Source organism: Equus asinus, chromosome 20 (genome assembly GCF_041296235.1).
Source record: "Equus asinus isolate D_3611 breed Donkey chromosome 20, EquAss-T2T_v2, whole genome shotgun sequence".
Lineage (NCBI taxonomy): Eukaryota > Metazoa > Chordata > Mammalia > Perissodactyla > Equidae > Equus > Equus asinus.
In genome coordinates this window covers 33,331,317-33,456,461 of record NC_091809.1, presented here as the reverse complement: position 1 = coordinate 33,456,461, position 125,145 = coordinate 33,331,317, and the positions used below count along the sequence as shown (strand labels likewise).

Sequence of the window (125,145 nt, the reverse complement as noted above, 5' to 3'; positions counted from 1 at the left end):
GACTTACATATACTGTGAAAAGGTTACCACAGTAAGTTTAGTTAACATCCATCATCGCATAGAATGAGATACAAAAAAAAAGAAAACAATTTTTTTTTTCCTTGGGAAATTATATCTTGTCCACAGGAGGTTATAAACTAGTGGGGGGAAAGCTGTGTATGTAAATACTTAGATAAAACAAGATTTGTGAAAAGTGCCATGAAATTAGAACAAATTCAGCAAAAGAGGAAGCATGTAGTCCTAGTGATCTGGGAAAGTATTGAAAGTACTAGGAGGCAGGTGGCTGCTAGAACCAAATATGAGTCTGTCTACACCCGCAAGGGTGGGGAATCAGAGAGGAACGGGCAGCTGGTGGTTTGGAACTAAAGGTCTCTGTTGCAGTGGGTTTTGTCAGGGCGCGCTGCCTCCCAGTTGTATCTCTAGGGGCCTTCAAACTCAGTTTAGCCAGTTCCCATACAACCAACCACATTAACTTCTGCAGTCAGCTTTCCTTTGGGTTGAAACTGGGCTAGCCTCTCGGGAAGGACTATTGTAGGACATGCCTGATGAATCGGGAAATGAAGTTAGTGTAAACTATGTGGTCTCTCCATGCCAAGAGTTTGACAATGAAGCTGATGTGACTGGGACAGGTGGTACCCCCAGTGCCCTTCATCTTGCCTTCCCATCCTTCAAAATCGGTGTGGTTTGTTCAAAATCCCACCTACAGTTTTTACCAAGACCAGCTTTCCACACTCTGAGAATGGATTTCTTTGTGGTCTGTTAGGCCACTGTGTGGTTTCCCCTACTGGATTCCTTTTAGTGGTTGGAGGTCAAATCCTTTCTTGCCTGCTGCTTCCAGGAATGCATAGTGTGTGTCTCAGCGTGCTACATGGGAGGGTTTCATTTTCCCTCCCTTGAATGGAATGGCAGTCATCCAGCAGGCCTGGGTGCATGTATAAATAGAGGGACACGTAAGCCTGCATTTAATATCCAGAACATAAACCAGCCACCACTGTGTGCTACACCGTCATGTTTTGATGAAAGGCTGCTGACAGCACCACAGACCACACTGTGGGGCCCAGCGAACCACCTAATCCCACTGCTTTATCCCAGGCGTAGATGGGGCAGAGTTCACTGCCAGGAACAATTTCTTTCCAGCCACCAGCAGCTCTGAGTTTCTTCGGCTTTCCTGCTCCAGCTGCCCGTTACTGATGACCCTTGGTCAGAGAAGCCAGGGTGAACATGGAAGACTGAAATGTACAGCTAATCCCTAAACCTTTTTAAAAAAAATTTTTTTAAGGCAGAAGATTTAGACTCATCGCCTGTGAATCGCTTTGACTATGGAGCTAACGTCAAAAGGGCCCACTGGAAGTTCAGCATTTCCATATCTCCTGCCCAACTTCCTATAATGTACAAAGGAGTCTGTCACTTCCTAGTCTGTGTAGGAGGAAGTATGAATTCCTGCCATTCAGATTCTTTACGGTCTGGTCCTAAACTACATTTCCCATCTTATGACCACTGCATTCTTATTTTAGCCTTTATTTAAGTGGATTGGTCTACTTTTTGTTTTCCCGGCCACTTATACCACTATTCCATTACTGTAGTCGTCTCTTCCCCCAAAATCATTTCCCTTCTCTCTGCCTTTGAAGGCTTTTCTATCCATTGAGGCTGAGTTTCATTCCAGGGCCCCCATGAACACTCCCATCCACAGGTATCTTTCTCTCCATAGCATGCATTGTTTCTGCTATTTACTCAATGAGTAATTATATTACCTATGATCTATCCTTTATAGTCTTATATACTGATTAGAATTGACAGATTTTGGATTGAAATTCTAGATTCTCTCCCCTAGAATGGAAACCCCATGAGGTCAGGGGCTATGCATTATCTTCTTTGTAACTCCTGCAGTATTAAGTACTATGTACTATATATAACAGTAGCCAGGAAGTTCTTATTGATTGAGTGAATAAAAATACACTCTTGAAAAAGCAGAGCTTTGGCAGTATCTATTAATGAATCCAGTGACCTTTCAAGGATTCTTTGGCTAAGCAGTGGAAAATTGGAATATGAAGTAATAATTAAAGTTATTCTCAGGTACAAAAGGGTGTTCAGAGACGATCACTCCACTCAAGTTCCCTGGAGCCATCTAGAGCCATCAACAGCTTCCAGGTTGGGTTGTTTCCAATAGTTTTAAGTTTCCTGGGATTCTATGCTATGGCTTCAGAAGACCTCATTTTTACAATTGTCATCTCTCAAATGCCTTCATATTCATATTCAATACGTACTTTGATTTGAATTAAGCAAGGAACAGTGCGTCTAACCTTTGTGGAGAATGTCTGGGATGTTTGTGTAAGACGTAAATGCTTTTTATACAAAATTTAGGTTTTGAACAATGCCTTTGGAATTCCATAAGTACCTGAAACATATTGTCAATGGTTTCAAAACTTTTTTTTTAAACAGTGGACTTGACTTTTGTAAACCTCTAAATATAATTTTTAGCTAAATCTGATTAATTAAATGGAAACTCACACATGGTAATACTTTAGCACAATATAAGGAATATAAAACTATTTTTTAAAAACCTTATGATTTTTGCATGAGGCTTATAAAAGGGCTTTGAAAGTAATCTGAAAAGAGAACTTTCAGAAATGTATTAAATTATAGAAGCATTACTGTAATAATAATAGCTTCCACTTACTGAGCACTTGTTGTGAGCCATTAAGTACTTGATATTCAAAATCTCATTTAATCCTAAAAGCAACCCTGTGAAGAAGGATTTGATTAACTCCGTTCTAGAGGCATGGAAACTAAGAGTTAAAATGGTGAACCCAGATTTGAACTCCTATTTGTCAGACTCCAAAGTCCATGCACCACTATCATGGGCACCTGGAAGGACAAACACGGACTGGATACAACTTCCTATGTTTAAGGCCACTTAGGGCTGTTCATTGCATAGCTCCAGGGAGTGGCACTTGCCTCCTGCTCATAGCATATTTGGATGGTTTTCACGACAAATTTCTAGCAGATGGCAGTAAGGTGCCTTAAGCAAGGGTTGAGGTTTCCTAATTCACAGTTGCTCAAAAATTGTTCTCAGTGCTCTATGGTCATATATAGAAGGCAGAGACCCTAAACTGGAGAAATTCAACATTTTGAGCAGCTCCCAGATGAGCCATCTTGGAACTGACAAATAAGAGTTCTCATTACTTAGGATCTGAAGTGATATCTCACTTGCCTGTTATCATGGTACTGCCTTTCTTCTGTCTTTGGAGTGAACTGTATTCTCTCCTAATCTTCTTAGGTATTAATTTAATTTAATGGAACAAACAATGTCTTGAGAATCTTCTTCGTGGAAGATGCTATGATAGGTTCTTGACAGGAGGAATGAGTATGGGGAATGGGGGTGAGGCATGGAGTGACATGGTGGAGGTGAGAATTTGAGAGAGGATGCAAAAATGAATATGTGGCTTGATCTCAATTTATAAACTTTAAAGGAGGCTGAACTATAAGAACTATTGATAAGCACTATAGTGGTTGGGGTGGAGGGAGGGTATAAACAAAGTCCTTTGGGAACACAGAGGAGAGAGAAGTTTATTCTGTCTGGGAGAGCTGGAGAAGGCTTCCTGGAGGATGGGACATTTGAGCTCACTCTTGAAGGATGGGCGGGCCCCTGACAAATGGAGAAGGAAGGCATAGTAGCAGGGAAACCATGAAGTGAAAGTGACCTAACAGCTAAAGTGAGAGTAGGGCAGACAGGAACAGAGGGAGGGGTTGCGGCAGGAGAGGTAAGGAAGCTGGAATATCCCTTAGACTTTAGATTGCATAGGGGCAATGAGCGGGGGATAGTCCCTTTGATCTTTTGATTTTCCAGAGTTGGCTCCTTTTGCATGTATAGTTACCGGGCAGTGTTGGCTATATTATGTGGCACAATATTGCACGTTTATTTTTCCTTTTCAGGAGAGCCCTCTCAAGGAAAAGGAGCTTATGGCTTTTATCCTCTTTCATCCAGGTTTGATATTCTATTTGCCATTTCCTTTCTCTTTCCTTTGATGCTTTTGGCAAGGAAGAGTTATACCACTGGTTCTTCCTAATGACATCTGGGTCAGGTATTTGATTCATGTTACCTTATGATTATTCTTTTTGGTGAATTAGATGCACCAGAGAGTAAGTTGTCATCACTCTCCATGGGTTGAAAGCTCAAGAAAATTTAGGACTAAAAGAGTTGGAGAAAGACATATAGATAAAGAGGTGGAGCATGCATCAAAGCACAGGACAGCATGCCAGGGATTGAGAGTGGTCTCAAAATAGATGGTGCTTCTCTTGGGATTCACACCACAAGCCTTGGCAGGCAGCCCACCCTTATCACCATTAATTTTCAGAGTTCGGAATTGGGCACCACACCCTGGTGTTAAGCTGTTAACCTCCAGCATCAAGGCCACAGCTGCCGGGAAGAATTCCTCTTTCAAGCTGTGGCTTCATCAGAGTTCTTCATCTGGACATGCTACAAAGGGTAAATGTTCCTAAATCCAGTCCCATGATTCTGCGATTCTATATATACTTAGGCCCCTCCCACTCCTCTACTCCAGGGCACACATAACAGAGCAGAGCCTTCCTCTAGTGGATCATGGCACCACGGTTGCAGAGAGTGTGTGTGTGCGTGTATGTGTGTGCATATGCACACAGAGGTGTGTAGCTCTCTCAATGCATAGGACAAGAACCTCCTCCTAGACCTTTTTTCTTCTATTTCCCGAAAGAATAAAACCTGAAACGAGGTGGATACTTTGAGGAAATTAAGGACGTTTCTAGAGCCTGGCTTTTCAGAGCGAAAGTCTGCTGTAGGTCTAGACACTTACAGTTTTTAGATTAAGGAGTTCTTTGGGCTTCCCCCAGTTTTCCTTGCTGTGTGCTGTGAAGTTACACCCAAGCCATCAGCAGAGGGCTCCCTCAACCTTAGAAGCTGGTATTGATGCCTGGAAGGCCAAGCAGTGTAACTGAGAGAAGACATGCAGATCTGACTGAGTTTAAAATCCAATGCCCCAAAGTACTTTTGTAGAGAAGAAACCCTACCCATCCTGAAAATAGACCACTTCAGCAAGAAGGTATTTGCTAGCGTTTACATTAAGTGACACTGTTTAAATTCCTGGATCAAGGTCAGCATAATGTTTATGCTCAGAGTAACACATAGCTCAGTTATCCTTCAGAGAACCTAGAAGCAGAGCAACTCCCTGACCAATGGTTTAATTGTTTCTGAACTGATGGCTCGACGGTTCCTAAATATTGAATCACAGCACCATCAATCACCATTGGTCCCAGGTCTGCTGACCAAAGCTTTGCGGATGCCAAATCCCTCCATGGCATTTGCCCAGATTCGTGCTGGCCAAACACGGAGCACCTGGTTGATAAAGCACCGTCAAGGTATCTGATGGCCACTGTCTGTTAGGGCAATCAGTGCTGGCCAACTGCTCTAAATTAAAATTGAGAAGTCTGCGTGGTTAAAATGGAATCAGGAAGAGGAAACTGGACACTGCGAAAACAACATCTATCTGAAGTTAGTATCTCTTGGGAGTGTTCTGATTTTCCACTCTAAAGACACAGCAGTCTCGGGTCCAATAGCAGATAGTTAGAATCGGGGTGCTATCTTCCTTGAAGTTTTCTGGACGACCTCTGTCCAGGTTTTACTATCTGACTCTTTTTCCTCAGCTCTAGCAAGTGATCACATTCCTTGATCATAATCCCCTCTGGGATGGCTTGCACTGAATGATGCCATCGCTGGCTTGACATCAGGCAGGCTTCTCTGAGGAAATTACAGGAGAGGGCCCCAAATTCCTTGACTACATTTAGGAAGTATCTTGGTCTTTTATTTGGGGGTGATGGGCACATACCTGGTCAATGGATGAAGTTTCCTGACCTTTTCAAATTCCAGAGAAAAGGAGGTACCATGCTGTGAACAAAACTGACGTCCCACCTGTCTCCTATAAAAATGTATCAAACATAGTGACAAGGGCAGATAGCCACTGGGCAAACTACAGCGCAGATTGCTGAGAGGACTTGAAGGAAAGTGAGGTTTGTGAGGCCAGGGTTAATCAGCATGATCTGGGAAGTTCCCAAGAAGTCTGTGTCCTCCTTGTGACAGAAAGGCAGACATATACGAGGAGAAGCTTTGGGGAAGCCACTGCAGGCTGCTGCGGTGGGAAACTCAGCGGTCTCTGTTTGTACTGGCTGCTTTCGTTCAGATGTTTCTCATCAGCTACATTCAGATTGATTCCATTTGCAAATCTCTCCTGGCAGTCTTGGTGGATGAGGCTTGGTGGCAAAATCTCTGGCATTTTCTGAGCCTGCCCAGGGCCTGCTCTTCTTGTATAGTTTCTTGGCACTTGGGCTCCTAAGCAGAAATTGGCTAAGCAGACGCTGCTGCTAACAAAACCAAATGTGAAACAGAACATTGGAACACTGAACGAAGGGATTTTTCTAAATGTGGGGGCCAGAAATGCAGTGGAGGACAGTGAGGGATCAGGAAAGGGCGGGGCTTCCTTAGAACCAGACTGAATCATGCTCTGGTGAGGGTTTGCCATTGTCTCATCTTGTCAGCATCCTTGCTAATTGTACCAGATCAAAGGTTACATCCTCTTTACTCTTTGGTCTCACTAATGGATGTGACATAAAATATTTGGGTCCCACCAGGGGCCATCTTCTCATTGTCTGGCCCTCAAGAAAGTTTGTGACCCATGACACCCTGATACCACTTATTGTTTCTCAGAGTCCTTCACCTTAGCCTTGCAGCCTCTCGTCAGCTTCCTTCTTGGCATTCACCTCCCCAGTCCCACTGTTTCCCACATGTGACCCATCTTTTCTTCCTGCACTTGATGCTAACTTCTCTTGTACTGTTAGGGAGATGCTTACTGTCTCACTCTTTACATTGCCATAGCAGGGAGAGGACATCGTTGGAGAAACCTCCAATCCCTCTTTTCCCACTGTGCAGACTGGGAAAAGGGGCACTGCCACCCGCAGCCCTTGGCTGTCGTTCCCAGGGCCTGACAGCATGGGGCCTGTTGCTCTTGTCCTTCATATTGCTATCTGAATTTCATTTCCCCACGTGCACGTCAGGGTGTCTAAAATCAGAGTGGAGACCTAAGTATCAGGAAGCAGAGAGCCCACTGGCTCCAGGTCCAAGACATTGATCCAGGCCAATAAAGCTGATAGACACACACATGGACGAACATGTATGCACTCACACATGCAAACACATACATGTGCACACAATGCAGTCTCATAGTCACACAGTTCACAACTAAAAAGGCACAAAAAGGGCATCTGGTGAAAGATCTCCCCGCACTCCTGTCCCGCAGCTTCTGAGCCCCTGCAGAGGCAGCCAGTGATGCCAACGTCCCAGGTATCTTTCTGGACAAGTTTTACATGTATGTTAGCAAATGAATACATACACATGCACATGTGTTTTTCCACAAAAATGTAGCATACTATATATATTGTTCAACGCCTTGCTGCTTTTTCAACTTTTTAAATGGCTGCATAGTATTTCATTGAATGAATCTCCATAATTTAACTAGTTCCATATGGATGGGCATTTGGTAGCTTCCAATCTTTTGCTATCGTAAAAAAATGGAGTTGATATTTTGATCCTCACATCTTGTGTTTATTTCCCAAGGCTCAGCACTCAGAGGGGAGAGGAGTGTGGTCCATACTCCGCATGTCTGCCAAGCCTGGCACTGGATTTAAAGTCCCAGACCATCGTGTCGAAAACGTCCAAGTTTGCTCTTTTGTTCCCCCTAATTCTCTCCAACTTATCATCATGCAGGGAATTTATGCTACCAATTCTGGTGTTAACTAAATTAGGCAATTTTATGCTTTTCTTTCTCCTCCTCTGCCTATATCCTTATCCAACCCAGGGATCTGGTTGTAACTAAAATAATTTTCCAGCAAGTGATGCCCCAATCTCCGAAGACCTAAGGTATTGAATTCTGTACGTTTCTGTAGCATGTTATAATTTGCAAAGCACCTTCACATAACATTCTTTCATTTGATTCTAACACAAATTATCTGAGGGTTGCAGGACATTTTCTAGATGAAGAAACTGAGGCTCAGAGAGACTATGTGGCTTGCACAAGTTCACTTAATTGATAAATAATAGAGACAAAACTTGAAGCCAGATCATCTAACTCTCTGTCTACTGCTTTCCTAATATACATGCTAACTCTTTGCCATGTCCATGACATCAAAGTCATCTTTTAACTTGGAATATGGTGGGAGGCTGAAGTTCTGGCAAATTCTCTTCCAAATTTTGTCTCCATCAAAAGAGAGATTGAGGCTATTCAGACAAGAGGAATTAGGGATCAATTTATCCACATCGATCCACTGGGATGGTGCATAACATGACAAGGGCAATGCCAGTTGTCCAGGGAGCAGGAGAAGAGTCTGGTGGGAGAAGTGCCAGGGCTAGAAGCCTTTGCTCTTGAAGCACACATGGAATGTGGAAGTCAAGGGATGTTACAAGTTGGGGATCAGGTAGAGAGGCAAAGAATGTGTACGTATGAAGTGCCTTCTGTGTGCTATGCTCATCTACTAATCACTCACAGAACTTGGGAAGGACAGGTACACAGGTATGGAAAAGCCGTGCTAGGTCACTCAGGATGTGGTGGTAGCAGTGGGGAGACTAGTTCTGCTCTGCCCAGGAGGTAGGGGGAATTCCAAAGGGCAGCAAGGGATGGAGTAACTGGTGACACCTAGTGCTGAGTGATGGACACCATACTTGTCTTAACCTCTTCCCTCCAGGAAGGAGGAACTTGGGCGAAGCTCATGTGTGTGGCTCTTTCCTCCCCCAGGATGGGTTTTCTCTCTGGCAGCTCCTCAGCTCCTAGAAGCACAGGTTTCAGGCAGTTTTGCTGCATCTGTTCACTAGGCATCCTCAGATGCACTACCCTTGCTGCAATGATTTTGAACAAGGTCCAGGCCACTACAGAGAGGAGAGAAGCCCCATAGGTGGCAGGGATATGAAAGAAGACAGGAGCACTGAACATGGTCCTGAAGGAGAAAGGGAGCTTTCCAGGAGGTACTGCTGAGAGAAACACTGGACAGAGAGGCACGGGCTCCGATGCTCTGCTAAGAGCTTTAGGAATTATCCTTTAGGCAGTGGGAATTGTGGAGGAGTGATAAGATTAGATATGCATTTTAGAAATACCACTTTGTCAACAATTCACTTGTTTGTTCCCTGAACACACTGTTTCTTGTTTGTTCCATAGCACGTGCTATGGAGTGAATGTTTGTGCCCTACCCCACCCCACACCCCGTCCCCAAATTCCCATGCTGAAGTACTAACCATCAGTGTGATGGTGTTTGGAGATGGGACCTCTAGGCGGTAGCTAGGTTTAGATGAGGTCATAGGGGTGGGGCCCCAATGATAGGATTAATCTCCATATTAGAGAGACTCCAGAGAGCTTGTGCCTTCTCTCTCTCTCCCCACGCACATGCACCAAGGAAAGGCCACACCAGGAAACAGAGAGAAGGCAGCTGTCTGCAAATGAGGAAGTGGGCTCTTGCCAGGAACCCACTGTGTGGGCACCCTGGTCTCAGACTTCTAGCCTCCACAACTGTGAGAGACAAATTTCTGTTATCAAGCCCCCCAGTGTGTGGCACTCTGTTATGGCAGCCTGAGCTGACAGAGATGGTGCACAAGCATGCGGCCAGCACTAGCTTGGCTCCAGACATCCAGGGGTGAGCAAGGAGTCCTTGCCCTCATAGAGCTTATGGTCTGGTGGGGAGGAGACAGAGGCATGAAATGAACAATCCATACAAGATATATATAGTTACTAATTATGAAAGAGAGTCACGGGGCCTCATTCACACTGGGGAAGATGGGAGAGGACGTCCTGAAGACAGAACCTTTAACCTGAGACACCAGGGTCGATTGAGGGGAGCCAGGTGTGAGCAGAGGAAAGAGCATCCCAGGCTTGAGAAGGGCATGTGTGAAGCCCCCAGATGAGGAAGGGCTTGGTGGGAAACTGACAAGACACAATGTCACCAGAGGCGGGGAGTGATGTAAGACAAGACTGGAGCTGTTAGGGACAGTTCACCTAGGTGAACTTGTAACCTGTAGGTCTTGTTAAGAGGTTTAGATTTATATTCTTAGTGAACTGGGGAGCTATTAAAGGGCTTAAGTGGAGAAGGAAATGATCCAATTATCATGCTTAAAAGTTAATGCTGAATAATGTGAGAATCTGGTCAGAGGGGCGACAAGTGGAGTGGGAGAGGCCTGTCCTGAGGGTTGTTGTGGCCATCCTGGGGGCAGGCGATCCTGAGCAGCAGTGGGATAGAGAGAAGTAGGCGCATTTGAGGGCCAGCGGACAGGATGCAGGGGAGGAAGGGAAACAGAAGGTTGGTTGTCGGCACGAGAGCTGGGAGGAAGAGGCTGAGTGTGGGGCATGGAGTCTGGTGGGAAGTTGGAAACATGGGCCTGTGGTTCAGGAGACAGATCCAGCCCGTGCAGAAAGGAGAGAACACAGCAGGCCTGTCACTGCTGTGCTTAGAAAGACCTGATTTCATGGTTGGCTCTTGGTTGGTGTCTGGGAACTTGGCTCTCTGAGTGTCCCGAGTCCACAGTTAACTGTTGATAAGGCTGGTTCCCTGTGGCTAGACTGTTTGTGCAGACTATATGATTTATGCTGCACACCACTTTCCTTCTGGGAGTCTGGAATTTTGGTATGTGCTAGGAGAGGGTGCTCACATGACCAGCCCCCGGTAAATCCTTGGCCACTGAGTCTCTCAGGGCTTCCCTGGGCGGAAATCTCACACGCGCTTCTGGGGGAAGACTGGGCTCTGTGCGGCCCCTCCTGGGAGGGAGAGAGCGCAGAGCAGCCTCACGTGGCCTCCTCCGGACTCCGCCTGTGTCTTTATCTGTTACGATTCAGCTGGGTATCTCTGCTACAACTCTGTAATCAACCTCAGCCATGAGCACTACTCCGTGCGGAGTGCTGTGGGTTCTTCTAGCGAATCTCTGAATGACGGGGGTCTCTTGGGCACCCTGACAGCCTCAGGAGTTAAATTTGGGGGTGATCAGCATGTAGAAAAAACTGAAACCATGGGAGCCTATGCGATCTTCCAGAAAGAGTGAGTAGAACACTGAGATCTCTGCAACTTAGGGGTGGTCTGGGGGACAGATACGACAGAGGAGGGCCAGAACTCAGGCAAAAAGAGACAGGAACGTCTGCTGGATTTAGCACAAAGTCATTGATGACGTTGGCAAGACAGTCCCCGTGTGCAGTTGCAGGGAGACCTGGCTTGTTAGGGGGTGACGAGGGGCGCCATCCCCTCAAGTGTGACTGGAGGGAGCAGAGACGAATGTGGGGAGGTGTAAACATATTGTTTTTAAGGTGGAAAAATCTTGACCATTTGTTTTCTCATTTATTAAATGCCTGCTGTATGACAGGCTCTAGGCTAGAAGCGAGTGACAACATGTGGTTCGGGCCTCATGTCATGTGTGGTCCAGAAGTGAGACAGGAAGGACTACCAGTGTGCTGAGTATTTGAAAAGTGACGTGCACAACACCATGGGGGTGTTTAACCTAACTGGAGGCTTTCTTTGAGGAAGTGACCTTGAATCTGGGGCTTGGTGAATAAGTAGGAGTTTGTTGAAGTGGGAAGAGGAGAAAAAGGAAAAAGGACATTTCAGGAAGAGGGAAGAATCTATATGAAAGTCTGGAGGGAGAAGAGGGTACGTACTTTGGAGGAGCAGCAGGGCCTTAGCGAGTGGGGGGGAGACTGAAGCGATATGGCTGCAAAATGGCAGCAGCCAGGTGATGCAGTGCCTCAAACACTCATGGGATGGAGCCAGCAGAGGGAGAAGCTCAGCCAGCAGGAGAGGGTGGGATGGTCCGTGGGCGGAGGATCTTGAGAAGGTGAGGTGCTGTGGCATTTAGAAGGGATTAATTCTGATGGTAGGAAATACCTCATCATGTAACAGAAACGGGAAAAGAGGATAGATTTTGAAAAGGACAGATATAGCTATAGGTAAGACCTTAGGATTGGTGGCAAGAAATCGAGCTTTCTTGTATGATGACACTCATTTTCTTGTGAGGCAGGTTTTTGCTTTGTTTTGCAGTCCAGTTGCCTTCCTGAAATCTAGCACATTTGGAGGCTAGGCAAATAGAAGGGGTCTTTGGTAACATAACTCAGGATGGAGAAAAGGGAGACACTGTTCCAGCATTACAACACACCAGGGATAGGCCAGCAGGAGGCCGAGGTCAGCGCGGAGGAAAGTCTATTGTCTTTAAGATTGGTTGTCCTTGGTCCTGGGCCTGTAAGGGCTTTTCCCTCTTCCCTTCCTCCACCCTTGAGATCCGAAGACCCAGCTCCATCTAACAGTGAAACTAGACGGAATAGAATGACCGACAAATCGTGTCAGGGACCACACCCGAGAAAAGGCTTTACACTGGGTAGGTGGTGGAGAACAGAGGGGTCGACAAGGATCATGGGGTGGGGAAGTTGAGCCATGTGGAGTCCTGCATATCTAGACCTGATGTGCTGCTGTGCCCTTCAGAGGAGCCGCGAGATTAATTTAATAAAGTAAATTAGTAAGGTAATAGTAAAGAGGAATTATCTCCTGAATCTTCACCCTTCTATGGACTTGCTAGCAATTGGAATGTGCCTCTTGGATCCAAAATAAGGTAGAATTATAGCATTCTTTTAGCTTCATGTCTGTAATTTGACCTGTTAACAGTGAGATTGTGTCCTCTCTCTCTCTTCTATCAAGGGAGATGCAGTGTAGGATACACTTAGTAGTAGAGGGTGAAGTCATCTACTCATAGTAAGGGGAAATGTGGCAGGATCATGAGCTTGAGGGGAGTGGAGAAAGTATAAAATAATTTCATAGAGAAGTGGCAATAGAACTGACTAGGGCAGCTAGTCAGAGTTGCTGGTCAGAGTTTCCCTTGGAGACCATAACTTCATGGTGGCGCCCGTATGCTCAGTGGTGTGTGATTTCCCCTAGTGCTGTGCAGCTTGGTTGTTAGCATAATGATAATGAGCATAAGGCTCCTATCAGAGAGTTGAATAGGTCTGGCGTGGGGCTCTGCTTGTTGAACGCCAGAGAAAGTTAGTGGGGCAAGTGAGTTGGGAATATTGGCAAGACTGAGACTGAGGTGCTGGAACGTGGAATCTAAGCAGCACGAGGAAAGAAGAGACAGAGAAGAAATAAAGACAGGGGAATGTGTGGACACAGGGATGGCCAAGGACCTGGACGTCCGTAGAATAAGTGTAGTGGGAACTAGTGAGAGGTCTGGAAGGGTGGGAAGTTGTGGTTGGGGAGCAGGATATTTCAGTTTAAGACTTCAGAGGGGGAGAAGTTCTGAGTAATAAGCAAGTTCAGGATGTAGCCTTGGGAGGGCCCACATGGATCCTTGTCATCACTGGGGCCCTCTCTTTTAGCCAACATTCACATGGATTTTCTCTCTCTTTTTAGCCTCTGAAGCACCTCCCCTCTTAGCTACCCTTTCCCACTTTCTGGTCCAGCAAGAGGAACTCACAGCATCTTTTCTTACTTCCGGAGAAATTTATTCCACATGTGTCTGATTCATTTGCGTTTACAGAAACTTGAAATCTCCAGTGTCCAAAACCTTTTCAACTATTTTTTTTCTCCCCTTTCTTCGAAACAGGAAGTTGTGTTTGGCTGCGGACAAACTCTTCCAGTGCTCCTGGGACTCACAAGATGTTTGCAATGAGGAACGGTGAGGTCTGGGGAAGGCGTCTTTACTCCCTCCTTTCCTGGGGCAATTGCATGTCTGCCAGGGGTAGGCTGGGCAGGTCATGGGGATGGAAGACTAGCCAGAACTTTCCTGTCTCTCATTGTTGAGCCTGAGGCCTGAGGGAAAGGATGTTCTAAAAGAAACAGGTGGCTTTGGAGGCTCCTATATTTCTCTCTCCCTGCGCTAGCGTTAGAGCTCAGGATGTACTTGTACATTGGGTCTCATCTTTCTCTTCCCAATACTTGAGCAGTGTCTGTGAGGAGCCCCTCATCTAGTTTCTGGATGGTGTGGGTTGGCTGGCATTCAATTTTAAGTAGGGGAGGCCAACTATCTCCCAAGTGGAATATCAGAGAAGCTCCCTGTCTGAAGAAGAGTGAACCAAGCTGTAAAGGGGCACCACTGTTTTGATAAGTCTGGCCAGGTTGTTGGGAAGTGTTAACTAGAAATCGGGCAGGTGCCGGGGAAGGGCTGACATGGTGCCAGTGAGGCAGGGAAAGCCTGAGTAGGTCACAAACCAATCGCTCTGCTCACTCAGGGCTCCCACTTTTAGTTCCCTTCAGTGTGTTATTTTGTATTGTTTAGAATTTTTTCACATGTAAGGTCGATATGACCACCATATGTCACTTTAGTGATTACCTAGATTGAACCAGCAAAAATGTCAGCTTAAGTTGGTGACTTCTTTCTCTTTCACATTCCACATGCAGCTTTCTTGAAGCTGCAAGCTCAGCCAGAGGACGCAGGAAAACATGCCTTGCCAGAAGAGAGCTTTCTCATAAAGACATACTGTCCTTCAGCCAAAGGCCACCAAAGGCGAGCAAACCCTTGTTTATATTTCTCAAGGGCAGGAGTGCTGCTGTGTCATTCCCTTCCTCCGCCTTCTGTCCTAGCTCCCACTGGCAGCGCCTGCTCAGGGCCTCAGATGATTGTCTGACCCATGCTGGAATCAGGGGTGGGGAGTGCTGGTGGGGATATAGTTCTCTTCCCTTAGGAAATTTCCTTCCACTCTACATAGAGCAGAGCGGGGCCGGAGGAGGACAGGTGTCAGGGACAGGAACTGCACCTTGCCTACACTGCTGCCTTCACTGTCTTTGTCATGCTCACCCGATCTCAGGTTTTATTTTGGCTGTGTATTCAGTAATTTAGCTTCAGCTCACCATAGAGGTAAAAGGAAGTGATGAAGCTGTGGCAGCAGAAATCTGAAGTCCAAAGATAATACTACATCTCATTCTCTGTGGTAAATCCCGCCTTTCTGTTCAGTCTTACGGACAAACCACTCCTAATTCCCAAACAGCAGAGGGGACAGCACTGCTTCCTGGAAGGCCATGGTGATCTGAGGCAGAGCTGGTGGAGAAGAGGTCTCTGTGGGCTCATGAGCAGCTCTTCCTACGACCAAGAGAGACTCAGACACTGGCATTCTCGGGCTGTGTGTGACAGTCTTGCACATGGCAGCAACATTGCCTTACCACTTTCCAGGCTCAGGAATGCAGTGGTGACAAAGCCCCTCTCTCTGTTTGCCCTGGACCAAGTTGATAGTGGCAAGACAAAGCAAAAGCCAACACACTCTTAAGAACTTTCCTATTGTTCTTATCATTTTTGGCGGGTGGGGAGTCTTGGAAAAAATGAAGAGAGCTCCAGAGGGAAGCAAGAACTACATGTTTGGATGCTAGGAAGGAGGAACAGTCCTGATTAAGAGGTCCCACTAGTTAAAAAGCCCAAACATGAAGGATCTAGAATGCAGTGGACATCATCAGAGAACAAGATGTGGCTCTAGTGGGAAGAGGGTCCCATCACCCCTGGAAAATGTTCCTGAGAGAGAGGGGTTAGTTTGCTAAACTGGGTCGTGGAACAGCAATGTTGCATACTTTTGTAAATTCACAAGACCTTCTGGTCAGCTACAGGGGAATAAAGGGCAGAGAATAAACTCCAGGCAAGGATTCACTTCTCTTGAGGATGAAAAGTTGGAAGTGAACTTTGATGCTCATGTACCACCTTTGAAATATTTTTGGCAGGTGCTTGAAGGATGCAGATGAATGACCAAGTTACCTGCCGAGTTGGGGCCTAAGGAGCTTCCATTAGGAGGAGTTTCCAGTAGGAGCACTAGGTGGAAAATGCAAACTCTCAGCAGGGGAAATGCAGTCTTCCCTTCTCTGGCCTAAAAGGGTGGTCGTGGTTGGCCGAGGGAAATAATGATGTGGTCTCTCTCTGCAGATCTGTTTTCTGAGTCCCTGAGCTGCAGCTGTTGAATTTCCAGACACAAACAAGTCTGTATTCTGCGAGCCTTGCCGAGCCCACACAGCAAGGAAGAGCCAAGATGGATTCCATTCTGCTTTGCACATCAGCAGCTCTGCTGCCAACTGAACTCCAGGGCAAGAGCCGTGCCTGGTAATGATGCAGGCAGTGCGGATGGCATCATTATTTAGTAGGGGACACACTTGGCCTTGATTAATTTGGGGAGAATGAGAAACAGAAGATGAAGAGTTGCAGAAACATACATCAGCCTCAACAAAACTGGTGCACAGCAAGGAAAAATCTGGTTTTACTAGTCGTCATCCACATGCCTGTGTGTGAGCTTGTTTATACTTAGGTAAGCCTGGCCTCCCACTCACTAAAGAGTCAGCAGACAGGAAAAGTGGCAGCTTGATGGCGAAGCCTGCCATGTGGAGTTGCGCACCACACTAAGGCGACCAGCTGAGGGCATGGTAGGCGCTGAGATCCCGTTTGCCTTGCCTTGTGCTCCAAGGGCCTGAGTCCTCCAAGAGGGCACCTTTTCTTCATTCAAACAAGGGCTCCATGGAGCATCCTCTCTGCCCACGTCACCATTTATGTGAAGAGGTCTTGAGAGAAAGCTAAAGGGAAGGACAAAGGGGTCAAAGGTGACAAAAAAGGGAAGATGCAAATTTAGATATGTTCCTTCTTTTCACTAGAATGCCATTTCTTGATGTCATCTGTTTCATCTCACCCATTATGACCAAGGACTAAGTTCCCTCTACACCAGATCACATGGAAGATCGAGCCAGAGACCTCGTCTGGCCAGGAAGAGAGGAGGAGATCTGGAGCGAAGATACGATGGTGGAGGCTCTCAGGGAGGTTTCAGATGGCTGGTGGGGAATGTTGTTCTATGAAAAGGGGCTGCTTTGGACAGCTGCAAGTTTGTGGGGCCAAAAGAGTTGTGCGATGGAGATGAAACTCGGTGTGGAGAGGAGCTGAGCTCACTGGGATGAGGTTACTTAGCTACAGGTTCAGCATTCCTCAGATCCAAGAGAATCTGGTATCTCTGGCTGGTCAGTATGTAACAGTGACGATGGGGATGTATGCAGAGTGGAATGGGATAGCCTTTCTCCAGAACGATGAGCCTGGTCATTAAATAACCATTGTTACGTCCAAGTTGGAAGTTTCCACTAGAGCAGTGGTTCTGAAAGCATGGCCCCCAAACCAGCAACCTCCACATCACTGGGGATGCATTAGAGATGCAGATTCTCAGGCCCCCTACAACCCAATGAATCAGAAACTCTTGGGGTGGAGCCCAGCAATCTGTGTTTTAAGAAGCCCTCTAGATGATCCTAATGCCTGCTAAAGTTTGAGAACCACTGGTCTAGACTATGCAAACAAAGAGGGCCTGAATGACCTGAATTCAGCATGCGTATGAGACCTCAAGGGGAAGGCCTGAAGAGACTCAGGCAAGATGCCAGCTTCCCTGTGTGTGTTCAAGGTGAGCTGACTTGGTTTTAGCCTCTGTTCTTGGGCTCTGGGTCCCCTGCCGTTTTTCAAGAAATATTGAACCAGATCAGACCACTACATTGGCACAAGATCACACTTTAGTTCGGAGACACATTTGCATAAATACTTGAAACGGATCCACCTGCAGGTGGAAGCCTGAGAACATGTGGCCCTCCACAATGCCGCCACTCCGCAGCCCTTCAGGCAATGGATTTTAATACTGGAGACAGTCAGGGTCAGTCCTGAAGACAGCTTCGGGGCACAGTTGGGAGCTTGCTTTGACATTCCCCATTGACCCCTGCTCCACACCTCTCCTTTACAGATTTTTTTCCCCTCTGAGGTAGATTATTTATCGGGGAGACCAAACAGAAGAAAATTTCTTTTTCATTTAACTTTGCTAGTCCTTTGCAAACAGGCTGACTGAGTCTCTTGTTTGGGCCAATAAGCGCACTTTTTACCTTTTAACCTAAGCCCTCTACTTGAACCCAAGCAAGGTCCGATCCGCTAGATAGTAGACTTTAGAAACTGTTGTCCATATCCTCTCTTCTTTTGTCCCTTAGAAATTCATGCCAAACTTCAGGGACTGTGACAATGGGAGGCCTGAGTAGGCCATGCCACCTCCACAGGTAGGGTCACCATAGTGGGGACCTTGGTCTGTACCCCAGCACCCCAAGTCCGTGAGCACAAGACTGGCCTCCTCCCCACTGCATCACAGGGGGCACGGCTGGCTTCCGCAGGGCTTGGCATCCTCAGGTTTTAGAGCCTTGTTGCAGGTGGCAGAGGCCTGGCCGTTGGGATCCCGGCACTCCACAGTCCGCCGCTGCCAGCCAGCTCCACAGCTGCTGGAGCACTCAGACCAGTCCCCCAGGACCCACTGTGCATTGATCAGGGGCTGGATGACATTAGTGGTTGCTCTCTCTTTGCTGTTCTGTATGCTGAAGTCCACGTCATTAGGAACAAAGAAGGTATATTTGACTTTGGGGCGAAAGACCTCACCAGGGACAGTCAGGAGCTGCACGGTCAGAGGCTCAGGCAGGGGCCGGAAGCTCTGCAGCCGCTCCAGGGTGGCAATGGAACCACTGTACTTAAGGATGGTCCCCTTCACCAAGATGTCCTGTTCTATGGCAGAGATGGCCAGGTTTCCATTGAGCAGGTACTGCCCATCGGCGGTCTTCAGTGCCAGGTAGTTCCCATCATTCTGGACCCCTGGGTGGCTCCGTTGTTTCACATCAATGTTAGTGGCACCAGCTGGGATGGTGACGATGTCATTGTAGCCATAACTATGATAGGAACAAAAAGAGATCCTTAGGATCAGTGGCTACCCAGCCCAGTGCCTCAGGAAGTTAGCATGCTGGTGACTGGAGGTAGGCAGACAAAAACCACTAGCAAATAATTAAGTAGTTGCCCCAAAATCCCAAACAAATTAGCTGCTGAGGTGGACAGGAATATTTTGTGTGTTGGGATTTTCAAGGGTTTTTGCTTGGCCTGGCAACTCTGTTTCAAAGGTCTGGAGTTTAGATGTGTGGATCTTGACAATAACAGCCCAGAGAGGAAGGCAGCCCAGAGGGGTTTGAAAAGCTGTGTCAGTGCTGCCAAACCTGGCAGCTCTTGACTCAAATATTTGAGATCACAAACACATTTAGTTCCTTGCACTGGTATAAAACTTCGCTTGGCCACTTCCATACCCAGAGCTCAAACCCATGTAGGAAAATCTGTTCCACACGCTTGTTCCAGAATCCAACCAGAACAGACATCCCACTCCACCTCGCCGAGTCCGTCAGTTCCCAGCATTTGGTTACTATGGCTCTAGGGCAGGAACCAGGTAAAGCCCGCTTCCGTGGAGCCTCTGCTGGCTGTGCCCAGACACCATGAGCTGTGTTTTTCTGCGAGGATAGGATGCTGTTTGGGGAAAATGTTCAACTATATTGTAGGTCTGGGGCTTTATGTGGGATGGAGAAACCTTAGTTCTTCTTCTCCTCTGGGGTAAAAGTGTTTGAGTTACTTAGGCTGGGAAGAAAGTGATGAGGATTGCTGAGGAGCATCAGTCCCTCGCTATGCTGGCCTGACGCCCCGCCGGGCCAGCCACTCAGTCTAGGGCAGCTGTGAAAGCATCCCTGGGCCCATGTGTCGAATGCCGAAAGCAAGCCAGCCAAGGGACCAGGATCTGAATACCCCACACGCCATGCTGCTTTTTTCTATATCCTGGGAGTTTAAATTTGAAAAGATTCCCAAGTGGTCTGCTGTAGGCTGATTCTGTTCTCTGAGCCTGATGAGAATGCATGCATGCTCTTGACCTTCCTCTCTAGGAAATGCATGCAATGGCAGGAAAAAAAAGAGCCCAGGAATTCAGAAGCCTGGATTCTCTTCCTGGCTGTCATTAACTCTCAATGTGACCTGAGAAGAGTCATGTCATCGTTTTGTGCCTTAGTTTCTTCACCTGTAAATGGGGAATAATAGTATTGGCCTTGCCCACCTGATAGACTTATTTTAGAATCAAATGAGGCCACAGACGTGAAAGCACTTAAACAGATACCAGGAGCTTTATGAACGTGCGGCTCTAAGATGTGAGAGAGCTTCCGGAGTTCTCAGTTTCATGAAAGCACTGAGGCTGCCAAGGCTCCCCTTTTCTGTACCGCCTTTTCTGAAGATCCACCTGTAGCAAGGACAGGACTCGTCAGCTGTAAGGTAAGATGTCCTTCCCAAAACAGGCCTGAAAGAGCTGCTTTCTCGCAAAGGTCCTGGTTACGCAGGGTAGCTCCATTGCTGACTGACTCAGAGATGGTACATCCCTATCCATGTGGCCTCTGGCTGTCCTGTGCGCCATCCTCTCTGGGCCAGACCCTCTGCCAAGTACTCTGCCCCTCTCATGACTCCTTACAGTGACTCTGAGATAGAGAGGACTGCAGATGCTTCACAAAGAAACTGCAGCTCAATACTGCAGGGGTATCAAGTAGCAGTCACAATTCACACTTAGGCCAGTGTGATTCCAAAGCCCGGTCCACTCTGCTACTGAGGTACAGAACTGCCCGGGAGACTCACCTGGAGGGGTTGAGGGAACCGGAGACCTTCCTGCATGAGTTGCCTTTGCCCCCACACACCCCACACCTGTCCAGCTTAATAGGTGAGTCCACCACGTGGTCACAGCCAGCCTTGACACACTGGCCACGCACACAGATGGCCAGAGTCTCCGGCCCACACAGGGTGCCGTCAATCACCTGCAGCCGGGAAAGGGAAGGTAAGAGAGGGTGTGGTGAGCACAGAGGCAGCCCATGGTGGGGTCGGGCCAGGGGGCCTGAGTTCCAGAAGGATTCTCACCTTGGCCTCGAACACCTTGAACTCGCTCCTCCCCCGGGCTCGGCAGAACAACTTGCAGCGGTCCCTGGGGGACACCCCTGCATACTTGGGGACCCACTGCAGGGGGTTCCCATCCACATCCGTGTAATTGTAGGCATTGTACTTCTCACACTGCTGCTCCCTGAAGCTTTTCCCTAAAGAGAGTGAGAAACGGCATGGAGTCAACGTGCTGCACTGAGGCAGGCAGCCCCAACTGGAGAACACCGGGATTCAGGGCACCTCTCTTCCTCCTGGTTTTGACTCAACCCCAGGACACTGGTCCTGTGTCACCTGGGCCCTACATTCCTAGACACATGTGACCTAGGTCCACGTGTGACCCTCACTCATAGAGGCAAGGATAGGAGCATCCAGGCTCAGTTGGGCTTTCTGGGATAAAATCCTTTCCATTGGAGAAGATACTAATTCTATTTTACAGATGAATAAACTCAGGGAGGAACAGGGGACAATTCAGTAAGCTTGAGAGGCATGGGTGACACATGGAGTTATATTTTTGGGCCTATGCTAATTGTGCTTTATCTTGACTTTCTTGGTGACATTGGATATGTGGTCAAAGACTCTCAGATCTGCGTCTCTGGTTCTGATCTTGCCCCTATGCCCAACTTGCAGTAATTCTGGGTGTCTATGGGGGAGCTCCATTTGTTGGTACTGCAGTTACCTCCAGCTCAGGGAACCCCAACTCCATATGGTTCCTCCATGAGCTGGTTTGATTTTCATTTGGCGATGCCATCATATTCCAGCCTGAGACTGGAATCCTGGTATCTTCTGAACATTTGAGCATCTACATTCACTATTTCTAACCTGTCATTAAGCCAGGACAATCAGGACTATATTCAATGTCTCCATCCCACTCTCACCATCTCAGTCCACCTCACACCAGCGCAGGCCTTGCGGATTCATGCGAGACCTAGTGCCCAGCCTCCTACACACAGCCTGCCTCCTCTCCCATCCTGCTGCATGCTGCTTCCAGAACAATCTGTCTGAAGTAAGACATGGTTATTTTCGTTTTCGTTTTTGTTTTCCCATCATCCTGAAATTAAGCCTACTCTTACTGAGGTTCTCCACTCTAGCTGTGCATCTGCATGGCCTGTGGAGATTTTTCAAAACATAGATGGCCGCGCCCTATTCCTGAGATTCTGATTTCAGTACATCTGAGGAACCTGGGCCTCTGTGTTTGGAAAAGCTTCCCAGGTGACCTGACGGGACAGCCGGCACAGAGACCCCCCAGATACCATGTTAGCTTCCAAGGACCTTTGTGCTCTGGCCTAGAAATGCTAGTACCTTTTGCTTGACTCCATCTGGGTGATTCGAAGGCCCTCTCAATCCTTCCCCACCTAGCCTCCTCATCACCATCTCGATCCTCCAGGCCCTGCTCGGCCCTAACTCCCCCTGAAGCTTCTGATTAGCCCAGGCTTTTCCTTGCGCTGAAGTCCTCGTAAGCCTGGGGTCTGTGCCTCATAGATTAAGCTTTAATTGCATTGTAAAAGGGCTTTGGATCTCTCACTAGACTGCAAGTTCCTGGAGGACAGAGACCATGCTTTGTGCATTTTTATGTCATTTATAACATCTAGCACAGTTCTAGCCACACAAGAGGCACTAAACACACTTGTTGATTGCGATGGCGGACCTGGTGCGTCTGCAATCATGATATCGCCGATTGTCCCTGTCTACCTTGTAACTAATACTCGTTCCCCTCCCCTTTCTCTCTCTCTCTTCCCCAGGAACATGTCACCTCGCATGCCAGGCAAACTCTCTCAATTCCAGGGCAAGGTTTCTAGAGCCTCATGCCATTGCTGATCCTTCCCGTCTTGCAAAACTACAAAGCCTACAGATACCCATTAGACACCAGCCCAATGCCAGTGTGTCTCTGCACTTGGAAGAATCTCTTGGAAAGCTCCCTTATCTTTTGCTGCCTGCCAGTACTTCCCAGAGCTGCACAAAGAGGAGCTGGATGGGATGGTGGGGAAACTTCGAATGATCCTTCTCGCCAGTTCTGCTGCTGCGCCTACTGCCCCTTAGTTAACATGTGTGCTTTCTAGCTGGTACTAGGGGCTAGGAATGTGCCAAGGGGAGGGAGAGGCGGTGTTGCTTCCTGGGAAGGTTTGTCAGGCAGTTGCCACAGCCCCAAGGGAAGATGGGCAACTCTTCTCAGAAGGAATGTGCACTAGAATCAGACTCAGAAATCCTCCCTCCGCCCTGGGCTGACTCTTGGCTGGAAAGACACTGGAGGTTTGGCTCTGACACTTGCTTTGGAAAAGACTTCCACCCTGTACACAGGCGAGGGTTCATATGCCTCCAGGAGGATTATTATCCTAGACGCCAGCCCCTCTGAAAAGCCCTCCCTCCTTCCACCGAATAAATTTGGTTAGGAGTGACATACTCTATCTCCATGTCCTGGAAGACCAGGGCAATTTCTCTCCTTGACTCTGCCATGCTCTCCCAGCACAGTGAGAAGTGTCCCGGGTCGCTAAAGGCTGCCCTGAAACTTGCTACCTCGCAGAGCCCCTTGATGTCTGGATCACAGGAGAGAGCTCTGCATCCCAGGAGACCCACCCTCCACCTCCTCTGGGGATCTGCTGCAGCAAGGTGTGGCCATAAGTGGCGATTACCATCAGGGGGGCATTCCTCTGTGTGGCATGACTGATACTTGGCTCTCCGACCCAGGCAGTATCTTCCTCCGTTCTGAGGCTCAGGGTCCTTGCACTCACGGTGTGAAAACTGGACTCCTCCTCCGCAGGTCCGGGAGCATTCTCCCCAGGGTCCCCATGGGGCCCAGCCTCCATCTACCACAGTCTGCAACACACAAGGCCACCCTGAGTCAGGAGCAGAGATGAGGAGGCCTCAGCTCTGGGTGTGACAGGGGCCCAGGGCCCTGACTTCCTCATCTAGTCATGCTCATCCTGGTGCATGGAGCTCAGTGAACTGCCTGAATCATTTGTTTAATGACTCTGTTGGCTTTGTGAACACAGGCTGTGCTGGACTTGCTCAGTACTGACCCTCCAGGGTCTAATACAGTGCCTTGCTCTTAGTGAGGTGCTCAATATTAGTTGTTGAGTGACGCTCTTTTCCGTGTTTTTTTTTTTGCTGAGGAAGATTAGCCCTGAGCTAACATCTGTGCCAATCTTCCTCCACTTTATATGTGGGGCACTGCCACAGCAAGGCTGACAAGTAGTGTAGGTCCATGCCCAGGATCTGAACCTGTGAACCTGTGCTGCTGAAGTGGAGTGCACCGAACTTAACCACTACGCCACAGGGCCGGTCCCTGAATGAAACTCTTTTATGGGAATAAGATTTGTTCTAACGCAGCAGTTCTCCATTGGGGCCAGTTTTGTCCTCTGGGGACATTTGGCAATGTTTGGAGATATGTTGATTGTCACAACTGGGGAGGGCATGTGCTGCTGGCCTCTAGTGGGTAGAGGACAGGGCAGCTGCTAAACATCCAAGGATGAACATCCAACAGTGAGCAAGACAGCCCCCTACAACCAGACTTATGCAGCCCAAAATGTCGCTGAGGCCGAGAAGTCCTGGTCTAAAGGAATAATGGCTGGGAGGTGTTGCCACTATCTACAGCTACAGTTCCTGTGGGAAGACAATGCCGGGACATGAACAGAGTTGCTTCCAACTTTATAACTGGCCTGTGAGAATAAAGCTTTGGGCCTAGTGGGTGCACAGAGTTTTCAAAATGAAAAAAATACAAAAGTAATATTTGCTCACACAAAAATTGAAAAATATAGAAACGTGTAAAAAAGAAAGTGACACACAAAAAATACCACTACCCAGATAAAACCATTGATATGATTTTCATCAATATCCTTTCATGCTTTTGCTCTGAATATATAATCATAAAAATGTGGTGTTGTTTTACACAGATATGACTGTCATGTATGTAGTATTTTATATCTGTCTTTTCCCATTAAAAATAGATGATAAACATCATCCCATGATCATCCCACATCAACTTCTCCCGCACGGAGCTTGGCTCTGGTGCTGAGGAACGTTGGACGGACGCCCTCCTCTCCCCTCGGTAACACGAGAAGCTCAGGCTACAGGAGAGGGTCGGGACCTAGGAGAGAAGCTCAGCGTCCGAGTGGGGAGGCTGGGAGGTGGCTGAGGATGAATCCGAGAATCCTGCGCTGGCTCAGGCTTAGAGTGTGTGGCTCACTTGGCCCAGGCAGGCTCCTGAGACTCAGTGCAAAGGACACGCCACTGAGGACAGCCCTCTGGAGACAGTGTTCAGGCCACCCTGGTGATTCAGTGCTGGGCCGGGACCAGGCTGCGAAACTCAGCGGATGCTGTTTCATAGAGATGGCTCAGTGACTCGCAGTAAAAGAAATGTGAGCAGCCTCATAGTTTAGAAGTATTAAGAGCAGGGCAAAGAAGTGAATCATTTAAAACTCTCCCTGGCATTGCCTTGGTTTTTGCAAGTTTACTCTGTCCTGGGCCAAGTTTTCTCTGCCTACTCAGAGGTGGTTCTGATTCCTCCTCCCCTCCTCCGTTTTGAGTATGGAATCCCCAAATTACTCTCATGCTCCTGACCTCTAATTATGCATTCAGCTCAGACATGGTAGGATCTGAATGCTTTTCCCTCAGTTCTTGATGGAATGCTCCTCTTCTGCTGTCGCTCTATCTGTTTATAATAGAATTCATTATGGCTTCCATTTACTGAATGCCCACGTTCTGGTCTTGGTGCTGGAGTGTTCCACGCCTATCACCAATTCTCACGAGGCCTCAAGTCAACTCCAAAACAATGCCAAATGGGGAGTTCCCCAAACACCCAGAGAACAGGTGACATGTTCCGTCTGCTGTGAGGACAGCCTTGAAGGGCTCCTCTCGTGTGTGGATAAATATGCTTTGCTTTGTTTGTTAAAAGATGAGTGATTTTGCTTAGAAGTTATAGTTGCAGCCTGGCTCCAAGTCTTTGAGTTTGTGGGTCTTGAGCGTAGTGTCCTCCTTGGAAACAGCCCACCTCCCACCCTCTTCCCCCACCCTCCCAAGTGGCTGTCCCTCACCTTGGGCCTCTCCACTTCCTCCTCAGGCAGACAGCTGCCATCCCAGCAGAGGTGCCCAGGCCCACAGGGCGTCCCGTCAGCCCAGGGCAGGCTGCCGTTCTTCGTGTGGCAAAGGGGCTCTGTGCCATCCATGTGGCACCAGAGCTGGGCACAGATGTCCTGCGCAGAGGTGTTGGGGCAGTGGCGGAAGCCCAGCCCAAAGATCTGCTTGCACTGTTGGTCCAGGTCATAGAGGGCCCTGCGGCCTGGGAGGTCTGTCGGGAGGGGCAGGGCCGAGGTGGGGGCGTCCAGGAGACAGTCTCCTGAGAAATGGAGGAAGCAGAGGAACAAGAATAAGGGACAGGGGTTCCGTCTCTCAGCTCTCCATGGCCTCCCATGTTACACTTAAATTCCTGTTGATGGGTTTAAGGTCTAGACGTCACGGTTTCCTTGTCAGTCTGAAAACTGTCAACACTTAAACATCTATAGAGAGGTTATCCAGTTGTTGACAATCAGTAGCAAATTTTTTTCTTTTTAGGGTTGAATTTCTTTTGTTATCCAGAACATCTTATATGCATTCAGTGTGCACCTAGGGAATGCCAGCTAATTATACTACTAATCTATGTCACAATACGATGGGGGGACGTAAATGGGCTCTTAAAAACACAGCATGCAAAATAAACCAAAGTGTTGATGTTTGGATAATCTACTATTTTTGCCACATTATTTTACCATATGTGTCCCTGCCTCCTTCAAATGAGAAGAATCAGGAATAAACTGCGTTTTTGCTGCTTTACTTAAGTCAAACTTTTAACGAGGCCTGCCCCACTTGCTCTCCCACGACTTCTTCCTGCCTCTGCCATTTCTAAGCTATCATATGAGTGATCGCCCTTCTTTCCTCTACTACAAACATTCTTCCCTTCTTTCAAGCTCTGTTCAAATCCGCCTCCTCCAGACAAACCTTCTCAGACTGATTCCACCCACTTTGTCACTAATAATCGAAATTAGCCAGAACTCAGGCAACTGAGAGATGGGACAAGGCAGAGCATGCTTCGTGGGAATGGTTGTAATGCACGGGAGGCTGAGTGAGGAAAATGTCCCCAGTCTCTTCTGATGCTAAATGTCTGCGATGCTCTGTGGTGGCGCACAGCTGCCAACAGTGTAGGTGCCGTCAGCAGTCTAAGGGGGCCTCAGGGCAGAGTCCAGCCGGGCAGCTGGCAGGAGCAGCAGGGGGAAGCCTGAGGGACGCCTACCGTGCCCGCCGTCCAGGAGCTCCGTGAGGTACATGGCACTGCAGGGAGACCAAGGCAGCGTCTTGTTGAGGTGGATGAAGAGGGGCGCCATCATGTGGTGCTTGTCCATGGGCCCAAAGAGCCGCGTGCAGGGCTTGGAGTCGTCGTGAGGCATGCTGAGGACGTGCCCTGGGAATGGAGAGACCCACAGTCCGCCCCAACCACTCCGCAGCTCTCCAGCCCGCCCCACCCTGCCCTGAGGGCTCCCCCGTGGTCCAGTGCCGTCCCCTCTTCTTTCTCTCTTGAGAGAACCACACTCTGCTGACACGAAACTCCACCAGTCACTAGCTCCTCATGGGAACTGCCACCCCCTCGTTCCTTAAAGATTTCTTTTTCAGACTTCACCCTGGGCTTTTCTCCTCCAGGAAGCTTTCTCAGAGTACCAAGGAACATGGATGTCCCTTTATTTTCTGCCTCAGCCTGTCCTAAATTCATGTTCACCTCAATTATTCGCTTGCTTACAAAGCACTCTCTTTACAATGGATATTCCCATAATTGTTACTGCTTAGCTTAGATACGGCATCACAACTCTACCAGAGCATTTGTTTCACGTTCTGGCATTTTCCTGGTGACCTCTGATGATGGTCCAGGACACTATTTTAACGTTTTGGCCTTATGTTCAGGGTGGGAGTGGAGAAAGCACAGCATCTGTTTGCATAGATCACTCTGTCAGAATTATGAGGGGAAACTGGCTAAGTCTGCAGGCTGATATTCATTCCTCAGACTCTGGGCCAGCTGCATTTGGAAGAGGCGGTCCCTCTGACACAGTGGAGTGGGCTCGGGCACGGTAGGTCTTACCTAGTTCATGGGCCAGAGTGTAGGCTGCCTGGAGCCCCTCATCCTCGATCACAGAGCAGCTCTTGTTGGGGTCGCAGATTGTGCCAATGTCCGCCACGCCCAGGGTGTCACACATCCCCTCCTTCCCACAGAAGTTCTGCTTGGCGGAGAGAGCGAGGGCGTGAAAACAGACACAGAGCAGAAAATCTTCCTGTCCCTGCTCCTCCTGAGTGGAAGGAAACTTTCAAAGCCAAACGCCCTATCTCTTCACATAGGCCACCGTGCGAGGAAGCACGTTTCTCTTTCTACGTCGGTGTGTCCTAGGGCCAGCCAGGACTTGAGAGGCAGGACAGCATATGACTAAGAGCACTGACCCTGCAGTAGGACTCCTGGGACTGACTTTCAGCACTGCCACTGGTGGCTGCTCTGCGCCTCAGTTTCCCTAGTTGCAAAATGGGGCTAAGGGCAGTCACGTTGTGGGGTCGTTGTGAGGACTGAGGAGTGAATAGGGCCTGGCATACATTATTACACTCTCTAGACTTCAGGAAGCTGCCTGTTTAAATCACACCAGTGGGTAGGCCTCCTGAACCGTGAAGATGGACCTCCTCTCTTAATTCCATCTCCAGATCTCTCACTGGGCAGTCTGAGCCCATTTCTTCTTGTTATGACCTCAGCAGACAGCTGGTCACAAACTTTTGGAAAAGAGCCCTTATGAGATTCTTCTCCTTCCCTTGCAAATAACTCACACTTGTCCTCATGACCTCCTCCTCATAGTTGCACACACGAGGCTCCTGGTGTCCAGCTGGGGCCAGCAGGCAGACATTTCCCATGTTTGGGCAGGCCTAGCGGTCCTCCCTTTGATCCGCCCATCCCGCCTCCCTTCCTCCGTGGGGTTTCTGGAGCCAGTCCACAGACCTGTCTGGTGAGCAGAATGGCTGTGTCAAAGTGTTCTGGGTGCCGGTCGCTGGGCTGGTTGAAACGCCGCTGCCAGTTGCAGAAGTTGCGCAGCGTCAGCCCCCCGTTGTCAGACACTTCGGGGCCCCATTGTTCATCTTCCACGATCAGCACTTTGACCACCATCAGGTTGATGGAATTCCTAATGCTGGGGTGCTTGTAGATGCGGGCTGCCACGGACATCAGCGTCAGGATGTGGTTCTGTCAAGGAGGAGGGAACAGGCAGAGTGAAGGGTTCCATCTCCTGGCCTGTTGCCTGCCTACTGCCACCACTCCTTCTTAGGCACCCCGTGTGCCAGGCTCTGTGCTGAGCATTTGACAGACAGCATCTCGATGAAGATTCGCAAAAGCCCTAAAACATCTGGAATTACTTCTCTTCATTTTACAGATAAGAAAATCGAGGCTCGGTAACCGGCCCAAGATCACAAAGCTGATACATGTACAGCCAGCATTTGAACCCAGACTGCTTGGCTCCAGAGCTTTTCACATCTAGGCCAGCCACACGTGGCTATGTAAATCTAAATTAATTAAAATTCAATAAAATTAAAATTATAGTTCCTCTGTCACACTGGTCACATTTCAAGTGCGTCAATAGCCATCTATGGCTCGTGGCTACTGATTTGGACTGAGCAGACAGAACGTTTCCACTGTCACAGAAAGTTCTATTGCACTGCACTGGTTATTCTGCCTTAACCTTGACACCAACTGTCTCCCTGCCAGCTACTCCCGTGCCCGCCCTGTTCTCAGCCCAGAAGCAATGATTTGAGTGCTCAAGGTTAGTCGAATTTCCCTCTTAGAATCCAGTCGAGCATTTTCCTGATGTCTGTTGGGGTAATCTCCACTCTTCAGGATGGGAATTGTTAATGCCGAAGACGTTGCTCTAATAGTGACTACTAACAATGGTTACTCCACAGCCACAGGGCCCCCACTTTACACGTCCCCTCATTAAATGCTCACAATAACTCTGTGAAGTAGGTATTGTAATCCCGATTTTATGAATGAGGAAGTGGAGGTTCCCACAGGTCAGATAACTTGTCTAAGGTCACATTGCTCTTAAAGCCAGATGCCAGGCCAGGCGCGTCTGTCTCCTAGGTCCACATTCTGCTCATTAAGTTTCCCAGTGCTTGGCCTCCTGGTTTCTGCCTGGACAGCCCCAAAGGGTTTATTCCCTTCTGCCTGGGGCTTGAGAGAATCCAGTGGGCCTAATGAGAGCCAGGCGCTGAGGATCACACCTGCCCTTAGTTCCATCCGCTGAAGGAGTCTATGTCATCGCTTGGCCTCTGTCCCATCCCTGGGCTGCCAACTGCTCCCACAGCTTTGGAGGCAGCCAGGCAGAGCTCACTTTCCAGCCTCAGGCACCTCCAGAAGTGAGTCCTCTTGGGTTACTTTGCAGAAGCAGAGACAAAGGGGCAGAGGCACATCCTCCTTCAGTCAGGAGTATGGCCAGCCGAACTGCCACCTACTTGCCCTGCTCCCTGTTCCCTAGGGCAACACCTCCCGTAGCCTCTCTTTCTTCCCTCCTGTGGTCTGGAGGTGGGAGTGGAAGGAGGCAAAAGGGGGGGTGAAAGGCTAGATAGGGACATTCCATCCGCAGAGGCCATGTGTGGGAGTTCCAGACGAATCCCATTATTTGTGAATGGGATCTGTCTGTTCACCTCGCAGGAAACAAGCCAGCTATTTTGTAAGCCCTACAAACAGGGGTTGGCAGGTTATTTAGCATGTCAAGCACTCCAGCTATGTTTAGGCTGATGTAAACATCTTATCAGCAAAGCTGAAACTTGGCACTTGCTCCTGGAGTTGGATTCCTGAGGGAAACAAGCAATCACATCATTATGCAACTGGGGGTGAGGGCTGAAGAATGGTAGCTTGCTGAGGCTCCTTCCTGGCCAGGTCTTCACTGCTTCCAGGGGCAGAAAGAGTCTCCCGGTCTCTTGCCCTAGGAAGGGCCAGGGGCTGATGGGCTTGGGATCAACCCCTGGAATTTCTTCCGAGGCAACCTGCAACCGTCCTCACAAGATTTCTTCCCTTTGAATCCCAACTTCGCAATCTCAAAACGGGGGCGACGATGTCTTACAAAGATGATATGAAGACAAGAGATGCCAGTTGCTCAGCACGGTCCCAGAAGGCTCAAGATAAGGAACTGAAGACTTGAGGTTTAAGAATGGCCTGCATTCCCACACTGACCAGAGCTGACTCTAAGGCAATGCAGGTGAGCAGAGACCATGCAACGGCCATGTCCCCAGTGAAAACCAAAGGCACATGGGTGCAAACTGCTGCATGAGGATCGGGTGAGGCATCGGGCTTCCCAACACTAAGGTCTTCAGGGAGTCTCCTTTGCAGATCAGGGAGCTCATATCATCTCTTCCAGACGCTGAATAACTGTCAGGCTGAGCCGGCTTGAGAGCCACTGTCCTTCAAGGCTGTGGGTTAGACTTGAGGACATTTCAAAGTCCTTCTGGCTGCTATCTCAGGAGATAATTTCTATTGCAAGAGGGCTCCAAGGATTATGTGGTGCAGTGTTTCTTTTCAAATCCCAAATCCTGGTCCCACTTACCTCCCCTTCTCTCTTGTCTCACTGAGCTTTTGGAGACAGGAAGCGCCACCATCCCCACCGTTAGGTCCTCTGGGAAACAGTGCCAGGAATGCCTGACATTTGCAGTGCATCTTACAGTGCCCTAGGGGGAAGGACCACTGGGCCTGGAGGGGTGGGTGGCCGTGAGTCTGTGAGCCTTCGATTCTCAGCCAATCCCCTGGGCCGAAAGGGCAGGCCTGACTTACAGTCCCACAGAAAGCTGGCTCAGGGGCTGGTCAGGGAGAAGGTTAGATGGCTCGCTCCACTACCTGGTGTCTATTTATACCTTCCTATGCACCATACAGTGTAGGCTGCTTGCTGGAGTATGTGAAGGAGATTGCGGCCCTGGTGGAGTGGGAGCCCCAGCCCAGCAGGCAACCTCCAACAACCACGTCAGGTAGGTCGGAGCCCATGACCAGCCTGGCCAAGGGTGGTTAAGCAACCCTGCTCCTGAATGGCTGGGGATCCCACGCCCTTAATTCTCATTAGGGAAAGCCAGGACATTTTCGGGAGTCTCCTTCTCCACTGGCGCCCCCAGGACCTGGAAAAGAGAACAAATGCCCCGGCCGGGACAGAGCCTTCTTTGACTCTTTGACCTACAAACAAGGAGATTCCTCCCCCAGAGCTCCCGTGGCAGCCAAAGCAGCCTATGGTGGGAGTCTCGGGGAAGGCTGGGCCCGGGCCAGACGCATTTCCAGCAGCTCCCTCTGCTCAGAACGTCATCCTTTACGCTTTGCTATTTGCTCTTCACACTGTGGGTCCTACCACGTTTCCTTGCAGCACGCCTGGGAGAGGCAAGGAGAGGAAGAGTGGGAACATGGAAACCCTCTGACCCCAGCAACGGGCGCCATTACTGGTCCTTCCGGGTATCTCTCTGGGGCCTGAGCCTGTGCTGGGAAGGTGGTGCGGTGGAAGCAAAGGAAGAGGGAAAGAAGCAAGAGGAGAAAAGGGGGGGGGGGGGTCCAGCATGATGTTATTCACCTCTCCTCGTTCTCCAAACAGCAGGGGGTGGGCCACCTCTCCAAAGCACATTCTTACCAGAACCACAAGAAGTCGAGCTGAGCAAGCTGAAAGGTAGGGCTTTCTGCCGCGTGGGACAGCAGAGCGGGCACAGCAGTGGCTGGTGTGAGGGCGTGTGACCACAATGCCCTCCTACTCTGTCAAATGCCATCACTGAAGACAACTCTGCTATCAGTCAGGCTTTGTGGAGCACCTACTCTGCCCCAGGCACTGGGTCAGGTGCTTTCCATATTTTATTGTATCCTCAAGAGAACACTAGGACATTGGTATAACTATTCCAATTCTGCTGGTGAAGAAAGTAAGGCACAGAGAAATCGGTAACATGCTCAACGACACTCAGCTATTTCTATTACCCTTCAAAGTCTATGCTCTTAATCACCACAATGACTGCTACCCGTCTTTGCTGCTGTGAGGAAAACTACAGCACCGCCAAAACAGACCCGAACCCTTGTCTATGTACCCCCACCCCCTGCACTGTAGGGGAGGTCAAGTGGCCAATCAAAGGCCTTTGGATATTAAGGCGTTTTCCTTGGGAAATATTTCATATTGTTGATCATTCTGACTGCAGCAGACTCATTCTTTTGCCAGCGGGAGAACACAATGCACACGTATGTAACACTTGTCTTTCGCAAGTGAAGACAGGAGACTATCAGTGCCACTCCTAGGACCCTCTCTGCTAAGCAGAGAGTCCAGAAGCCCGGCTTGTAGCTCATATACTGGCAGGACAGATTTCCCAGACTGAGTGTGCGGCACTGCTCAGCCACCACTCGCTCCTTTCCTGCTCCAGTTTCATCCAGGGAACAATTAGCAGTGGCCGGATGCAGACAGAGTTAATGGTCTCTTCCGAGGTGGTCCCTCCTTTCAGAAAGCCCCCTTTGTCTAAGCTCCTTAACTCTGAAACCAGATAAGAAGGTGGGAGGCAGGGGCCCCTTCTGTCAAGGGATTAAGTGAGCTCAAGTGTACCGAGTTCTGGAAAACTTCATCGTCGCTTAGCGGTAAGACCAGCCTCGAGCACAGCTGATTCTTTCTCTAGGCCTTGAAGGTGGAGGGCCTCCCGCTTTGGCTGGGCATCTTTGGACTGCTGGATTCAAGGACCCGTTCCCACAACACACACCAGTGTCGGGGGTGAGAGAGGCACAGAGCTGCAGAGCCTCCTCGTGCTGAAGCAGCAGCGTGGCACAAGAAAGAAGAGCAGTAGGCTCAGGGTCCGGACACGGCTTGCACACCCAGCCCTGCCGCTTACTAGCCATGTACGAGAAAGTCACATGTCCTTCCTCCTCTGCCTCCCTCACAGGTATTTACACTGAGGTGATATGCGTAAACCACTCTGCAAATTGAACACACTCAGAGAGTGGCTTCCCCACATAGTGCTGAACTTTCCAGAAGTCTCATAATGAAGCAGTCTCACAGATGCTTCAACTCGAATTGATTACCTGGTCCAGGTATCTTGCTTCACAGCGGAGGAAATCCAAGCCCTCGAGGGGGGCAAAGGCTCTCTTCATCCTTGCCACACACCCCGCAGTTGCTAAGACACCCCAAACACCTTCCATCTGTGTGAATGAAGTCTGCAGAGCCTCCCTGAAGAGTTACTCATAAAGAGCTGGATCCTATTTTGGGGCGATGGGTCTGGGCAGGCGAGGTCTTGAGGACCTGGGACTTGACATTCACTTCCTTTTGGCTGGGCTCATGGGCCTGTTTGGGAAGCCCAGGGGACTGAGCTGAGAACTGCTGGTGAGCAGTTAGAGCAGAGGGGCCAGTAGGCAGTCATAGAAACAGCTGTGCCTCAGCTGCTGCCCCACCCAGCATCATGACAACAGACGCACAGGTGGGCTGTGACATGAGACCAAGGGGCGGTGATGGGGCTGGTTGAGCTGAGAGGGGACTTTTCTTTCAGGTGTGAGACCTGGAAGTAGATGCTTAGAGAGAGGCACCGCCTTCACAGATGCCTGATGTCTATTCTGATGTGCTCTCTTGACCTGCGTGGGTTGGCTGGGTGCAGAGGTGTGTCTGTGAATGGTCCAGAGACCTGCATATGTGGAGAGGGAGGAGATGGCACAAGTACGTGCTTGGTCATCCAGCCAGGAGTCATTTGAGGGTGGAAGTGCTCCTGGGTGGCTCTGCAAAGAGAACGCTGACTTGTCTGGTGCAACCCTGGGGCAAGCCCAGCCCAACCTCCTGCTTTAGTGGCCTGGGAATCCTGGAGCCCAGCACCAACGCATGTCTGCTTCTAGATGCTCTGATATCTGGAGATGCCAAGTATGTCCTTGAGGCAAATACTCAGTATCTTAAGTGTCTAGGTGATGAGCTGAGAGAGTAGATGGTAGGAAGGTGTTAGGGAGGACATTTTGGCTCTGAAGACTGAAAAGCAATTACTTTTTCTGTTGCTTCTCTGTGTTCTTGCTGCCTTTCCTACCTCCTGGTTCTCAGGCAGATGTCAGAAACTGGTCCGTGTGTGTGTGTCAGGGGGACTCAGTATCTCATCTCTGGGTTTGCAATGAATGCACTTCAGCTTCTTTCTGGTGGAGACCCCTAGTCAGCCCCTGACCTGAGATGGGAGAAGCCCCACTTGCCGCCCTCTTGAGGATGTGCTTGGGGAAAGGAGTCAGAGAAGGTGACTGGTGCCTCTGCCTGCTCTCAGAGTAGACAGGGAACCAGATATTCAATCAGCGTAGACACAAAGCCCATGGGGCTCAAAGCTGAAGGCTTCGAAGCACCGAAGGCTCAAAGCTGCCTTACCATGCTCTGGGAGAAACAAATACCACAACAGCACACAGGGAAGCCTGCCCGGGGTTTAACTGGCCCCTGCAGTAGCTAGAGGAGCAGCCACATGGACCTCTCACCCCTAGCTCTTTCCATCCTTCCATCTAGAGTGCATTTCCCAGTGACTGCAGAGTAAGAAAGATGGGGTGAGAAACAGAAGAGCTGACTGCGCCTCATCTAGACTATTCTGTACAAGTGATACCTGAGCACTTGGTGTCCCCAACAGTTGGGCACAGGCTGAGCCTAGAATAGGGCTCCCAGCCACGACTGCCATCATTGAAAAAGTGTCAACTGAGCTGCAGCAGTGGCTAGCATCCCTGTTTCAGGGGACTATGGCCTCTGGGCAGGTCAGTTCTTCTCTTCCTGGCACATCTCTGGTTCCGTGCTCCCAGGGGAAGAGAAAGTCCGGCCCTCTCCTGGAACCCTTACAGTTCACCTGGTCCTTGGGGGAGCTGCTGGGGCATAGGGTGACACAGACACCTCCTGCTGAGTCTGCACCATCTTTGAATCTAGTTAGAAATGTTATGGCTACAGGAGCTGTCCCCTCGACTCAGTTTTCCTGGTTAGGGAGTAGTGTCTGGGCTGACAGCAGCTGGGGTGGACCAAGTTTAGTTCTGGCTCCACTAGGAATATTAACTGAGTTCATACCCCACTCCCTTCTCCCCTCCCTTTTCCACTGAAGCTTCAGTTTCCCAGGCTGAGCCCCCAGGCAGAAATTCTGTTCCCCTCCCTTCTCGTGCTGATGCTGGCACTACAAAGTTCTGCCAGGGCTGAGTGCCAGGTTGGCAAGGTAGTCCTTACCCCTTGATCAGAACCAGCTGGGCACACAGAAGTTGGGCAGCCCCCTTCCAGGTTCAGCTCCCTCCAAACAATGTCCTCTACTTATGGCAACCTCAGTTCTGGCCGCAAAGGGAACGAAATAGCCCTATCTTTTCATCCCAGCTGCCTTTCCTTGGGAGCCTCTCAGGTCTGGAGACAGTAGAGGGCTGAGAAATGGGGGGGGGGGGGGGGGCCGGGGTGGATGTTCTTCCAAAATGTTCAATTTTCATCTCTGTTGGGAGAGGCAGGTGCCCGGGGGAGGGGCGGGGGGAGATGCTTTAAAACACTTTCAGTTCAGTTTGACAAGTGCTGCAGGAGATTCAAGATGCGAGGGGTGGGGCGAGCAGGAGAGGGGAGGAAGCACCAGGACCTCCACTCTAAATTGGAAGGGACACGGTGGGGTGGGGCAGCAGGTAGCCCAGGTGTCAGAGGTTAAGCAAAGAGTTACAGCGCTTTCTCAGAAAGGCAAGAACCTTGTCTGGGGTCGATCTTGGAGGGTGAGAAACGTGGAGGGTTTTCTCAGAGGGACTGGAAAGGGAAGAATTTGGAGACTCTGGGAGGTGACCGGGAGCCTCCAGGCAAAGCGAGTCCTACCTGTAGGTCGGCTCCATAGAAGGCGGCCATGGACGCATCGGCCACCAGCAGCGTTTCCACGAAGCGAGCCTCAGACACAAACCGCTTGGTTCTACTCGTGGCCCCCAGGGGTGGTGGCAGCTCGCTGGCGCCTTCTGCCTCCTCTTCGTTGCCCCCCTCTTCCTCCTCCTCCTCCTCTTCCTTCTCCAGCTCGTCGTCTCCTCTCTCCTGCCTCCGACCCTCTCCCTTCTTCACCTCCCACTCGGGTCCTCCAGGGAGCGGGTGGGCTTCGGCGGCGGCGGCGAGCCCGGGCCCCCAGCGCTGCAGGCGGTGCGGCTGGTGCAGGGAGCCCCCGGCCCCCTGCGGCTGGATGGTGAACTCCTCGCCGTCCAGCAGGAAGGAGCCGCTCAGCCCGCGGCACAGGCTGACGGCCGCCAGCGACTCGGGCTCCCCATTCACCGTGCCCGAGAAGAAGCAGTCGCGCAGCTCCCGCTCGCCCCCGGCCGCCTCGCCCGAGCCCCCGAGGCGCTCGATCTTGAACTCGGGCGCCAGGAAGCTGGCGTCGGGCGCCAGGCGCAGCACGAAGCCCTTGCCGAAGGCGGACAGGTGGAGCGCGAGCTCGCCCGCGCTGCCCGGCAACCGCGTGGGCACCACCAGCTCCGAGGCCTGCCCCCCGCCGCCGGGCCGGGCCGGGGCCCCGCGGGCGAGCGGCGGCGGCGGCGGCAGCAGCAGTAGCAGCAGCAGCAGCGGGAGCGGCGGCCACCGGGGGGCGGCGCGGGGCATGGGGGCTCCGGCTGCGGCGCAGGCGAGGGAAGAAGCCGGCCCGGCGCGGGCAGGTGCTGGCGGCGCGCGCGCGGCCCGGCCGCTCCCTCCAGCAAAAAGCAGCTCAATCAGCTCGCCGGCCGACTTGGCCAGCGGGCGCCCGGCGGCGGCGGCGGTGCCCCGGCGGCCCCTCGGGCTGGCGCAGCCCGCTCCTCCCGCGCCCGCCCGCCGATCCGAGCGCGAGCAACTGGCGCCCCGGCCGCGTGCGCCGGTCCTCCGCCCCTACCCCGCGCGGCGTCCCCGCGCACCCGCCTCCAGCCTCCTCCCCACCCCGGGAAGCACCGAGTGGGCTGCCGAGCCCTTCGTATTTATACTTCCTTCCCGGCTTTGACATAAGAGGTTTATTTTTGATCTCTCACTATTCCCGTTTCCCCTCCCCTGGGATCAGAGAGAGAAACTGAAAAGAGGGGGAGAGAGAGGAGAGAAAAAATTTTTTTGGATGAAATGTAAAACCAATCAGGAGCCAGCGAGACTCGCCCCCCGCTGCCCCCACCCCCCACCCTCCACCCCTCCCCGCTGCCCCCCTTAAGTGTCAACTCCAACTTTTTTCCCCTTCCCTTTACGCGCGTTCCCACGTTAACTCCTACGATGCTGTACTGGCCCTTCAGGCAGAGTCTTTGAGGAGGCCCCAGTCTCTCTCCTCTAAGGCCAAGTGCCCAGGACACGTCCTCCGAAGAGGCTTCTGCACTGACCCCAGCGACAGCGTTCGGATCCTTGTAGAGTCGCTCTGGAGATCCGACTGTGTAGAGGAATGATCTCTGGAGAAGGTTCCAGAGCTTTTAATTGTAAAGCAAAAGAAGGAGGTGGGAAAGGTCATACTAAAATCATGCTTCCCACTAAAACCACATTCTCACCCAAAGGGATCGGGGGAAAAATTACCACCTGGTTAACCAACCAAAGACTCTGGGCCGACCTCCTCGGAGGCAGAGCTCAGCACAGCGGTAAATTACCAGGGGTGAGGTTGGCAGCGAAGCGGACTCACCCCAGAGGGAAGGTCAGCATTTCGCTAGGAGGGCACCGGATCTCCAGGAACGGCAGGTCTGGCCCTGAAAACTCCGCTTGAATACTGCCCAGGCAGGCGGGCTGCCACTGCACTGTCCGCAGCTGTGGGTACAAATGTGTATGAGAGTTGATTCATTCTGTCTCACACTGCCACCTCCCCCTGGGATGAGAGGGGACTGAAACCCAGAGAGAGAGGAATGGCATGGTCTACGGTCCTCTCTCAAGACCACAAAATGCAGCACTTAGTGGCACCCTGACAATGCACAGATCTGGGCTGGATTCAGGGGCCTGTCTCTAAGTATGGGCTCTGGGGTTGCCCCTCACTGCGCTTGCTCCAAGCTGAGCTGTCGGTGTGGGAGAGTCATTGGGATCAGGACCTTTAAGTCCTCACCTACCCACCGGCTACCCCGTTCTCCGGCCAGGTTGGGGGTACTGATGGTTGAGGTCATCCCTGCTTCCTTTTAGCCCATTGAGCTCCTCTCAGGAGCTCTTTCCAGAACTTCAGCATGCACGTGAGCCGCTCAGGGCTTGTTCCTGCAAAGAGGAGGCTCTTACACACACAAGTACTTTTGCGACTACAGAACCTGGAGGAAGCCCTGACAAATTCCCTCCCAGTGTCCCCCCTCTCTACTCTCTCAGAAACACAGAAGGATGGCTTTGAATTAGACGAAAGGATGAACTCCCCAACCTAGTATACTGCTGAATTGTCTTTCCTGGATAATTTACAAGATAGGAGCCACTCAAGTCTTGGATGTTTTGGGGAAATATTTCTGGAGGCAGGGGAATGGAAAGAAAATGGCCTCTTCAATCCTTTTCCAAAACTGAGGAGAACACTTCATCCCAGCACAACGGTGTAATAGTCTGGGAGAGTCTGCCCTGGGCAGGCAATTTTGTTTGAGGCCTGTTGTAGCATTTTGATCATAGGTCTGTGCTTCTTAAAGCCCCTTCTTCTCCATTCCCCTTTGTGAGCATCTGAGAGGAGCGGGACCCAGCGGCTGCGCCCAGTTCCACTTCCTCTCCTGCACATGTATTAATGGCTACAAGTGCGGGACTTAATGGGACCAGGGAATGTCTTGAATGTCCTTGGAGCCCTCTGGTCTCAGTTGAGAAGGTTGTGGGAATTTTTTTTTTTTTTAAATAGAATGAAATGCCCCCAAAGATAGCCCTTTGGAGAGAGAAGTCAGATAGTGAACTCTGGAGTTTATTCTGCTCCATTCTGACAACAACAACAACAGCTGCTCGCTGGCTCACTGCTGGGTTCAGCCTGCAGGGCTGCCCCTCCACCCTGGGGTTCACCCTTCCCAGGAGATGTGCCTTGCTGCTAACTTCCAGGGTGGCGCCTGTCACTTGCAGTGCAACCTCAAGGTGTCAGGCTTGCCTTACCTATGCTTAAATCGGGTGCCCTTGCCACTAGGACTGAGAAGGGTCCCTGGCTTGTGGCGAAAGCCCTTAGGAGAACGGCAGATGATAACAGTCCAGCAAGACAAACACCAACCAAGCGCCAATCCCAGAGGGCGACTCTGCCAATTCCCGATTTCCTACATTACCACGTTCTTTCCCAAAATATATTACTGCGGGGGGTGGCCGACTACAGCCAGTCGGCTAAATCCTGCACCCTGCCTGTTTTTGTAGAGTCCACAAGCTAAGAATGGTTTTTACATGTTTTAAACGGCTGAAAAAAAGGAAAAAGAATAATAAAATTTCATGGCACTTGGAAATGGTGTGAAATTCAAATTTCAGTGTGCATAAATAAGGTTTCACTGGAATGCAGCCACAGCCGTTCCCTGACACGCTGGCTGTGCTTGTGCTGCAGGGGCTGAGTTCAGTGAGCCTGAAATGTGTCTGCTCTCCAGCCCTTTGCAGAGAAGGCTGGTGACTCCCGACTGTGGTGAAGCAGTCAGAATTTGGAGTCCACAAATGTGGGATGTGGGATTATTCAGACTGAGTATCTGTGATTCATATGGAATAAGAAGCTCAAAATAATTTGTGGCTCTGAATATGAAGGGGAAATTATATAAAAATAAAAATTAAAATGTCTATGTTTGCCTTTCATTCTGTATCTAGCAGTTAATTATTATTTAGTTAGTCCTTAAATGATTAAAGGACTTTCATGTTTATAGTACCTTATACCGTAGGTCTAGTGTGAATTTTAAGATTTTAATTGGCTTATACTGTTAGTAACTGGTTCTGTCTTAGGTTGTAACCGGAGTTTGTTAGAGTGACTTTTATAAATTTATAGTGTATACTAAGCTCTGGTATCCTCTAGAACCTCCTTCCGATGGGAAGAGACATTGGTGGTCATCTCATCCACTTCCGCTCGCGTTTTCCAGAGAAGAAACAGAAGTGCGGAGGTTATAGTGATGTGCCCAGAGACGCATAATTGGAGGTAAAATTTTTCCTAAAATACCATAGTACCCCCCCAGCATGAAGATAAAGAAACTGTATGGCTTTAAAATTTCATTTGCAATTCATACTTTTTAGTTAAAATTGAGTGCTTACTCTGGGCCAGGCATTGTTCTAAAGGCTCATTTAAATTTAATTTTCATTTAATCCTCGGTAATAATAGCGTCATCTTCTGAGTGTTTGCTGTGGGCTGGACACTGTGCTGAACAGCTTACAAATATTATACCACTTCGTCATTGTGATCACCCTCCGAAAAAGGCATCCTGCAGATGCAAAAGCAGGTTCAGAGAGGTTAGGGAACTTGTTCACCGTCGCTCAGTTAACAAGTCAAGGAAACAGTGTTCTTAACTAAGGCCGCATTCATAAACTACCAGTTAAATACACTATTTTTCTGGTGATAATGTCCTACACTGAATTAAGTGTTCCTTTGTTCAGAACTGAGGATTAAATTATGATATTACAGAGCTGGACGGCACTCGAGGACTTCATCTTTAAAGACCTCAAAGAAGGGAATGAGCAGCTTTTCTCAAAAGCACTTAAATATAAACAGTTCTTTCTTTCTAAACAAAATAATACCCTTTTTGCCACAATTCATGTTCATTTTTTATAACTCTGGCCATTGTGTAATCTCCCTGACCCTGCATTGCTTATAACAGAAGGAGAATTTCCTGGTCCTCTTCTACCACCTGGCAGAGCCCCTTGGCCGGCTGTGTTTGGGTTTTGGCATTATGTCTGAGCTGACGTGTGCGTTGTGCCCCTTTGGCATGCAGGCTTCTGTGGTTGCCACTTGTGTGTGTACATGCACTCCTATGCATTTTTATCTGTTTAATTCTCTCTTAGTCCTAAATATTCTTTCTTTTGGAACCTTTTGAACTACCCCTAGTATATGGAAAACCATTAGTTCATACTCTTGAGGCCACTTCAAGTTCAACTTCCTAACTTCTGTAAAGCAGTAGCTACTCTGATTATTTTTTCTACCTTCGTCTGGCCATTCTGGTGGATACAGACAGTCTCAATGGGCACGCTGCTGATCCTGTATCACTGAAAGCCAGGGGGAGTACAAACCTTAGTGTGATATTGATGTTGATGTGCTTGCTGACCAAACTTTAATTGATTTTAATACATCAAGAAAAAAACAGACATTTTGTTCTTACCTTTGTATTTTCAGTGATTAACTGCCAAGTATTGGGGTCATTGTTGGGTGCCCAAAATATAAGGATGCCAAAGATTCCATGTGAAATGCTTCTGTGATTACCATCTGTGATTACTGCTGTAACTGGTCAGTAAGAATTAGCACATTTTGAGTCCTATATGCAATAACAATGGCCACAATGATAATAACAGGCTTAGGTCATGCTTGCTTTACCAGCAAAGGCCAGCAGGTGGCATTGTTGGCACTTGGTATTTATCCTCTTTTTTACACTTTACAGAACAACTTTTTCAAAAGTTAGGAGTCTCTATTATGCCATGCAACTGTGAGACAGCAGTCTTTCAAAATTGTACAAAACAAAGGTGAGCGTTCATTAGATTTCTTACAACTAGTCACTGGAAAATGTTGAAGGAGGTGTCGTGCGGTTGTCTTAACTTGTGTTTCTCTCCTTCCTACAGTGTTTCTTCACCTTGATTTCTGGTCTTCATTAGACCAATGTCTTCAACCCAAATTATCAAGCAGTCTTGGAGAGCTGGCCAAGCTGACATGTCTCCAGGGCCTGGTACCACCTTAATCTTGAGGATGGTTTGGTTTCTATACACCGGGTTAATTATTAATGCAAACAATACATGTCCCCAAATCTTCATTTATTGATTCTAACCACCAGATGGGAGTCTTGTCACATTTACCTGTTATAGCCGATGCAAGAGGGACTGAAATCTCTCTAAACAATGGGTCTAATTAACCCCTTCTGGTAACGTACATACAGACACAGACACACTGACACACACACACACGCACACATACATATGAATATATATTTTATTGTACTAACTTGCAAAGCTGCACCCATTTCTCCTTGTTTCAGAGAGAAGAACAGAGGGATGAAGGAAAGGAGTCCGGATTTCAGGGTGGAGGTTGATTTCTCAGAGGAGATGAGGTGCTTACTCAAGGTCATCAAGGGACTTGATATAAAAACCACCCACTTTTAAAGGAGACCAGATTGGTGGTTACCAGAAGGGAAGGGAGTGGGAGAAGGGCGAAAGGGGTAAAGGGGCACATATATATGGTGACGGATAAAAACTATACCATGGGGGGCCGGCCTGGTGGTGTAATGGTTAAGTTTGCGGTCTCCGCTTCAGCGGTCTAGGATTCACAGGCGCCCATGCTGTGGGCAGCATCCCACATTTAAAGTAGAAGAAGATTGGCACAGATGTTAGCTCAGGGCCAGTCTTCCTCAGCAAAACACAAAACTATACTACTAGTGGTCAACATGATACAGTCTTTACAGGCGCTGAAATATGATAATACACACCTGAAATTTACACAGTGTCATAAACCAATACGACCTCAATAAAGATAGGCTTTCTCCACAAAAAACAGACAAAACTGTCCACTTTTCATACATGTGTTCACCGTGAGTTAGCATGTGAAGTGCCTATGTTCATTGTTTTTACCATCTTTGTCAGCATCACCATCATGCTTATGTGCTCCCATCTGGCCTGGTAGAACACTTGTAAGAATCTGGAGTTCATCTTGGTGCTGGTCTCCTCTTCCTCAGGGCCCCTTCTTTTCGAGTTTCCCAGGGGCCTCACCTGACCTTCTCTGTCCTGGACAGAAGGGAATCCCAGTCGTGAACACTTTGGTTTGATGGAAGTACTACTAGGAGTGTTTGAAGTTTAAGAGACCTGGGGACGGGGAACCAAAAGAAATAAACGACTAATGGAGAATTTCAGACACTGTGGCTGTAGCATAAGGGAGAAATCTGGGGGCCAGGGACACGTGTCAGGAGTCCTGGTAACAGACAGGGGGCACCTGCAGGCGTGCTAAAGAGGATTCTTGAATTGGGTGGGAGATGATATCATGAGAACTTTCCGGCCCCATCCATTCTATTATTTTTGAAGTATTCTTAAGTAGTGGAGGAAATGAGAATTCTTTTGATTCTGGATTAAAAAATCCAGCCTTTTTTCTTTTTGACATCTAGGTCTAGCGCTAATTGTGCAACTGTCCACGAACCCCACTTCCTGAGATTACAGGAGTTCTTTCTTTTTTTCAGAATATTCTTCCTTGCGGTCTGCTCCGTCTGGAGTCTCATCAAGCTTGTTAGCATTAGAGAATTTTAGAGAGGGACATGGACATTAGAGATGGATGGCAGGAGATCCTTTCTCTAACCTCTCACTTTATAGATGGGGAAATCGAGACCTGTGAAGATGTCATTTTCCCACACTCACAGCTGGTTGACAGGAGATTGCAGGCTAGAATGTGTGTTCTCAGTCCCATGTTCTCTCCAGGTCACATCTAATTTCACTCTCTCCTGCAGAGCAGAACCTGGGCTCAGAGGTTTTGTGTGACATGACCCGAGTTACGGAGCTGCCTGGAAGTGGGCTGGCAGCAGAATCCGGGTCTGTGGAGGCCAGGGGGACATGCTGTTATATTTCAGCATCTCTGTACCCCGGATGACCATGTTATCTTCTTGCAGAACTCTTCCTTTGGTGTGTTTGTTTTTTCTTCAGTAAGAACCTTCAAAAAGAACAGTCCATTATGTAAGAATTCAAATTATTTAGATTTGGCATAGTTAGTGACTTACAAAGGAGTGTCTCACCCCATGTGAAACCATCTAAGAATGTGGAGGTATCTTCTGAAAGCCTCAAAAGATAGTGGAGAACAGGAAAGGCCCAAGGACTAAGATGATGGAGGATCAGGAGAGGCCCGAGGACTCAGGCAGCGAGTGGGATTTAGAGCAGCCAGGTAGCAGGGAAGAAGGAGGCGGGGGCAAGGATGGAGATGGCCTGGCGCACTTCATGGAAAAGCTTTGTAGTTAGCATCGAAGCTTCCACTGTTGAAGGCTTTTCTTTATATCTTTCCTAGGGTGTGTGTGCACACCCACTCACACCCATACAACCCCCCCCCCCCATATCAATCTGTTGATGGCGGTGAGGAGAAGTGATATACTCTTCTGATTCCATACACACTTTCTGACTTTCTCGTGCTCCCATCTCTGGAGCTCCTGACCAAGTTTCTCTCTTCTGCTTGGACTTTACTCAATTCTCTCCTCTTTCTGAATTTTCTTCTTTCCTCTTTTCCTTACTCAGCTTCCCATTCCCTGTATTTTCACTTCAGTAAATAGTTCCATAAACCTACTTTGTGCTGTCCTAGGCAACATGGGCAAAGAAATGCAAAAGATAGTTCCTGTGTTCTGATCATCTGTGTCATCGAGGTAGTTCCTGGTCTGGAGAAAGAGAAAGTTAAATAGCCAAATAATTATCATATAATGTTGCAAGTACAATAATAAAGCCGTATGCAAAAAACCTGGCAGACAGAGTAGGCATTCAGGAAACATTTGTTGAGTGAATTAATTAATAAATTAGGAGAGCTCAGAGAACGTAGTGAGAGCTGTGTTTTGATGGGCAGATAGTCTCTTGGTTGGGAAAGATTCCATTTGAGTGATACTTTGATTGACTTTAATGAATGAGTAGAAGGGGGAAAACCATTTCAGAAAGGTAGAGGTACACACACACACTCACACACACAGCTACACACACAAGAATCTGTGCATTTGGGCCAGGAAGAGAGTTCTGAGTCTTGGAGGTCTGGAATATGAGGTGCTAGCAAGGAGCAGCAGGCAGGAAGCGAGGATGGTGAGCAGGGGCCGGAGTGTGAAGGGGTGTATTGTTACCCTGGGCACTGGGAGCTTTCTTCCAGAGGGCGATGAAGACTCAGTACATCATCACATTTGTCTTTTAGAAAGACAACGCTAACGAGTATGTAGAATAAGGACTGCTTTAAGTGAGAGATTGGAGTTGTGGAGAGCTGTCAGGACAAGCTTTCCAGAGATGGTGTGGGCCTCAGCTGGGAGGTGGCAGGAGATGGAGAGGAACACACTGGAGCCTCTTTGAGTTAGCCCTGATGGGAACTGGCTATGGGTGCAGGGGGCCAAGGTAAGGGAGGAGGTGAGGCTGACTGGATGGGGGATGAGGTGAATAGAGATGCCATTGGCCGACTTGAGAAAACAGGTGGAAGAAGGTACATGTGCACCTGTATGTTGTTTGGGTACATGTGTGGGAGGGAGTCATAAGTCTGGTTTTAGATTTTAAGGACCTGTGGGCTAGCTAGGTGGAGACGGCTACATACTGGTGAAGCTCAGGCAGTGATGCGGGCTAGGAGTGTGGACTGGCGGGCCAGATGGAGAGATGGGGCGGTTCGAGTTGAGAGTGAGAATGCATTCTGCTCTATGAATATATATGAAATTAGAGATTCTCTTGGTTTTCTTTTAAAATTTGACTCTTCTCTTCAGCCTTCCCTATTCCCACACTGTTCTCTCTTTTCACAACTACAAGAGCAGAGGTGCAATCTGCCTGTGCAGTCACCAATCTTGCTGTCTCCTCTCCCCCCAATCTGGGGCCTTTCCAGGAGCCTTGGTTTTCCTTTATGAAATGTAGGGACTGTCACCCAATTGGGCTCTGCGTTCTACGAGTGTCTTTCACTTGGTCTGCTGGCTGATTCCAAACGTCAGAGTGGGATGTACTGATGTGAAGGAGGAGATTCCTGGCTAGCAGGAAGAGAAGAAGGGGAGGAAGAGAGAAATCTTTCCTTGGAGTGACTTGATGTTTGGAGTCTCACCAACCACAGCTTGCAAGTGTTGGACAAGTTGCTGGGCTGCTGCTGCCAGGTTGGCTAAGAAGTGACATTGCTGGATCCATCACCTCTTGGCTCTTAGCAGTAACAAGGGAGGCTGCACAGAGGTGCAGGGAGGAGGCAGCAAGGGCAGGCAGAGCACGGAAAGCCTTGCTGAAGGAGATAACTTCTGGTCTCTCAGCAGAGCACTGGGAAACCCAAGAGGGGAGAAGACCGGGGTCTGCTGGCACCTCGGGCTCTGCTCTGGGACCCACACTCAGGTAAGGGGTGGGCCTGAGCAGGGAGAGCCAGAGGCAGCCTTTCTTCTACCACTGCTGGGTCAAGGGCTACTTTTATGTTCTTCTTTAGTTAAATAGCAGAGTTTTATGCCCTTGAGTTTCTGATGCTCTTATGGGCCAGAGGAAACTCAGGCCTACGAGCCTCATGCGCACTGGGCTGTGGATGCTCAGCTGGACATTTTCTCCGCCACTCTGGGCTCCCGGCACTTGCCTTGCTATTCAAGATGCGCGTTCCCATTGTCCACAGACTCCTCCGCTTCCAGAGTAAACAGAGGCAGGAAGCCTGAGGTGAGGCAGTGCGCACTGACTAGGTTCATCAGACACAAGGACAAATGAGGTCGGTGTTCCTCGAGTCGTTTCTAAGTGAAGAGCCAGAGAAACGCTTCCAGGGCGGTAGCTTACAAGTGGAGACTCTGCCATCCTGGGAGGTTCTCAGGAAGACCCACCCAACCTGTTGGGTTCAGTGAGGAGCATGACGGATGAGAGCAGGGTGGATACAGGGAATCAGCTGCTTCCCAGGTGCTTTGTTTCTCATTTATGAGATTTGTGCCCCCAAGTGCTTTGCTGTTAAGTTGTAAATTATCATGAATGGGAAACATTTTAAAGCTGTTATCAGTTATTTTTACCTTAGTGTAAATGAAGATGCCAACAGCAGCAGATTTTGAGAAAGGGGAGTAAAGACGCATGAGAAGAATTAGAGAGAGCACACAAAGCATGGTGGTGGTGGGGTTAGACAGGGGATACAGAGGATGGAGGGGAGAGAGGCGTGCTAGGAGGAGACAAGAATGGAGGAGCGTGGCGCAGACAAGAAGGGGTAGCTGCTCTGGGTTTCCACAAGCTGCACACCTAGCCCCTAGTTTTACCTACAAGAAGAGAGCAAGAGCCACAGCTCACCTTGCTTTTTCTTGGCAGAATGAATCAAATAAATTGCAAACTCCTAAAGTGAGAACTGTACCATACTTTCCAACTACAAGAGTCCAGAATAATGCTGTTCACTCTGTGGGCTCAATGCGCCCTTACTAATGATAATAAGAATATCCTTCCTTTTTCATAAATAAGGAATTCAAAGCTCCAGAAGACTGGGTCATTTAACTAGCATCCCCGAATTACCCAGCGTCACCCTGGCTGGGGCTGGGCCCTGGCTCGAAGATCTGCGATCCGGGGCAAGGAGCTAGGCTGCTCCTGACCGCTCAGTGGTGTAAGGGTGGGTGTGACAGGCTCAGGTTCTGGTGCAGCCCTGTCTGATTTTCAAGTATTTTGGCAACACGCGTTAGAGAGGAAGCTTCCTCCTGCTGGGCGCGGGCAGGGCTGAGGAACGGGCTTCTGAGAGTCCACCAGTCTCCCAAAGTCACGGCCAGTGCTGAGTGTGGGTACCTGCCGAGCTGTTTCTCAGGATGAGGTTTCACTGTTCACGCCTTCTCCGCCCCCGACGGTTCAGAATTGCTACGTTAGAGCATCTTGTGACCTATGCTGAGTTCCAGTGACTGGAGTCCCCTTAGTGCCACAGTGTGGAGGGAAGGAAGTGAAAATGAGGACAATGGAAAAAGTGCTCTTTTAATACAAATTAAATAATACTCCTCTGTGATGGGTATTCTCTGTGGCTTTTTGTGAAAGCTCCAAAGACAGTAGACCAGTCATGTTAGGGCCATCAAGTTAACTGTTGACCCAGAGTAGGCTCAGCTTACAGGCAACTCACTTCTTCTTATGAATTCTATTTAAACTAGCTCGTATGTGTTCGCGGAACGTGAGAAGCAGTGTGTGTATGGAGGGAAGAGGAGGACAGAACTGTGTGCGGAGGGGAGTGTACGACAGGACGGGAGGGAAGAGGGTGCACCCACGATGTGAGTGGGCAGGCTTGTATACACACACGCGAAAATGGCATGGTCTCGCCAGAAGGCCGGCAGCTGAGTGAGGCACAGAGGAAACAGCCGGCTGGAACTTACACAAAACGAGTGTTTCGGTCTTCCTGTGCTTCTCACTAACAACAGGATCTGTAGCAAGTCACTTAACCCCTTGAAGTCTTCATTTCTCTTACCCAAAGTGGAGATGTCAATCATTCCTGTCCCACTGCTTCCCTCCCCAAGTGTTTTTTTTTTTTTAAAGATTTTATTTTTTTTCCTTTTTCTCCCCAAATCCCCCCGGTATATAGTTGTATATTCTTCGTTGTGGGTCCTTCTAGCTGTGGCATGTGGGACGCTGCCTCAGCGTGGTTTGATGAGCAGTGCCATGTCCGCGCCCAGGATTCGAACCAACGAAACACTGGGCCGCCTGCAGCAGAGCGCGCGAACTTAACCACTCGGCCACGGGGCCAGCGCTCCCCAAGTGTTTTTGTGAGGATAAAGTGAGATGTGTATGAACTCATTTACAAGCCATATGCTCTTTTGTATATGTCACATACACTTACCAAGGAGAGTCGGCTGATGGAAGGAGACGTGGCGGTGGAGAGGAAGGAGGCATCCTACTTTGGCGCCTTGTCTAACATTCTGAAGAAGCCCAGAGGTAGTGCTTTACTCCTCACTGTGCTGGAGAGCCGGAGGCTCGAGTTCAAGCTCAATCTTGAAGCTACTATTCTGGATACTGATAGCGATGGGGAAAGGGTATACTGGGAGGAGCAGAGGAGATAGAAGCTTGTTTGGCAGAAAAAACGAATTGCTTTCCAAATCCCTAGACAGGAGTCAAGGATTTAGTATTCATTTCATCTCCTTCTGGGTATCCCTCCTCGACCGGCCCTAAGGCTACTGCTATATCCTGAAGAGCCGAGAGCACCAAAGTCGTTTACACTGCTGTGTGTATGTGTGTGGGTCTCTAAAATAAATGGATAAGTTGGGAAGCCTGAGCCATGAGGGTGGTGGCTGTCATTTAAGACCGTACAAGAGGGGACTCAGGGGGCAACAAGGAGGCAGCCTGGAAGTGTTATTTGGGGAGTTCGCCCAAGCCGAGTCAGGACCGTTTGTCCTAACCTGCTAGCGTTCAAGAGAATAAATACAGCACTTAAGCACCAGACGGACTTCTATTAAATATTTAGCCCCAGAGGAAAAAACAGAGTGGGTGGCTGAGAAGGAAAAAATAGAGTTAAATATTTTCTCTGAGCAAAGAACAATGGCCCCAGGCCCAGGGCCATAATTCATGTGGCCTTAGATGAATCTCCAGCTGCTCCAGCTGTCTCCACATCTGGGAGAAGATTGGCCAAGGCCTCCAGCACTTGTGGAAGCCAGTGGATGGTGCAACTCAGTAATTTAACACTCCCTGAGCCTTCTAAGAAGCTTCCCAAAGTCTGTGCCCTTCTAGGTGTGGTCTGCTCTGCCCATCTCTGTGGGACGGTATCCGTGAAGAGCAGATTATACACATCTGGGACTTCTGGGATCTTTGACAAAGAATGGCGGAGACATAAAGCACAAAAAGCGATAAATTCTTAACTCTATTTTCTGTGTAAAGCCTGATCTAGATCCTAACATGGTAAAACAATATTTCATAAAATCTGATCTGAGGGAGGGGGAGACCTCTTTCAGCCACTTTCCTCCCCATTAAAATCTCGCCTAGACCACAGGGCTTATTCCTCATTTCTCCTCCCACTCTCTTTTCTCCTTAATTGTTTTCTCCCCTTTGGGGAGATAATCTGGGATGCTTGATTTTACAGGTAGGCAGAAGTCACCCTTGGTCCTGATGTTGGTGAGTAATCAGGACTTGAAAGAAGTGGAGTCTAAGTCTCTGAGCTGAACTCCGTGGCTGCCTCCTCTGGCCTCAGCGCATCACCCTGTTGGGCTGATCATCGTCTATCTTTTACCTGGAACCTCCTTTATCCACCTGGCTCAGTCAATATCCGCTCTGGGGACCGTCATGAGACTGATATAAAAGAAAAGGAAGCCCTGGTTTGGATGAGTTTCCAGGCCGGTACGGCTGTAGCCCAGGCTCAGGGAGAGGATTTAACATTTAATAGCAAAGGGCAAGCGAGTTCCAATAGCTTATTCCTCTGCTAGAAATGGAATACACATATGTTGGAGGAACTAAGAAAAGAGAAGCAGTTAAAGCGGTGTGAGTTAAATTAAGTGGCGTCCTATAGAAGTTGAAAGTTATATAGACAGGCACAGATAAGCTTGAAAGGCATCCTACATGGGAAAGTGGCTTACACAAAGCTGAGCTGAAGAAGACAAGCTAAATAATTGAGCTAAAGCCAGGTTTTCGTGTAAAGGGTAAAGAGAATGAGTTTATGAGATGAGCAAAGCAGCTGGCTGGCAACCTTAGACAAGACACCCTATCTGCCTGGCCCTCAGTTGCTTAACTAGGAAAGGAGGCTCCTAGGCTAGGTGACAGGGGTCCTGGGCTGAGGTTCTGTCAGAGAGGTGTAGGAAATTAATAATTATGGGAGCAGTGTGGTAGGCACTCCAAATACTAGGAGAGAGCCTCATCCCCATCTCAGAGATGAAGTATCTTGTCAAAGTCTCACCAACTGTGAGTGACCAGGCTGAGGTTAGAATCGGGTGAACTCATTCATTCAGTATTTAGGAAGAGCGCCTGTTTGCCCAGCACTGTGCCAGGCCCTGGGGGATAATAGTGAATGAGACAGATAAGGTCCTAGTCTTGTTCTAGTTTTGGGGGGCGGTGGCGAGACGTTCAGTAACAAAGTAAAGATCCATGTGAACAAAATAGGCTTAGATAGAGGTCAATGCTACTGAGAAAATGAAACGTGATTTGGGGCTTCTTAGGTTGGGTGGCCCAGGAAGGCCTCCCTGAGGCGGTGGCACATGTGCTGAGAACTGAAGGTCAGGAAGAGGTCAGCCTAGTTGGCAAAAGGCATAAAAGGCCAAGCTGAGGTATTTAGAGTTGACAGCACTGGCTTGGCCCCTAAACTTCCTTTTGGGGAAAGAGTTGCTTTTTATTTCCCAAAGATCTTAAGACCATGGAGGACAGGGAGAAGCAAGACGGTGGCAACTGCAGGGTCCTAGTATAGAAGCAGGGCTGCCGAGGTGACACTGTGAGCTCCCAAGCAGAGCTGGGAGAGGGCGTTCCTCCCTTCCCTGTTAGGAATACCAGAAAACTCCCGAAGGTGATGATGGCAATCATCTTGGAGGGCCAAGTAAGGCTTGGCAGGAATAATAACAATAATAATTGCCAATAAGAATATTAACAGTACTATTAGATAACCTTTGAGAAACATTTTTTGTGTTAGATACCAAGCACTTCTGAGCACTTTATAGGCATTGACTTACAATAACTAGAGGAGATGGGTAGTATTATTATCCCCATTTTAATAATAAAGAAGGTAAGGCTTAGGGAGGTGCAGTAACTTACCTGAGATTGCACAGCTAAGGTCTGGTGGAGCCAGGATGCAGGTCGGTCCTTCAAGCCTGGGCTCTTAGGCATCATGCTATGTTGCCTTCCATAGGCCTCCAACAGTCAAGTAATATTTGACCTGGAAGCGACCTTAGATATTGTCTAGACCAGAGGTTTCTAATGCAGTCCTCTGATGGAAGACCTCTCATCTGGAATAATCCCTCCTCTTTTTTTTTTTAAGATTGGCACCTGAGCTAATGACTATTGTCAATTTTTTTTTCCTTTTTCTCCCCAAATCCCCCCCAGTACATAGTTGTATATTTTAGTTGTGGGTAATCCCTCCTCTTTGACAGATGAAAAAATTAAGAGTCAGAGAATCAGATCAGTTGCGGAAATGGAGTGTTGATGTTGAGTTCTCCTGACTCCTACTCAAGTACTCTTTATCCTCTGCTTCAGCATATCCCTAGATCTTCACTCCTGGTTAGGAAGCCCAAGCAAACCGATCAGACAGAAGTGCAGCTTCCCAAGACGGGAGAGACAAGCACTAAGTAAGATAATGCACATGAAACTCTTGTTGCAGTGCTTAGGGGAGAGTAAGTGCTCAGGGTATGCTGGTACCTGTGAGAAAGTCCACATGACTGGTTTCTGTGCTCGAGGGTGAGAACAGCTGGGCTGTGACTAGGGAAGGGGAAGCAAGGCACACAGGTGGGGAAGGGCTTCCTCTCGCAGTCCTGCCATCTTGATTGACATGCTGGAGCCTTGCTTTCAAACCCGATCCATCACAGGGAAAGAAAAATGTCATTGGAAACCTTGTAACTCCCCACTTAAACTGCTGGGTGCAGGAAAACAATTGCTTGCCCTAAATCAATGACTTATGATTGCCCTTGGTAGTCTGAGTTTCCCTTTAATTACAGGCCCTCTTGAAATGCTCAAACGCACAAAACGCTTGTAAACATGAACTCCCTCTCTGTCACACACAATCTGCCCATATGCCCACTCTCCCTTTCATTTACAGAGCATAAACACCCATCTCTTACTCATCCGCATAATGAATTTCAGCCTCGTGCATCTCAGTTGAAGAGCGGCCCCAGGAGAATCATGCGCATCTCAGCGGTCTTCCTGTTCCAAGGTCCCAGGGAGCTCTTTGAAGAGTGGATCCTTTATGGGGAGAAAATAATGGGCAAAAAGTGCTCTTCACTGATGGACAGTCCCAGCGTTCTCTTCCCTTCAAAAATAGTTGTTTACTTGAGCAGCCACTTTCCTAAGAAAATTCCAAAATTCTTCCATGCCACCCCCCTTTTCGGCTTCAAATCATTGCATACTCTCCTCTCCTCTTGCAAACTCAACTCAGAGCCTTTTGGTTCTGGAAAGATTTTCTAGGTATCAAGAGAGACTAGGAAAGCCTGCCTTCCTCAGCTCGCCTTGTTCCTTGTCAGAAGAAAGAAGTCAATTTTTCAGAGAGAGAAGGGGGATCTTGAGGCCCAGCCCCTGAGAGAGGGCTCCTTAGACTCCCCTCCAAACTCCACAGGAGCTCGCGGCCAATGGTTGCATCCTCACAGACGCACGCTCAGCCTCCCACTCCAGTGCTCTGCATGATACTCAGTCAAGGGGTAGATGAGAGAAACTCGTGGAGGAAGCACTGTCTGACTTTTTGCTGTCCACCAGTCCCTCAGCCCCTCCTGGTGAGAAGACAACTTCTTCCTCCGCATCCCCTCCAGGCGCCGGGGCACTGGTCAGCGTTGAACAAGGGTTCTGCTCCCCTCCCCAAGCCCTGAGCGGTAGCATTTGCCTATTTCAGTGGTGTGAATACTCCCACCAGGACATACTCCAAGCTCCTATTGTGGTGTCCCTGAAGGGGGAGAGGCACGGTAGCATACCATTTAGCATTTCTGTCCTACTTCCACCTCCCTCTGCTCTCTTTTCTGGGAGCTATAGGCTGTCCTAGCTGGTTGGTGGTTCTGGAGGCTCAAGAGCACAGACAATAGTCAAATAATTAGGATGTGATGGGGTTTGCTAGTAAACATAATTTATAGTTATTTTATATAATTTAATTTTTAGTAGTGGCTATGTTTAATAGCTGACTGGCAAAGTTCCTGAAAATTTGACTGTCTGCACCAGCCCATGGAGCACACCACTGCCCCAGGGCAGACCGTGGGCTTGGACGGCCCTAGGTTCCACAAAGGCTCTCCGTGTTCCTGGGAATTTGCCCTTCTGGCAACAGGGGCACGTCTTGGTTCTGGGCCTTTTAGGGGACACTGTGATGAAGAAACAGCAGAGATGTTGCAATGGGAAGGCTGAGGTGAGACCGGGAGAGGAGGTCAGTCGTGGCTCTGCATTCCCAGTGCCTGACCCGAACTGCCTAGAGATAAAAACTAAGACCCAGAGAGCGGACTGACGTCCGTTGGGACTGAAGCAACTGATGTGTTGGGCACTGGGGCATAACCTAAGAGCAAAACGCGACCGAGACTCCCTCTCTGGCTTCTCTAGCCAGCCCACGCCTCCTGCCTCAGCTCAACGCCACTCCCTCCCCGCCAAGTGGCTCTCCGCTCCGGAGGCGGGACCGAGTTCTTCGGTGGCCCCTGGAGGCTCGGGGCTGCAAGCTTTGGGAGGCTGGGAGGCTGGGAGGGGAGAGAGGGAGGGGCGCCGACTGGGCAGTCCAAAGAGGAGGGGTCCTTTAATAGGCTCGCCCAGCGGCTGGTTTGTGGCTCTGCGAGTGGCTGCGGCTCGGAGAAGCGGCCCGGCACCTCCCTCTAGTTTTCGGCTGCAAATCTTCGTCCTTGCACTTGACAGCGATTGCCCTTAAGCTCCCAGGGCGCGCTTTGCTTGGAAAGGCACAGGTAGGAGGCGCGGGCTGCCCGGTGCTCGCTCACAGCCCTGGGAGGAGTCTCCCTCCCTTTGCTCTCCTTTCTGGGAGCTGCGGGCTGCCCCGGAGCGTTGGTGGTTCCGGTGTGCGTGCTGCAAAGAGACCGTGCCGGCGCCCGGGGTGCCGGGCCGAGCCCTTCCGAGAGCGCGGCTGTGCGCTGCTCGGCGCCATGCTTCTGCTGGGCATCTTAACTCTGGCTCTCGCCGGGGGATCCGCTGGCGGCTCAGAGCCAGAGCGGGAGGTGGTGGTCCCCATTCGACTGGACCCGGACATCAACGGCCGCCACTACTACTGGAGGGGTCCCGAAGACTCCGGGGACCAGGGACTCATTTTTCAGATCACAGCATTTCAGGAGGACTTTTACCTACACCTGACGCCGGATGCTCAGTTCCTGGCGCCCGCGTTCGCCACTGAGCATCTAGGCGTCCCCCTCCAGGGCCTCACCGGGAGCTCTCCAGACTTGCGACGTTGCTTCTACTCTGGAGATGTGAACGCCGAGCCGGACTCCTTCGCTGCTGTGAGCCTGTGCGGGGGGCTACGCGGAGCCTTCGGCTACCGAGGCGCCGAGTATGTCATTAGCCCGCTGCCCAACGCCAGCGCACCGGCGGCGCGGGGCAACAGCCAGGGCGCACACCTCCTCCAGCGCCGGGGCGCCCCTGGCGGGCCTCCCGGAGATCCCACATCTCGCTGCGGGGTGGCCTCAGGCTGGAACCCCGCCATCCTGCGGGCCCTGGACCCCTATAAGCCGCGGCGGACCGACTTAGGGGAGAGTCGCAGCCGGCGCAGGTCCGGGCGCGCCAAGCGCTTCGTGTCTATCCCGCGGTTCGTGGAGACGCTGGTGGTGGCCGACGAGTCAATGGTCAAGTTCCACGGCGCGGACTTGGAGCATTATCTGCTGACGCTGCTGGCCACGGCAGCGCGACTCTACCGCCATCCCAGCATCCTCAACCCCATCAACATCGTCGTAGTCAAGGTGCTGCTTCTGGGAGACCGCGACACAGGGCCCAAGGTCACAGGAAACGCGGCCTTGACGCTTCGCAACTTTTGCGCCTGGCAGAAGAAGCTGAACAAAGTGAGTGACAAGCACCCTGAGTATTGGGACACCGCCATCCTCTTCACCAGGCAGGTGAGTTGATCAGTCACCTTTTTGGACCCAGACAGCCCCATTTTCTTAGACTCACCACTCATAACTCTCCAAATGCCTTTTGTGCCGCGCAATGCCCCCGAGTTTAAATTTCGTTGATCTCTTCTAACTCCCACTTCCGATCTTCCAGGGAGAGCCCGCTCCTGGGCTCAGCGGAGCTCGGGCTCACGCGCGTCCGGATGCACGTGGGCGGTCGGAGGAGCGCCTGCTCCTTCTGAAGGTGTTGGCCTGGAGGTAGCCAATCAGCGCCTCCTAGATCAGCCACCGAGGGGCCGGAACCCAGGAAGTTGCCGCCCCGGAGCCGCAGTTTGTTTCTAAGGCAGATAGGAGGCGCTCTGAGGATGGCGTTGGAGAGGGTGTGGAAGGTCCGCCCCTCTCCTATGGAGGCGTCTAAGCCCTTTCAGACACCTCCGCCCGGTCTTCCTTTCTCTTCTGGTAGAACTGGAATGTCTACCAAACGTCCCAGGTCAGCGCCTGGCTACGTTTCTCGTGGGTAACATGTTCAGTTATCCTCTCTCTGACCTGGGCCTGGAAAACCTGGATTGGGATGAAGGGAATCATTTTGGTTATTTCGTGGCTTGTAGTGAAAGGACAGACTCAAGTTCTGGGAGCTTCCCATCTCCATTGGTGGATCTCCTGTACTCTTCTGTGCTGGGCCTGTCTTCTGTTTGAGGGGCTTCCAGTTCATTCAGAGCAGGCAGCCTAGTTAGGGCAGCTGTTTGGATCTTGGAGTTTAAAGTGGAGTTTCGCTTGGAGCTGAGTTGGGAAAATCTCTTTCAGTTTTCCCAAATCCTCGTTGGCCGAGGGTGACCTGTTTGTCCTGATACATGTTATTGAGCAGAGCAGGCAAGGTCGCTCATGACCCTGACTCCCTGGCACTTCCTATGCGCTTGACTGCGGGGCTCCAGCTTCTGCCCCTGGCACTGTGGAAGTGGTGGGAACTTAGCAAACAGCCTCTGGAGACCCCAGCTGCAGAGTTGGAAAGATGCAGGGTATTGGGATTAGAAAGACAGATCAAAAAAGCAGATCAGAAAGGCAGTCCTGTCCTTTGCTATGGATCTATGAAAATCTAGATTCATAGGTGTTGGAGTGATTGGGTACTGTGAAAGTTTAGGATCCTTGAAATTTCTCAGATACAGGAGACTGGGAGCAAAGGGGACATCCAGGTGACCTGCTTCCTCTGATGTGGGACTGTGACCTGAGTCTGTGCCGTGCTCTTGTTTTGTTATTATCATAACCATAGCATTGGGGGGATGGCACTGAATCCTTGGTGACCCGTGGGGCTCTAACTCTCCACTGTTTCCACTTGGCCACTCAAAGCTGGCCTGGTGCACACAGGGCTGGAGCTGGAGTCTTCCACACTAACCCATTTGGCGCAGCTTGTCTCTTCCTGGAGTTGAACTTCCTGCTTCCCCAGCCTTCTCCTCCCACCACCTGGTTTCTCTAGGGAGGTCTTTGGCCTGAGTCTGTTTCCTTGTGCTCATTCTTCCAACTGAGGTCTGTAGAGCGGCCACTGCCCAGCCCTGCAAGCACTGCCTGAGTCATGGGGAAACTGCAAAGGAGGTGGCTTCGACCTCTGCACACAGACCAACTCTGCGGTCAGATTGCTGGGGAAAAAAACCAAAGGCCAGAACAGGATATCTTAATGGGCAAAGCAGCTGTTGCCCCATCTGCTATCTGGGATGCCCCTGTGGAGGTCACTCACTGGCTCTGAAGTAACAGACCTCAGGCTCTGCTGCCTAGTGGCTAGGCTGACTTTTGGAACCAGCCCTAGGAAGAGGATTTCTGCTGGGAATATGGGCCATGCCATCAGAAGGACCTGCCTTTTGAAGAAGAAGCAAGCAAACAGCGTGACAGCTTCTGTGTGTCAATGGTGTGTGCCACTCCCCCAGGGGGCTATGTTGACCATGCATAATGGGTACAAGATGTATGACCACCTGTGTCAGAAGCAGTGATGTGCAACGTGTGACTTTCAGAAACTGTCTTTCTCTTAGGCGTCTAGAGGGCAAAGCCAGAAAGTGGGGAGGCTGTGTTGGCAGGTCCATCACCCAGGTATGTGCTTTATGCTTTAGAGTAAACATCTCTCCCTCACCTCCTTGCAAGCACAGACTTCAGGGCCTGCTGCATTCTCAGAGTCTTAGGAATGCTCATTCCTGAGCTCCCCTGGGGAAGGTGCAGCCTGTGATGAGAACATGAGCGCACAGCTGCTCTTTCTAGACGAAGGCAGATGTGGTCTCCGGGAACCTGGGAAGGAGTCTCCTGCTATACTCCGACACAAGGGGGATTTTTGTTTTACTTTGCAAAAGTGAAACAAAAGTAAAAGGGTCAGTAGTAATCCTTTAAATCAGATGTATGAGCTATTCTGCTTGATCCCTGTTTATTATAATGTTGGTGTAATCAGTGCTTTTTCAAAGTAAAATTTGAAAACAAAATACACAGTTTGTTTAGATAGGAAGTTTTTAGGAATATGCTTATTTTGTAAATCGCCTTTTGTCTGCAATGGCCCTTGAGCTGATAGACACCTTTAGAGTCACCTGTTTCTTGGTTCCCCCAGAGAAATCTGAAAAATGGCTGGGACTCTTTTTGATTGATGATGCTCTGGTTGTGATTTTTGCAGGGAGAAAGCAGTTAGGAAGGGTCAGGCTTGGTCAGACTGTGTTTCCTCCTGAGGAAGAGCTGAGAGCAGCTCCCGTAGAGCTCCAGGTGCCGGGTAGCCAGGGGAGAGCAGTAGGACCACATGACTGGAGCCTCCCCTTCGGCCCACATCAGAGTTGCTGTGCGTGAAGACAAGTCTGGGCTCGGCTGTGGGAGACGCCGCTGTCCTCTTGGCAGGCAGAGGGAGGGGTGTGGGGTGTTGAAATCAAAACACTGGGAAGACTAGACCCAGGGAGGATCCTTTACTGTGTGCAAAGGAGAAAAAGTTGATCGTACAGCAAGAATTTTGACAATTTGAGGAGTTTACTTAAAGATTTATACATCTGAATCTGCAAAGCCATCAGCCTCTAGCCTCCTAACAGCAGGGTGAGGTCAGCACAGGGCTGGAACCGGGATCTGTGGAGAATTAGAGCCAGTCTTGCTGGGTGGACATTCATTTCCATGGGGAGAGAAGTTTCTCTGGGTTCCTGTTGCACTGGGCAGCAGGAGCCGGGGATTCATGCCGACGCCTGGCGGGACCGCCTCTCCGAGTCTTCTCTCTCTGTAGGTCCCATGCCTCTGCTGTTCGGGTAACTTGGTGCTAGACTGGCTCTCATTCAGTAATTCATACATTTTTTTAATACTTATTTCCAGGTGCTATCCCGGGCTGTGGAGATATGGAAATTAATGAGACGTGGCCTTTGGCCGCCAGGAATTCACTGCATGGCAGGGAGCCCAGCAGGGAAATAGCTCTTCACTATATGGGGTGTTAAGCGCGTGGGGGAGGCTTGGGCCCTCCTCTCTTGGGGGTCGTGCTCCTTAACACTGGAGCCGGGAAGCCCTCAGAAGGCCGAGGGCCGGGAGCCGAGGGACAGGTGGCAAGAAAGGCACTGGGGTCGGGAGCTGGTGGGATGGGGAAGGAAGCTCATTTCCTGTGTTGTAGAAGGCCTCTCCTCCTTTTGAACATCTCTTTTGCTATGACCTTTCCTCCTTGAGACTGACTTTGTTTTTTAGGGTTTGTTGTTTGTGCGTTTCTGCTGCTTATTTCTTCCTTTATTTTTTCTGTTGTGCTTAGTGCCACTCTCTGCCGTTCCCTCGTCCCCACCTCCTCTCCTCGTTTTCTTCCATGCTCTCTTCTTCTGCCTTTGGGATTGTCGAGGCCGGCTCTTTGTCATCTCTCTTCTTCTTATCTTCTTCCTTCACATTCTTCCCTCTCCGCCTCTGGCAATACCAAGCTTGGCGCTTACCTTCTGGTCTAGGGCCCAAGCAATGCTGTGTCTTGTGGGCCGTGTACTTACAGTATTCTACACTCTGAAGCCTGGAACAGCATCTGGAGCCCCGTTTGAAACAGAGGCCAGCTCTTTCTGTAATAAAGTGCTTGTGATAGAGCAGTGAAGTTTACTGTTCAGATTTAAAAAATTTTAATAATAAAATGATAATATGCAGTTTACACATATCTCCCAGTACAATAAAAGGAATCATAATTTCCTCAGGATCTTTTTTGAAGTCAGGCCTTGGAAGATATTAGCAGAGAGGGGAATCTGTAGCTTTGGTATTTCATAGTTTGTAAATCTTTATCACTGAATGGAAACTCAACCCCTCCTTCTGGAAGGGTGGAGAACAAGGGAGGAAAAGAGAGCAGTGGGGAATAGGATTGCTCCCTGGCTTGTTGGGTGATTGCTTTTCTCTCTCCTTCTCTCGCTGACACCAAATGAGTCAGCTGATACTAGTGGTGGAGGATGGGGGAGGACGTTTGGAGCGAGGAATGTGCACTGGAATCTTTTCCTTCTTTTTTTAATCACTGGTTTAGTTGGGAAGGTAAGCGAGGTTTTTTCCCTCCTTCAGTCTTGCTCTCCTTCCAACAACATCTCTGCAGTAGTTCATGTCACCGGGCCTCGATCACGTGGCACACTGGAAGGAACACAGGCTCGGAGGCGGGCGGAGCTGAGTGTGAATCCTGGCACTTGCACTTTTAGCAACGGCCACTGAATGAATCAGCCGTTTGAACTTCACTTTCCTCATCTTGGAATGAGGACAATGATGATGATGATGGTACCTCACTCATGGGACCCTTGCTGGGGTAAGTGACCGAGTGTTCCACAACAGGCCCCCAGTGAACGGCAGGTGCTATGAGTAGTGGCTCAGTCTCTGTTTGTTGTTGTTGGATGGTTACCTGCAGGTCCCTTGCAGAATTTCCCTTTGGGGCGGCCCTGATTGGAAGGAAGCATTCCGTCCCATTGCCCTTGCGAGTATGCCTTCCGCTTGTCTGCTTTGTGCACAAACTATGGACCCCAGTGTTTGCCGATCTCCCTGATCTGTGCATGCTTTCTGTCTCTGTCGCCCCTGCACGCCGTCGCCGTTCGGGATGTGTCCTGGAAGGCAGGTGCTGCCGTAGGTGAGAGGACTGCAGATGGCTCTGCGTGCTCAGGTGGTTTGCTCCTTCCTGGGGGTCTTTAAGCCACTGTTTTTGGCTGTCAGGCTGCAGGGCAGGAGAGGGAGCCTTAGGTTCTTCTGGCATTTTGTGTTGGCTCTTTGCCATCAGGTTTTGCCCTGGAGAAAGGAGGGGCCCCAGTGAGGAGCCAGCAGACAGGGTGCGCAGAAGGACAGGTCGGTGTGTCGATGCAGGTGCGGGGCAAGGAGCCAGGGGCTTGCTCACTGGGGGAGGCGGCGCAGACCCTGCTCCAAGAGCACTCTCAGCACTTAATCCTGCCCTTCGCCTCTCGCCCGGCCTCTCCTCAGGCTTCGCCCACTCAGCGAACAGCCTGCACGCGGCGGGCGGGAGGTTCGGGGTGGACAGCCTTGCCCTCTTGAGACTCCCAGCCCCTTCATTGTTGGGGTGCGAGTGCCGGGAAGCAGCCCAGAGCTGTGGAAGGAGCTCAGCTCTGAGGCTGCCCTGCCTGAATTTCAGCCCTCTCTTGCGCCAGTCCCTGTCCAACCTGGGTTCCCTGTTTGACCCTGGACCAGCTACTTACCTTCTCTGGGTCTCATCTGTCCACTGGGGCCTAATAATGGCATCTCCCTCATAAAGCTGTGGTGAGGAGTCAGTGCGCGCATACGGCTGGAGCTCTCAGGGCAGTGTCTGGTCCATCATAGCAGCTCCGTATGTGTTAGCTACTACCCTCATGTTTGGCATGTGCTCTCTCTTGAACTGATGATTTCTAGAGAAAGTGTGGTCCTCCTGTAAGCCTGGGGTTCGTCCTCCTCCTCATTGAGGTGATTCTCGTCCGGGTCCCTCCATCTCTTGCTGCAGCAGCATTTTGTGCCTCATGAGGGATTTATATTCCAGGGAACGGAATCTGCTGACAGAAACTACAGGGCTGGCTTGCCTCCTCTTCACCTCGTCTTCCTCTTCCCAGGGCATCCTCAGTCATGTTCCCTGGCACTGAATTGCTAGAGGTACTGAATTGCTAGATTGGTTTTTTCCTTCTAGCAAAGCCAGGCCCTCTTGTCCTTGGGGATTACAAACAGAAGTGGATTTTGGGTTGGACGAGGAAATACAGTGATGCATGACAGAAATTCAGATGGAAAATAAGTTAAAGGGCAGGATTAATACTAGTGCAGGGGCGTTTTCACCAGCAGTTATGATGTCCTAACTAGTGTGGCGTGATTCACACCAAAGACCACTGCCGGCCTTGCTCTCAAAGGGCACGGCTGCAGGACTGAATTCTTTACTTCGTAGCCCCATGGCCTCAGGTGAGCCATCTCAGTTCCCTGAGTCTCAGGTTCCTCATCTGTAGAGTGAGGGATGGCTCCAGAGTTCTGCGAGTGTGCCTAGATGCTGTGATGTGGTCATCAAGACGAGCACTGGGGGGCTGGCCCGGTGGCACAGCAGTTAAGTGTGCACATTCCACTTCTCGGCGGCCTGGGGTTCACCGGTTCGGATCCCGGGTGCGGACATGGCACCACTTGCCAAGCCATGCTGTGGTAGGCGTCCCGCATATAAAGTAGAGGAAGATGGGCATGGATGTTAGCTCAGGGCCAGTCTTCCTTAGCAAAAAGAGGAGGATTGGAGGCAGATGTTAGCTAGGGCTAATCTTCCTCAAAAAAAAAAGACGAGCTCTGGCTCACAGGCCCAGGAGTGCCGTGTGAGTAGGAAGCCGGCTACGTGAGAACGCATGTATCTTCTGCCACATAAACACATTTAATGTGCTTGATGTTCGTGGGTCCCGCTGTCTCCATACTGCTGGGAAATATTAAGCATCTCAGTGCATGGCAGGGGAATGAGAGGAGGCGGGAACGAGGTCTGCAGGGAAGACGGGGGTGGGGGGTAGGGGGGAGTTGTGGGGGCATGTGCAGGGAGCCGCCTTGGCGAACATGGATGGGCCACTGCACAGTGTTATCCTTATTGATTTATTTTTTTTCACACTGTGGCTTCAATCCTGAATTTTTATAAAAAGAGGGACAGTTAGAATCCCGGAGGATTAGGCTCTTGGCCAAGATGATTCTTGGGTCATCTGGAATGGCAGCTTCAGCTACAAGGAGAAATGGCAAATTACCAGGAATAGTGAGGCAGGTAGGGGGCTGGGCTGGCGAGTGCCGACATCCTCCAGGCAGAAGGAAGCAGGGAGCTTCTCTTTCTGGAGACGAGCGCCTGAGCTGAAGAGGTTCAAGCCGTTTGAGTGCCTCTGAGTTCATTCCAGAAGGGTGGAGACATTCAGGGCCACAAATAAGGCACAACTGGGCCCTGCACAACCGCCGTGGGCACCCGGGCCCAGTGAGTCTGCGCTTGGGTCCCTGCCTGGGGGAGAGGGCTGGGCAGAGCGCTGACAGCTGCAGCTGCATCTTCCCACAGCGAGGATGCTGGGTACCGCAGGATGGCCGCTCTTAGCTACACCAGGCCCTCGGGAAACATGCAGCTCTTTTCTCAGTCCTCTTGTTTGAGCCACGGAATCTGGGATTTCTTGATGGAGGGAACAGGTTGCTCCTGGCCCAAAAAGCGCCTGGAGCTGCATGTCTTTTCTTCAGAGAGAATCCGCCCCGAGAGGAAGGAGGCTTTTGGCTTTAAGGACCTCCCAGTTGCAGAGCTGGGCTGCTGGGCAGCTCACCTCCAGTGGCCACCTGGACCCAGTCTGAGCTCTCATTCTGCCCTCGCCATTCTTTTTTTTTTTTTTTTTTTTTAAGATTTTATTTTTTCCTTTTTCTCCCCAAAGCCCCCCGGTAGATAGTTGTGTATTCTTCGTTGTGGGTTCCTCTAGTTGTGGCATGTGGGACGCTGCCTCAGCGTGGTCTGACGAGCAGTGCCATGTCCGCACCCAGGATTCGAACCGACGAAACACTGGGCCGCCTGCAGCGGAGCGCGCGAACTTAACCACTCGGCCACGGGGCCAGCCCCATGCCCTCGCCATTCTTGACGAGCAGGCGGGGTAGGACTCTAAATGTCCCCATGGGTGACCTGCACTTTTCTGTGAGTTCGTTTTATCAAGTTCGCAACCTGGGTCAGTAGACAAGCCCATCCTTAGGGTTCTTTCCATTCTAAAAGTATATCGTTCGGAGTGTTCCTTTTATAACCAAGGGCCAGAAGGGGCTGAGGAGGCCCCTGGCATTGGGGAAGGAGCAGAGCTTAGGGCACTGGTACAGTCTGGGTTCTACTTGAGAACTGGCCCTTCAGGGGAGGAAACTGAGGCCCGGAGTAGAGAAGTGACTGCCCACAGTCACACAGCTACTTAGTGATGGGGCCAGGTCCAGAATCTAGGCTTCTTCGTTCTTATTCCTGTGCCCTCTCTCTTACACAAGGCTGATAGTCAGTGTTCATGGTGGCCCCGGGACAATGTCACATGCTTGTCCTAGGCTGTGACCACCAGGCTAGAGGCTCCACCTTAGTGGGGATCCTACACTCCAGCATCCAGGGACATAGAGGCCCCGTCACCCATCCCCTGCCTTCATTATGCCCCAGCGTGAGCCTCCATTCCTTCCCTCCTCATCCTGGCCCCCTTGTCTCTGCTTTCACAAGCTGATCCATGTGACTCAGTTCTGTTCCTCAGCAGTCAGATTCCCTAAACTGCTTGTCAGGCGAGTGTCTGCTCTCAAGTTTTGACAGCAGCTGTCTTCTAGATTTCAGAATTCTGGGGAGGAGAACTTTTGGGAGAATGAGCCTTTGGAGAGGGAGTGTACTTGGAAGAGAAGGGAATTTGAGGTTCACCCCGTGGGGTTCCCAGAAGTGGAAGGAGTGCTACGTGCGAGCACAGGGCAGCAGATCAAGGCTGGGCGTGCTTTTCACCCTTCTTGACTCCCGTGTACTCTGGCTTCAGTGTGATCGCCCCCCCCGAGGGTTCTCTGGCCAGAATAACTGTTAACTCATTAGGAGGTGTGACTATCACCTGACCGTGGGAAGCTGAGTTTGACTGCTCAGGTGGTAAACTGCTGAGTGCTTTGGATTAAATTTTGCTGATTTTCTGCACTATGACCACTTTTCCTCCTGTGCCCCCTGGCCCCACTAACTCTGCTGCCCACCTTTTCCCTATGTCAGCATGCGCCTGCACACACATGCATGCACGTGCACACAGCCCTAAAGAGAAACAAAATTGAGAACAGCTCTGTGTGTGTTTATGGGAACACCTTGGCTCCCAAGGGAGAACACACACAGCCCTTTCTCCTGAGTGTTAACTCAGGTGTTGCTGGGCAGTCAGCTGTGATGTGGGAGAAAGAGCACTGAGGATCCAGTCTTACGACCCTGAGTACACATTTCTGCTGAGACTTGAACCTCTCTGAGCTGCAGCTTCCTTGTCTGTGGAAGGTGAAAATAATAGTCATTATTCCAGTGGGATGCTGTGAGGATTAAATAGGGTCATGCATGTAAAGCGCACGCATGGTGCCAGCATTTGTTAAGCCATCGCCATGATTCACTGTGAACATGAGTCTCAGTTTCCACCTTTGACAAATAGGCCTAATAATATATCTGCTTCCTAAGACCATTGTGGGGAATAATTAGGCAAGACACATAATAGTTTCCTGTAAACTATAAAATGCCTCGTGCATTAAAGGCAAGGATGTAATCAAGAGAATACCAGCATCACTGATTCAACAGTGTCTTCTCAGGAGGAGTAGAATGTATACAAGTATCTTATGCTATTTCCAATTCCTGGGCCCCTAAGGTATCTAGGTGCATTGCCGACCCAAAGTGCTTAATCAGTTCTTTGAGTTATCCACCCCAGAAGCCCCATTTTGCCCTTCCCTGTGCCCTGGAAGAGCTTCCTGTCAGGGATGCTGCTGGAAGCCCTAGCTTCTGCGACAAGTTAAGTGTCAGTACAGAGGGACCTTCCTGCTTGGGTCACGCTCTATTTAATTTATCTTTTCTTCCTAGCAGCCCTGGAGCCCATGGTCCTCTGGAGCTTCTGTAGCCAGTTGAGCTGTGTCTGGATAGGGGCTGTGTCCACCCAATCTGCCTCCTCCCAACCCAAGGAAGCCAGATCTCTGGCGTGGGCGGGTCCTTGGCCAGTGACCCTTTGGCTGAGAATCTGAGCATAATTCATGGTTGTCCAAAGGCAGTCACTCACCAAGGACCGAGGCTGCTAGAGCTGACTCTGGTTGGGGAATGTGCTTGCCTTCCACCCCCACCTGCCATGACCAGAGCCTCACCCAGCTGTGGGAGTCACCATTTTCTGGCCTGGAGGGCTGTCTCTATATAAAGCGATGGCCCTTGTAGTTTAGTTTTGTACCTCCTAATTTTCTCCCACAGGACCTCCTTAGATAGGATTTGGGTAGAATTTCTCAGTGAGCCACAGAACTTTTTTCCTGAGGCCTCCTCCCTTAGCCTGGGTTGATTCCATGAACAGCCCCACAAGCCCCTAGAAAGCAGGGCCTGGCTGGAAAGGTGCTGGGCTGGGTTAGGCTTGGCCTGGGGATGAGCTGGAATGTCCCATAGGATACCCTGTCTTCCCTTCAGGTCCCTTCAGTTACAGTCTCTAACTTCTGGCTGGCTTCTGCTTCTTCCCTGCCCCCGCAGGACCTGTGTGGGGCCACCACCTGTGACACGCTGGGCATGGCTGACGTGGGCACCATGTGCGACCCCAAAAGAAGTTGTTCTGTGATTGAGGATGATGGTCTTCCATCAGCCTTCACCACTGCCCACGAGCTGGGTAAGGCTGGAGGGGCCATTGGATGGAGGGAGGAGAGCTCCTGTCTGGGGTCTTTCTGGGTTTGCACTGGGTGCTCTGGTGAGCGGGGGTAGACATTTGAGTTGTTTTTGCTCCCTCATGTCCTGACGCCTTAGGGATCCTTTTTTAGGGTCAGAGTCTGCCTTAGCAATAACTTAGTTTTATTTTTTTCCAATTGTCCCAGCACACTTGGCCAGTGATGTTGTCTGAGTACGTCAGCAGTTAGAGTGTCTCGTCAATTAGGCACTAAGGGAGAATATGTGAAATACACTGCTGTCCTCAATGAGTGCACAGGCTGATGGATGCGACAGAAAGTGGTCTTGAGACATTTGCAAAGCAATCTTTTGTTAGCTGGAAATGACCAGCCCAGAAACATCGACACGGGCTCTCTAGCTTGTCCAGCTGATCCTCCCCCAACCCTTTAAACTGCATAGCCCACATCCTTCTTCCCTCTGAGTCCTCTTGACTCACCCCGCAGGCCACGTGTTCAACATGCCCCATGACAATGTGAAAGTGTGTGAGGAGGTGTTTGGGAAACTCCGAGCCAACCACATGATGTCCCCAACGCTCATCCAGATTGACCGTGCCAACCCCTGGTCAGCCTGCAGTGCTGCCATCATCACCGACTTCCTGGACAGTGGGCATGGTAAGCCAGGGGAACAGAGGAGGGGCTTCAGTGCTGTCACTGGAGATGGTGCTCACCACCTCTCTGGACCTGTCCTCCATTACCTAAGGTATGCATGACCCCAAAGCGTTGGGCTCTGCAGTGGGTCATCCCATAGCCGCTTGCTTCCTTCTCTCCCTACCATTTAGATACTGGGCTAGCTAAGCCTTCCCTTTGCTAGCTCCCTGCTAACGGATGCCTTTGGCTCTCTGTAGGTGACTGCCTCCTGGACCAACCCAGCAAGCCCATCTCCCTGCCCGAGGACCTGCCAGGCGCCAGCTACACCCTGAGCCAGCAGTGTGAGCTGGCCTTTGGCGTCGGCTCTAAGCCCTGTCCCTACATGCAGTTCTGCACCAAACTGTGGTGCACTGGCAAGGCGAAAGGCCAGATGGTGTGCCAGACCCGCCACTTCCCCTGGGCAGACGGCACCAGCTGTGGCGAGGGCAAGTTCTGCCTCAAGGGGAGCTGTGTGGAGAGACACAACCTCCAGAAGTACAGGGTGAGTGTGCTGGAGCTGCGCTCTGGGGACTGCTGGGAGGAGGGTGGCCGACTCCCGGGGCCTCCACTGGGATCCTGCGCCGGCACAGAGTTACCATGTGACCATAACTCCATTGCATTGCTGTGCTGTGCCTCGGTTTCCCTGTCTGTAGTCCTATCTCCTCTTGACTCTAAGGCCAGAGAGAAAAGATATGGTAGCTCAGAGAACTTGGTGAGGCCTTAGGTGCTTGAGAGAAGCCTTTCAGTCGGAGTGAGGGGTCCCAGCCCTGAGCTCTGCCCCTCGTCCTACCTGGGGAGGAGCTCTGGACCAAAGCCGAGCCCTTGATCTTCGGAGTTGCTCACCAGTTGGCTCCGCCCTGTCTTCCTGCATCAGCTCTTTCTGAGTGTGCTCCATTTCCAGGGAGCTGTGGGCCAGAGAGGAACAGGGCTCAGAACTGAAAGGAAGCAACCCCCTTGGGCCAGCATCAGGCATTTGCTACCTCCTCCTGAACCAAGTTCAGATTCTGTTGTGATCGTTGTTTTTTGAACCTGAAACATAATTGAACGAAAGTTATTTTTTTCCTGATAAATAGGAAGAGCAATCAAACCAGAGCAAATTCAGAATGCCAAATATTCTCTGAATATAATAAAAACTTTATACTCTTCAGGTCTTGGGTTGGGGTAGTAAAGGGATTTGTACTTTTCCAGACAGAAATAAGAAGCCCGTCCTTGTCCCTCATCCTCGTCCCTCATCCTCGTCCCTCATCCTCATCCCTCTTCCTTGTCCCTCATCCTCGTCCCTCATCCTCATCCCTCTTCCTTGTCCCTCATCCTCGTCCCTCATCCTCGTCCCTCATCCTCGTCCCTCATCCTCGTCCTCCACCCCGGCTGCAGGCAGGCTTGGCTTGGGGTTTAGGTGCCCAGAGGCAGAAGAATGAAAGTGTTCACCAAGCACTTTATCAGTTGCCCTGAGATGGGTGTGGTACAGAATTATGTAAAATCCTTCTCTGTGTTTTGGGAATATATATTTAATTAAACCTTCAACCATTTATTCGGCAACAATCCACTGTGTCCAGGGAACTGTGTAAGATACTGTGGTGTCAGATAGATAAGTAGAACTCAGGCAATGTCTCAGAGGGCACACAGTCTACTGGGGAAGCTAGAAATGGAACTGTAAAACAAGACACAGAGAGGTGTGTGGTATGTGTTATGACAGAAGTGTGACAGTGTGTCCTGGCAGATCAGGGGATGAGAGACTAATGATGGTTAGAGGAGTGTGACAAAACTTGATGAGGAGGTCAGATTTGAAGAGAGCCTTGAGGGATGAGCAGGGTCTCAATAAGCAGAGGTGGAGCAAACTCAGGGAGGTGGGGCAGGCGGGAGGGTTGGGTGGGTGAGGGCTCCATCGGAAACATCTTTGGGAAAGGTGGTTTGGGGCTAGGTGGCATCTGCCTTGACCACTGGTTTGATGTGTTTAGACTAGAAGGTCCTGAGGACAAGATCATCACCAGGATCAAGCAGGCTGTGACTGGCTAGCCTCTTCTCTTGGGAAGATGAGTCTGGAGGATAAAGAGATTGGCCAAGAGGATATTGGATGCAGGAAATGTGATCTGAGAAGCACAATCTTCCCACATGCTTTCTGGAGTTCTCAGTCCATCAGCAGTAAAATACACTACATCCTCAACCACTTTTCTGAATAGTCCCTTTGCTACCCTGTTTTAACTGCAACCTAGCCCTTCACAGAGGACACTGCCCTACAGAGAAAAGGTCAAAGTCCAAAGCTTTTCTGACTAATCATTGCAGCCTGGCAGTGATCTCACTTTCAAGAATACCACTGACCACCAAGACCCTATTATCCCAGCTCACTCCCTCTAGTTTTTGGACTCCAACATATCTTCAGTCCCATCTGGACCTACAATCCATTGATCTGACCATCTTTCCATCATCCGTCGCTCTTCTCATGCCCTCACCAATCTCTTTATTGAGCTGAGATTCTGTGGTCCCTTGTTAGAAGCCGTCCTTCACAGACACTCTTGACTCCCATATCCCTGTCTCTCTTCATCCTACTCACTTGGATAAGCCACCACCCTGGTGGAATCCAACTCTCTTACCTACTCAGTTGTGCCAGAATAGGTGGATATGGCTGGACAGAGACATGCTATAGTGCTCACTGGTCTCAGTTTAAATTCAAACTTAGGTGGGCCCATAATGCTGCCAGGAGTTATAGATTTCCCTAGTTCACTCACTCTCCCAATCGCCTGAACTATTATTTCACACCTTCACCTCTCTCCTCCCATTACCGACTCTTTCTTCCTCATTTTCACTCTGGCAGTGACCTTGCTTCTTATTAAGAAAAAAGAAGCAATAAAATAATCGGAAGAGAACTTTCTCCAGCTCCCACCACTCCATCCAGTGTCTGAGCTGCTTCTGTGCCCCCGTAGTCTACCTTTCCTCCTTTACCGTGGACGAGCTGTCCATGCTCTTAGCTGGGGCCAGACCTTGTGCGTTGCAGTAGACTACTGTCCCCTCTCATCTGTTCAAGGAAAGCGCTCTATCAATTCTCCTCTCTCTCTCTCCTGCAGTATCAGATTTTGCCCTCTCTTGGGTTGAATCATTCTTGTCGGGATACAAACTTGCTGTAATTTTTCCCATCTTAAACAAAACTTCTTGTGATCCTACTTCCTCTCTATATTGCAGCCTATCTCTCTGACGCCCTTACAGCAAAGTTGTTGAAGGAGCTGGATCAAGTTGCTCTCTCCAGTTCCAGTCTTGCCATTTTTCTCTGGAGCCCATTCCAGTCAGGCTTTCACTCCTACCATTCCTTCAAAATAACTCTTATTAAGCTCACCAAATGGGCTCTACATTGCTAAAGTCAATGACGAGTTATCATTCCTCATCTTGCCCGACTTGTTAGCAGCATTTGACACGATGATCACTCTCTCCCCGGGGAACACAGTCTTCACTGTCTCTTGGTTTCCCTCCCCCGTGACTGGCCCCTTCTCAGTCTCCCTTACCGGTTCTTCCTCACTCTTGTTTTCCCAGTGTTGAAGTGCTCAAGGGCTCAGTCCTTAGCCTTCTCACTATCCACACTAACTTCTTAGGCGCTTCGTCTAGACTGATGGCTTTAAATACTATTTATATTTGTATGTTAAAGACTCCCAAATGTATATCTCCAGCCCAGACCTCTCTCCTGAACTACAGACCTGAATGTCTCACTGAATCTTGGCATCTCCGTTTGGATAATTGTTAAGCATCTAAAACATAAGATCTGTAAAACTGAGCTCCTGATCATCTCCCCTAAACCTGCTGTGGCAGCTCCATCTTCCAGTTGCTCATGCCAACACCCTCTTCCTCTCACATACTTCGCATCCAATACCTCAGCAATTCCTGTTGACTCTGTCTTCAAAATAAGTCCAGTATGTAACCATTTCTCCATCTCAGCTGCTGTCACCCTGGTCCAAGCCACCATCGCCTCTCCCTGGATTATTGCAATTGCCCCCTAATGGATCTCCCCGCTTCTGATCTTACTCCTTACAGACGATTCCCACCAGAGAGGGGTCCTTTACAATGGGAGTCAGGTCATGCTGCTTCTGTGCTCTGAACCATTCAGAGGCTCTACTCCTCGCTCAGAATGAGTGAGTCCATCTCTGCCTTCTTTTCTCACTGTCTCCTGCTTTTCTCACTCTTGTGATGCTGGAATACTCTGGGCACATCCCTCCTCAGGGTGTCTTTCCCTAGTGTCTGCATAGCTCACTCCTGTACTTCCTTCAGGCCTCTGCAGAGATGTCACCTCAGCAGTGAGGCCCCCATGGCCCCTGTAATTCAGAGCAGCCCACCTGACTGAGGCCCTCCTGCCTCCACTCTGTACGCACAGGCTTATTTTCATCCTCTATCTTCTCTGCGAGGATGCAGTCACTGTGGGGCAGGGATTCGCTGCACATGGCACCAGGCATGTAGTAGGAACTCAACAAATATTTGGTGAATGAAGGCATGAATGGCACATGGCAGGAGCACGATGAATGTTCCCTGTAGGAATGGGTGGGAGGAAGTGATGCCAGGTGAAAAAATAGAGCATCATCTCAGAAGCCACAGGAACACTGTTAAGTACTGAAGAAGAACTGGAGATGACCAGGTGTAGGCCCTGCCTCTGTAGACAGCCATTGCTGACCTTTGAGAGAGCAGCTTCCATGGGGCGCTGGGCACTGAGGAGGGAGGAGGCAGAAAGCACGGATGGGGAGGATCTCTGGAAGTGAAAGGCTGCGATGGGGTTTGAGGAGGGAGCAGAGTTAAGGGGAAGTGTTTGTTACAGGATGAAACAGGCCTGTTGACACAATGAAACAAGAACCGTCTGACAGAAGGACAGATAGAATACATATACAGACAAGAGTTAAAGTATCTGTCACACGCAGCTGGTGCCTGCTTAGCTCCATGTGGGTTCAGTGCTTTGGATGATCTGTGACAATGTTTATTCCCAGGTTTGTCCAACTGGGCTGCTTCCTCTATTGCCCAACTTATGTGTGTTCAGCGGATGGAAACTCACTTTACTGTCATCTTAAGAAAAACATAATGAAGACTATAAATTTTCTATCCCCTATCCACCCTGTTAGAAAACAAAACAACACTGCATAATTCACTCCAACTCCAAACACAGTTTTAAGATTGCATAATAGTCTCTTATCTCTACCTCCTCTTAGCGCAAACATTAGAACTGCTTATAGTGAAACATTCTCAAATTCAGCCCCTCATTGAGACTAAGATCAGTCTGGTTTGGTGAAAAGTCCGAATTATAGAACATTTACAAATAAAAATATTCAGATGTCTGTGGTGACAAGGTTTGCTGGCAAGGCTGGGGGCTGGCCGTGCCTTAGATTTGGTGCCTTTTGTAAATACACCAGAAGTAAATAAGGAGAAATGTTGAACTCCTGCGCAGTGGCAAGCTCGGTGCTAAGAATTTTCATACGCGTTACATCATTTAACCGTTCTGTCCCACCTCCCACCTGAGCATTAATGGCCCCGTTTTTCCAGATGAAGCTCCTGAAACTTCAGGGGGTTTCCCTCCTTGCTCCAGACCCCCGTGTGGGGAGGGCAGAGGGGACTGTAGACCTTTGCTGCCTGACTGCACAGCCTGGAAAGGCCTGTCTTCCGAGTGCCCTCATTGACTCATATGCCCTCATATGACTGGGACCAGTTGGCGCTTGCTAATTAACCAGTTGAAGTGTTGTGTGGGCCCCGTGCACGCTGCTCGTTTGCTTGTCATTTTCCCCTTCGTGATACAAAGTGCATCTCGTTCCGGTGGGACGGCATCACGGAGGCTGCACCGGTCTAGCTCTTCTGTAGGTTCAGGGCATGGGTGCAGCACCCTGACCCCTGGAGGACTAATAGACTCTTCCTCACAGGTGGACGGCTCCTGGGCCAAATGGGAGCCCTACGGCCCCTGCTCGCGCACCTGTGGCGGGGGCGTGCAGCTGGCTCGGAGGCAGTGCAGCAACCCCACCCCTGGCAACGGGGGCAAGTACTGCGAGGGCGTGAGGGTGAAATACCGATCTTGCAGCCTGGAGCCCTGCCCTAGCCCAGGTGAGAGGGGAGGGCAGGCGTGGCTGGGCCCTGGGAGGCAAGGCTGGAGGTCATGCCCTTCTCCGGGTAATTCATAGGTACAAAGTTACTGCAAATGTAATATACAGTGTAGGGAATATGGTCAATAGCATTGCAGTAACTTTGTATGGTGACAGATGGTAACTGGACTTATGGTGATCATTTCACAATGTATGTAAATATCAAATCACTATGATGTACACTAGAAACTAATAGGATATTGTATGTTGGATATACTTCAATTAAAAAAGAAGGTTCTACGGGGCTGGCCGGTGGCATAGTGGTTAGGTTCATGCACTCTGCTTCGACATTCCGGGGTTCGCAGGTTCGGATCCAAGCAGTGCTTGGACCTAGCACTGCTTGTCAGGCCAAACTGTGGCAGCGTCCCACATAAAATAGAGGAAGATTGGCACAGATGTTATCTCAGTGACAATCTTCCTCAAGCAAAAGGAGGAGGATTGGCAACAGATGTTAGCCCAGGGCCAATCTTCCTCACCAAAAAAAATAAAAAAAACACAAAAAAACAAAAAAAGAAGGTTCTATTCCCTAGGACAAAGTTTGGAAGTGTAGAGGTGCAGAGTCCTCTTGGGATCGTTTCTCTGTCCATTCCCCTTTGGCGAGGGTGTTTTCGTGCAGAGACTTAGACTGGGAGGTTAAATGGCCCGAGGGAACGGGGCACCAGAAGTCCCCTCAGTTACGTAGTCCTGAAGCCATCTTCATAAGCAGGAATTATTTATGAACTTGGGTTGCAAGAAAATTACATCTCTATTTTTATTAACTTGTTTAATCTAAAATTTAATATTGCCTTCAATTAGAAATTCAGTATTTTTTACTAACCTTTCTATCTAAAACTTAGTATTTCCTTTAAATAGGCAACAAACTACAATCCTAGTGGCAGGACCTGTGGCTTTGTCACCAGTAGAGATTGTGGATGTTTTCATGCGACATCTCAGTCGTGCAGACTTCTCAAAAAGCTATTTGTGCCAGTCACTGCTTCAGCAGGGCGATGGTTATTGGAGTTGTTGTGGAATCTTGTTATCTAATGAGTAACAAGGAAGCACACACATCACAAGTATGTTTCAAAATAGATTGATAGCTGTATTTAAAAATAATGGTATTCTTTGTCATCTATGCAATTTATTTTATGCTTTTAATAACATTCTGAAAATAGTATGGAAAGACTGCTGAAAGGCTCTATAGCACAGAACTATTTAGGATACCTGTTGTGGAGGTCATTTAAGGCCCGATTCCTGGGGCAGGTGGCACATTGCCTGGGGAGGCATCATCATGTGTGCCCATCCTTTGGTCCCATGGGGTGGCTTCAGTGTTGGTGATCACTCGCTGAGGGTGAGGAGGAGCTGTTTAGAGTCGCAGGAGGCTGAGCGCCCCAGAGGCATCTCTCCTTTGCCTCTCCCCCCACTGCCCCTCCCTTTAGCCTCCTGCATGTGCTTCTCCCTCCCCAGCCTCTGGCAAGAGCTTCCGGGAGGAGCAGTGTGAGGCTTTCAATGGCTACAACCACAGCACCAACCGGCTCACCCTGGCCGTGGCGTGGGTGCCCAAGTACTCAGGCGTGTCTCCCCGGGACAAGTGCAAGCTCATCTGCCGAGCCAACGGCACCGGCTACTTCTACGTGTTGGCACCCAAGGTGAGTGAGCCTCTGGCAGGAGACCACAGCAGGGACAGGGTCTCCTGGGGAGCATCTAGCTGAACTGCCCCTCTCTCCTGTTCTCCCCCTCCTGTGGGTGCTGCAGGTGGTGGATGGCACACCGTGTACTCCCGACTCCACCTCGGTCTGCGTCCAAGGCAAGTGCATCAAGGCTGGCTGCGACGGGAACCTGGGCTCCAAGAAGAAGTTCGACAAATGTGGGGTGTGTGGGGGAGACAATAAGAGCTGTAAGAAGGTGACAGGACTCTTCACCAAGCCCATGTGAGTTCTGGGCCCTGGAGGGTGCAGTCAGGTTCAGGGTGGGGAAGGGTGAGTGGAGTTGCCCCCAGGCGTTGGAAGCTTGGGTTAGATTGGGGTGAATGTTAGATCCTGGCCAGTACCCTTGCTGTGGAGCCCACTCATACTCTTCTACGAGTAAGCTATTCATTCATTCATTCATTCATCTAACAAAGAAGAATGCTCAAGGAGGACACCACTTAATGGGAGACGACATTCAGGGAGACAGCAGGGCGTTGTTAGGGTCTGTGTGGAGTTCTGGAGTAAGACTGAACTGTGTTCAAATCTCAGTTCTCCACTTTCTGGATGACCGTGGGCAACTGATGCAATCTCCAGAATCGTAGGTTTCCTCACTGGTAGGGTGGGTATGACACTGATATATTCATGTTGTGCTATTGTGAGGATTCAGGGAGTTAATTCAGGTGACATTCTTGGCACAGTATCTGGTGCATATAAATGCTCCCTAAATGTTCACGATGATGAGAACCAAACAAAACAGACCTGGAGACAAGTGTGACAGCCTCTCATCTCCCTGAGCTTGAGGCCCTGGCCTGGGACAGCATTAAGGTGACAATGGCAATAAACTGCAGAGAGACAGTGGAGTGCGTGGCTGGGACTGAGGCAATCCCCCTTCCTGGGAGATGTGTGCCGGGATCAGCTGAAGAAATTTCTCTGGGCCTCCTCTGTCCCAACTCCAGAGCCTGGGGCTCCCTAGCTTTCTGAGGTCTGGCACATCCCCTTTTATTTTTTGGGGAAAGTCCTTGGAAAGTCTGATCCATGTTATGGAAGAAGCTGGGGCAGGCAGAGCCCCTGAGGTCTTAGTTGAAGGGGGTGTGGTTTGCTCTGAAAACTTAGGAGCCCGGGTGCTGATGATGGAAAGGGCTAGATGGCTGTCCGGGAACCTCAGCTGTCCCCACTGGACACAGCACTCTCAGCTGAGCACCTAGGTGGACAACTTCTCTGGTAGCTCAGGCACTGCAGGCGGATGGTGTTCCATGCTGTCCTTCACAGGCATCTGCAAGGGGGAGGCTACATGGGGAATTAAAGGTAAACAGCCCAGATTTGCTTCACTGGTTCAATGGCAGGTGTTCCTTATCGGACCACTGGAGCTGGAAGGAGCCTTAGAAATCCTCTAGTTTGACCCACTCATTGTATAGATGAGGATGGCAAAACCCAGACAGACTGACTTGCTTAGAGCCACCAGGGAGCTGCCGTCCCAGCCAAGGCTTGATCTGGGTCCCTGGCTCAGGGCCAGTGTGTCTCACTGCATCCAGCCCCAGCCTTGGCCTCAGGGACTGTGGACTTCTCTCCTCCACCTCCTCCCCCTTCTCCTCCCCCTCATAGCTAATGTCTATTGAGTGCTTACTGTGTGCCAGGCGGCATGCTACATGCTTCCTCTGCTTTAGCGTATTTAATCCTGATTGCAATTCGGTGGGGTCTGTGCAGTCGTGCTCTCCCTTGTATAGATGAAGAAACTGAGAAGCTGAGTAACTTCTCCAAGGCCAACAGCTAAGCGGGTGGCAGGAATCACTCTGACTCCAAAACTCGTGCTTTTACTCTCATGCTAGAATTCACCAAAATATAAATTTACTGAAGGAAAAAGATGCTGGCGATGCAGCCGGTTTATGTAGTTTAGAGGACTGACGACAGGCTTGCACACCACCCCTCAGAGGGGACCTCCCGGACCCGTGGAATGGCGGATGAGGCTGCCTGCTTAGTCTTTGTGTTCTGCCATCTTCGTGACCTGCCCCAGGCCTTGTGAAATGGGGATCAGTTGTGACTTGAGAGGGACACGGGGTCCTCATGTCCAGGCATCTGATTAACGCACGCCCCTCTTTCTGACCTCAGGCATGGGTACAATTTTGTGGTGGCCATCCCCGCGGGCGCCTCGAGCATCGACATCCGCCAGCGCGGCTACAAGGGGCTGATTGGAGACGACAACTACTTGGCCCTGAAGAACAGCCAAGGCAAGTACCTGCTCAACGGGCACTTTGTGGTGTCGGCTGTGGAGCGGGACCTGGTGGTGAAGGGCAGCCTGCTGCGCTACAGTGGCACCGGGACGGCGGTGGAGAGCCTGCAGGCCTCCCGGCCCATCTTGGAGCCCCTGACCGTGGAGGTCCTCTCTGTGGGGAAGATGACACCGCCCCGGGTCCGCTACTCCTTCTATCTGCCCAAAGAGCCTCGGGAGGACAAGTCCTCCCACCCCAAGGACCCGCGGGGATCCTCTGTGCTCCACAACAGCGTCCTCAGCCTCTCCAATCAAGTGGAGCAGCCGGACGACAGGCCCCCTGCGCGCTGGGTGGCAGGCAGCTGGGGTCCTTGCTCTGCAAGCTGTGGTGGTGGCCTGCAGAAGCGGGCAGTGGACTGTCGTGGCTCCCCGGGGCCACGCGCAGCATCTGCCTGTGATGCGGCCCATCGGCCGGTTGAGATGCGAGCCTGTGGGGAGCCCTGCCCGACCTGGGAGCTTGGTGCCTGGTCGCCCTGCTCCAAGAGCTGCGGCCGGGGATTTAAGAGGCGTCCACTCAAGTGTTTGGCCCATGGAGGGCGGTTGCTGGCCCGGGACCAGTGTGACCTGCGCCGTAAACCCCAGGAACTGGACTTTTGCATCTTGAGGCCATGCTGAATAGGACTGTCCCTTTCTCCTCCTCACTCTCCACCCTGTTGGTGCTGCCAGTGTTCTGGCCAGCTGGAGCCGTGGGCAGAGGGCAGTGGCCAGAGGCCCATGCCACAACGTCACCCGCATCCAGGGACAAGGACCGTGGGCAGGGGTGAGAGATTCCTGGGCGGGGAAGTGAAGTAACTACCGCATAGTCTACCTCACGCCCGGCTCCTCCGGGGCCCAGCCTCAGGGAGAGGCTGCGAGGTGCGGGTGCTGGGCAGGAGGTGCTGGGGCCCAGCGTCCAAGGGACCTGGAGGATGGGCACCTCCCAGGCAGAACTTCAGGGACCGTGGCCCCCATCAGGGAGGCTGCAGGCTGCTGGAAGAGCCATGCCCGCAGCTTGGCACCCTCAGGTGGCCCCAGGGGCTCTGAGCCGTCTCTGAACAAGGCAGGTTTTTATGGTGCTTTCAGCCCACTTTCCTTTTCTGACTGACGTGGATTGAGCAAAAAAAAAAACTGGCTGGGGGTGCAGAAGCGGAGGGGAGCGTGGGGTTGGGTTTCCCCGGGGCCTGGGCCACTCCTTTGGGAAGAGCTGTGGGTAGGGGCAGTCCCGAGGATTCTCATCTTCCTTCTACTCCTGGCCCTCCCTTAAGGAGACACATCTTCTTCCTGTGTTGTCCAGGATGTCAGTCTGGTTGGAGGGCTTCCATGGGTGTCCTCTGAGGCTTTGCAGGTGGAGGTAGGAAGTCAACAGGGAGCCTGTTGTCTTCTTCCAGGATCTGAGCAGTAAGAAAACGTGCTGAGGCTTATAAGGGGAGGCGGATTCTGTGGCTGAAGCAGGGAGTTTGAGGAGTGATCTAGAGGGTTCTGCTGTCACTGGGGCTGGTCTGAGCTTTGGGGGAATGTCACCCTGGGATGGGGAGGGAGAGACCCCAGGTCTGATGGCTCTTCCTCCAGAGAGGCAGGTATAAATAAGGCTGATGCCTTAGGCTGTGTGTCACCTCAGAGAACCTTCAAAGTGGCCATGGTCCCACCAAGAGGGGGATGGGATATGCTAGGAGGGCTAGGTGCTGGACATCCACGTGCCAGCAGGTTGGTGCGCATCTGGACAGCTGCATGTGGCCTGACCTTGGGCATGTCCTGTTGCATCCCCAGGCCATAGTTTCTACGGTTGGATAACGGGGTTCACTGTTTGCTACCTCAGGCTCTACTCTCTGGGAACCCACCCTTGTCCCTCCCCTGGGGCAGTGGTGACCTTGGTGCTTCCAGCAGACTCACTGTCATCCTCTGTAGACTGAGCTGTCCAGACGCGAAGACGAGCGTGGTGCGTGGCACCCCGCTCCCCACAGCCTGGCCACTCCCGGGGGCTCCAAACACGAAGACAGGGTCTCTCTCTACAGGTGCCTGGGGGACAGGTTTCAGGAGGCACCAAGAACCAGTGACGTGACCCAGGGGCCCTTGGCAGCCACCAGCAGGAGCTGCTGGAGACCTGTCCATCTTGGAGCCATGTAAGGGAAGTAGAAACCAGGCGTCTCCTCCAGCTCCAGGGGGGCGGATGTGAGAGATTCTTGGCTAAGCAGGGTATTTCTTGGGGGTGCAGCTGGCCCAGTGTGTATATGGGAGCTTCTGTTTCAGAGTGTCATACTGTGGCCTGGACTTCAGTGAGGTGACAGCAGACCAAGTATCTTCCTCGGAAAGGGGTTCAGTCCTTTATTTAGTTTCCCCTTACAGAGAGAATCCACAAACTAGCCAGCCAGCCAGCCAGCCAGCCAGGCAGCCTCTGGGCTGGTGCTCTCGCCCCGGTCTGGCCCTGGGCTGAGCCCTTGAACAGAGCTCCCGCAGCAGGGCAGAGGGCGTGCGGGTCTCGGAGGCAGGGCTGCAGTGCCCCTCGGCGTGCAGAGCGGGGAGGAATCTGCCTTCCTGCATGAGTGAACACTGTGGGAATCAGCATCCAAAGGGACCAGCGTGTCAGGGCAGATGTGGCCCGGCGGGCCGACGACGGCACTGCGCCCTGTGCTTGGTGCCCCCATCCTTGGCAAGGAGAGGGTGGTACGGGGGCTGTGCAGAGTGGGCAGGGGAAGGGGCGGGTGGGAAGGGAGCCGCCATCAGTGGGGGTGACTGGTCCCCTAGCAGAGCGGCTTTACAAGTCATTTCAAGGAGGGACAACTGATCTTGTTCCTGACACAAGCTGGGTCTCAGTGCTCTTTTCTGTTGCAATATTTTTCTTTTTTTGTTTCTGAAAGAAGTTTGACCAAGACAACTTGGGAGGTTTGTCTTGTCTTTGACCATTTCACTAATCCAACCATGTTCTCCAAGGCTGAGCAGAGACAAGCCTTAGGACACAGGTTTCTGGTGATGGAATAAAAAGTTAAGGTGGTATCTCATGTCTCTGGAAGAAGAGGAACATTCTGGCTGCTCCAGCAACTTCTTCCATGGGGTGTGGACCAGTAAGGATCTGGGCTCAGGAGCCCCCTGTCTCCTTTGCTCATCGTGTGCACTGACTGGAGGAGTCCAACTTTTTGGGCCTGCCATGCTGGAGTAGGGGCTGGGGGGAGCTGAGGACGGGTGGACGGACTTGAGTGTTCCCAGCCTGGGAGTTAGCCCCTGAAGGCACTAGACACTGTCACTTATAGAGCCCCCCTTTTGGTTTGGTTTGGTTCTTTTGCATTGTACTGCAGAAGGATGGAAGGACCTGGGTACTGGCTGGGCTGTGTATACTGTGTATACCTGGGAGCTGGCTGCTGCGGGGCCAACGGCCTGCTCCTAATAAAGCTGTAAGTATTTAAAATCCACGTCTTGCCTCTGTGACTTCACCTCATCTACACACACATTTCCCACAGCTGTTGAACACCCGCTGTGGGCCGGCCCCGGTGCTGGGGACTGTGATACAATGGTGACTAGGACAGGTACAGCCCCCTCCTGTGTCACTCCCAGACCAGCTGAGGGGGCAGAGCAAACAAGTCAAGGAGCAAAGAGACAGAGACGGTACGTGCCAAGAAGAGAGGAACTGATGCTCAGAAAGAGAACTTGGGTCTGGGTGTGCGGGGCAGAGTGACCAGGGAAAAGCTGGCTCAGGAAGGAACACAGCTGTGTTGCAGGGGGCTTTCCAGCACAGGAGCATCAGGCCGGGGCTCGGCGGCCAGGAGGAGCAGGTGTGCAGCAGGCCCTGAGAGAATGCTGCTGGGGCTGGACCGGGGCAAGGGGCGAGGCACAAGGAGAGGCCAGAGGGTCCATCACATAGGGGCTCTGGGCACCTGCCTTAGGAGGAAACTCCAAGTTTCCAGAAGGAAAGTTTCATTCTGTTTGGAGAATGTTTCCCTCTTCCTAGTTCTGTTTCAGTCTGACAGTGTTGGCAAATACATAGGCAGGGGAGGGACGTGACGCATTTTAAAGAACATCCAACTAGGAGACCAGAAACTTGCATTGCTCTCAGATCTGAGATTGTCTCTTGGGATCTCGTTTCCTCTCTGTGAAGTAAGAAAGGTGGCTTTAATATTTAGTGTTCCTTCAGTGCTTCCATCTGTAACGATCGGGGTTTCTGGGCACAGGTAAGGGTTAAACTTGGGTAGACGACTGTTTGCTTTTAGTTTGGGGTTCAGAGATGAATGGGCTTCTCCTGGTGCCTCTCCTGCAGGTCAAGGCCAGGGGGCAAATGACCTCTCCAGGAGCCGATCATAGACGGAGAGGGGCCCAGGGTGGGGGGTGCAGAGCGGGGACTCAGGCAAAACGGGGACTCGGCATTTGATTGAAGGTCCTGGTGGAAGGAGGGTCTAGCCAGAAGGGCCTGCTTGACACTGGGAGCTAGTTGGAGGCCTGGAAAGGATGTGGAGGGGTTCAGGGTGACCTCTCAGCAACTGCAAGATCTTTGTAAAATTACTCAAAATGTCACATTCCTAGGGTAGTTATTTTTGTTATCCCTTCTGTTTTCCATTGTAGCAATTGACAGTAAAACCTTTCTAAGGAAAAGTTCCCATGGGTTGGTTTGGGGGTAAAGGAAAACTGTTTCTCTACTTAGTATACTTTTGACACTGAATGTGTAGGTTTTTTCCCCCCACCAACCAATTTTCCAACTCTCCAGCCACCAACTGGGTGCCCTATAATTTAATTCATTTCTGACAGGTACTAGCTGGAATTAGCATCAGACTCCCCAGGTTTAAGGGCTCAGTCCCACAAGACTGTCCTCACTTCAGACACCAGTCACAAGTAATGGGTCCCCAGGGTACCCACACTTCTGACTGACTTAGCTACACAGTTGAAGGTTCCCACAATCCCCCCTCAGGTTTGATAATTTGCTGGAATGGCTCACAGAACTCAAGGAAACATTTACTTATGTTTACAGGTTTATCATAAAAGATATGATAAAGGATACAGATGAACAGCCAGATGAAGAGGTACATAGTGTGAGGTCCAGAAAGGCCTGGAGCACAGGAGCTTCTGTCCCTGTGTAGTTGGAGTGTCCCACCCTCCTGCATGTAGATGTGTTGCCCAACACGAACCCTGTAGTTTAGGGATTTTTATGGAGGCGTCCTCACGTAGGCATGATCAATTATTAACCCAATCTCCAGCCCCTCTCCCCTCCCTGGAGGATGGTGGATGGGGCTGAAAATTCCAAGCTTCTAATCATGGCTTGGTCTTTCTGGTGACTGGCCCCCATCCAGGAGCCCACCCAGAGTCACCTCATTAGAACAAGACACTCCCATCACGCAGGAAATTCCAGGGGATTTAGGAGCTCGGTGTCAGGAACCAGGGTCAAAGAGCAAGTATTGGAACACAAGATGCTCCTCGCACCCCTGTCACTCAGGAGGTTGCGATGGTTTTAGGGGCTCTGCATCAGGAGCTGGGGGCAGAGACCAATATATATTTCTTACTATGTCGCAGCAAATAAAAGAGGAAGGAGACGAGACCCGGTCCCACCTTGCAGCCAGTGGAGGCTCAGGGGAGCTCCAGGTTAGGTAAGTGGCTAGCAACTCCCCCCAAAGCCGTCTGGAGCAGAAACACTGCTGGTGTTTTTCAGCTTTTGGGAGGAGGAAGGAGCAGTTTCCTAACCTCACTGGCCTTTGAAGAGTGGCAGAAACAATTTGCTTTGTAATCCATCCTCAGGAGAGGAATACATTCTTGCCCTAGTAGAGAAATAGCCTCAATAATTGCAAAAAGGTCTTGACTCCCTGGGCTGTGCTCCCCTGCCCAGCGAGCCCTGGCTGGTCCCCAGCAGGCTGAGCTGGCAGGGCCAACGGCAGCGTGTGTGACCCTGAGAGTCTTTCCGTGACTTCTTGGCTTGCTCCCAGCACTGCTGGGTGAGTCAGCCCTGAAGCCTGCAATCCTAGCAACAGATCCCAGAAGAGCCCAGTGCCTCCCTTCAGGCCTCCAGATGCCAGCACATCACCCCCGGCCCACAGGAGTCGGCCGTAAGAGGCTTGCAGTGACACGTTCCCTACTCTGGACCCCGGGCTGTGAGGAAGGAGAGGGCAGCCGTTGGAGACCCTGCACGACACCAGAAACTCAGGCCCTCAGCCTTTCTCTCCCAGCCCAGGCACTCCCCGCCCCGCTCCTTGGTGTTCAACTGCGAAGTCCTTCCATTGTTTGTCCTCCTGTGCTGTGGTCAGTAATGTAAATCGCATTCCAGGCCCTGGCCAGAACGTTGTTGAGGGAGATAAGAGTTCCTGGCTTCCAGAGGCATTCCAAAGAAGAAACAGAACTATTTGTTTCCACAGGAGAGCAATTTGGCAGAAAGGGGAAGATAGAGGGAGAGGAAGAGAGAAGAGAATCTCCTTATGAAAAATTGGATTTGGGAAAACGGTGAAAATATTCTTGTGGTAAACGTTTGGACATTGATGAAATTTCAGATACATCCCTGAGTTGTTGCAACAGTTCCCTTCCACACTCCCCCCGCCCCGTCCCCTTCCGGCCACAATCCTAGACAGTATACGTAAGTAAACCCTTACGGTTTAGGCCACTGCTGTCTCAGACTTCTGACCAACTGTCCAGATGACCCCATGGGACTGGGATCCTGGTCTCAGCAGGCAAGACCCATCACCGGTGATACTCCTGGTGTTGGTGTTGAGGATTTTGAGGAAAGAGCCTTTGGGGGGCCTAAGGAAATGTATTCAGGAGGATGACAGGGCCTCTTCAAGAACCCTCTTTGGACTGGGTCTGCAGTGCGAGAGAACCTGTCCTCAGGCAGCAGGTGCACGCAGCACCTGGCCCGGGGCCTGGGGCACAGTCAGTGAGCGCTTCCAAGATGCAGGCTTCCCTGGGAACGTGCATCAGACCCAGAGGGCTGGGGGAGCCACCTTCTCCGGACTGTGAGGACCCCTCTCCCTGTGGCACTGTTCCAGTCTGCAAAACATGATCTCATTTGGTCTTCACAAACCACCCTTTGAGGGTTGGTCAATCCAGGCTTAAAGATGCTGAAACCCAGGTTTCAAAATGTGAAGGGACTTGCGCAAAGTTACCTGGGTGAGTGGCGGAGCCAGTATTCAGGCTCAAGTTTGTTTCCTTCCAGAGCTGGGCTCTTCACTCCCCGGCCATACTTCGGGGGGCCTTGTCAGTCTCTTGATAAGGCAGGGAGACAATGTCTATTCCTCTCTTTCGCCCTGAAAGATTTCTTGGAATGACTTAGGAGCATGTTCTTGAGGCAATGTTTTGTGGTTTCTGGAGGACCTGTTAACACAACCCAAGCTTGCCCTCCACGCCTAGGATCTCTCCTAGTAGGAAATCTCTTTACTTGGCTGCTTTCTTGGTCTGTTTCCCAGGTTTTTAGGGCCAGCATTTGGCTCATGGAACTACCCAGCCACCAAATGAAGCTGGAGTTCAGAGAGGCCCAGAAACCTCGAATGGTCTGTGTGACTTTGAGTGTCAAAGGGGCAGAAAAGAGCGATGAGAAGTGAGGGAAGCTCTGGCCATGGAGTCCAGTAACCACAGGGCTCTATTTTCCCTGGAAACCTCCAGAAGTTGTTTTTCCTTTCCTTTCCTTAAAGTAATTATTAAGTATTGGGGCTGGCCCCTTGGCCGAGTGGTTAAGTTCACGTGCTCCGCTTCGCCGGCCCAGGGTTTCGCTGGTTCGAATCCTGGGCGCGGACACGGCACCTCTCATCAAGCCATGCTGAGGCGGCGTCCCACATGCCACAACTAGAAGGACCCGCAACTAAAAACACACAACTCTGTACTGGGGGGCTTTGGGGAGAAGAAGGAAAAATAAAATCTTAAAAAAAAGTAATTATTAAATATTAAAGACATACAGAAGGAACAAAGAATAATAAAATAAATAATAAAAAGGAATAATAGAAAAATAATGAAATAAAACCTAGGTGCTAATCACCCAGCATAAGAAATAAAACATCACCAGCAGAGTTGAAGCCCCTGTGCGTGCCTCCTTCCTTGTACCCCTGCCTCGTCCATCAGGTAACCATTATCTTGAGTTTGGTGTTTATCATCCCCAGCTTTTCCTTCATTCTTTCACGACTTATATCTGTGTCCCTAAACAATGTACACTTTGCTTTGCATGCTTCTCCACAGTGCATGCAGGGGCGTACCTGCGTATTACCTGTGTTCTTCTGCAACTGAATTTCTTTGCTTAATGTTATGTCTTTCAGAGTTATTCTGTGGTTACATGTAGTTCTATTCACTTGTTTTCAGTCTGGTACATTATTTCATTATATGAATATGAATGATGGACATTTAGGTTGTTTCCAGAATTTTGCTAATATAAACAATTCTGCTGTAATATTCTTGCTCATGTTTTCCAGTGCATGTATTATATGAGAGCTTTTAGGGGTGGAATTTCTGGGCCATAAAGTGCGTGCATCTCCGACTCGATTATGAACTGTTTCCTAACTGTTCTCCAAAGTGGTTTTACCATGCCCAGAGTTTTGCTAATTTGCATTTTTTTTTCAGGGGCTGCCTTCTCCACCAACTGGGGTTGCTTCCTGACCCACCTTACCACTGGGTAGGATTCACATTGCTCCAGTTTCTCTCTCTCTCACTATCAGTCACGATTCCAGCAGGAAATAGGTGGCATACTCAAATCAGGAAAATTGGAGGAGAGAGTTGCATAAAGAACAGTTTACGAAGGTGTGGGCGGCCGGGAGGGAAACCCCAAGAGCCCCTGTGGGAGACCAGGCTGTAACGGTGGAGCTGTTTCCACACTGGCCTGAAGGGTGAGGGGAGAAGGGTCATGAGGCCCAGAGTCAGAGAGGTCTACGTAGATAGGGCTGCTGGACAGGAACTGAGCCTCCGAATCGGAGGACACAGCTTCACTGCTTTATCTATGCAAGGGAAAGTAACAATACTCACCTCCTACGGCTGCTGTGTGAACTCAGTGGCCTGATGTGTTTAGCACAGAGCCTGGCACGTGGTAAGTGCTCAGTAAATGAAAGCTGATTACTACTCTAAACTGGGAGTAAGTTAACAGGCTCAAGAATTCTCAAAGAATTTTCATAGCTGTTATTTCCCAATCAGTATTGAAATATAAGTGGGCTGGGGTTATTCTTCTCATAGTTGTTTCCCTGACATTTTAAAAATAGGAAATGTGGTATCCCCATTTTTCATACTTTTCTGGGACTCTGTCGACTGCCTTCTATCTAGCTCCTTAGGAGTTATTATGGTTCCTGTTTTCTGGATATTGCAGAACTGTTTTTGGGAGACAAATCTCCAAGGTTCTAGAGATTAAATTTCTCATTCTTTTTCCAAATTTTTATTATGAAAAATATCAGATATACAAAAGCAGAGAGAATAGAGTAATGGACACATACATCCTTTACTTAGAGTCTATAATTATTATTTTACTGTTTTTGCTTCAACTTTTTCATGAAGACACTTTTTTTGTCAAACCATTGGAAGTTGCATCCTGACACTTCACCCCTAAGTGCTTCGGCATGCACTTCCTAAGAACAAAGACAGCCTTCTACACAAACACGATATCATTATCACACCTAAGAAAATCAACAATTCCGTGGCTAGCATCAGACATCCAGCCCACAGTCGAATGTCCCGACTTGTTCCAAGAACGTCATTTATAGGGTCCAATCCAGGCTCTCACACTGAGTTTCACTCTCTGTTTCCGCATGGTGCCTTTTCACTTGTCCCACTTGCTCCTGTACTTTTTGTGTGGCTTTCCTGTTGTGTCATGTGTGGAGGCTCATAGTGCCAGGTGTCCCGCTGGCAGTGAGGCTGTTAGGTTACTTGGTTTCCCTGACTCTTTGTTAGGTGGCCTTGGGGAAATTATGCTTTCTTCCTGCCTCTCTTTCTTTCACGGAATGGAGTTCAGCCAGCTCTTTCCCCTCAGGTGTCCCTGCTCTTTGACCGAATGCCTAGGTCCCTCTCTCCTTGATCTGAAACTTCCCAAAGACGCCATTAGGGTAAAATAAAGGTGTGTTCCTATTCCTATGAAAGGCCTTTCATATGTCTTCAGTTTTAAGTGGGTCATTTGAATTCAGTGATTCATTCACTTATTCCACAAATATCTGCATATCTACCAGGTTATTAGGCACTAAGAATATCAAGAATATTCCTCTCTGTGCTTCCTTGGCTGCTCCTGTGCTGAGTTCCTCTTCTCTCTCTGGCTGTTCCTCGTCAGTTTCCCTCATGAGCTCCTCTTCTTCCTTTAACCCATCAATGCTGGTGCTCCTTGCAGCCCGTTGTTTGGCTCACTTCACACACGTTCCCTGGGGATCACGTGATCTCCTATTGCTTCAGTTAAAACCAACATATCAATGGCTTCTGAATCTGCATACCTAAACCTCTCCTGGACCCTGTGCTCACCCATACTCCTCCTTGGCAGGGTCCTCCACATCTCATCATTCATCTACTCAGATGACTTGATTCTGCCTCCTGAACGGCTTCAAAATCGGTCCCCTCCTTTCCTTTCTACTGCTGCTGCCTTTGTGCAGGCCAGCATCACGTCTCACCTGGAGTATGTCCCTAGCCTATCCCCATCCTCTCTGGTTCCAGATTCATCCCTTCTCAGTCCTTCCTCCAGGAATGACTTTCAGCCTCGACAGTAGATGCCCCATTTTGTGCTCTCCTGCCATCCTCTGTGTCCTTCTGACATTGTACTAATTGTCTGTCTGTCTCTTCAATTATACTCTAAGGAACCTTGAGGCTAGGCCTTAATTGACCTTGCACTTACTAAGTGCTTGGCACACAGTAATAATATAATAATAATAGCTGTCACTTAGCATTAGCTGTATACCAGCATTACGTTAGGGGTTTACTTGTATTATTGCATTTATTCTTCATAACAACATTATGAATTATGTTAAATTATTGCACCCTTTTGCGTATCAGGAAGCTGAGGGCCAAAGATGTTAAGGACTTGGTATGTGTTCTCCCAGTTTGTACATGGCAGAGTCAGGACTCTAAACTCCGTATTTATTGAATGAGTCGTAGGATGAAACCACTTGCCTTGGTTCTTAAGAGGCTCACATTTTATTGGGGGGCCAGCATAAGCAAATGATTGTGACGCAGCATGAGAAGGGCTACAATAGAGGTATGTATATAGATCTATGGGATTATAGAAGAAGCAATTGCAGTAATAACTTTCAGTGGATCTGGAAACACCTCGCAGAGGAAATGATGCTGGAGCTGGGTCTTGAAGAACGAATGGAATTTGTGAGTAGATAGGGAGGGAAGGCACTGCTCACAGTGGGGCCTGTACAACGGCATGGGAGCTTTAGGAATGGAAACAGCTCCGTATGGCTGGACTATGGAATGCGCAGGACAGAGTGGTGGGAGGTGAGGCTTGAAGTTTGGGCTGCAGTCTCATCATGAAGGGCCTTCTACGCTGTGTTAAGGAGTTTGAGCTTTGTTTGGTGGCAATAGAGAGCCAATGAAGGACTTTAAATCAGATCAGATTTTAATCAGCTCACAACTCTGATGAGCTTGTAGTAAGCATGGATTAGGATAGGAAAGACTGTTGGCAGAAAGACCAAGGAAGAGGCTCCTGCAGGAATCCAGATTTAAGACCACAAAAGCCTGGACTAGGGCAGTGTGAACAGATTGGAGAAGATGACATGAATTCTGGAAATACATAGGGTTAAGTGTGAGCCGGTCTTGATAACTAACTGTGTACAGGGCATGACAGTGAAAGAAGAGTCTGAGGGAACTGCAGATGAATGTTTTCCCTCTCGATGTCTTCCTTGTTTTATGAAGGAAGTATAAAATTAGGTCATTCTTTGACACATGGATACGACCACGGAGCAAGGGGAGAAGAAAGCAGATATTCTTGATGTCCTCTCTGGATTCAGTTTCTGAACTACGGTACTGCCAGGAGTCAGGTGACGGGATGACTGATACTTTCTTTTCTCCTGCTGCTCCTTACTTCCTACCGCACCTCCTTATTGACTGCCTTAGTTCCCGAGATCACATCCTCTACCTCGAATCGCACTGTTCTGTGGTTAGCTTGGCACCCAGAAAGCATACGAGGAGACAAGAATGACTGAAAGGAAAAGGATAGAGCACTCAGAGGAAAAAGACAGAGAGATAGTCTGTATACATTAGTGTGAAAGCAACTGTATGGTGTTTCAAATGTATTTCAGCATAGGTCATATAAACAGATTTATTTTTTAATATACCCCCTGTATCTTTCAATTAACCATACATTGTGCATAATATATTTCAATACACATATTTCAGGATGGGAATAGCAGAAACATATGTTAACGGAGTTATATTAACTCTGGGGACAATACCACTGGGTTACGAGATATTATGGCTCCATATGTTATCCATAAAGAATCCTGTGGCTTTAATGTGTAACACACTCTGTTTTGGAATGGCAAATGGATTGGAGTCGGGCTGAGAAAAATGAGGATCTTCTGAATGAGAAGGTTTATGTACTGTATCTAAACAAGAAAACCTTCTTAAAGCAACCTGGGTAAATCTCCCTGCTGCCCAGTCTCTATCTGAAATAGAGATTCCAATGGTTTAGGCCACTGCTATTTTCTCCCCATGTGTGTAAAGTTTGACGCATATAGCTGTTCTTTGAGATAATTAGATAAATACCTAATTGCTTAATGGGAAAATCTCTCCTAGTTCCCATGATTCCAGGGTACTATGTCTTGGTAAGTCATTTTGCTCTTATTTCTTTAAAAGCCACCTATTTAGACATGGCTCCAGTGGCCTGGACAGTCACAGCCCTGGGAGTCAGGAGACCCAACTTTCTGTCTAGGCTCTGATACCAATGGGCCCACTGACCTTCTGCAAATGACTGGTCGTCTCCCTGTGTCCATTTCCTCATTTGTTAGATGAGGCATTGGACTTGATGGTTAATTACATGTTCTCTTTTAAGCTCTAAGACTCATCAATTCCATAAATTGAAAAATCTCAGCTCCCAGGGTATTTTCAAAAGCTTTTGTCTGTCACTTCTTCTGAAACAAAAGGAGACGTATCTTTTAGGCTTAATACTTTGGAAATCTTCATGCTTTTCTACTCCTTTTGGAAGTTTCCCACCCAAAGCATGCCTACCAGCTTTTCCATTCCTAGGCAGCCCTTGAAGGGAGAACAAATATTTGAGAAATCTCAATACATAGGTTTGCTACTGCCTCTGGGGTTTCCTTAGTCTTTCTTGACTTTTAAAGTAGTTTTATATGCCAAGGACCAGGAAAGTGATACTTAAATATTTCTATTTCTTCCCTGTACTTATCATGCCCATACCCAGACACCAAAATCCGTTTTGAACTCTGCACTGCCGCCCAGTGGGTAGCTGTCATCACTGCATTCTCTTTGTACTGGGCCTTGGGGAAGGAAACTTGGATACCTTTTGGAAGGTAGGATGATGATAAGGCTGCGGCTGCTAATAACGGAGGGTTTTCTACATGCCACCTCGGCACTAAGTCTTTATATGTTGAACATGTTCTTTGTATTTATAGGTTATAAGTATTTCTATTTACATGTTGTTTATCCTCATAGCAGCTGGATGAAGTAATTTCTCTTATTATTCCCATTTTGCAGATTAGAAAACTGACATTTGTAAGTGACAACTAGCTTGATAGGATTTAGGGCTAGAAACAGTGAGAATCGTTCCTCCTGGGCCTTTGATCTCACAGAAATTCTCAACAGCCAAGTTTCTGTCTCACTTGCTGTCTCGTGTATCAGAAGAGAATGGATTTACTGTTGAACAGTGTTTTCAGTTCAGTCCAGTAACTACCTATTGCATTGTGTGCTTGGAACTGTGGAGCATAAGAAAGAAGCCCAAGAAACATTTCTTGCTCTTAAAGAACCTGTAGTCCAATGCAGGGGGTTGTGCACATACTTAGGAAATACATTGTGTGAGTAGCCCAGAAAGTTTCATAGAGGAAGAGGAGTTGAGATGGCCGAGGCGAGCACAGGTTGGATTTGCAGGCTGAGAAGCTAGATGCGACATGGCCAGATATGGACGGATTGGAAGGTAATTGCCTTGAGGCGGTCACTGTGTCCTTCCTTGTTCTTTTTTCCCCTCTTTCCCCCTTTTTAATAGTTATCATTTTCTCCCTAGAATCCAGGACAGTGGAATATGAGACCCAGCCTCTGCACTCAGAGAGCTTAATGATGGAGAGGCTGCGTGGTTGACCTGAGCAAGGGCAGCAGCAGGGAGAACCGAGGCCTCCTTGCAGGGTGCTGAGAAGCTGGCTTATGCAGAGGCCTGCGCGGAAAGGTGTGGCGGGCAGGCGTGGATAAGAACCAGGCTGCAGAGGGCTTGAATCCCTGCCCAGAAAGTGGGGCTTTGTGCTGAGCTACAGCAATAGGGAGTCTGGTTTCTGAACAGCAGACTAGCATTCTGAAATCACATGGTATTGACTTTTTTTAAGTAAGAGGAATGAGGAGAGGAGAGAAGAAAATAGACTTACATGCTTTGTGCCAGAAACGAGTGTCTGCGTTAATGTGTTGAACTCTTTGAAACGAACTACAGAGAATTCTCCAGCCAGCCCTGTCCGCTGCTGCCTCTCCCCACGACGACTCCTGGAGGACACAGCAACGCCGCCGTACCGACCGCTGGGGTCACAGTGATTCCTACGTCGTTTAGTACGGTCTCTTCAACTTCAGGAATTGCTTGGGGAACTCAAGACATAAGGAGCCCCAAACTCAAGCTAGAGACAGAACAGCCTCTGTGACTTCTATGAGGTTGAGGGGTTCTGTTATTTTCTGGAGTTAAATATGTGACTGACTCTTTTTTTTTCTTTCTCTTTTTAGCTCTCTCTGTGAAAAAGGTCAAACGCAACCCAAAAAATGAAACAGGCAGCATAAAAGGGAGAGCAAGAAGCCAATTTAGTACAGCAAAAGAACTGTGATGAATTTTTAAACAAACTATATGCATGCGAAACTCAAAGCCCCGGGCAATAGGCACTGACTTATACAGTCTGCTGCTGACACGACAGGGGAGCTCTTCTTTGATGAATCCAAACTATAGAAACACTCACTCATAAATGTGCAGGAACTGCCTAGGAATGTTCATTATAGCATTATTTGCAGTTGAAAAGGAAGAAAGAAGAAAGAAAGAAGGATAGAGAAAAAGGCAGGCCGGCAGGCCTGAGATTCCTATCAAGAAGGGAACAATTTAAATCAATTATGGTGCATTTATAAGTGGAATTCTATGTGGCAGTTAAAAAGAAATGTGTTGAGGGGCTGGCCCCGTGGCCGAGTGGTTAAGTTCGCGCGCTCCGCTGCAGGTGGCCCAGTGTTTCGTTGGTTCGAATCCTGGGCTCGGACATGGCACTGCTCATCAAACCACGCTGAGGCAGCGTCCCACATGCCACAACTAGAAGGACCCACAACGAAGACTATACAACTATATACCGGGGGGCTTTGGGGAGAAAAAGGAAAAATAAAGAAAAAAAAAATCAAAAAAAAAAAAAAAAAGAAATGTGTTGAAGCTCTTAGCAGTTTTCCAGGACTGTGGTAACAAGTACCAAGACTGGGGGCCCTAAGCAATTCTCTCACCAGTTCTGGAGGCTAGAGGTCCAAGATTAAGGTGTCAGCAGGTTTGGTTTCTCCTGAGGCCTCTCCCCTTGGCTCACAGCTGTCTTTTCCCCACGTCTTCACAGAGTCTGTCCTCTGTATATGTCTGTGTCCTACTCTCTTCTTCTTATAAGGACATCAGTCATATTGGATTAGAGACCCCAATGACCTCATTTTAACGTAATTACCTCTTTAAAGGTCCTATCTCTAAATACAGTCACTTCTGAGGTACTAGCTATTAGGACTTCAAAATATGAATTCTGGGGAAGCACAATTCAGTTCATAAAAAGCTGCATATGCTCTTATGGAAAGGTGTCTAGAATTGTTAAAAATAAATAAATTGAGATCAGTATGACAACTATGATACCATTTTGAAAACAAATTGTATATATGAAACATATGTGTACCAGAAAACATTTGGAAGGATTTGTGTCAAACACGTAACATGGAAACTTGTGAGAAAGGCTGACATCGTGGTGAAGGGATGTGGCTGTGTAGGATGGATTACGGGAAATTTTTTCCCATTTATTTATGGTATGAATTTCATTTTTATACGTTTTATTGATGGTCTTAGGTTAGTGATAAAGAGCACACGCCCTGGAGTTGAACCGTTTGACTCGTGATTTGAGTACAGGCTCAGATCCTGGCTTTGCCCCTCTGTAACTGCTTCTCTAAACTCTGGAACGTCATGAGTAATGCGGAAAATAACAAGATTTTTATGACAGTCATATTATATAATAAATGTAAAATATTAGGCACAGTGCTTGGCACCTACTAAGACCAATGAATATTAACTATTTTTATTACTATGGTAATAAAGCAAAAAGCCCTCACTTACAGTTGGGATAAAGAAGTGTATTTATCCCAGAGTGGTGTTAATTGAATCCGTTTGTTCAATTTGTTCAATTGGACAAATAATTGAGTCTAGCATGTGTGCGAGGCGCCATGGTAAAATCTGCAGAGGAGCAAAGGTACTCAGGTCAACGCCTGCAAGTAACCTGCTATGGGCAGACGTGGCTTCGTCTGCAAAATAACCCTAACCCACAGGAGCCTTGTGACTCCCTAAGGAGGAAACACCTATAAAGCACTAGTACGAATTCAATCTATGATAATAATTATTGTTGCTATTATTTTCCTCTCTTTGGAGCAAAATCTACTTGGAAAGTTAAATTTAGAAAGCAGCTCAGGAAGGATAGATTCAGGAAAAATTACTTAAGGGAAGTTTCACCAAACCATGCACATTCCGACTCATTCCAGACATCTCTGGAAGCAGATAAGAATACCTGTGATGGCTGCTCAGGGTGTTTGTTGTCTCCCCAACATGGGCGGTGGGGGAGGGAGGGAATCTGACAAATTTCCTTTCCAATATTCCTTTTTGGTTGCCAATAGCTTCTTTAAATATAGCTGCACCACAGAGCCAAGTTATAGCTTCTTAGATCATTGTCATAACCTAAGAGACTGGCTTCTTCTTGTCACTTCCTTCATGTAGAATGGATTATTTCTGAAAGGTTCTTGCAGATGTGTCTTGGAACACAAGTGCCCTGTGTCTTGGAATATAGTTTTGTTTGTGGTCCGCTGTGAGCCAGTCCTTGATAAAGTACACTGTGGTCATTATCAGTTAGTAGTGATGGTGGGCATACAACGGTGTGGATAATCTTGGCCTTAGTCTCTAATGACACTTCCTCACACTTGACGATCTTTCCTAATTCTTTCATAGCTGCCCTTCCACGTCTCAGTCTTCTCTTGATTTCTTGACTGCTGTCTACATTTAGATTGATGACTGAGCCAAGTAAACAAAATCTTTGACAATTTCAATGTCTTCGTCTTCTATGCTAAAGTTGTGTAGTTCTTCTGTGGTCATGATTTTTGTCTTCCTCACGTTCCCATACAATCCTGCTTTGGCACTTTCTTCTTTCACTTTCATCACAAGTCGTTTCGAGTCCTGGCTGCTTTCTGTCTGTAAGATGGTGTGATCTGCATATCTTAGATTGTTGATATTTCTCTCACCAGTTTTCACGCCTTCATCTGAGTCTAGCCTAGCTTTTCATATATGTTCTGTGTACAGATGAAACACATAGCGAGATAAAATGCATCCTTGTCTGACACCTTTGCCTATAGGAAATCATCCTGTCTCTCCATATTCTGTCCTGACAGTAGCTTCTTGACCACAATACAGGTTATGCATTGGGACAGTCAAATGCTGAGAGTGCCCCTTTCTTTCGGAGCAGCCCATAGCTTTTCATGATCCATGCAGTCAACGGCTTTACCGTAGTCTATAAAACAGACTAACCTTCTGAAATTCTCTGGAGCACTGCAGTAGCCAACAAATAACCACAATTGGATCTTGTGTGCCTCTCCCTTTTCGAAACCCAGGTTGGACATCTGGCTTCTCTTGCTCCACATGAGGTAACAGCCTTTGCTGCATCTCCCTGAGCATCACTTTACCTGCATGGGAAATCAGAGCTGTGGTCCTAGTGTTTCCGCACTCCTTGGCATCTCCTTTCTTGGGAAGTGGGATGTATATTGAGCATTTCCAATCTGTAGGTCTTTGTTTAGTTTTCCATGTTTGTTGGCATATCCTTGTTAGGATTTCGACAGATTCAGTCTCTGAGTCTTGAAACAATTCTATCCATAGCCCATCTACCCCTGTGACTTATTTCTTCCCAGCACTTTCAGGGCAGTTTTCGCTTCACTTTCTAAAATTAAAGATTCTTCTTCATAGGAATCTTCTTCAAAGGACTCTGTCATCCTTTTGTCTCTTCTGTATAGTCTCTTCACCATACTGTTTCCATCTTCCCTTTATTTTCTCCTGATCAGATAGCATGGTTCCCTGTTGGTCATTCAGCATTCCTAATCCAGGTTTCAACTTCCCTTTCCCAGTGACTACATGTGGGTGTGAAAGCTGGACAGTGCACAGGCTGACAGGAAAAAAATGGAGTCACTTGAAATATGGTGTTGGAGGAGAGCTCTGCAGATGCCCTGGACCGCCAAAAAGATGAACGAGTGGGTCCTAGAGCAAAGTAAGCCTGAACGATCACTGGAGGCAAAAATGACAAAACTTGAGGCTGTCCTACTTTGGGCACATCGTGAGAAGGCAGAGTCTTTGGAAAAGGCAATACTGCTGGGAAAAGTAGAAGGCAGCAGGAAAAGAGGGAGACCAAATGTGAAATGGAGTGACTCCGTCTCCAGATGGAAGCCATGGGAATGAGGCTACAGAAGCTGAGTGGGGCTGTTGAGGACAGGACATTGTGGACAGCACTTATTCATAGGGTCGCCGGGAGTTGGAGCCGACTTGACAGCATATGACAACAAAGTGATGGTGATGTTCTGGCACCGGGGCTTGGCTTTCTTGGTCTTATTAACAGGCCCGAGGTTCTTCATCTTCTTGCCCGGGGTGTGTGTCCATCCTGACCCCGTCTGCTCACTGTGTGCACCAGAGCCAGCTGCTATCAGATTCCTCTGTTTAATCATGAGACTGGCTTATCAAAGCCAACTTGATGAAAAATAAAAAAAAATATTTAGGCTCGAAAGGGGGAATAGTTCATTTCTTCTTTTTGCCCATTCTTTCCTTTGAGGAAACTCATGTGGAACTGGCTTTTTTTTGTGAGAGAATACGTACTTATAGGCTTTGTGCCAGAGGTGTTGGAGTGGGGAGGTGTGTGGCCAAAGGGCTCCAGGAAGAGGCCCGGGGAACTGAGCCCGGTGAGCTGAGGGAGAGGGGGCATGCAGGTGCCCCCTGTAGGTGCGGCACTAGTCATCAATGGAAACAAGCAGTGGGAAGCGGACGTGGATGACTTGAGGGTGGGAATCACATGTGAGGATTGCAGGAGGGCCCTTGGGAAGCCCGGCAGCAAGAGTGGTGAGGGAGGCCTGAGGCATAATGATTCAGCTCATGCTGCGGAGCCGAGGATCCTGGTTCCAACCGAGTCTACTCCTCATGAACTGTGTGTGACCTTGGCCATTGTCGCTCTTGCCTGTGCTTTGACGTCCTTATCTGTAAATGGAGATGATGATAGTAGTACCTGCCTGGTAGGTTTGCCAGTGGACTAAGTGAGATAACATATGAAAACCACTTAGAACACTGAGTGCCTGGCTGTTCTATTATCACCCCAGAGCAGTTAGGAGCCCAGGGGCATGTGCGGAAGGGGAGACACTGAGGGGGAGCCCCACCTGTCACTTCTCCCAACAAGATCACTTTTCCAACCCCCAGATTTGGGAGGTGGTACCTCCTTGTGCATCAGCCACCAAGGTCGCTTTTGTGCAGATCTGGCTCTCTCCTCGTTGGATCCTATTGGCTCTGGACATTCAGGCCCAGCTGGCAGAGAAATGTGCCTCAGCTACCACCACTGCTGGATCACAGCGGCCTCTCCTCGGAGAAGAAAAGTGGGGCGAGCGGCCTCTCCAGCTTTCTGCCACACACAAGGCCCAGCCCTTCTTGGGCTTTCATGTTGGAAATATGAAGTGTGATTTCCCTGCACAGGGAAGCCTGGGCCAACCCAAGGCTGGGCTTATCTCTCTACTCAACACAGTGTTTGTTTTAGGAAAATCAAAGCATGTTCTTTTTCTGCTTTCTTCAAAGGGAGGAAGAGCAAAGCTGGCTGCTGCTTGGGAGCAGGGCTGCCGAGTTCAGAGGGGTCAGATCAGAGCTTCCCTCTCAGCCGCTTCCCCTCTGGTGGTGGGCATGCCCCCTCCTTGGGCAACTCTGAATGGCATTAGATGGTGTCAGAGTTCCTGAACTTAGGACTGTGCATCAGGCAGTCTTGGAATTGGGCTCTGGGAGGAGAGGCCGCCTGGAATTGGTCCACCTCTATGACCGCCTCACTCCCAGGTCACAACACTGCATCTCCCCACCGCAGAAGCCCCTCCTCCACTCTAGGCGTGGCTCCTCCTTGCTGCGTCACCCCCTCTAGCTTCTGTAGTTTCTGCAGCTCCAACCGCCCGAGCTGACTCCTGCGTCTGCAGGCCCAGAGGCCGTGGCTTGACAGGAACGTTGTCCCTCCCCTCCTCTGGTTCCTGCTCCTCTTTTTTCTTCTCATCCCAGACCCCCCAGGCCTTAGGGCGGGTGCCACATCCTGCTTCCCCCACTCCAGGGAGGGTCAGAGCCCCTGTCCTTCCCCCACCTCCACTGAGGGTCAAAGTTTCTTGTCGCGGGCATCGAGGGAGCTGAGACCAGCTCTCCAAGGCCCAGCCACCGGGATGGGAACAAACGGTTCCTTGTTTGAGACGCTTCCAGGAGCACTCAGAGTCCACTGGGTCACCAGGCACCCTCAGCCAGGACTTAGACTAGGCCTGTGTGTGAGCCCTGGAGAGCCACAGCAGCTGCAGGGAGTAGTCGGGAACCCCTGGGGAGTGCTTTACAGGGTTCAAATCACTTTTCATAGCCAGAATCTTGCAGTAAAAATTGCAATGCTCTTAGAGTAAAAAAATGCTTTTTAATATGGGTTTTTCAAACACACAAAAGCAGAGAAAATAGAACAATGAAAGCCCAGGTACCCCATCACCCAGATTCAAGAAGCCCTGACCTTCTGCTGCTGTTTCCTCAGCAACCCTCCCCCACCTCTTTTTTTTGCAATAGTCTTCTCTTTAACTTGCAGACAATTGATGACTTTAAAAATTTTTTTTGGTGAAGAAGTCTTGCCCTGAGCTAATATCCATTGCCAATCCTCCTCTTTTTGCTTAAGATTGTTGCTGAGCTAACATCCGTGCCAATCTTCCTCTATTTTGCATGTGGGATGCTGCCACAGCATGGCTTGATGAGTGGTGTGTAGGTCTGCGTCTGGGATCTGAACCTGCAAACCCCAGGTGGCCGAAGCAGAGCGCATGAACTTAACCACTACACCACTGGGCTGGCCCCAACTGATGACTTTTTAGATGCATTTCACACATGCCCTTCTTCCAGTAAACATGCGATTACATGGTTTATTATCATGGCTTATTGTTTACACTCAGGCGACATGATCTGTTTTAATAGAGAGAGAGAGCTTAATTCAATGGCAAATGATTGTCAGAAAGAACAGCCCAAATTCATGCCAAATGGAATAGTTGTTTCAGGCAGGCATTTTCCTGCACCCAGTCGGCCAACATTAGATAATGATGTGCCTGGCCAGATTACAGGGTGGCTTGGGGCTGGCATGCTGGGTGGGTCTGGCTCTTTACTCAGCGCCCTTCCCCAGCCTGCCCCAGATGCAGGGCTTCTCTGCATCAGAGGCTATTCTGCAGCCTTGCTGTTTGGGGAGGGGGCAGTTGAGGACGTCACCCACAGTGTTATTCATTAGTCTTTTTAAAGGAATGACACCATAATTCCTGCAAAAGGAAGCTCTGGGAAAGGGTTTGTCTTTTCTGATGTCTGGTATGATCTTTTTTCTGACAATGAGAACTAAGAACAGAATTGTGTTTTGCTTTTTGCCCTGGCTACCAGGAAGTTTAGCACTAAATTTAGAGCCAGATTACAGTGACTATTTCACCTACGGTTCCAGTTAACTTATCTCCCCCCATTTCCTCTATATGATTTCTGAATTCTGATTTTTACCTTTATATGACTAGGGTGCAGGGGTTTTATTGTACCCAACCTTCGTTTCCTTTCTTTGAAATTAGGAGTGGTAAAAATTAAAAACAAAAGCAAACAGAATGTAACAGCCCCTTCCCTATGGTCATTGTCCATAGAGCCTTGTTTGTGAGAAACTCGAAGAGGTGAAAGTTCTCAGCCAGACCACTCGATCAGTAGGGCGGGGAGACAACCAGACCTCACCTAGGTGCAGTGCATTTGCACTTTGTAATTTATGGTTTATACTTTTCACAGGGCTTTGTCATATCTTGAGCAAATTGTCCCAATTTGTCCTTGATTTATTCTTTCAACAAATACTCTCTGCCCACTTTATCTATATCATACTAGGCACTATGGGCGGACAAATAAAGATAAAACCCACACTTGTCCTTAGGGAATTTACAGTTTAATAGGGATATCAGACATGTTCATCTAATTATAATACAGATAAAAAGGGTAAGAGTCTTTTAGATAAAGTTTATCAGAGTTGAGAGTAGGCGGAGATGTGTATACAGTAGGCATTTAAGCGGATTCTTGAAGGAGAGGGAAGGTATAGATATATGAACCTTATAACTTGCTATATTCCTTGTTTTACAGAGAATGAGATCAATACAGAGAGAGGAAGGAAATGTCTCCACATTACCCAGGTAGGAGTTATTACGGTCATAATCATCCCCTCTGCCTCCCTGTGTTGAAGGTGGTCCCATGGCTTTAGGGTGACTGAAGCCTGGTTTAAATTTGTTCTTAGGAGACAAGCATTTAATTGTTGGTATTTAAACTGCCAGAGCCTAAGTCTTGGTATTTGAGGCAATACTTTTTTATTTGCAAGGGACAAAAACATTATCTTGAGCTAACAGAGGGTAAAAAGTGGGATTCAGGGAGGCCCCTGAAGTATCTCAGTCAATTCAAGGAAGGGTCAGAGAACCAGGTGGTGCACGCCACAAGAAGCCACTCTGTGTCTATGGTCTATGCTGCTTCCAGGAGTCAGCCTCACTCCCCACCCTCCCTCCCCTTATCCTTGTGGTGTCTGTATCATAATACACACTTGTAATATTATGAACAATATCCTCTATTTCATTCTTATATTATTAATTTGTGTCTTCTCTTTTTTTCTCTGTCAGTCTTCTTAGAGGTTTGTCAATTTTATGGATCTTTTCAAAGAACTAGCTTTTGTTTCATCGATTTTTTTCTATTGTTTTCCAGTTTTCAACTTCGTTGATTTCTGCTTTTCTCTTTGTTATTTCCTTCCTTCCATTTGCTTTGGGTTTAATTTGTTCTTCTTTTTCTAGGTTATTGAGATGGGAGCTTAGATTATTGATTTGAGACTTATACTCTTATTTAATGTATCATTTAGTTCTATAAAAGTCTATCAAAGCACTGCTTTGTGTCCCACAAATTTTGATATGCTGCACTTCCATTTTCATTCAGTTCATTGTCTCGTTTGATTTCTCTTGAGACTTCCTTTTTGACCCATGGATTATTTAGAAGTGTGCTGTTTATTTTCCTGTTATCTTTCTATTATTGATTTCTATTTGATTCCATTGTGGTTGGAGAACACATGCTAGATCATTTCAATTCCTTTAAATTTTATGGCCCAGGATATGGTTTATATTGGTATATCTTCTGAGGGAACTCGAAAAGAACGTGTATTCTGCTGTTTTGGGGTAAAAGTGTTCTATAAATGTTAATGAGATCCCTTTGGTTGATGGTGGAGTTGAGTTCCATATCTTTGCTGTTTTCTGTCTAGTTTTTATATTAATTGTTGAAAGAGGGATGTTGAAGTCACCAAGTATAATTGTGGATTTGTATATTTTTTCCTTTCAGTTCTACTAGTTTTTGCTTCACATATTTTGCAGCTTTGTTGTTTGGTGCACACACATTTAGGATTGTTACGTTTCTCAGTGGATTAACCCTTTTATCATTACATTATGTCCCTTTCTGCCTTTAGTAATTTTCTTTGCTCTGAAATTTCCTTATATGATGTTAATATAGCCGCTTTTTCTTTCTTTTGATTACTGTTTGCATGTTGTATCTTTTCCCATCTTTTTACTTTAAATTTGCCTATATCATTGTATTTGAAGTGAGTTTATTGTAAACAACATATAGTTGGGTCATATTTTTTAATCCACTCTGCCAATATCTGGATTTTATTGGTATATTTAGACCATTTACATTTAATGTAATTATTGATATATTCAGGCTTAAGTCTGCCATTTTATCTTTTGTTTTTCTGTTTTTTCTTCTGTGTTTTAAATTTCTCTGTTTTCTTTTACCTGCCTTCTTCTGGGTTACCTGAACAATTTTTTAGAATTAAATTTTGATTTATTCATAGTATTTTTAAGTGTAACTCTCTGTATAGCTTAGTGGTTGCTCCGGATATTGCATTGTATATACATAACTGTTAGAAACAACTCAGTCTTCCTCCTGTGTTTCTCGTTTACTCTCACACTACTGCCAAACTCACAACACTTCTGACACCAGATGTGTGGGTTTTTTCCTACACCACGCAATTCTGAGACACCAGCTGAGTGTCCTACAATTTAGCTCAATTCTGACTCTAACTATCTTGCAATAATGTCAGATTCCATAGGTTAAGCGGTCAGTTCCACAAGACTGCTCCCCCCTCCTTCAGACGCCAACCGCAAGTAGTAAGTCCCCAGGTTACCTAAAACTTCTGTCTGACTGGCTATAAATTGGAGGTTCTCATGATTTCTTCCCCCTTGGATTTGATTATTTGCTACAACAGCTCACAGAACTCAGGGAAACACTTACTTATGTTTGCCAGCTTGTTAAGGATATAGTAAAGGATACAGATGGACAGCCAGATGAAGAGATAGGCTGAGGTCTGGGAGGGTCCTGAGTGCAGGAACTTGTGTACCCATGGAGTTGGGGTGCGTCACTCTCCTGGTTTGAATGTGTCCACCAACCTGGAAGCTCTCCAAACCCCATATTATTGGGCTTTTTATGCAGGCTTTCTAATATAGGCATGCTCAGTGATTAACTCCATTTCTAGCCCCTTCCCCTCTTTGGAAAATATGGTGTGGGGCTGAAAATTCCAAGCTTCTAATCATGGCTTAGTCTTTCTTGTGACCAGCCCCCATCCAGGGGCCATCCAGGAGCCCATCCAGAGTCACTTTATTAGAACAAAATATGTTCCTAGTGCTCTTATCATTTAGGAATTTATAAGGGTTTCAGGAACCCTGTGTCAGGAACTGGGGTCAAAGACCAAATATTAGAACAAAAGATGCTTCTAGTGCTCTTATCACTTAGGAAATCACAAGGGTTTCAGGAGCTCTGTGCCAGGAACTAGGGGCAGAGACCAATATATATATACTTTATATTATCTCACAATAATTTATCAGAGTCTACTGGTTTGGTCATTCCAGTGTGAGTGAAGTGTAGAAACCTCACCTCCTTTTATATCACTTAACCCTCCCTGATTTATAATATAATTGTCTTAAATATTTTCTTCACATATATTTAGAATCACATCAGACGGTGTTGCAATTTTTCTGTCAATTGTCAAACATTATTTAGAAAACTCAATAGGAGAAGATATTGTACTTCCGCATATTTTCACTCTTTCCATTGGGTTTTCTTCTTGGGGAGGTGTCAGTTGGAATCTTTTTTTTTTTTTTTTTTGACAGCCTGTTTATTGGGGAAAGACTTGGCTCTCTTGTGTGCTCTCAGCAAAAAATATAAATGACGAGTTCCTGGTGTTCCAACTTTCCTTCTTTTATCGTTTCTTTTTTGTTTGGAGAATATACTTTAGCCATTCTTTTGGGTAGGACTGTTGTTGACAAATTCTTAGTTTTCTTTCATCTGAGGACATCTTGGTTTCCCTTTCACTTCAGAAGGATATTTTTCTAGATACAGAATTCTGGGTTGATAATGCTTTTCTTTCTGCCCTTGAAAAATATTGTGCCACTTCCTCATGACATTCATGGTTTCTGGTGAGAAATCCACTGTCATTTTAATTGCTTCCCCACACTGTGTAAGGCGTCATTTCTCTCTTGTGGAACCTTTTATTTGTTTGTAGTTTTCAGAAGTTCTTCTAGGATGTGTCTTGGTGTGAGTTTCCTTGGGTTTCTCCTTTAGGGTTTGCTCAGATTCCAGAGTCTGTACGTTTCTGCCTTTTGCTAAATTTGGGAAGTTTTCAGGCATTATTTCTTCAAGTACTCTTTCAGCCCTGCCCTCTTTCTCTTCTCCTTTCAGGACTCTGATGACTTGAATTTTAGATTGTTTCGTTATAATCCTCCATGTCCCTGAGGCTCTATTAATGTTTTTTTCAGCCTATTTTTCTCTCTATTGTTTATATTGGGTATTTTTTATTTTATCTTCAGATTCACTGATTCTTTTCTCTGTCCCCTCTGTTCTGCTGTTGTACCCACCAATTAAGTTTTTATTTGAGTTATTGTATTTTTCAGTTCTAAAATTTCCTTTTGGTTCTTTTTTATATCTTCTGTTTCTTTGCTGAGACTTTTGATTTTTTCATTTGTCTCAAGCATGCTTATCAAATGCTCATTGAAGCATGTTTATCCTGGCTGCCTTCAAATCTTCGTCTGATAATTCTGCAATCGTTGTTATGTTGGTGTTGGTGTTTATTGTCTTTTTCCATTCAAATTGTTTTCATGTTTCTTGGTGTATTGATTTTAAACTGAAATTGGACATGTTGGGTATTATGGTATGAGACCCTGATTCTTGTTGAAAGCTTCTATTTCAGCTTTTTAAAAACACTATTCCAGCTGGCTACTTCCAGGTGAGAGTAGAAATCTGGGTCCCTCACTTGACCTCCGATGACCCCTGAGGGAGCTCCTCATTACTGCTGGGTGGGGGTGGGGTGTCCTCACTAAGCCTCCCCTGAAACTTCCTGGCAGGCAGGGCTGGCGGTGGTGGTTTCATTACTGCTGGGTGACTCTGAGTCCTGACTTTCCACTAGGTTTTCTCTGACACAGACTCTGCAGGGTGTGGGGGGCACCTCATTATTTCCACATGGACTTGAAGTTCAGGTCCCCTCTGGTCTCCACCTACACCCCAAGGAAGGTGACTTGTTAACGCCTGGTGGGGATGAAGCTCCCACCTCCATTCTTGACCTCCTTTGACCGTACCAAGCAGGGACATTGGGGGTGTCTCATTACAGCCAGATGAGGGTGGTGAAGAGCAGCTTCCCTCTCAGCCTTCTCTGTGGTGTCTGCTGGAGAAGAGTGGTGATTGTCTACAGGCTTTCTGTCTTGCTGGGCTCGCCTTTCCTGGTTCTTTGGCCAAAGAGAGCAGGCTTTTGTTGGGAGTTTGTCTGTTTGCTCTGTTTGCCATCTTCTTCAGCTCCAAGTCTGGAATATAAGAGGCAAAAAGTGCTTGGTAATCAGTTTACCAAGGGTCGCACAGATGGTGAGTGCAGGGCTGGGCTCTGAACCTGCACGTGATTTCAAAGATTCTACTGAGATGCTAACCACCAAGTTCTTCTGTCTGGGAGGCCTGGCAGGCTGCTGGCTGGTTGATGGGTCGTTGAATGAAAGAATTATGTGGTTTGGCCAGAATCTTACTTGCTGTGGCCGTTGGTGTTTTTCAGGACTCTCGCTGACCCAGAAGGGTACTTGGGGACAATTCTTAGACAGTCAGGGTTGGGCCCAGGATCTCAGTGCCATCTCTTCATTTTTTCTAGCCTCCAAACTGAAACAAGTCCTTTCCTTTACAGGGAGTCTGTCCTATCTGCCTGCCTCATAGGAACTTGGAGTCGTTTAAAAGTTTGACCGGGTTATTCCAACTAGTACCTGACTTCATTTGTAACCCTGAGTCGCTAAGCTGGAAAAGAAATCTTCCTCAGTCTAAGGAGCACTCTCGCTGTGCCTGCAAATGTCAGTAAAAGGAGGTTTTCCCCTGTCATGAGCTTGCTGGGCTTTTAGCTCAGGGGGCCTGGTTTAAAAACAAACATCTAACATTTGTCTTGGACCTTAACCAACTCCACCAATCTGACGTTCTCTTTAAAGTGCAGTTGTGACACCAAAGTATGTGGTGAATAAAAAAAAGGAACAGTCTTCACACATCACATCTCTGTCCCTGGCTGCGGCTGAAAGCCCACTTTTAATGCTGTTGCCTGTGTGGGGCCTGCTTCTGCTGGGGAAGCGGCTTGGGCTGGGGGCAGGTGAGGGCTGAGTGTCAAAGAGATAGAGTTAAGAATTCACATATATAAATATACAGCCATATGCAAACAAATACGTGAGTGCTCCCTGACTCACACCACTGTTTTAGAAACTGTGATAAAGCCACCGGCAGAAGGAATGCATTGAACTTGAGATGACGAAGGCCAAGGGCTTTGGAATCAGAGACATGCTAGTTCAGTCCTGGCTTCTCCACTTGTCCCTGTGCGCTTTGCAAAGGTTCCTTAACCTCTTTGAGCTTCAGCTTCCTCAGCTGTGAAGTAGGGATCACAGCACCTGACTCCTGGGGCTGCTGCTGTGAGGGTTCCATTAGATGATGCTGGGAAGATGCCTGCTGCACAGAAAGTGCTCTGCAAACACCCACAACTCATGAGGTGATCAAACTGCAGCTTCATATTTTCGTGTGTCTCATCATCCCTTTAACATTATTCAGTGCGTGCCATCTTCCTTTGCTCTAGAAGGAAACTCCAGCAGGTACATCTTACCAACACATTAAGTCCCTAACAGCCTCAATTCAGAAACTGCCATGTCCAGTTGAAGATAATAATCAAAATTCTGAACTAGATTAGATGTTAAATCTCCTCCCCGCGCTTGGTTCAGGTGAGTCCCGGGGGGGACCCCGCTGGAGCCAGCAGTGGGAGGAAAGCGGGGGGTGTGCTTGGCTTTTCTATTTCTCAGCCCTTCCTTCTCATCTTCCTCCGTCCACAGGTGGGAAGGGGGGTGTGTGGGGGACTGGTGAGAAAAGAGAGGGAGGAGGGAGGACATCACAAAGGCTTTTCTTGACTGGAAATGTCCCCAAGTGGCTGTGTGTATGGGTGTGCAGAGCACTCTCTACTTGTGGGCGCTTTGGTAGGTGCTGCAGACATTCTCAACACACTCCCTTTGCAGACCTCTTGACCCACTGGCTATGTTTTTAATCTACAGGGACCACAAAAAAGCAAACCTAGACATATTATTTCTTTTTTTTTTTTTTTTAAACATTGAATCTTTCTGATTACTTCTTTGGGAGTACGCTAAAAGTACAGGTTTATCCAGTGAAAATCAAAACCAAAAATAATCCGAGGCAAAACACACTATGAGGTGATGGATGAAAATGGAAAATGCTGTGTTAAGAAAATCACACTTAGTGAAATTTTGCACAGTGCATTGCAAATGAGGGACAACACACTGAAGGTATTGTGTGATGTCACCAAACATGTCGTGTATTGCAAGGTAATTTTCATCATGTCTGTTCACCTGTATCTCCAGACGTATGGCCCCACGTGGGTGGCTGCTTTCAACTCTTCCTATAGCCCCAGCAGTCCTACAATGATCTCTCTCCTCGTGTGGCTCGGGTCCCTCTGCCACTTAGGTGAAGCCCTTTGACAGACTTTATAAGACAGCCCATCTGCCTCTCTCTCTCCTGGGCTAGTGTCTTAATGCTCGGGAGACACTATGCACCATTGGCCTTGACAAACTGGGGAAGTCGGTTGATTTCCATGTGACCACCTCTGATGTCACCCAGACGGTGACATAGGAGGCTCCTGATTTTCCCTCCTCCCGTGGATGCACTGAACATACAACTACAAGTGGATCAATTTCCTCGGAGAGAAATCCAGAAACTAGTTGAGTAACTCCTACACATCAGGTGTCTGAGAAAATATCCACATGGAAATGGATAAGAAAGGCTGAGACACACTCTTGCCATAAACTCCACCCCCAGCATGGTGCCTTACAACTGGGAAGCAACCCACAACTCCCAGCTTCTCCCTGAGGAGTGAAGGGTTTGCACCACACATCTAGCACTTCAACTTCTGAAGCTGTCACCCAAAGGATGAGTCTCCAAATCATCCAGCTCTGAAAACCAATGGGGCTTGCATGCACAAGTCCCATGGGACTGTAGTAAACAAAGAGGCAGTTAAATGGGTGCACAGACACTCCCTGTGGCTATCACCCTGGACTCAGAGGGAGAAGACAAAAATATCCGTCTCCCAGATTTTTCCTGGAAGAAGTTTGACTGCATATTTTCCCAGCTGCTGCCTGAAGGTCCAGCTTCTAATCAGCCTGCATCTGGATGCTCACTGGGAACGTCCTAGGAATCTGAAAGAGCTGGTGGGCACTTTTCTTGCTGTCTCCCTCTGGCTCACTCCAACGAGAAAACCAAGCCTCCAGCTTCTTCCTGGAAGGAGCTTGTCCACACATCCAGTACCCCAATTTCCGTCCTGAGGAATGGACCTTCAAATCATCCAGCTCAATAACCCAATGAAGTGCAACATTCATGAGGCCCACAGAATCAAATTAAACAAAAGAAGCAGTTTTCAAATGGGTGTGCAAGCACTTCCTGTAGCTATCCCCCTGAGGCTCAGCACAGGTGAAGCATACAAAAACACCAATCTCCCAGTTTCTCCCTGGAAGGAATCTGACTGCATACTTTCCCAGCTGCTGCCTGAGGTTCTGGCTTCTAATCAGCCTGCACTTGGCAGCTGACCAGGACTCTCCTGGGAGCCTGAAAGAGCTGGTGTGCACATCCTCCACCATGTCCCCACAGCTCACTCCAACAGTAAATACAAGTCTCCAGTTTCTCCCTGGAAGGAGCTTGTCAACATATCTAGCACCCCAACTGCTATAGCTGCTATCTGAGGGACTGGTTCTCAAATCACCTAGCTCTGGGAGTTGATGGGACTTGGCATTTATGAGTCCCCTGGGACCATACAAAACAAAGAGGGGGTTCTATTTGGGTGCATAAGCACTCCCAGTGACTCTTCCTTCTGGCTCAGCACAGATTGAGTAGGAAAAAACATCCAGCTCCCGATTTATCCCTGATAGAAGCTGGACTGCATATCTAACTAACATCCTGACTTTTCCAGCTGCTGTCTGAAGGGTGAGCTTCCAATTAGCCTGCACTGGGGTGCTGAAGGGGCAGGTAATTAGCAGTCTCCTGGGAGCTTGAATAGGTGTGTTGCCACCTCCCACACCTTTGGGACACCTTCATCTACTGGGAATCACTAAGAACAAAGGTCGTAGGTTGGACAATCACACAGGTTTGAAAGGCAACCAGGAGCTTGGGCCGAGCTGGTTGATGATGTTCATCTCCTACATGAGGCCAGTCTGTTAAGAGTGGAAAAGGGGGCTCTTTTCTCTAACATGCAGAAACCAACACAGAGAGTCAAGGAAAATGAAGAAACAGGGAATGTGTTCCAAACAATAGAACAAGATTAATCTCCAGAAACTGGCCTTAATGAAATGGACATAAGTAATTTGCCCAACAGAGAGTTCAAAATAGTGGTCATAACGATGCTTACTGAAGTCAAGAGAGCAATGCATGAATAAAGTGAGAATTTCAACAGATAGAAAATATTAAAAAGAACCAAACAAAAATCATAGAGATGAAGACTACAATAACTGAGCTAAAAAATTCAGTAATAGAGTTCACAGCACACTAGATCAAGTGGAAGAAAGGATCAATGAACTAGAAGACAGGGCAGTTGATATCATCCAATCACAGGAATAAAAAGAAAAAAGAATGAAAAAGAGTGAATATAACTTAAGGGACTTATAAGACACCATCCAGTGGATCATATACACATTATAGGTGTCCCAGAAGGAGGAGAGAGAGAGAGAGAAAGGGGAAAAAAGTTCATTCAAAGAAATAATGGCTGAAAACTTCCCTAATGTGGGAAAAGAAAATGGATATCCAGATCCAGGAAGCCTAAAGAATACTAAATAAGATGAATTAAAGAGATTCACACTGAGACAGATTTTAATTAAATTATCAAAAGTTAAAGACAAAGGGAGAATCTTAAAAGCAGCAAGAGAAAGCAACTTGTTACACACAAGGGAACCCTCATAAGAGTATCAGAAGATTTTTCAGCAGAAATCCTGCAGGCCAGAAGGGAGTGGGGTGATATATTCAGAGTTCTGACAGAAAAAATCTTCCAGTGAAGATAGTCTACCCAGCAAAGTTGTCCTTCAGAATTGAAAGAGAGAGAAAGATTTTCCCAGACAAACAAAAGCTGAAAGAGTTCATTACCACTAGGTTGGCCTTACAAGAAATATTAAAGGGAGTTCTTTAAGCTGAAACAAAAGGATGCTCATTAGTAACACAAAAACGTGAAAGTATAAAACTTACCAGTAAAGGTTAATAAAGAGTTAAATTCAGAATAATTTTGTTTTGTGGTGGCTAAATCACTTACACCTCTAGTATAAAGGTTAGAAGACCAAAGTATTAAGAATAACTATAACCACAATAATTTGTTAATGAATACACAATAAAAAAGATGTAAATTATGATATCAAAAACTTAAAATGCAGGGAGTGTAAAAATATAAAGCTTTTGTATGTATTCAAAGTTAAGTTGTTACATGCTTAAAATAGACTGTAAAACGACTACAAAATGTTTTATGTAAGCCTCTGGTAGCTACAAAACCAAAACCTACAGTAGATACACAAAAGATGAAGAGAAAGTTATCAAAGCATATCATCACAGGAAATCATCAAACCACAAAGGAAGAGAGCAAAAGACGAGGATAGGAACAAAGGAAATACAAAATATCCAGAAAACAATGAATAAAATGACAATAGTAAGTCCATAACTATCAATAATTACTTTAAATGTAAGTGGACTAAATTCTCCAATAAAAAGACACAGAGTGGCTTAATGGATTAAAAAAACCATATCGAACTATATGCTGCCTGTAAGAGACTCACTTCAGCTTTAATGACACACAGACTGAGAGTGAAGGGATGGAAATAAGATATTCCATGGAAATGGAAACCAAAAGAGAGCAGGAGTAGCTATACTTAGAGCAGCCAAAATAAACTTAAAGTCAAAACCCGGAAAAAGAGTCAAAGAAGGTCATTATATAATGATAAAGGGGTCAATTCATCAAGTGGATACAATAATTGTAAATATTTATGCACCCAACATCGGAGCAGCTAAACATAAAGTAAGTATTAGCATTATCTGAAGGGAAAAAGATACAACAATACAGTAAGAGAAGGGCTCTTCAATACCTCACTTTCAACGATGGGTAGATCATTCAGACGTAAAATCAATAAGGAAACTTTGGATTTAAACTATATGTTAGACCAGATGCACTAACAGACATACAGAACACTCCATCCAACAGCAGCAGAATACACATTCTTCTCAAGTGCATGTGGAACATTCTCCAGGAGAGATCATGCAGCCACATCCACCTTGTGTGTCTTTACTTTCCCAGTAGTGATTCACCCAACATGTCTCTTTATCTTCTTTCAGAAGCAAAAAACACAGTGTGTGTTTGCTGAGGAATCCCCTAGAAGCCCCTTCTCACTAGCCTTGGGGTTAGAGGGTAACTCCAATGTGGGGGCGGGTGGGACTCACAACTCAGCCACAGCTCTTGCCACAGAACTTTCTTCCTGCACCTTTTCCCACAACACTCTGTTCCCTTCCTATATAGGTGATCTGCTCAATGTAATGTAATTTGTTCTTAAGCATTTACCGTGTGAGGTTCACACATAGAGATTGATGTCACACTCATGGTGGTACCGATCTTTATGATATGGATCTTCTGCTAAAACTTTAAGTTTAGCATCATTTTATATATTTAATAGGCCCAGAATTTAAGTCCTTTTAATTTTAGTTAGACTCCTCTCCCTGCTAAATCCTTGGCTGATTTCTTCCTTCTTTGCTCTCCTGACAGATGACTGGGCATGGTTACCCCCAGTCCTTCTCTGAAATTTACCTTGTTCCCCACAATTTTGAAGAACTGGTCCCAAGTGAATAGCACTGGTCTTCAGTGCTGTTCTCCAGATTTGTAGGGGGTTCTCACAGATGGAGACTCAGATTCAAGTGGACATCTACCATGAGCCTGAGTAGGACATGAAGAAAGGAGAGGCTGAGCTTCAGTGAGTTGGAACAGCTCACAGCCTGCAATGTAATCAGTGGACAGTGGCCAAGCTCAGCACTGGCACCTCTGCCCCGGGCCTCAGCAGGGAGGACAGCAAGGTGTCTGGCATCAGGCTCAGTTCAGAACTGGGTGGAGGTTGCAATTGGGAAGACAGAGTGGTGATGTTGGAAAAGGCTCCCCTCCAGGCTGCTGGCTCCCTGGGCTTCTCCAAGCGTCCTGGAGGTTTTCAGGCTCATTTTCCTTCTGGGCTCTCTTCCTTGCCCACCTCTCTTACTAACTTAAGTCCTCCTAGGGAAGAATCTTGGTGAGGATCATGAGGGGAGAGAAGGGAAGGGGGGGCAAAAGGAGTGGGCATGGTGCCCTTTCCAGACTGCCCACTGAAGCAGCTAGATAGGACCCTAGTCAGCTGGGTTCCCCTCGCTCCCGACTCAGGGTCTCTCCAGTAGCGAGAGTCAGGTGTAGTCTGAGCTCAGAGCGGGCATAGGGAGGAGCCCTGCCTGTCCTTCCCCAGTTTGGCTGATGCCCTGCATGCTGGCTCAAATGGAGCACACACCTAGTTCTCACGCTGGGGCTCAGGCCAAGTGGCCTCATCTCCCCTGCAGCCTCCATGTGGCTCCAGCTGATGATTTATGGCTGCCTATTAACTCTACTCAAATGGCTCAGCTCTCGGGAACATCTGCTCGGCGGTAGAGTAAGCTGTTATGTTTGCAGTGACATATGGTCAGTCTCTTCCAGGGACAGATTAGGCTCGTGGATGAACAGACACCTGGACTTCTGCTGCCTGGGGGAAGACAGGCTCCCTGTGAGCTCATCAGAGAGCAAACAGACCTCCTTACGGGCAGCCATTGCCCCAGAGTGCAGCAGGGTCCCAGGGCTCTGTCTGGCCCTCTGGCCCCCGGTACCTGCCTTCCTATTCTGGTCCGATGGAGGGAGAGGAGGTATAAGTCTAGTGGTTCTTAAACCTGGCTTGTGAAAATACAGACGGCTGGGCCCCACCCCCAGAGGTTCTGATTCAGTAGGTCGCGGTGGGGCCAATAATCTGCATTTCTAACAAACTCCTAGGTGATGCAGATGCGGGGAGCCCCGCTTTGAGGACTATTGGTCTTGACCAGTCCTGGAATGAGGCACTTCTCTGGGAAGGATAGAGGGGTCCCAGGGCTGAAGTGAAGGATTGATTAGCTTTAGGCTAGGCCAATGAAAAATGGATTTGGGTGAGAAAACTTTGAGATGCTGAGTTCTAAGCAGAGATCGCAGGGACTCAGATTGCCAAATACCAAGTTATTCTGGAGTGTAGATCTTTCAAGGTTCAGAGTGGGCTTGAGTCAAATTGCACTTATTGATTTTTTCAGCACCTGATCAGTCTCAGAACCCAAATATCAGAATCTGCATAGACAGCCTGCTGAGCTCAGTTTGTGAGCACACGGATGGCCGCACCTGCTGTTGCTCTGGGTGTCTGTTGAAGAGTGCGGTCTTCCCAGTGAGTGTCATGGGAAGAGTCCACACTGCACAGGTTGAACCGTCTGATGGAGGGACTGTCTTCAGGGGAGGCCAAGGGACCCCAACATTGACTCCTTAACTGTGTTCCTTGAGAACTCCGCTTTTGGACACCTTCTCCCCATCTTTTACCCACCCATCCCCAGAATGAATGGAGGCACTGCTTCTTCATTGCCACACCAAAGCACCTACTCAGAATCTGATCTGCAAGCTCCTGAACGGACCTCAGGGCTAGATGAGGCAGCTGACCCAGTGCACGTGTGTCCATTCAGATCGCCAGCTCTTAGGCAGCCCACGTAATCTTTGCTCCTGTTTAGCAAAGTGCAGAGTGCAGTCAGGCTGAGGCTGAAAAAATGATGCAGTGATCTGAAGCATCAGTGCTCATGTGGAGGGGAGGAGACGACATCTGGGCAGACAGAGCCATTTACCTTTCAGCAGCGCCAAAGGAGCAGGGGTGGGTGAGGGCGATGGACAATGGGTCAGCTCACTGAAACCACAACAGCACTCAGAAGGCTGACCCTGTACAAGATGGACATCTTGAAAAGTGACACTTTGCTCTGAAATCCATCCCTTGGAAGCTTCCTGGCCAGGCAGCTTGGGGAAGGCCGTGTGAGGACACCTCTCTCCTTGCAGCCGCTCCCACTGCCTCCTCCTTCCTTGCTCTTTCTAATGCCTCCTCTCCCCAGCCGGCCCTTGCCTGTTTGGCTTTGGCGATTCTTCCTTTCCCCGTCTGCTGCCCCTGGATGTGGCACTTGTGGCCAGTGTGGAGAATCATGGGGGTGGTGTGTCAGGAGCATGGGGGCAGTACTGCCCAGTTCTGTGAGTTTGCATTTTGGCGTAGCTGGGTATTACAGAGCAAGAGAAACTACAGAGAAGAAAAGTGAGACTCAGGAAAGTTACCCACTTACCCAAGGTAGCTATTTGTTGGCAGAACTGAGACCTGGTTCCAGGAACTGTGGTTTCCCAGCCTGGACTCCATTTCCTTTATCTCCCAGCCCTCCTCGTCTGAGCTCTCCTCAGTCAGCAACACGTGTGGGGATGACAGGGGGTCACTATGCCTTCGCATATAATTTGCCTTCACCTGTCTAGATGTTTTGAGTATGCTCTCTCTACAGATGCGTCAGTCAGCGCTAATCAGGGAAGCGGATCCACTGTGAGTTATGGGAGAAGAGATTTCTTATAGGAATGAATCCCTATTGGATGGAGGAGGAGCTGGGTAGAGCGCGGGACGTGGTCAATTTGAGAAGCTGAGCTGTGGAGGTTGCCCCATGTAGCAGGAGCTGGTGGGGAAGTCAACCAGAAGCCAAGTATCCAGTGATGGCCTGGGGCTCCCGCTGGAGGGCAGGGCCAGTATTCAGGAGAAGAGCTGGAGGAAGGGTTGAGGAGGAGCGGGACCGGCAAGGCTGCCTCGACGGCGTGATGGCCTCTGCTCCACTTTTGCCTCCAGAGCTACTGCAAGTCCCACTTTTGGCCAGCTAACCCAGTACACCCAGGCAAGGGGACTCTGGGAGACAGCTCGAGTGTAACCAAGTTGACAGTATATTTTTGAGTTTCTAGGTAGACAGTCAGTGTCTTTAACTCCCCGCTGTCTGCTTCCACTGACTACAAACCGTTCTATCAGAGACCAGAAAGAGACAAAATCTTAGGGGCTCCAAAAACATCTTTGGGAGAACTTCTCTGCCTATGACAGAAATCAACTGATTTTCCTTAAAAGGCAAAGTCCTCATGGCTAGCCCCGCAGAGACTTTGCCCTGAGCCCTATAACCAGGAGGACCAAATGCCCTAGTTTGCCCCAGTGCTAATTTACATCTGTTGTCCCAGCCTAATTATTAACCATGCCTCCTTGCGTTCTCTAGCGCACTGGTTTGGATGACAAAGTTTACACGGTCACTTGGCCTTTAGCACAACGTTGAACTTACACTTGCAGAGGAGGAGGGCCTGGGAGCTGAGGGCAGAGACAGTGGGGCTGCTGGGCTTCCCTGTAGACCCCACCTCCGACCCCCTGCCTTTCAGTCAAGCCAGGGTTTCCACGGGGTGAGGTGGCTGGGCTGCAACATTGAGACCAGAAGCCAGAACCAGGGTGAGGGGGTTGAGGGTGGAGGGGAGTGGCTGGGGGGGGGGGTGGGGGGCGGGTGGCAACGATAGACTAAGCTTCCTCTGCCTCGGTGCCCCTCCGCTTCCCAGGAATTTCAGGAAAATACCTGCCATGTGTTCCTGCTCTTCCAACGCCGCCCCAGTCCCCCGCGCCCGCGCCCGGGTGTGGAATTTGATGGGCTGAGGGAAGCGCGGCCAAGGCCCACGTGGCTCAGTGCCTGCCAGCAACCTCAGCTTTTCCTTCTGCTCACGGACTGTGCTGCCCAAGGTCTGAGGCGGCACTTCCATCCCGCGGCCATTTTCTGAGAGTGTCGCTGTGGGGGAGGGGAATGCCAGATGGGGTGGGGCCAAGGGGGCGTGGTGTCTCAAGGAACCTCCTGCAGGGCGGAGGATAAGGCTCCTTCCAGGAGGGGCCCATCTCGCCTGGCTTTCTGCAGCGCCCAGGCCCTCAGATCACAGACGTTTTGGTAAGTTCTCCCTGAGGAGGCGGAGCATGGCCAGTGGTTTGTCTGAAGGGAATGAGCTAACTGTTTGAGAGTGGTTTCTCTCCCTGGACAGTTCCTTTTCATTTTTGGCAGCTCAGGCACATAGGCCTTATGTAAGTGCAACATTCTATAGTGGCACCACCCAGACTCCCAAACGGGGCAGAATCCCAGGTTTACATCTGAGCTCCGTCCTTCACTAGCTGTGTGATTTTAGATCAGTTACTTAACTTCTCTGAGCCAGAGGGGCTTTTCTTCATATAGTGGGGAAGATAGTAATTGCCCTACAGGTTGGGTTTGGATTCAATTAATTGCAGGCCCTGCAGAGTGCCTTTCACCTGGAAGGTGCTCAGTTACCATCTCCTTCTTGCAGCTCAAGGCCATTTGCTGAATTCAGTTTCAGTTCAGCAGAGCTGTATTGAGCCAGGCATAGCTCCACCTGACCCTTTCTTGGAGAACTGTGGCTTAAGTCAGTGGTTAGTTGAGATTCAAGACTTTTTACATCTATTACTTCAGGTCACTGGTTTAGTACGTGAATGAGTGAATTGAATAAAGGCAGAAATCACTAGCTTTGTTAACGGTGATGTATGCTGTGGGGAAAATTAAGAAAAATCTTAGCGTCCAGTCTGCCCTCGTGAGCTTTCCAGCTCTAGGAGGAGACAATATTCCTCTGGCTGTTGTAGAAACTATGAAGATTGGGCCCGAATAACACGGCGATTCGATTCAAGCTCAGGCTGTTTGGGGGAAGGGGTGGGGGTGGAGCCGTGGGCAAGTGCTGTAAGCTCTCTCAGCTCACTTTTCTAGTCTGTAAAACCAGGACACCGCTGCCCCCCTCACAGAATGGTTGGAGACAGTGGGACATTATTTACGGAAATCGGTCACCCAGCTGCCTGACACCTAGTCGTCACTCAACAGCCACTCTTGACCGTGCTGTTATTTATTCTCAGCCGCACCCTGTGCGTAACTCTGCTGCTCTACTCAGCATCATCCACGCACTTCCTGCTCACTTCCACTCTAGTCTTCTCTAGGCCCCTTTTGTCTCCTGAGGGGCTTTGCACCCACCCTTTTTCCTGCCCGAGTGCTTTAAGGCTCTAACGGAGTCCTGTGCCTCCATGAAGACTTCCCGAGTTCTCTGTCTCTCCTCTGATCTCCTTCTCCCCCTGGCGACGATCAGATGCTTCTTGGATATGTGCCTTCCCCAGGGCAGATGTGGTCTTCTCTCTCCGGTGAGATGGTCTGATCCTGTAGACTGGAAATCTTCCTTTTTTATCCCCTCCTGGTAGCTGGGTTATGCACATGGTGGGATCTAATGGCAGTTTACAGAATGTCAGGCATCCTGCTCCCTAGCACCAAGTTTTTGTGGGAAGACAAACTTGAGAACAGAGGCATGTTTACTCCTCAGATTCCTCTATTTCCCAACAATGTCATCGAGCTTGCGTCTGTCCTACCCTCCACCCTCATTTCCCAGCACAGAGTTCTGGGGTTGCAGAAGCCGGAGGATGAAGTGGCCCAGGGCCTGAGGAGGCTCAGGACGCTGCATTTCAGTGAAGTTAGGAGTCTGATGCTGGAAGTATAAACAGCCTTCCCACGCAAGATGTTGGTCCCAAAGCAAAGACTGGTGGCCACCTTGGCCTTCTTTGCCATTTCAGCCTACGATCTAAAAGTAGCCTTTCCTAGCAGGAGCGACAAGCCTCAGCTCGAGGGGTGGCGTTTGTGAGTGTGTGTGTGTGTGTGTGCGCGCACACACACAAACGTGCTTCCAGAGGGTTTGAGGGGAGGGGAAAAGGTGAGGCTAAAACTTCTTCCAGCTTGATCCCATATATTTGGAAATGCGATCAAAGCGGAGATGTAGGAACTGCAGGGACATCAGTTTTTAGCTGTGGCATTCTTTCTTCAAACTGAGGTTTACTTAGAAGTTTGTGTATGAAACAGACCAAGGCGGAGATGCTCTGGGGGAACCCAAGGGTGGGGAGATGCCCAAGGAAGCTCTACCAAGCACATGGTTAATACTACTGGTATGGTAAACCTCATTCCTCCTGCCAAAAGAGGAGGAATACTAGTGTCTTTTTCCCTCGTAGAAAGTGCTTAGCGTGAATAGGGTCTGACATTTAGTGCCCATTTGAATTTCACATCTTTCTATGAGATTATGCAACCTAAAGGTGATGTGTTTGCTTAGGGCTCCTAATCTCCTTTCTGCTGTACCACGAAACATTTGATTACGACGTGGGATAGATAGGAGGTTCTGTAGACTCAGGAAATGGCAGTGTTAAGTGAGCCGTGTATTTAATTGCATTGTTTTTGTCTAGGGGTGGAGGCAGCAGGATACCCCTGAGAGGGGGCTTTTGTGTATAGCACAGTGTGTAAAGCGGGTGTGTGTGTGAGGCCTGGGTGGGGAGTGAGGCCCTAGGGTGGGGGTGTGCGCCTCCTGCTGTGTGTGGTCTTTCTGGCTTTGCGGGCCGCAGGAGGCTCTGGTTTGGATGTCCCTGTCAGCACTGGAGGCATTTGGGCTGCTTCCAGCAGAGCTGGTTGGTGTTGAAGGGCCATGGATGATGGCTGTGGGAATGGCACCAGCCTGCCTGGCCTCTGAGGTAGCTGGTTTCCATCTATCCCTGGGAGCAGGCAGTGGTGTCACAAGCTATGTGGGAAAGGAGGGCCGCCCAGGGGTGGAGAATGGGACAGCACGGGGTGTAGCCCGGGAGGGGTCAGGGAAGGAGGCAGGAGTGGGAGTCTTGGGGGAATAAGGAGAAAAGGCCTTGAAAACTGGGATAAGGCATTTCTCCAGCACTTGGCTCTCTTTATCTCTTAAAATTAAAGCCAGGCCTCGACTGGAACCTTCTACTTGAGATTCTGCTGGGAAATTGAACAGATCGGGGAGGAGTGGGTGGTGAGTTGGACTTGTCTGCCTCACTTGATGGCATATACGCTGGGGTGGGCAGCATGGTGCTTTGGTATTTATTCACTCATCAGTTGGTATTAAGCACCTACGACTTCCAAACCCTGACTTCAGGGATAGGCAAAATGCAAGGCGTGTCCCTGCTCCGAAAGAGCTCACAATCTGGTGAAGAATGCAGACAAATAGATGATGATATGATATCATGGCATCCTCATATTAGTCATCCTGGGGAACAGCAATAGTATATTATACATATATATAAAAATTATACGTAATATATTTATTAGTATATAATATAGTACTAATATTAATATACTAATAACATAGGAATTTATTAGTATAAACAATATAATTTATATGTAAATTATATAAATATAACTATATATAGTAAATCAATAGTGTATGTATACATATATACATATACACACATAGATGCACACTATTATGTGTATACATGTATATACACATATCTACTTATAGTATATCGTGTGGTGCACACTATTGTATCATATCTCACTATGATATACTCTATTTGGATATATATAATGGTACATATACACATACAAGTACTTTGCCTTTGCCCTGTCCCTCTACAGCTTGGATAATCCCTGCAACAGCTCTACGCTGGTAAGTGGCGTAACTGGACTTGAACCCAGGCAGTCCTCCCCCAGGGTCTATCTCTTAGCTATCCCGCCATAGAGCCTCTCGACAGAGGCGGTTACAGGGTGCAAGAGGAGATTAGAAATAAGAGTACTTAACTCTGCCCCGGGAGTTGGAGAGGCTTCTTAGAGCACACGTTGTCTTGGAAAGGCTAGTGTTCCAAGATTGTGTCTGCATCTGTGTTGGGGGTGGGGGTGGAAAGTATTCCAACTAAGGAGTCAGAATTTCCCAGGGCATGGAAGAGAGGGAGAGCAAGGCACCTCATTTCAGATCAGCCCAGGCCAGGTACAGGTAGCCACAGCATGTCCCGCAATCCCCAGCCCAAGCCCTCTCACCCCACATCCTGGAAGACAGTGTCAGGGCCCCCCAAACATGTGCAAGGCTCCTATCAGCTGACTATAGTCCAGGCTCCAGGCACTCCTGATGACAACAGTGCTAAATCTAGCCAGTGTGGGAAGGGAGTGGGGGGATTGGAGCCTGTCTATTTCCCAGCAGTGATGCCCATCCCAGCCATCAGCTCTTTGCCAGAGGGGTCAGCACAGCGATGGTGGGGGTGGCGTTTAAGGAGCTGTCTCTGATATTGCTCAACCTCCGGCACGTGGAGTCTGGTTGCCTGGGTCAGCTGGCCATCTGTGTCTTGTTTAGCATCCCTACCCCTGTGAGTCCTGCTCTCTGGCCCATCTGCCCAGCTGAAGGGGAGGTTTGCAGGCAGAGGGACGCTGATCTCCCAGTTCTTGCTGTGTTTCTCTAACCAAACAGATGCTTAGAACAAGTAAACAGAGCAGGAAGCCACGGAGAGATTGTGTCAGGCTTAGTTGAGACATGCTGTCCTTTTTGAAGGCTGTTGGTGTGCTGGAAGGGATCAACATCGAGGGCCAGATCCTATCTGACCGTAAGTTAAGGCTGGGATTCTCAGTTCATCCATAATGACAGTACCTAATATTTGTTTAATGCTTTATAGTTTCCAAAGTCCCAAGATCACTAGGCAACACAGAGTTAATGGGGGCCTTGCATTCAAGTTCTCAGACTCCAAATGACGAGCTCTTCTCTCTGCCTGTGCGATCCTCAACCTTGCTAGTCTGCTCTAGATAACCTTAGAAGGCCCTTGGAAATTGCAAGCTGTGCTTTGACTGTGTGATTTTATTGATCCAGACCCCTTGCCTCTTTAGGAGAACAGGCTGGAGGGAACCTGGAGGGTAGAGCGCTGAGGTTTTGTTCTGGGGCCTCTTCCCTGCAGTCAGGACTCCACCATCCGGGGCGGACAGTGAGCAGCTCAGCAATCAAATAGCACTGGGGTTTCGGACTCTGCCTCCGTTTAGCGGGGCCTTGGCTGGATTCCTTCACCTCTCTGGGCCTTAGTTTTCCTCTCAATAAAGTGGGGATAACAGTGCCTTGCTCATGGGGTTCTGTGAGGATTCAGAGGGGCGTGACCTCCCTTCCCATTTCTCCCCTGGCTTGTTCCTCAAGTCTCTTCCGGCAGGAAAATCATGTCCAATTGCTTGGGCCCTGTCTTCTGCCTTTACTTGGCTGCCTCGTTTTCAAGTCGCTGCATACTCTTCTCCAGGCCCCTATTGTCACCATGAGACTGGGCACTTGGTTGCTGTGTAGCTCCCACTGAACACACTGAGAAGGGCTGATCGGCTTGCGTGAGGGAAACCTACGCAGTGCTGAGCAGAGGGGCTGGCTTGCTAACCTGTTCAGTGAATGTCGGCTCTGACTGTGACTGTTGTTCACTGGGATTCATGAGGGAAAACTTAAATGATTCACAAAACCTGGGGCTGTCAGGGACCTTTGCAAACATTCTTCTCCGTTTCCTCTTTTGACAGATGAGGCCTCAGTGGCAGTGTAAGTTCAGATCTTCAGGTAGATCCCGGTTCTAACTCGTTTATTTATTCATTCAACAAACACTTACTCAACACTTACTGTGTGCCAAGTACTGCCACAAGTATTGGTATAAGAAGATGAATATGACACAGTGCCAGCCGCCAAGGAGCTCACCATCTACCTGGGGAGACAAATAGGGTACCATGCACAAGGTAAGTGCAATACCAGAAGTATGCACAGGAGAAGCCTCTAATACACACTTGAAGGTTCAGCAAATACTTCCTGGAGTTGGTGGTGCCTGAGCTAAATTCTAGAGAAATAGAAGCTTGTCAGGTTAAGTGGAGATTATTGTTGGGTGGGGTGCTTGTGGGGCAGGGCAGGTATTCCTGGTGAAGAAGAGAAAGAGTACAGTGCATTCAGAGAACTCTGCAGCTCCTGACTTCTGAACTCAGATTCCAAAGAAAAGGGAGATCTTGAATAGGAGTTTGGAAAAAGAGAGAAAACTCAATTGGTAGGATGAAATTTCTTTCCTGAACGGGCCCTCGAAGGCAGAAGCAACAAAATTATATAAGGGGCACAGCAAATGAATTGGAGTGGAGAGGCCTTGGCCAGATCACCGGGTGGAAAAGGGTGGAAGGGTTTGTGATCTGCTCCCTTTCTCAGATCCTTCCCTGTGGGTTATAGGAGAACATTTACATCTCCCAAACATATATTTGCTGAAAAAAAGCATTAGAATAAAGGGAATAAGAAAACAGGATATCAAATGAAACTAGGTCATTGATGAGCATGCAGTGCATGTGGGTTGAGTGTGAGCATGTCATCTCCCAGAGGGCAGAATGTTGAGATGTGTGTCAGAAGCAGAGGCCCCTATGGTGTGTGAAGCCAATATGAATCTAATAATTTTCTCAGCTACCTGCTCACTGCCCAGAGAGGACATGGTGAGCATCACCTGGGAAAAAGGCTCCTGGCACTGTAGGCGTTAGATGGGCATCTCAAAACCAACAGGGATTTCTTTTCTGATACATTTCCTGTTATAATTCAGCATTAGTTAGGGGTCTTGGTTGTAAAGAAAAGAAACCAACTTGATTAACTTAAGCAGAAAATGAATTTATTGGAAGGGTATTTGGTAGCCGTTGAAATCTATGGGAAGACTACTGAGTCAGTCTTGGGCACACACCAACGGAGACAAGGCTCTGCCAAAATCCTACCATGGGAGGAGTCGTGGGCTTAGGATGCTGCTTCTGATGTCATGCTTTTGGACACTACTGCCCCTAGAAATGGGCCATCACAAGAAGGGCCTCTTCGTAATCTCTAACTGATCCTTGGCTTTTAACTCAGACTTAAACTTTGTGTGGAAGCCTCTGATTTGGCACACTTAGGTCATTTACCCTTTGTCTAGCTACCAGGGAATAGGAACTAAGAAGCCCCTTTAGCTTCCATAAGAAGGAGGCCTGTCTTCTGCCTAACTTGGAATTCCTTCCCCCAGTAGGAGAGCCTTTGGATGCTGGGTGGCCCCAAATGACAAATATCTACCATGTTCTTTGACATTCCAGGCCTATCTTTCAAAGACTCTTGCTCTCCAAAGCTGCTCTCTTCTGTTTTGTAGCAATTCTGAGGTCTGAGGGACTAAGGAGTTTTCTCGGTCACTCTTGGGAGTACCCGTCTCTTGAATTCTTGATTGGTCTCTTCCAGCTCCTTCCCTGAAGATTGGATACCATTTCTCTTTGAGTGAAAAGAGATGCAACTGCCTAACTATAAACAGGATTCTCTCTTCTTCCAAGAGATGTCTACCAACGGCCTCTCCCTCCCCTATACTGCGTACATCAGAGGTAGGAAGGAGGAATGGAACCACTTAGCCTCTCCAACTTTTTCACCTTTTCCTTGCTTTGACAAATGGCATAAATTACACTCACGTTGGTTAGGCCTGAGTTAAAAAACTTAGAGTCTTTCTTTCTTTCTTGATCCTTTGATGGATCTAATTTGGGTTGCCTCAGAACCCACTCTTCTATGGATTTACCTCCTAGAGTCAGAGAGGATGGTTGGGGAACCTGCACAGAGATGTGGATTTTGAGCCTCTTTGGAATTCCAACAATACTTGTACTGACTTACTATAATGAGAAAATTTGGCTCTGGCCCTAATATGGGCGAGGAAGTTCATCTTCTTTCAAAGGGCCAGCTCTTGAGCGGGTAATACAGACCTTTCGATTTACTTCCTTCTCCTTTTGCTCCCTGATCTTTAGCCAGTTTGTTACTAATCCTGCTACTGGAAAGTAAAAGAAGGAACAGGAGGTATGACTCATTCGTATTACGAGCTCTCCAGAAAAATTTTCATGTGGATGGCTAAAAATGTGGTATGTTAACATGAAGTCAATACATAGTTTATTATCCCTGTCTTTCTGCTTTCCTCCAAATTTTCTTCCACTCCATATGATCTCTTCCTTAGGTCTAGGAACTTTGCCAGAGCCTGCATGACCATGGGGTCTTCAGGAAACCCCGTAGACCTTAGGTTTCATCAGTAGAAACCATGGCTGTTCCAAATATAGAAAGGAAGTAATTTCTTGAGTGCCCCAAATTTCTCCAAATGTCAGAGTTAAGACCTTCACTCCCAGGATCTTTATGATATCAAACTTGCCTCAAAGGGGTTGAGAGAGGGTAACATCCCCCTTCCCATTTTAACAGATGGAAGACCCAAGGTCAATTCAACAGGAGAAGTAGAATTTAGGGGGGTTGTGGTTCCTTAATCACGAGAGTATTAGCATTATGGAGGAAGTTCCTGGTCACTCGAAGACCAGAACTGTAATCTAACTCTCAGCCCAAAGCTTCATAAGTTACACAGAGCCCAGAATTCAAAGCCCCATCCCTGTGTGTAACTCCGGTGTTGCAGGCAGATGGCATTATGGAGTAGTAACTATTCATGACCTTTAACTCTACTTTCCCTCCTTTCTCTTCCTCTTTCCCCTTCCCTGGGGGACAGTGACCCAGAGCCACATTCCTTCATTATCACACTTCCTTCTGCAACTGAGCAGGCCCAGTCCAGGACACCTATCTGTGTGAAAGCTCTCCAGGGCTGGTGGGAATGCTGCTTCCAGAATCTGACTTTTTTCAGAAGCTTATCTTCTGGCACTTGCTCTTCCAAAGAAAACGGCTTAGGCAGGAGGATAAAAGAGGCACTCCAAGTGTGTGTGAACTGGAGCATTATATGCAGACTCGCAGCCCACCCCAGGGATTAGAATGTGAACGAAATGCGAAATGCGTGTTGCCTAAGCACCTCACCTATGGTTTGTAAGAGATAAACTAACATGTCCAACTTACCTTTACCCCAGCCCCACTCAGGGACATTTGTCATAGCCCTTTTATTACCTACTGTGGGTCCAATCAGCTATGGCTTAGGTGGGGTTATCTGGTGGGATAACCATCACCTACAGCCACCCCCTAAACAGGAGATGTGCATAGGGCAGTTTCACTGCAAGGGGGTGTGGGGCAAGCTGGGGACCATGGCTGACGTTTGTGTGAGGTGTTACAGAATTGTAGTGGGGGATGGAGGTAGCTGTATGTGTGTGTATACACATGTGAGTGCATGAGAGAGGGAGTATGGATTTGCTGGGTCCTCCGGTTTGCTTCAGATGGATGCTTGGGCTTGAGGCCAGGCAGAGGTGAATGAGGGTTAGTGCTGGTGGAGGCAAGGATGAGTGGGGGCTGAGGGAGTGGAATGGCTGCAGTAGGAATCGGGAGGTATGCAAAATGTGGGTGGCATGAGAACTGATTTTACGCCTGTATAAAGTTTGAAAATTCTTTGGCTAAATTAAATAGATAAAAAAATTTTTTATGATGAAATGATTTTACTTTTTTCCTCTTCTTCTTTGGTTCTTTTTATACAATAATTCACCAAACTCCCTCAAAAAAATAAAAGAAGTCCCTCAAATGGGTTCAAGGTGCAGAAAGCACAGCTGAGCTCCGTGGGGAGGGGTGGCCACAGGAGGACAGCAGGCTCAGCTGGTTTGGGGACATGCTCCCCAGGCTGCTGGGCTGCCCCACCATCAGGGGCCAGATCCCTGCCCACCCATTTGGAAAAGCTCT

General features: G+C 48.9%; 2 protein-coding genes and 1 long non-coding RNA gene across 3 annotated transcripts; 2 read left to right on the top strand and 1 right to left on the bottom strand.

Moving 5' to 3' along the window:
* The first annotated feature begins 10,863 nt into the window (after positions 1-10,863).
* Positions 10,864-23,404, top strand: LOC139041072 (uncharacterized). The gene is made up of 5 exons (XR_011495603.1): positions 10,864-11,094; positions 13,637-13,708; positions 15,935-16,310; positions 16,651-17,435; positions 22,516-23,404. It is a non-coding gene; the product is annotated as an uncharacterized lncRNA (long non-coding RNA).
* Positions 17,434-37,468, bottom strand: ADAMTS8 (ADAM metallopeptidase with thrombospondin type 1 motif 8). The gene is made up of 9 exons (XM_070489913.1): positions 36,571-37,468; positions 28,767-29,006; positions 27,873-28,008; positions 27,036-27,203; positions 25,804-26,105; positions 23,404-23,587; positions 20,759-20,931; positions 20,483-20,658; positions 17,434-18,723 (listed from the first exon to the last, which is right to left on the bottom strand). Exons 1-9 carry the CDS (start codon positions 37,330-37,332, stop codon positions 18,153-18,155), a joined length of 2,712 nt encoding a protein of 903 aa, XP_070346014.1. The 5' UTR covers positions 37,333-37,468; the 3' UTR covers positions 17,434-18,152.
* Positions 37,469-52,004: 14,536 nt separating this feature from the next.
* Positions 52,005-80,923, top strand: ADAMTS15 (ADAM metallopeptidase with thrombospondin type 1 motif 15). Its single transcript, XM_014858524.3, has 8 exons — positions 52,005-56,099; positions 66,694-66,826; positions 67,323-67,490; positions 67,724-68,007; positions 73,382-73,559; positions 75,041-75,222; positions 75,329-75,504; positions 77,368-80,923. The coding sequence occupies exons 1-8, from the start codon at positions 55,143-55,145 to the stop codon at positions 78,140-78,142; spliced, it is 2,853 nt and encodes a 950-aa protein (XP_014714010.2). The 5' UTR covers positions 52,005-55,142; the 3' UTR covers positions 78,143-80,923.
* The last annotated feature ends 44,222 nt before the right edge of the window (positions 80,924-125,145 follow it).

Coding starts and splice junctions, on each gene's coding strand:
- ADAMTS8 (XM_070489913.1), bottom strand. CDS start 37,332: ATGCCCCGCGCCGCCCCCCGGTGGCCGCCGCTCCCGCTGCTGCTGCTG. Junction 29,007..36,570: donor TCTATGGAGCCGACCTACAG/GTAGGACTCGCT, acceptor CCTCCTTGACAG/AACCACATCCTGACGCTGAT. Junction 28,009..28,766: donor CCATTCTGCTCACCAGACAG/GTCTGTGGACTG, acceptor TCCGCCAAGCAG/AACTTCTGTGGGAAGGAGGG.
- ADAMTS15 (XM_014858524.3), top strand. CDS start 55,143: ATGCTTCTGCTGGGCATCTTAACTCTGGCTCTCGCCGGGGGATCCGCT. Junction 66,827..67,322: donor CACCACTGCCCACGAGCTGG/GTAAGGCTGGAG, acceptor CTCACCCCGCAG/GCCACGTGTTCAACATGCCC. Junction 73,560..75,040: donor GGAGCCCTGCCCTAGCCCAG/GTGAGAGGGGAG, acceptor CTCCCTCCCCAG/CCTCTGGCAAGAGCTTCCGG.